Genomic DNA, 141,578 nt, shown 5'->3' with positions numbered 1-141,578 from the left:
GGTGGAATATCCTCTTGAAAAAAAGATAATGTTGCAAACTCCATCGTGGGATTGCAGACAATTCAATTGGGGCCTGCAAACCAGGCAAAAAACTGGTGCGCTAGGAAATAAGAATGTTCTTTTCTTGCATGTTACACGTAATGATGGTTGTTACTAACAAGAGCTATATGCATAGTTTTGCAGAATTTTGTGTAATTTTTTCTTTTCGTTTAAATTTACTAGTAAAACTAGAGTTCCTTTACATTGAGTCATTGTTAACTACATTGGTTAACATTACTTCGGACGGATGCGTGGCACCACCTTTTTTTGACATATCTTTATGTGTCGTACAAATGTAATAGATTTTGGAAAATCTTTGAGCTTATGACTTGATACTATGATATGCCGTTATATCAATGATTGAATAAAACCAACCATTGTAACATTTTTACCCTCAAGTATTGTAGCTATGAAGTTGTACGATAGTCAAATGTTGAGCTTACGATTTATGTAATGTTGGTAGAATTTACTTAGCCTAGGAAATAAGCTTACTCTAGCTTTTTGAGTCCTCGGACATTCCTTGGGTGCTTGAGCATTGTAAATATGAGGCTTGTATATAAGTCATTCTCAACTAATGAAAAAGGACATAATAATTGTGTCTAGCTTTGTGTTCTTATGTTGATGTGTGTTTGTATGCTCTCTCTTTAACGTATGCTTGCTCTTCTCTTCTCCCTCTCTTTCTCCATCTCCATCTCTCTCTCATTCGTGCACGCACATTAGTATTGCGGTTGAGATAGAGCTTTCTTCCTCTTTGCTCTCTATCCAAGTGCATAGCTCCTTTGTGATACCAAAGGAGGCACGATTTGAGGATCCTAGCTTCTTCACACAAGAGAGGGTTGTTCAACCAAGAACGGCAAAGGGTGCAAATTGGCTATTATCCTTGCATTTCTCATTTCTTCTCCCTTGTTTGCAAGGCACAAGAGTTTCCATTTTGGTCAACATCTCTGGTACCGGTATCAAAAAGACGTCCTAGCTTAGAACTCCCTTGTTATACTTGGCATTTGGTGGGAATGCAAATCCCTCGATTTCTTAAAAGCTAACATTGTTATTTTTGTTGTTTTTTTTTTTGTTTTCTTTGGAGCATTAGAAGTGTTGAGCACACTTGGAGCATCAAGGTTCAAGCTACAAGTAGGTAGTCAAATCTCCATTGGTGTTGATTTGTTCAATTTTGTTTTTCAAGATTTTTTACATTAAAACTTAAATAAATCATTAATATTTGTTTATTAGTAATTAACTACATAGAGTAGTCCATTATATACCATAGGGCTTGATTTGTTCAATTTTGTTTTTCAAGATGTTTTACATTAAAACTTAAATAAATCATTAATCTTTGTTTATTAGTAATTAACTACATAGAGTAGTCCATTATATACCATAGGGCTTACTCTTCAACTTTTATGTTTGCATTAAAATGTTTAAAAAATACAAAACATAAAAAAATTAAGAGATTTAGTCGATTTTTTATTTACCCATCTACCTAGAGAGAAAGCTCGCGTTGGCTCGCGTCGAATGATGCATCATTCTTGAAATCCACCTACATTATTGTCCTTATCAAACCTTGGAGGGAATATTTACCTTAAAGAGAAATTAAGGATATTAAAGAACTAACACAACACTCTCTAAATAAATGCCAAAAACAGTTGCAAAAAAATGTGTGCAAAACGGGTCTGACATTGACTTGTTAGAGTTGAATCACGTTTCATTTGTCATTATCGAAGTATGCACCATTCCTTCCCAACTGATGAATCAAGCATGATTCGTTATCGAATTACATGCCATTCCACTCACCAAACCACGTGCTATTCCTCCCCAAGAATTTGTAGCCATTTATACAGTAGTGATGTATGGACATAGGCTAATAATGGCTTAGGACACTTTTTCCTCTTTAGGAGGTTTTTTTTTCTGAGCATATGTATGCACTCTTATGATTGTGTAAGTGATCTTATTATGTCACTTCACTTATACTTCACTCATTCTCATCAATTCACTTTGAGTGTTGTGCTTCTATCTATCTCTTCTTGCTTGTTGCATCTATGTGTATGTTATTACATTGATCTTCAGTCCAACAATTGGTACCAGATAGGTTCTCTCTTGGCTCTCACCCCCTTGTCATCTTCTCCTCGAGTTGTTCTTTTGATTATCTTAGATTGAGCTATCCTCTTAGGTGGAGAAGATATACCATATAGTCCGTTATTATGTTTCGGAGCGTTTCAAGGCTCGTTCACATGTTGTAAGGTTTTTGCAGGCAACCCAAGGGAGTGTTAGTTCAAATTGTTCTTATTCAAATTTGGGTATTCTTTATAGCAGAAGCAACATTTGGTGAAGCTTGGAATGGTAGCAGGAATCTCTATGTAGCTCATTTGCATGTTTTTGGTTGTCTTACTTATGCTCTTGTGCCTGAGTAACAACGCAATAAGCTAGATCATAAGGCAGCAAAATGCATTTTTGTGGAATACAACTCAAAAAGCAAAGGATATAGACTCTACCATCCGGCCACAAAGCAGATCTTAGTGAGTAGAGATATTGTCTTCGTTAAGAACTCAGTTCATTCCATGTTTTTATGCAAAAAAAATAGCAAAGTGTATGCTCATGGGATATCTTTGATTCGCTTCTACCTTTGTACAATGCCAAGCAGCCATATGTGGAGCAAATGATTGCTCAAAAGGAGCTGCAAATCATCCGATATTGGTTGAAAATTAGCTCAAACTTCAGCCCAGCCGTACATGCATCTAAGAGTATGCCAAAATGGTTGGTGCGACATTGTAGGATAGCAAATTAGCTACTCCTTTACCTAGTAGGACATCTTTTGTGGATCATGCTCTCATTATTTTCAGTATATGCAATGAAGAGAAACTTGTTTTCTTTGAGGAAGCACATAAAAATCATCATTAGATATAGGCAATGTAGGATAAGCACGACTCCATCCTTAAAAATGACACGGTATTTATCAGATTTTTCTTAAGGTAAAAGACCGTTGGTACGAGGTGGGTTTATAAGCTTAAGCATAAAGCTAATGGTACGTTGATGATCGCTACAAGGTAAGGCTTGTTGCAAGGTTATGCTCAAGACAATGGTATAGATTATGATGAGACCTTTACACCCATATCTCGTATGACTACAATCGGGTGTATTATTGCATTGGCAGTGAATCATGGTTAGAATGTACATCAGTTAGCTATCAAGATTACGTTCTTAAATGTGACTTGCATGAGGAGGTTTATGTATCTCAGCCTCATGGTTTCATTGAGAAGCGACAAGAATCTAAAGTATGCATGTTAAGAAAAACTTTATATGGCCTTAAGTTGGCTCCTAGGGTATGGTATGAGGAGATAAATGCATACTTGGTTGTAAATGGTTTTTGCAACAATCCAATTGTGAGTACCCTCGATGAAAAGAGGAGTAAATATTACTTTTTGGTCACCGTTTTATATGTATCATGATGAACCACATTCCTCTATATCAAGGGGATACATTGATTCGTGTTTGAATCGTTTTTGAGTTCTAAGCAAATTCATTTGCGAAATTCTAAAAGTTGATGGATGACAAATCATGTGAAGACATCACTTAAAATTTATGTGCTAAACCAAGATGTTTAGGTACGTATCTTTTTTGTTTGAATGCACTTTAAATTCAAATTAGACTGAATCTTTCTTTTTTTTTTGGTGAATGCACTCTAAATTCAAATTAGACCGAATCTTCATGCTAGATAAATGACATCATGTAGTACTTCCACATGTTTCTACAAGGTTTATGGAGCCCATGGTGGGATAAGGTAGTTGTACACCATGATCATAGCATTCATGAATTGTAACAAAAACCACCACCTCTCCGAGAGCATAATTGCTTGGCACAATTCCATTGGATATATGTACAAAGAATGCTTCCAACACCCAGCTCACGGCCATTAGCACACAACCCATTGGCAAGTAATGTAACTTCCTAAAAACATCCAAATCGTACAAGTTTGGCAACATCATCAATTTCTCAATGTTTCAACTCATTAAAATCTCTCTCTCTATATATCTCTCTCATTACACAACTAATCCATCATATCATTACACAACTAATCTATCATCAAAATGAACATTTTTTAAAATCTTGAAGACAACAATATTCGATTTCTAGATACCCTAATGAAATTCCAATGCTTGCATGCTAAAATTGAACAATGTACGATGTAGGGACACCCCAATGGCATCCCACTACTCGAGAGCTCGAATCGTGAGTGAACAATGTTTGATTTGAGGACTTAAATCGAACAATGTTCAATTTTGAGGATAACCCAATGCTTCAGGGCTCAAACTAGACAATGTTTGATTTCACGACATCCAATGTTGAGGACTCAAGCTAGACAATGTTTGATTTCAAGACATCCCAATTCTTGGGGGCTAAGATCGAACAATGTTTGATTTTAAACCCCCAATGCTTGGGGGCTTTGTTTGATTTCAAGACATCCCAATGCTTGGGGGCTCAGATGGAACAATGTAAGACATCCCAAATCAAAAAATGCAATGTAAGACATCCCAAATCAAAAAATGCTTGATTTCAAGATAGTCCAATGCTTGGGGGCTCGGCCCGCTGTGAATTTTCATAGCACTTTCATCCCTTGATCCTGATGCACTTGGATCAACTCCTAGGATAGGTGGCTCTAGAGACATTCTCCTAGCCATCTGAGTCACTGGCTAAAAATGAAAGATGTTGGGTAGTAGTAGTAAGGACTGATAATTATGTAGATGAGCTCTCTTAGCCTCTCAACAATACTTCCTAGAGGGTACTCTAGATTTTACATCAATCAAGGCACTCTCCTCCTCTAGGGGATTGTATCTTACAAACCTCCTGGACGTGTGTACATGAAAAGATAGCTGGCTTCAATCCAATTGGGCTAGGTTTGAGTCTCAGAGAATTAGGTTATGTCCAATTCTAAAATTTTGTAGTTTTGAACCAGTCAGGGGAACACATGATTCGAGGAGAAATAACACATTATTTCATGAGGAATACTATGTAACTCGACACATAACTTGACTGACTGGCCAATGATATTATATTCGATGAGCAGAAATCGAGGTGGGAATGGCATACGATTTGAGAAGGAATGGTGTGCTTTTGTGGGGGAGGAAGGAACCACGTGCATTTCAACAACCCATTTTTCATGATCCTTGTGAGAAGTAGCTAACGATGATGAGAAATTCAACTATTTTTGGAGGTCTTGAATTGCACACACAATTCGATATGAGGAATCATGCATCATTGGACCTACTTTGTATTTTTTTTTTGTGATTTCTTGATTTTCTAAACTTTTTATGTGTATTTTAGGATTGAATTATGTTTCAAATGAGTCTTCGTGTGACCACATATGCCATATTGTCATGTGTAGAGATATAAGCCACGCTAATCTCTCTTGCAATGAGCCTCTTCCTGCTGACATAGTGATAATGCATCTCAATGTGCTTTGTGTGAGCATGAAATACTAAGTTTCTCACAACGGCTAATCCACTTTGAGATAGAGGTAGGAGACTATTATCCAACACCAAGATCAGTCAAAAGGCGTTTGAGCTATACACACTCCATAATCGTTTGTAAACATGCCTTGTAATGAGCTTTACAGCTCGAAGTGACCATTGTGTACTTCTTGCGGAGCCATGATATATATGAATCACCAAGGTGAAAGCAAAAGCCACTACACTTGGCACGTCATAACATCCAGCGCAACCAGGATCACTAAAAGCATGCAGTTGAACATCACCCCCCTTAGCATGGAATAAGCCAAGGGACTGAGTGCCCTATAAATATCTAAATACTCATTCGGCAGCATGCCAAATGCTTACTTTTGGGACTGTGCATAAACCTGCTCATCTGGGAGACTCCAAAATGAATTTTTAGCCTCGTATTACATAGGTAGATAAGGCACCCAATAGCCTGCTGATAAAGTGATGCATTAAATGGTTCACCTATATCTTGGAGACTAAGCCTAGCACCTATCTCTACTGGTGTAGTAACATGCTTACAATATTCAAGACCAAACCATGTAAGTAGCCTTTGTATATACTTTGATTGCAACATCACAATACCATCATCATGCTGCATAAATTGTATGTTCATATAATAATGCAATGAGCCCAAATCTATTATCTAAAATGACACATGTAATTCGGCCTTGAAGGCTTAAATATTCTCCTCATTAGGGCCTGGAAAAAGAGGATTGGATTGGAAAAAAGGTCTTTTTATGGTCATCAAACATGGAAACAAAGGCTGATGAAGGTCGAATCTTACTAATGCATTCCTTTGATACTATTGGATTTAAGGAACTAGGTGATGATCATATTAGAATATCCACAAATGGTAAAGTGGAAGAGGGATTTGGTCTACCAAGAAATAATCAATGTCATGATGAGGTTGAGGTATGCTTGACAAAGTGGTGTGTGGATCAACTTACATTTAAGGATGGAACAAAGTTAACATTACAAGAGCATATGAAAGCAAGCCACTGAAAGGAAATGATGATTACATGGATGACGTTGCTAAACTAATAGATTTTGGTGAAAGCAATCACAAGAATCATGTATTGTCTGATGTTAAACTTGAGATCCCAATCCAATACTTATAAACAAGCCAAGGTATAGTATTGGGCTCCTATTGCAAGAGGACGATGTAATGATGTAACCAAGTAAAAAGGTTGTTGGAATAAGTATTAGCGATGTAATAAAAGTGATCCATCTCGATGGGATCATTTGATGGGATCATATAGACACACTTGTAATGAGTTGGACACCTGTAAAGCCACTAACAAACAAACAAAAGGTGAAGATTCTGATGGTAACATGTGAGAAGATGTTTTTTGGGGTAAAAAGTTTTGAGATCTCTAGACTTTTTATAATCACAAGGGCACACTTCCGCCCATTGCTCATGCATGTCACCTAAATATTTCACTAAGGGCATCATATTTTTTTTCACATCTCACTTCTACAATGCCTACACCTTTCACACTACCTCAATAAACTGCCTACAACCAAGGCTACCCAAATCTTATCACTAATATGGCTTACATCCAGGCTATAGATTGGTCCCAAACTAATTAACCTCACATGCCAACTTTATTGCATTTCCTCACACATTTCCACCTCGGCACAATAGCTTCACCATCAACGACTTGGATGACTCGAGGATGTGTCCATGATTAGGAAGGGGGTAAGTTAACCACTTTATTAGTCAACATAGCTTCACTCATCTGACCTACATCAAGGTGCTTTGCCATCGTACCCACACGAATGGGCTATTATCTTTTTATAAGAAGGTGCTGGAATATATAAAGCGTCCTTACCTAAGGCTTAATGTCAAATAATAAAAGTCTAAGGACTTTGTGTACATACTTGCATAAGACATAATACTAGTTGAACCATTTTTATGTTTAGCTGACTTAGTGTGAAAACTAGCCACTTGTATATAAGTCATTTTTGCTAAGTAATACACAATCATTTCCTTATATACAAGTGACTCGTGTGAAAACTAGTCACTTGTATAAAAGTAATACACAATCATTTCCTTATATACAATTATTTGATGAGATCTAGCACCTAGCTACATTTAATGGCACCCTAATCCTATTAGAAGTGACAACTCATTGCTTCCCCCAAGGTTAATTATGAACTAAGAATATATAAATCCTAGATTAGTACCCTAGCAATGATGAGATCTAGCAACCTAGCTACACTTTGTTTACCTAATCGAACATGCTACCTTGCACAAAGAAAAGGAGAGAAGAAGAGAAAGAAGACCATGTAAGGGTCGGTTTGGGAACTAGCACTTAGCCAACCCTAATGAGAGTTAACTGCCCTATGTGAGGCCGCTAGGGACTCACTCCACCTCCACTTGTGTCACTCCATAAGCTAGGTAGTGAGAAAAGAGGAAGGGAGCTATGGAGAGTTCAATCTCTACTCTATGCCTTCATGTGTGCAAGAGAGATATGAGGGAGAAGACAAGAAGAGGGATAATAAGAAGTACGACAAGAAGCCATCACCTACATGCACACAACCAAAATCAAGTAAGCAAGCATAAACCTACACACACCCCCACCACCATAGCCACAAGAGAGTGAGAGTGAGAGAGAAGGAAAACTCAACTGTGAGAATGGGATTATCCCTTTTCATATTTCATAAGTCACTTATATACACGAGCTCTCTTTTTACAATGGCCGGCCACCCATTTCACAATTGGGGCCCAAAACTGTCAGTAAGGACTACCGAACTGTCAGTTCAGAAAAGAATAAGATAATCTTTTGTCTAACTAACACGATTTTGCATTAAATATCTCCTTAGTTTTTTTTGTTTCCCGAAGATTCCGCATCTCTCTTGACGACGTGTGCAGGCCTCTCATAAAGAATCCATCATCACTGAACTTAATGATTGTATGGATACCGCCACACTTCCACGATTCATGTTACAAAAAGACTATGAGATTGACAAGCAAACTTTGCAACCTCAGAAGCACAAAAAATGGCCGATACTAGTGAGTCACAATCTCAGAAGAAGCGATTACACCATCTTCACATCGACTTAGAAGAACAATATGCTCCAGCACAAAAAAGACGAAAGGATATGGTGCTGAATGCTCAACAACGGGAAAATATGAGAAGAGAAGGGCTCCAACATATTGACTTATGGTGTGATGGAAGCATATATCCAAAATGTCTAGTAAAAAACTCTACACCTCCATTTGTCAATCCAACCACACTACTGAGGTTTGCGGGTGATGGACAAAATGGACTTCTTGGTTATATTTCAGCACAGTCTGCATTTGCAGAAACATATAAAACAATGTACCTACAAGAAAAGGGGGCCAGGATTCAAGAGATAGCCATTCGTGCAAAATTGGAGCAGCAGTTGCAGAATGAAATTGAGGAGCATTCAAAGAGTAAAAAAGAGTTGACAAGATCAAGAAGGAAGAGAACCGTGCTTGGAGACAGACAACGAAGCAGGAAGATTAAAAACATTGCAAATTTGAAGGCTGGGACTGGTGGATGCAAGCGAAGAATTCAAGAAGCAAGGCTAGTTTGTAATTTTTCATTTTTTATACTAAAAAATGCTCTCAAATGACTATATCTATTTTGTCCATTAACGCAAAACAGGATTGAAAGTGTTGAATAATATAGGCATATTGTGTTGTTACTATAGGAAACTATTGGAGCCTGCAAAAGAAAATATGGATCCCAACCTTCTTCCATGAAAGGATTGCTTTCTTGTGGTGTAGCAAAAGGTTTGATTGAAGAAAAAAAATACAAAACAATCAAACGCAATGTTGTAGAGGACTTTATATCCAATAATCAAGTTGATGGTACTATAATCCAAGAGGCTCTTGATGTTAGTGAAGTTAGCAGGAAGGGATATAGTTCGATTTTCCATGCGATATCCTCAACTTTGAGAGATCAAAGGATTAAACGAGTTTTACTGCCAAATCCAGCAATCATGTGGAAGATAAGAGGTCATTTGAATGAAAGTATAGATGAGTTTATTGGACAATATATCCATATTGAAGAAATATTTCATGGTGGTAAAGGAACCACTGTGTATGACCCTTGGAACAATATATTTGTAGATCTACAACAACTTCAAAGAAGAATGGTCGAGTTTTATGGAATAACATTTGAAGAGTGCAAAGGCATTTGAAAATTTGTTATCAAACTGGATGAGTGTGAGGTTGTAAAGGAAAAGAAAATGGAAAGGATTACTATTACATTGATGAATGGAGCACTTGATACATCATTGAGACTGAAGCGAGTTCGAAGTATTTTAGTGTGCAGTCAGAGAAACACATATGGTGGTTAGGCTCGTTCCAGGTATGATCATTTTTTGTTTCGTACTTGATTTTAGTCAATGTTTTCAAATCTTTTATAGTAAGACTTTTGTTTTGTATAATCACAGGTGAAGACAGAAGACCATGAAACACTAGATTGGGTGTTTCACCACACGGAAATACCAAGAATAATTAAAAGACAAGTGCAAGGAGAGAATCTCCATGTTGCAGGAAAAGGTGATTTTCAAGTAGAGTGGCACATGCAGGAAAAGGTGATTTTCAAGTAGAGTGGCGAGGGATCTTAAAACACTTAAGTGCATGTATAACGTTAGTAAAGGAGGTAACTCAAAGTCTCCTTGTCTTTACTGCAAAGAATCAGCTCAAGTAATGGATTCCAAATGGTGGAAGAGAGCACCTAATAGAGATAAAGTTGACCCTGACTTCAAGGCTATTCTTGACATTCCACTTTGTAATGTTCACATATGCACATTGCATGCTCTATGTCGAATTATTGAGAAATTGGTATTTTTGTATATTGGATTTGCTTGGAAACTCCGTCCCGAAAGAAATAGAAAGGATGCTCTTCATGCATTGGAAAAAGTGTTATCCGATATAGGTCTGCATGGAGGTGATGTTCATATCACAAAGGATTTTAAAAAGTCTACCAATGGCAAGGAGGTACCAATCAAGCCCTCTATTGGTGGTGTTAAGGCAAGAAGATTCTTGTCTCGACCCAAACACAGTAGTAAGCAAGTAAGGCAAGGTAGAACAGTTTCAAGGATTAGTTATGGATTGTGGAAGCAAGTCCATAATGCCGTGAAAGATCATGAGGCAGATGGGGAAGCACGAAATGTGAAGGCAGAGGTGTGGAGGTCTCTTGATCAACTCTTCATGTTCTGTGACAATGTAACATGGACAAAGAGTGATTACGAGAACTTTGAAGAGGCAATTAAACATTTTGGGAAGTTAATGAAAGACGCGTGGACAGCCTGCAATACTACATGGTAAAGTGATGTCTTCTTCTTTTACTTAAGTGTGATCCTCTTTTCTTTTATAACTTACTATGCATTCTTATGTCTCTGTGAAAACAGCATATCATCTACAACCACCTTCCCTATTTTGTCAAAAAGTATGGATGCCCAGCAATTTGGTCTACCCAAGGCATGGAGACGTCTCACTACATGGCACGTAATGCATTTTTCAGACACACACAACACTATGGAGGGAGTCAAAAGGCAAATAGTCTGAAGGAAGTCTTCCAATGGTTTTACCGAGGCATTCTACAAATGCATGCTAAAAGAAAAGTTGCTAGTTCCAAAGTCAAGCTTGCTTTTATTCTAGCCCAAAAGTAAAGATGAAGACAAACTTTGGACAATTCAATGGTAGCAGAGAGACATAGACAATGGAGGGATTCGAAGATATTTAGAAACCATAAATGGGCAAGTAAACATGAATAGTAGTTTGTAACTTATTGGTGTTATGTCCACATGTTTTCAAACTCAATCAATAGATTTTTATTCTGTGGAACAAGTGACTCTTGGTGTTATGCCTATATGTTTTGAGACTCCATCAAAAGTATTTCTTTTGTGAAACATGTGATCTATATTGACAAGCATCAATACATCCATGAGCTACACAAAAAATTCAATCAATACTACTTGATTATGCTAGACACACTATTGATCCTTACCAATAAGGTACCGAGTGTCAAACGCTTTTAGAAGCTACTGAGTGTGGGAAGAGTACTGAAGTGTCGTATGGTGATGGGACAAATGCAAAAGGGTACTGATCGTCCGTACGGACAAGGAACTGATGAGGATCAAAGACTTTGTACAAATCAGTTCAACTTCAACATAATGTTTGTGCTATATTTGATGACTAAATCCTATTACTCCCAAGGCCTGCCAGTCGGAACTCTCTTTTTGAACTTGATTGGACTCTTTTTCTTCCTTTTGTTGGCTTGATGTCGACTGTCTGTTTATCAATGCTTGCCTCTGTTGCTTGTCTGAGAGGGGTATCCTTGTCTTCAGCTATCTCCACGTGTTCTTCTTCTTAGATTGTGTGGCCTGATGCAATCATGGGTGGCTCTCGAAACCTTATGAGCTTGTGCTTTCCATAGCCCTCCAGACATTTGGGCTCCTTAACACCACATGCTAATGCATAAGAAGTGTAAGACAAAAAGTAAGAGGCCCTAGAGGCCTGCTTATTCACATAATCCCCAAATATATCTATGGCGGACAACCTCTCTATTAAAATGATCTTTTCCTTTTGCCATGGAAGATCATGTCCACCTAAAACCCTAGACAAACATTTAAAGAAGTAAACAATGGCTTTTCCATTGTTGCTCAACTGCCTATGGTAAATCAAGATCTTAGCACTGCCTAGATCATGAATATAATGAGCTAGGCTTGACATTTTGCCAAACCCAGCCGGCCTGCTTCCACTTGTTCTCTGGAGGAATGTGTCATCCTCAATTTGTAGTTGCCACGTATCAAAAGATTGGAGTGAGACAATAATACATAACTACAAAACATTTAAACACAAGATAAAGTATTTGATTTGAAGTAATAATATCATACCTTCTCATTTTCATCAAGCAACAAGAAGTTCATCTTTCCAAAGATTTATTCCTCTCCCCTCCAGTCCAGCCTCTTCTTTAAGCTTTTCCTTATGAAGTGCTGAGAGATTCATAGCTTCCTGGGTGAGCTGCTGGAAGGCAGCTTCATCTGGCTCTTGGAAATTTTCAGCCTCTTTGAAACAAATAGTAAGGGCCTCCGCAGGATCAAAAGTTGTTTCCAAAGCTAGTAGTGAATGGTCATCCTCTATGCCAACCTCCTTGTCAAGCCTTGAAGCCTGGGCAATAAGGGAAATGGCATAGTCCTCCCTCAAATTGAACATACACTCTATATCATGGAGGAAAACATAATCTTTACCACCAATCAAGACACCTGGAAGCATGGGCACTGCATAGTTGCTGCTCTGAACATCAAAATCTTCAACTGGCTGTGCAGGCAAGAGAGCACGCAGCACAAGCTAGGAAGGGAAGCCGCTTGTGTGCAGAATATTGACGGGCGGCTCAGGCCATGGCAGGGTGCAGCAGCAGCACGACCATGTCAATTTCCAGAGAGAGAGAGAGAGAGAGGTATTAACGTCAGTAGAATGCAATGCGAGGGCATATACGACCAATGGTGGGACTTGAACTCGGGTGGATCATGAACGAGAGAGAGAGCAGCAGCAGCCGCATACCATTGCCAAAGGCCTACGGCGGCAGTAGGTAATGTAGGCCATGGTTGAGGGAGAGAGAGAGAGAGAGAGAGAGCAGCAGCAGCAGCAGCCTCATGCCATTGCTAAAGGCCTACGGCAGTAGGTAACACAGGCCATGGTTTAGAGAGAGAGACAGAGAAAGAGAGAGATGATGATGATGGGGGTTTTAACGTCATGGCACTAGATAGCGGACCATATATGATCCATGAGTCAGTCCACGGGGGGAACCTGGCATCTCTACATACAGAGCCTGATGTGCAAATCATTGCATCAGCTCTCCACATGCACGCGTGCGCGCGCGCGCGCACACAGAGTCTTTGATTATATGTGTGTTTTTCTTAGCCAGGGAGAGGCCATCATTTGATGAAAGATGGGGTATGGGTATCCAATTAAAAAGTAGGGTAGGGCCCTCATAATTGGTCATCTCCCCATGATCATATTTTGTTGAAATTGATGTGTAAGTGTTAGAAAACTAGGGCATATGTTCCCTCATAATGTGAATCCTTTCTCCAACATGGAGAGCCTGGCTGTATTAATAGGTATCAACGTGTCCTATACATATTAATGGTATGTGGGTATTACTTTACAGCATTTTCCATTATTTTTGTGCCTTTTTTGCAGGTTTGTTTATTTTCTATTGGGTTTGGGTGTTGCCATATGTTTGATAACCTTACTTGGTCATATTGCCACCGAGATATCAAATGGATGCTGCCTTTCTTCTGTATCCTAACCTAATTGACTTATGCTACATAGAAGATTTGTCTGCAATAAGAGCACACCGTGTGTGCACGTGTGTATTAGGTTTGTGTGCGACGTGCATGTGCACATGTGCATGTTATGATACATTTTTTCCACACAGCCTTCCTTAGCTATCACAGTACATATTTTTTCTCATCTTGCTTGTACTCCTGCAAGGAGCTTTTGTAGCAGATATCTTACTCAATGAGCATTGGGAGGAGGTAAGACATCCTACAGGGCATTACATGCAATCACATGCCTTGTCAGTTAAACTTGCAATTATAAAATATTTGTAGCTTGGGTTTAATACACGCAGCTGATCGCAGGATATCCCGGCTGATCCGACAGGTCTGTTTGAGTCCATCAAGGACTTTGTGGAGGAGAACATTGACGTTTTGAAATGGGTAGGATTGAGCATTGTGATTACTGAGGTAAAGCACAGTGAGCTGCTCATACACGTTTAACACACATCTCTATTCATTTTCATAACAATGATTGCGTATGAAGGTTAACTCATTAATATGTTCTTCTTGACAGGCTCTTGCTGTGTTGCTGGCAGCATGCGTGCGGGCAGTAACGCACAGTCCTGGCCGGGTATCCTATGATAGTGATGACGAGTATTTGCTTGCAAGAACACGACTTCATCAACCTCTTCTGTTTCCCAGACATGCAATGGACGGCACATTACCAACAAATACGGGCACTGTGGAGGGTTGGCCGATCAACCGATGATGTGTGCAGTACCCAGATGGGGGGGGGGAAAAAAGGTGGTTTTCTCGTGATACACGTTTCTGTAGCAAGTTGTGCACGAAGCATATGGCGAGGTGTATTCATCACATGCATGTCACACTCACCATGTGTATGTGTGTGTGTGAGTGGAAGAGTAAGTGGAACCCGTTGTGTCCAGGCTCCTCGTTTCAACCTGTTACCTTGTGAGACACACAACTTGGGGTATTTCTAGAAGGCCCTTAAAGAGTAGAACCATGTCATTTGAATTCTATGAGGTTTTGTGACGAGCATTCCAAGCTTTTTACTCAAGCATGTCACTATTTAGTTTTTTTCCCTTTTCTTTTTGGTTTTTTTGGGGGTGGAATATCCTCTTGAAAAAAAGATAATGTTGCAAACTCCATCGTGGGATTGCAGACAATTCAATTGGGGCCTGCAAACCAGGCAAAAAACTGGTGCGCTAGGAAATAAGAATGTTCTTTTCTTGCATGTTACACGTAATGATGGTTGTTACTAACAAGAGCTATATGCATAGTTTTGCAGAATTTTGTGTAATTTTTTCTTTTCGTTTAAATTTACTAGTAAAACTAGAGTTCCTTTACATTGAGTCATTGTTAACTACATTGGTTAACATTACTTCGGACGGATGCGTGGCACCACCTTTTTTTGACATATCTTTATGTGTCGTACAAATGTAATAGATTTTGGAAAATCTTTGAGCTTATGACTTGATACTATGATATGCCGTTATATCAATGATTGAATAAAACCAACCATTGTAACATTTTTACCCTCAAGTATTGTAGCTATGAAGTTGTACGATAGTCAAATGTTGAGCTTACGATTTATGTAATGTTGGTAGAATTTACTTAGCCTAGGAAATAAGCTTACTCTAGCTTTTTGAGTCCTCGGACATTCCTTGGGTGCTTGAGCATTGTAAATATGAGGCTTGTATATAAGTCATTCTCAACTAATGAAAAAGGACATAATAATTGTGTCTAGCTTTGTGTTCTTATGTTGATGTGTGTTTGTATGCTCTCTCTTTAACGTATGCTTGCTCTTCTCTTCTCCCTCTCTTTCTCCATCTCCATCTCTCTCTCATTCGTGCACGCACATTAGTATTGCGGTTGAGATAGAGCTTTCTTCCTCTTTGCTCTCTATCCAAGTGCATAGCTCCTTTGTGATACCAAAGGAGGCACGATTTGAGGATCCTAGCTTCTTCACACAAGAGAGGGTTGTTCAACCAAGAACGGCAAAGGGTGCAAATTGGCTATTATCCTTGCATTTCTCATTTCTTCTCCCTTGTTTGCAAGGCACAAGAGTTTCCATTTTGGTCAACATCTCTGGTACCGGTATCAAAAAGACGTCCTAGCGTAGAACTCCCTTGTTATACTTGGCATTTGGTGGGAATGCAAATCCGGGTTGTTGCAAGATCAGGGTGTCCAGTTTTGTCCAGTTTATGTTGGACTGGGACAATTCTTGGACAACAAATTTGGGGGGAAAAGGTACTTCAAACGAGATCAAGAAACTAATAGAAAATACACATACACTCAAATTTAACCCCAATATAACTTAAATTAGTATAAATTAGTCCAATTTATCACAAAATTAATAAAAAATATGAAAAACAAAAAAAATGATCTTTCTATACTTAGAGTGATCTAATTTTTTTTCCATAGATGCACCAATACAAGTACACTAGTCCCTATAGGTTTTAGATGATTTACATCAAAAATGTAATTTTACTAATTAGATTATTAGTATTTACAGGCCTTCTGATAGCCTGGAAGAATTTTAGAAAAGAGATCATTAAAAATCAAACCATTGGATTTGCAATTTTGACTAACCACCACATTCTACCAATGTCTCACTATCTACCACTCTTTTGATCTACAAGATTATGCATTTTTAAGTGGTAGTTATTGTGGGTGCAAAAAGTGGCATATATTATGACACTTTAAAGACCTTGAAATATTTAAAGAAAATAGACAGATAGCTTAAAAATTTCTCAAAAAATCAAGTTAAGCTCTATATTATGTGGAGATCTAAGATGCAAAGTGGAAATCTCATATGAGTTTATATGTGAAAGATATTAGCATTTTATGGAACCAACCCAAATTGGGACATGGTGTATACATTGAGCTTGTACCTAAGGAAATGAGGACTTTTAACTATCTAATGCTTAATTAGATTATGCAACTATATTCCCAACTTTGCATGTGACGTTCCAACAAAAGAACTTGAAAGGAAATTCCTTCGTTAGCTAGGAGAGATTGGCCACTAAAGGTAAATAAATGCCTGTTTTTTTACTATTTACAGGGTGCCTGAGTGGACAAAACTGGGCACCCTGATCCTGCAACCACCCATCCCTCGATTTCTTAAAAGCTAACATTGTTATTTTTGTTGTTTTTTTTTTTTGTTTTCTTTGGAGCATTAGAAGTGTTGAGCACACTTGGAGCATCAAGGTTCAAGCTACAAGTAGGTAGTCAAATCTCCATTGGTGTTGATTTGTTCAATTTTGTTTTTCAAGATTTTTTACATTAAAACTTAAATAAATCATTAATCTTTGTTTATTAGTAATTAACTACATAGAGTAGTCCATTATATACCATAGGGCTTGATTTGTTCAATTTTGTTTTTCAAGATGTTTTACATTAAAACTTAAATAAATCATTAATCTTTGTTTATTAGTAATTAACTACATAGAGTAGTCCATTATATACCATAGGGTTTACTCTTCAACTTTTATGTTTGCATTAAAATGTTTAAAAAATACAAAACATAAAAAAATTAAGAGATTTAGTCGATTTTTTATTTACCCATCTACCTAGAGAGAAAGCTCGCGTTGGCTCGCGTCGAATGATGCATCATTCTTGAAATCCACCTACATTATTGTCCTTATCAAACCTTGGAGGGAATATTTACCTTAAAGAGAAATTAAGGATATTAAAGAACTAACACAACACTCTCTAAATAAATGCCAAAAACAGTTGCAAAAAAATGTGTGCAAAACGGGTCTGACATTGACTTGTTAGAGTTGAATCACGTTTCATTTGTCATTATCGAAGTATGCACCATTCCTTCCCAACTGATGAATCAAGCATGATTCGTTATCGAATTACATGCCATTCCACTCACCAAACCACGTGCTATTCCTCCCCAAGAATTTGTAGCCATTTATACAGTAGTGATGTATGGACATAGGCTAATAATGGCTTAGGACACTTTTTCCTCTTTAGGAGGTTTTTTTTTCTGAGCATATGTATGCACTCTTATGATTGTGTAAGTGATCTTATTATGTCACTTCACTTATACTTCACTCATTCTCATCAATTCACTTTGAGTGTTGTGCTTCTATCTATCTCTTCTTGCTTGTTGCATCTATGTGTATGTTATTACATTGATCTTCAGTCCAACAATTGGTACCAGATAGGTTCTCTCTTGGCTCTCACCCCCTTGTCATCTTCTCCTCGAGTTGTTCTTTTGATTATCTTAGATTGAGCTATCCTCTTAGGTGGAGAAGATATACCATATAGTCCGTTATTATGTTTCGGAGCATTTCAAGGCTCGTTCACATGTTGTAAGGTTTTTGCAGGCAACCCAAGGGAGTGTTAGTTCAAATTGTTCTTATTCAAATTTGGGTATTCTTTATAGCAGAAGCAACATTTGGTGAAGCTTGGAATGGTAGCAGGAATCTCTATGTAGCTCATTTGCATGTTTTTGGTTGTCTTACTTATGCTCTTGTGCCTGAGTAACAACGCAATAAGCTAGATCATAAGGCAGCAAAATGCATTTTTGTGGAATACAACTCAAAAAGCAAAGGATATAGACTCTACCATCCGGCCACAAAGCAGATCTTAGTGAGTAGAGATATTGTCTTCGTTAAGAACTCAGTTCATTCCATGTTTTTATGCAAAAAAAATAGCAAAGTGTATGCTCATGGGATATCTTTGATTCGCTTCTACCTTTGTACAATGCCAAGCAGCCATATGTGGAGCAAATGATTGCTCAAAAGGAGCTGCAAATCATCCGATATTGGTTGAAAATTAGCTCAAACTTCAGCCCAGCCGTACATGCGTCTAAGAGTATGCCAAAATGGTTGGTGCGACATTGTAGGATAGCAAATTAGCTACTCCTTTACCTAGTAGGACATCTTTTGTGGATCATGCTCTCATTATTTTCAGTATATGCAATGAAGAGAAACTTGTTTTCTTTGAGGAAGCACATAAAAATCATCATTAGATATAGGCAATGTAGGATAAGCACGACTCCATCCTTAAAAATGACACGGTATTTATCAGATTTTTCTTAAGGTAAAAGACCGTTGGTACGAGGTGGGTTTATAAGCTTAAGCATAAAGCTAATGGTACGTTGATGATCGCTACAAGGTAAGGCTTGTTGCAAGGTTATGCTCAAGACAATGGTATAGATTATGATGAGACCTTTACACCCATATCTCGTATGACTACAATCGGGTGTATTATTGCATTGGCAGTGAATCATGGTTAGAATGTACATCAGTTAGCTATCAAGATTACGTTCTTAAATGTGACTTGCATGAGGAGGTTTATGTATCTCAGCCTCATGGTTTCATTGAGAAGCGACAAGAATCTAAAGTATGCATGTTAAGAAAAACTTTATATGGCCTTAAGTTGGCTCCTAGGGTATGGTATGAGGAGATAAATGCATACTTGGTTGTAAATGGTTTTTGCAACAATCCAATTGTGAGTACCCTCGATGAAAAGAGGAGTAAATATTACTTTTTGGTCACCGTTTTATATGTATCATGATGAACCACATTCCTCTATATCAAGGGGATACATTGATTCGTGTTTGAATCGTTTTTGAGTTCTAAGCAAATTCATTTGCGAAATTCTAAAAGTTGATGGATGACAAATCATGTGAAGACATCACTTAAAATTTATGTGCTAAACCAAGATGTTTAGGTACGTATCTTTTTTGTTTGAATGCACTTTAAATTCAAATTAGACTGAATCTTTCTTTTTTTTTTGGTGAATGCACTCTAAATTCAAATTAGACCGAATCTTCATGCTAGATAAATGACATCATGTAGTACTTCCACATGTTTCTACAAGGTTTATGGAGCCCATGGTGGGATAAGGTAGTTGTACACCATGATCATAGCATTCATGAATTGTAACAAAAACCACCACCTCTCCGAGAGCATAATTGCTTGGCACAATTCCATTGGATATATGTACAAAGAATGCTTCCAACACCCAGCTCACGGCCATTAGCACACAACCCATTGGCAAGTAATGTAACTTCCTAAAAACATCCAAATCGTACAAGTTTGGCAACATCATCAATTTCTCAATGTTTCAACTCATTAAAATCTCTCTCTCTATATATCTCTCTCATTACACAACTAATCCATCATATCATTACACAACTAATCTATCATCAAAATGAACATTTTTTAAAATCTTGAAGACAACAATATTCGATTTCTAGATACCCTAATGAAATTCCAATGCTTGCATGCTAAAATTGAACAATGTACGATGTAGGGACACCCCAATGGCATCCCACTACTCGAGAGCTCGAATCGTGAGTGAACAATGTTTGATTTGAGGACTTAAATCGAACAATGTTCAATTTTGAGGATAACCCAATGCTTCAGGGCTCAAACTAGACAATGTTTGATTTCACGACATCCAATGTTGAGGACTCAAGCTAGACAATGTTTGATTTCAAGACATCCCAATTCTTGGGGGCTAAGATCGAACAATGTTTGATTTTAAACCCCCAATGCTTGGGGGCTTTGTTTGATTTCAAGACATCCCAATGCTTGGGGGCTCAGATGGAACAATGTAAGACATCCCAAATCAAAAAATGCAATGTAAGACATCCCAAATCAAAAAATGCTTGATTTCAAGATAGTCCAATGCTTGGGGGCTCGGCCCGCTGTGAATTTTCATAGCACTTTCATCCCTTGATCCTGATGCACTTGGATCAACTCCTAGGATAGGTGGCTCTAGAGACATTCTCCTAGCCATCTGAGTCACTGGCTAAAAATGAAAGATGTTGGGTAGTAGTAGTAAGGACTGATAATTATGTAGATGAGCTCTCTTAGCCTCTCAACAATACTTCCTAGAGGGTACTCTAGATTTTACATCAATCAAGGCACTCTCCTCCTCTAGGGGATTGTATCTTACAAACCTCCTGGACGTGTGTACATGAAAAGATAGCTGGCTTCAATCCAATTGGGCTAGGTTTGAGTCTCAGAGAATTAGGTTATGTCCAATTCTAAAATTTTGTAGTTTTGAACCAGTCAGGGGAACACATGATTCGAGGAGAAATAACACATTATTTCATGAGGAATACTATGTAACTCGACACATAACTTGACTGACTGGCCAATGATATTATATTCGATGAGCAGAAATCGAGGTGGGAATGGCATACGATTTGAGAAGGAATGGTGTGCTTTTGTGGGGGAGGAAGGAACCACGTGCATTTCAACAACCCATTTTTCATGATCCTTGTGAGAAGTAGCTAACGATGATGAGAAATTCAACTATTTTTGGAGGTCTTGAATTGCACACACAATTCGATATGAGGAATCATGCATCATTGGACCTACTTTGTATTTTTTTTTTGTGATTTCTTGATTTTCTAAACTTTTTATGTGTATTTTAGGATTGAATTATGTTTCAAATGAGTCTTCGTGTGACCACATATGCCATATTGTCATGTGTAGAGATATAAGCCACGCTAATCTCTCTTGCAATGAGCCTCTTCCTGCTGACATAGTGATAATGCATCTCAATGTGCTTTGTGTGAGCATGAAATACTAAGTTTCTCACAACGGCTAATCCACTTTGAGATAGAGGTAGGAGACTATTATCCAACACCAAGATCAGTCAAAAGGCGTTTGAGCTATACACACTCCATAATCGTTTGTAAACATGCCTTGTAATGAGCTTTACAGCTCGAAGTGACCATTGTGTACTTCTTGCGGAGCCATGATATATATGAATCACCAAGGTGAAAGCAAAAGCCACTACACTTGGCACGTCATAACATCCAGCGCAACCAGGATCACTAAAAGCATGCAGTTGAACATCACCCCCCTTAGCATGGAATAAGCCAAGGGACTGAGTGCCCTATAAATATCTAAATACTCATTCGGCAGCATGCCAAATGCTTACTTTTGGGACTGTGCATAAACCTGCTCATCTGGGAGACTCCAAAATGAATTTTTAGCCTCGTATTACATAGGTAGATAAGGCACCCAATAGCCTGCTGATAAAGTGATGCATTAAATGGTTCACCTATATCTTGGAGACTAAGCCTAGCACCTATCTCTACTGGTGTAGTAACATGCTTACAATATTCAAGACCAAACCATGTAAGTAGCCTTTGTATATACTTTGATTGCAACATCACAATACCATCATCATGCTGCATAAATTGTATGTTCATATAATAATGCAATGAGCCCAAATCTATTATCTAAAATGACACATGTAATTCGGCCTTGAAGGCTTAAATATTCTCCTCATTAGGGCCTGGAAAAAGAGGATTGGATTGGAAAAAAGGTCTTTTTATGGTCATCAAACATGGAAACAAAGGCTGATGAAGGTCGAATCTTACTAATGCATTCCTTTGATACTATTGGATTTAAGGAACTAGGTGATGATCATATTAGAATATCCACAAATGGTAAAGTGGAAGAGGGATTTGGTCTACCAAGAAATAATCAATGTCATGATGAGGTTGAGGTATGCTTGACAAAGTGGTGTGTGGATCAACTTACATTTAAGGATGGAACAAAGTTAACATTACAAGAGCATATGAAAGCAAGCCACTGAAAGGAAATGATGATTACATGGATGACGTTGCTAAACTAATAGATTTTGGTGAAAGCAATCACAAGAATCATGTATTGTCTGATGTTAAACTTGAGATCCCAATCCAATACTTATAAACAAGCCAAGGTATAGTATTGGGCTCCTATTGCAAGAGGACGATGTAATGATGTAACCAAGTAAAAAGGTTGTTGGAATAAGTATTAGCGATGTAATAAAAGTGATCCATCTCGATGGGATCATTTGATGGGATCATATAGACACACTTGTAATGAGTTGGACACCTGTAAAGCCACTAACAAACAAACAAAAGGTGAAGATTCTGATGGTAACATGTGAGAAGATGTTTTTTGGGGTAAAAAGTTTTGAGATCTCTAGACTTTTTATAATCACAAGGGCACACTTCCGCCCATTGCTCATGCATGTCACCTAAATATTTCACTAAGGGCATCATATTTTTTTTCACATCTCACTTCTACAATGCCTACACCTTTCACACTACCTCAATAAACTGCCTACAACCAAGGCTACCCAAATCTTATCACTAATATGGCTTACATCCAGGCTATAGATTGGTCCCAAACTAATTAACCTCACATGCCAACTTTATTGCATTTCCTCACACATTTCCACCTCGGCACAATAGCTTCACCATCAACGACTTGGATGACTCGAGGATGTGTCCATGATTAGGAAGGGGGTAAGTTAACCACTTTATTAGTCAACATAGCTTCACTCATCTGACCTACATCAAGGTGCTTTGCCATCGTACCCACACGAATGGGCTATTATCTTTTTATAAGAAGGTGCTGGAATATATAAAGCGTCCTTACCTAAGGCTTAATGTCAAATAATAAAAGTCTAAGGACTTTGTGTACATACTTGCATAAGACATAATACTAGTTGAACCATTTTTATGTTTAGCTGACTTAGTGTGAAAACTAGCCACTTGTATATAAGTCATTTTTGCTAAGTAATACACAATCATTTCCTTATATACAAGTGACTCGTGTGAAAACTAGTCACTTGTATAAAAGTAATACACAATCATTTCCTTATATACAATTATTTGATGAGATCTAGCACCTAGCTACATTTAATGGCACCCTAATCCTATTAGAAGTGACAACTCATTGCTTCCCCCAAGGTTAATTATGAACTAAGAATATATAAATCCTAGATTAGTACCCTAGCAATGATGAGATCTAGCAACCTAGCTACACTTTGTTTACCTAATCGAACATGCTACCTTGCACAAAGAAAAGGAGAGAAGAAGAGAAAGAAGACCATGTAAGGGTCGGTTTGGGAACTAGCACTTAGCCAACCCTAATGAGAGTTAACTGCCCTATGTGAGGCCGCTAGGGACTCACTCCACCTCCACTTGTGTCACTCCATAAGCTAGGTAGTGAGAAAAGAGGAAGGGAGCTATGGAGAGTTCAATCTCTACTCTATGCCTTCATGTGTGCAAGAGAGATATGAGGGAGAAGACAAGAAGAGGGATAATAAGAAGTACGACAAGAAGCCATCACCTACATGCACACAACCAAAATCAAGTAAGCAAGCATAAACCTACACACACCCCCACCACCATAGCCACAAGAGAGTGAGAGTGAGAGAGAAGGAAAACTCAACTGTGAGAATGGGATTATCCCTTTTCATATTTCATAAGTCACTTATATACACGAGCTCTCTTTTTACAATGGCCGGCCACCCATTTCACAATTGGGGCCCAAAACTGTCAGTAAGGACTACCGAACTGTTAGTTCAGAAAAGAATAAGATAATCTTTTGTCTAACTAACACGATTTTGCATTAAATATCTCCTTAGTTTTTTTTGTTTCCCGAAGATTCCGCATCTCTCTTGACGACGTGTGCAGGCCTCTCATAAAGAATCCATCATCACTGAACTTAATGATTGTATGGATACCGCCACACTTCCACGATTCATGTTACAAAAAGACTATGAGATTGACAAGCAAACTTTGCAACCTCGGAAGCACAAAAAATGGCCGATACTAGTGAGTCACAATCTCAGAAGAAGCGATTACACCATCTTCACATCGACTTAGAAGAACAATATGCTCCAGCACAAAAAAGACGAAAGGATATGGTGCTGAATGCTCAACAACGGGAAAATATGAGAAGAGAAGGGCTCCAACATATTGACTTATGGTGCGATGGAAGCATATATCCAAAATGTCTAGTAAAAAACTCTACACCTCCATTTGTCAATCCAACCACACTACTGAGGTTTGCGGGTGATGGACAAAATGGACTTCTTGGTTATATTTCAGCACAGTCTGCATTTGCAGAAACATATAAAACAATGTACCTACAAGAAAAGGGGGCCAGGATTCAAGAGATAGCCATTCGTGCAAAATTGGAGCAGCAGTTGCAGAATGAAATTGAGGAGCATTCAAAGAGTAAAAAAGAGTTGACAAGATCAAGAAGGAAGAGAACCGTGCTTGGAGACAGACAACGAAGCAGGAAGATTAAAAACATTGCAAATTTGAAGGCTGGGACTGGTGGATGCAAGCGAAGAATTCAAGAAGCAAGGCTAGTTTGTAATTTTTCATTTTTTATACTAAAAAATGCTCTCAAATGACTATATCTATTTTGTCCATTAACGCAAAACAGGATTGAAAGTGTTGAATAATATAGGCATATTGTGTTGTTACTATAGGAAACTATTGGAGCCTGCAAAAGAAAATATGGATCCCAACCTTCTTCCATGAAAGGATTGCTTTCTTGTGGTGTAGCAAAAGGTTTGATTGAAGAAAAAAAATACAAAACAATCAAACGCAATGTTGTAGAGGACTTTATATCCAATAATCAAGTTGATGGTACTATAATCCAAGAGGCTCTTGATGTTAGTGAAGTTAGCAGGAAGGGATATAGTTCGATTTTCCATGCGATATCCTCAACTTTGAGAGATCAAAGGATTAAACGAGTTTTACTGCCAAATCCAGCAATCATGTGGAAGATAAGAGGTCATTTGAATGAAAGTATAGATGAGTTTATTGGACAATATATCCATATTGAAGAAATATTTCATGGTGGTAAAGGAACCACTGTGTATGACCCTTGGAACAATATATTTGTAGATCTACAACAACTTCAAAGAAGAATGGTCGAGTTTTATGGAATAACATTTGAAGAGTGCAAAGGCATTTGAAAATTTGTTATCAAACTGGATGAGTGTGAGGTTGTAAAGGAAAAGAAAATGGAAAGGATTACTATTACATTGATGAATGGAGCACTTGATACATCATTGAGACTGAAGCGAGTTCGAAGTATTTTAGTGTGCAGTCAGAGAAACACATATGGTGGTTAGGCTCGTTCCAGGTATGATCATTTTTTGTTTCGTACTTGATTTTAGTCAATGTTTTCAAATCTTTTATAGTAAGACTTTTGTTTTGTATAATCACAGGTGAAGACAGAAGACCATGAAACACTAGATTGGGTGTTTCACCACACGGAAATACCAAGAATAATTAAAAGACAAGTGCAAGGAGAGAATCTCCATGTTGCAGGAAAAGGTGATTTTCAAGTAGAGTGGCACATGCAGGAAAAGGTGATTTTCAAGTAGAGTGGCGAGGGATCTTAAAACACTTAAGTGCATGTATAACGTTAGTAAAGGAGGTAACTCAAAGTCTCCTTGTCTTTACTGCAAAGAATCAGCTCAAGTAATGGATTCCAAATGGTGGAAGAGAGCACCTAATAGAGATAAAGTTGACCCTGACTTCAAGGCTATTCTTGACATTCCACTTTGTAATGTTCACATATGCACATTGCATGCTCTATGTCGAATTATTGAGAAATTGGTATTTTTGTATATTGGATTTGCTTGGAAACTCCGTCCCGAAAGAAATAGAAAGGATGCTCTTCATGCATTGGAAAAAGTGTTATCCGATATAGGTCTGCATGGAGGTGATGTTCATATCACAAAGGATTTTAAAAAGTCTACCAATGGCAAGGAGGTACCAATCAAGCCCTCTATTGGTGGTGTTAAGGCAAGAAGATTCTTGTCTCGACCCAAACACAGTAGTAAGCAAGTAAGGCAAGGTAGAACAGTTTCAAGGATTAGTTATGGATTGTGGAAGCAAGTCCATAATGCCGTGAAAGATCATGAGGCAGATGGGGAAGCACGAAATGTGAAGGCAGAGGTGTGGAGGTCTCTTGATCAACTCTTCATGTTCTGTGACAATGTAACATGGACAAAGAGTGATTACGAGAACTTTGAAGAGGCAATTAAACATTTTGGGAAGTTAATGAAAGACGCGTGGACAGCCTGCAATACTACATGGTAAAGTGATGTCTTCTTCTTTTACTTAAGTGTGATCCTCTTTTCTTTTATAACTTACTATGCATTCTTATGTCTCTGTGAAAACAGCATATCATCTACAACCACCTTCCCTATTTTGTCAAAAAGTATGGATGCCCAGCAATTTGGTCTACCCAAGGCATGGAGACGTCTCACTACATGGCACGTAATGCATTTTTTAGACACACACAACACTATGGAGGGAGTCAAAAGGCAAATAGTCTGAAGGAAGTCTTCCAATGGTTTTACCGAGGCATTCTACAAATGCATGCTAAAAGAAAAGTTGCTAGTTCCAAAGTCAAGCTTGCTTTTATTCTAGCCCAAAAGTAAAGATGAAGACAAACTTTGGACAATTCAATGGTAGCAGAGAGACATAGACAATGGAGGGATTCGAAGATATTTAGAAACCATAAATGGGCAAGTAAACATGAATAGTAGTTTGTAACTTATTGGTGTTATGTCCACATGTTTTCAAACTCAATCAATAGATTTTTATTCTGTGGAACAAGTGACTCTTGGTGTTATGCCTATATGTTTTGAGACTCCATCAAAAGTATTTCTTTTGTGAAACATGTGATCTATATTGACAAGCATCAATACATCCATGAGCTACACAAAAAATTCAATCAATACTACTTGATTATGCTAGACACACTATTGATCCTTACCAATAAGGTACCGAGTGTCAAACGCTTTTAGAAGCTACTGAGTGTGGGAAGAGTACTGAAGTGTCGTATGGTGATGGGACAAATGCAAAAGGGTACTGATCGTCCGTACGGACAAGGAACTGATGAGGATCAAAGACTTTGTACAAATCAGTTCAACTTCAACATAATGTTTGTGCTATATTTGATGACTAAATCCTATTACTCCCAAGGCCTGCCAGTCGGAACTCTCTTTTTGAACTTGATTGGACTCTTTTTCTTCCTTTTGTTGGCTTGATGTCGACTGTCTGTTTATCAATGCTTGCCTCTGTTGCTTGTCTGAGAGGGGTATCCTTGTCTTCAGCTATCTCCACGTGTTCTTCTTCTTAGATTGTGTGGCCTGATGCAATCATGGGTGGCTCTCGAAACCTTATGAGCTTGTGCTTTCCATAGCCCTCCAGACATTTGGGCTCCTTAACACCACATGCTAATGCATAAGAAGTGTAAGACAAAAAGTAAGAGGCCCTAGAGGCCTGCTTATTCACATAATCCCCAAATATATCTATGGCGGACAACCTCTCTATTAAAATGATCTTTTCCTTTTGCCATGGAAGATCATGTCCACCTAAAACCCTAGACAAACATTTAAAGAAGTAAACAATGGCTTTTCCATTGTTGCTCAACTGCCTATGGTAAATCAAGATCTTAGCACTGCCTAGATCATGAATATAATGAGCTAGGCTTGACATTTTGCCAAACCCAGCCGGCCTGCTTCCACTTGTTCTCTGGAGGAATGTGTCATCCTCAATTTGTAGTTGCCACGTATCAAAAGATTGGAGTGAGACAATAATACATAACTACAAAACATTTAAACACAAGATAAAGTATTTGATTTGAAGTAATAATATCATACCTTCTCATTTTCATCAAGCAACAAGAAGTTCATCTTTCCAAAGATTTATTCCTCTCCCCTCCAGTCCAGCCTCTTCTTTAAGCTTTTCCTTATGAAGTGCTGAGAGATTCATAGCTTCCTGGGTGAGCTGCTGGAAGGCAGCTTCATCTGGCTCTTGGAAATTTTCAGCCTCTTTGAAACAAATAGTAAGGGCCTCCGCAGGATCAAAAGTTGTTTCCAAAGCTAGTAGTGAATGGTCATCCTCTATGCCAACCTCCTTGTCAAGCCTTGAAGCCTGGGCAATAAGGGAAATGGCATAGTCCTCCCTCAAATTGAACATACACTCTATATCATGGAGGAAAACATAATCTTTACCACCAATCAAGACACCTGGAAGCATGGGCACTGCATAGTTGCTGCTCTGAACATCAAAATCTTCAACTGGCTGTGCAGGCAAGAGAGCACGCAGCACAAGCTAGGAAGGGAAGCCGCTTGTGTGCAGAATATTGACGGGCGGCTCAGGCCATGGCAGGGTGCAGCAGCAGCACGACCATGTCAATTTCCAGAGAGAGAGAGAGAGAGAGGTATTAACGTCAGTAGAATGCAATGCGAGGGCATATACGACCAATGGTGGGACTTGAACTCGGGTGGATCATGAACGAGAGAGAGAGCAGCAGCAGCCGCATACCATTGCCAAAGGCCTACGGCGGCAGTAGGTAATGTAGGCCATGGTTGAGGGAGAGAGAGAGAGAGAGAGAGAGCAGCAGCAGCAGCAGCCTCATGCCATTGCTAAAGGCCTACGGCAGTAGGTAACACAGGCCATGGTTTAGAGAGAGAGACAGAGAAAGAGAGAGATGATGATGATGGGGGTTTTAACGTCATGGCACTAGATAGCGGACCATATATGATCCATGAGTCAGTCCACAGGGGGAACCTGGCATCTCTACATACAGAGCCTGATGTGCAAATCATTGCATCAGCTCTCCACATGCACGCGTGCGCGCGCGCGCGCACACAGAGTCTTTGATTATATGTGTGTTTTTCTTAGCCAGGGAGAGGCCATCATTTGATGAAAGATGGGGTATGGGTATCCAATTAAAAAGTAGGGTAGGGCCCTCATAATTGGTCATCTCCCCATGATCATATTTTGTTGAAATTGATGTGTAAGTGTTAGAAAACTAGGGCATATGTTCCCTCATAATGTGAATCCTTTCTCCAACATGGAGAGCCTGGCTGTATTAATAGGTATCAACGTGTCCTATACATATTAATGGTATGTGGGTATTACTTTACAGCATTTTCCATTATTTTTGTGCCTTTTTTGCAGGTTTGTTTATTTTCTATTGGGTTTGGGTGTTGCCATATGTTTGATAACCTTACTTGGTCATATTGCCACCGAGATATCAAATGGATGCTGCCTTTCTTCTGTATCCTAACCTAATTGACTTATGCTACATAGAAGATTTGTCTGCAATAAGAGCACACCGTGTGTGCACGTGTGTATTAGGTTTGTGTGCGACGTGCATGTGCACATGTGCATGTTATGATACATTTTTTCCACACAGCCTTCCTTAGCTATCACAGTACATATTTTTTCTCATCTTGCTTGTACTCCTGCAAGGAGCTTTTGTAGCAGATATCTTACTCAATGAGCATTGGGAGGAGGTAAGACATCCTACAGGGCATTACATGCAATCACATGCCTTGTCAGTTAAACTTGCAATTATAAAATATTTGTAGCTTGGGTTTAATACACGCAGCTGATCGCAGGATATCCCGGCTGATCCGACAGGTCTGTTTGAGTCCATCAAGGACTTTGTGGAGGAGAACATTGACGTTTTGAAATGGGTAGGATTGAGCATTGTGATTACTGAGGTAAAGCACAGTGAGCTGCTCATACACGTTTAACACACATCTCTATTCATTTTCATAACAATGATTGCGTATGAAGGTTAACTCATTAATATGTTCTTCTTGACAGGCTCTTGCTGTGTTGCTGGCAGCATGCGTGCGGGCAGTAACGCACAGTCCTGGCCGGGTATCCTATGATAGTGATGACGAGTATTTGCTTGCAAGAACACGACTTCATCAACCTCTTCTGTTTCCCAGACATGCAATGGACGGCACATTACCAACAAATACGGGCACTGTGGAGGGTTGGCCGATCAACCGATGATGTGTGCAGTACCCAGATGGGGGGGGGGAAAAAAGGTGGTTTTCTCGTGATACACGTTTCTGTAGCAAGTTGTGCACGAAGCATATGGCGAGGTGTATTCATCACATGCATGTCACACTCACCATGTGTATGTGTGTGTGTGAGTGGAAGAGTAAGTGGAACCCGTTGTGTCCAGGCTCCTCGTTTCAACCTGTTACCTTGTGAGACACACAACTTGGGGTATTTCTAGAAGGCCCTTAAAGAGTAGAACCATGTCATTTGAATTCTATGAGGTTTTGTGACGAGCATTCCAAGCTTTTTACTCAAGCATGTCACTATTTAGTTTTTTTCCCTTTTCTTTTTGGTTTTTTTGGGGGTGGAATATCCTCTTGAAAAAAAGATAATGTTGCAAACTCCATCGTGGGATTGCAGACAATTCAATTGGGGCCTGCAAACCAGGCAAAAAACTGGTGCGCTAGGAAATAAGAATGTTCTTTTCTTGCATGTTACACGTAATGATGGTTGTTACTAACAAGAGCTATATGCATAGTTTTGCAGAATTTTGTGTAATTTTTTCTTTTCGTTTAAATTTACTAGTAAAACTAGAGTTCCTTTACATTGAGTCATTGTTAACTACATTGGTTAACATTACTTCGGACGGATGCGTGGCACCACCTTTTTTTGACATATCTTTATGTGTCGTACAAATGTAATAGATTTTGGAAAATCTTTGAGCTTATGACTTGATACTATGATATGCCGTTATATCAATGATTGAATAAAACCAACCATTGTAACATTTTTACCCTCAAGTATTGTAGCTATGAAGTTGTACGATAGTCAAATGTTGAGCTTACGATTTATGTAATGTTGGTAGAATTTACTTAGCCTAGGAAATAAGCTTACTCTAGCTTTTTGAGTCCTCGGACATTCCTTGGGTGCTTGAGCATTGTAAATATGAGGCTTGTATATAAGTCATTCTCAACTAATGAAAAAGGACATAATAATTGTGTCTAGCTTTGTGTTCTTATGTTGATGTGTGTTTGTATGCTCTCTCTTTAACGTATGCTTGCTCTTCTCTTCTCCCTCTCTTTCTCCATCTCCATCTCTCTCTCATTCGTGCACGCACATTAGTATTGCGGTTGAGATAGAGCTTTCTTCCTCTTTGCTCTCTATCCAAGTGCATAGCTCCTTTGTGATACCAAAGGAGGCACGATTTGAGGATCCTAGCTTCTTCACACAAGAGAGGGTTGTTCAACCAAGAACGGCAAAGGGTGCAAATTGGCTATTATCCTTGCATTTCTCATTTCTTCTCCCTTGTTTGCAAGGCACAAGAGTTTCCATTTTGGTCAACATCTCTGGTACCGGTATCAAAAAGACGTCCTAGCTTAGAACTCCCTTGTTATACTTGGCATTTGGTGGGAATGCAAATCCCTCGATTTCTTAAAAGCTAACATTGTTATTTTTGTTGTTTTTTTTTTTGTTTTCTTTGGAGCATTAGAAGTGTTGAGCACACTTGGAGCATCAAGGTTCAAGCTACAAGTAGGTAGTCAAATCTCCATTGGTGTTGATTTGTTCAATTTTGTTTTTCAAGATTTTTTACATTAAAACTTAAATAAATCATTAATCTTTGTTTATTAGTAATTAACTACATAGAGTAGTCCATTATATACCATAGGGCTTGATTTGTTCAATTTTGTTTTTCAAGATGTTTTACATTAAAACTTAAATAAATCATTAATCTTTGTTTATTAGTAATTAACTACATAGAGTAGTCCATTATATACCATAGGGCTTACTCTTCAACTTTTATGTTTGCATTAAAATGTTTAAAAAATACAAAACATAAAAAAATTAAGAGATTTAGTCGATTTTTTATTTACCCATCTACCTAGAGAGAAAGCTCGCGTTGGCTCGCGTCGAATGATGCATCATTCTTGAAATCCACCTACATTATTGTCCTTATCAAACCTTGGAGGGAATATTTACCTTAAAGAGAAATTAAGGATATTAAAGAACTAACACAACACTCTCTAAATAAATGCCAAAAACAGTTGCAAAAAAATGTGTGCAAAACGGGTCTGACATTGACTTGTTAGAGTTGAATCACGTTTCATTTGTCATTATCGAAGTATGCACCATTCCTTCCCAACTGATGAATCAAGCATGATTCGTTATCGAATTACATGCCATTCCACTCACCAAACCACGTGCTATTCCTCCCCAAGAATTTGTAGCCATTTATACAGTAGTGATGTATGGACATAGGCTAATAATGGCTTAGGACACTTTTTCCTCTTTAGGAGGTTTTTTTTTCTGAGCATATGTATGCACTCTTATGATTGTGTAAGTGATCTTATTATGTCACTTCACTTATACTTCACTCATTCTCATCAATTCACTTTGAGTGTTGTGCTTCTATCTATCTCTTCTTGCTTGTTGCATCTATGTGTATGTTATTACATTGATCTTCAGTCCAACAATTGGTACCAGATAGGTTCTCTCTTGGCTCTCACCCCCTTGTCATCTTCTCCTCGAGTTGTTCTTTTGATTATCTTAGATTGAGCTATCCTCTTAGGTGGAGAAGATATACCATATAGTCCGTTATTATGTTTCGGAGCGTTTCAAGGCTCGTTCACATGTTGTAAGGTTTTTGCAGGCAACCCAAGGGAGTGTTAGTTCAAATTGTTCTTATTCAAATTTGGGTATTCTTTATAGCAGAAGCAACATTTGGTGAAGCTTGGAATGGTAGCAGGAATCTCTATGTAGCTCATTTGCATGTTTTTGGTTGTCTTACTTATGCTCTTGTGCCTGAGTAACAACGCAATAAGCTAGATCATAAGGCAGCAAAATGCATTTTTGTGGAATACAACTCAAAAAGCAAAGGATATAGACTCTACCATCTGGCCACAAAGCAGATCTTAGTGAGTAGAGATATTGTCTTCGTTAAGAACTCAGTTCATTCCATGTTTTTATGCAAAAAAAATAGCAAAGTGTATGCTCATGGGATATCTTTGATTCGCTTCTACCTTTGTACAATGCCAAGCAGCCATATGTGGAGCAAATGATTGCTCAAAAGGAGCTGCAAATCATCCGATATTGGTTGAAAATTAGCTCAAACTTCAGCCCAGCCGTACATGCGTCTAAGAGTATGCCAAAATGGTTGGTGCGACATTGTAGGATAGCAAATTAGCTACTCCTTTACCTAGTAGGACATCTTTTGTGGATCATGCTCTCATTATTTTCAGTATATGCAATGAAGAGAAACTTGTTTTCTTTGAGGAAGCACATAAAAATCATCATTAGATATAGGCAATGTAGGATAAGCACGACTCCATCCTTAAAAATGACACGGTATTTATCAGATTTTTCTTAAGGTAAAAGACCGTTGGTACGAGGTGGGTTTATAAGCTTAAGCATAAAGCTAATGGTACGTTGATGATCGCTACAAGGTAAGGCTTGTTGCAAGGTTATGCTCAAGACAATGGTATAGATTATGATGAGACCTTTACACCCATATCTCGTATGACTACAATCGGGTGTATTATTGCATTGGCAGTGAATCATGGTTAGAATGTACATCAGTTAGCTATCAAGATTACGTTCTTAAATGTGACTTGCATGAGGAGGTTTATGTATCTCAGCCTCATGGTTTCATTGAGAAGCGACAAGAATCTAAAGTATGCATGTTAAGAAAAACTTTATATGGCCTTAAGTTGGCTCCTAGGGTATGGTATGAGGAGATAAATGCATACTTGGTTGTAAATGGTTTTTGCAACAATCCAATTGTGAGTACCCTCGATGAAAAGAGGAGTAAATATTACTTTTTGGTCACCGTTTTATATGTATCATGATGAACCACATTCCTCTATATCAAGGGGATACATTGATTCGTGTTTGATCGTTTTTGAGTTCTAAGCAAATTCATTTGCGAAATTCTAAAAGTTGATGGATGACAAATCATGTGAAGACATCACTTAAAATTTATGTGCTAAACCAAGATGTTTAGGTACGTATCTTTTTTGTTTGAATGCACTTTAAATTCAAATTAGACTGAATCTTTCTTTTTTTTTTGGTGAATGCACTCTAAATTCAAATTAGACCGAATCTTCATGCTAGATAAATGACATCATGTAGTACTTCCACATGTTTCTACAAGGTTTATGGAGCCCATGGTGGGATAAGGTAGTTGTACACCATGATCATAGCATTCATGAATTGTAACAAAAACCACCACCTCTCCGAGAGCATAATTGCTTGGCACAATTCCATTGGATATATGTACAAAGAATGCTTCCAACACCCAGCTCACGGCCATTAGCACACAACCCATTGGCAAGTAATGTAACTTCCTAAAAACATCCAAATCGTACAAGTTTGGCAACATCATCAATTTCTCAATGTTTCAACTCATTAAAATCTCTCTCTCTATATATCTCTCTCATTACACAACTAATCCATCATATCATTACACAACTAATCTATCATCAAAATGAACATTTTTTAAAATCTTGAAGACAACAATATTCGATTTCTAGATACCCTAATGAAATTCCAATGCTTGCATGCTAAAATTGAACAATGTACGATGTAGGGACACCCCAATGGCATCCCACTACTCGAGAGCTCGAATCGTGAGTGAACAATGTTTGATTTGAGGACTTAAATCGAACAATGTTCAATTTTGAGGATAACCCAATGCTTCAGGGCTCAAACTAGACAATGTTTGATTTCACGACATCCAATGTTGAGGACTCAAGCTAGACAATGTTTGATTTCAAGACATCCCAATTCTTGGGGGCTAAGATCGAACAATGTTTGATTTTAAACCCCCAATGCTTGGGGGCTTTGTTTGATTTCAAGACATCCCAATGCTTGGGGGCTCAGATGGAACAATGTAAGACATCCCAAATCAAAAAATGCAATGTAAGACATCCCAAATCAAAAAATGCTTGATTTCAAGATAGTCCAATGCTTGGGGGCTCGGCCCGCTGTGAATTTTCATAGCACTTTCATCCCTTGATCCTGATGCACTTGGATCAACTCCTAGGATAGGTGGCTCTAGAGACATTCTCCTAGCCATCTGAGTCACTGGCTAAAAATGAAAGATGTTGGGTAGTAGTAGTAAGGACTGATAATTATGTAGATGAGCTCTCTTAGCCTCTCAACAATACTTCCTAGAGGGTACTCTAGATTTTACATCAATCAAGGCACTCTCCTCCTCTAGGGGATTGTATCTTACAAACCTCCTGGACGTGTGTACATGAAAAGATAGCTGGCTTCAATCCAATTGGGCTAGGTTTGAGTCTCAGAGAATTAGGTTATGTCCAATTCTAAAATTTTGTAGTTTTGAACCAGTCAGGGGAACACATGATTCGAGGAGAAATAACACATTATTTCATGAGGAATACTATGTAACTCGACACATAACTTGACTGACTGGCCAATGATATTATATTCGATGAGCAGAAATCGAGGTGGGAATGGCATACGATTTGAGAAGGAATGGTGTGCTTTTGTGGGGGAGGAAGGAACCACGTGCATTTCAACAACCCATTTTTCATGATCCTTGTGAGAAGTAGCTAACGATGATGAGAAATTCAACTATTTTTGGAGGTCTTGAATTGCACACACAATTCGATATGAGGAATCATGCATCATTGGACCTACTTTGTATTTTTTTTTTTGTGATTTCTTGATTTTCTAAACTTTTTATGTGTATTTTAGGATTGAATTATGTTTCAAATGAGTCTTCGTGTGACCACATATGCCATATTGTCATGTGTAGAGATATAAGCCACGCTAATCTCTCTTGCAATGAGCCTCTTCCTGCTGACATAGTGATAATGCATCTCAATGTGCTTTGTGTGAGCATGAAATACTAAGTTTCTCACAACGGCTAATCCACTTTGAGATAGAGGTAGGAGACTATTATCCAACACCAAGATCAGTCAAAAGGCGTTTGAGCTATACACACTCCATAATCGTTTGTAAACATGCCTTGTAATGAGCTTTACAGCTCGAAGTGACCATTGTGTACTTCTTGCGGAGCCATGATATATATGAATCACCAAGGTGAAAGCAAAAGCCACTACACTTGGCACGTCATAACATCCAGCGCAACCAGGATCACTAAAAGCATGCAGTTGAACATCACCCCCCTTAGCATGGAATAAGCCAAGGGACTGAGTGCCCTATAAATATCTAAATACTCATTCGGCAGCATGCCAAATGCTTACTTTTGGGACTGTGCATAAACCTGCTCATCTGGGAGACTCCAAAATGAATTTTTAGCCTCGTATTACATAGGTAGATAAGGCACCCAATAGCCTGCTGATAAAGTGATGCATTAAATGGTTCACCTATATCTTGGAGACTAAGCCTAGCACCTATCTCTACTGGTGTAGTAACATGCTTACAATATTCAAGACCAAACCATGTAAGTAGCCTTTGTATATACTTTGATTGCAACATCACAATACCATCATCATGCTGCATAAATTGTATGTTCATATAATAATGCAATGAGCCCAAATCTATTATCTAAAATGACACATGTAATTCGGCCTTGAAGGCTTAAATATTCTCCTCATTAGGGCCTGGAAAAAGAGGATTGGATTGGAAAAAAGGTCTTTTTATGGTCATCAAACATGGAAACAAAGGCTGATGAAGGTCGAATCTTACTAATGCATTCCTTTGATACTATTGGATTTAAGGAACTAGGTGATGATCATATTAGAATATCCACAAATGGTAAAGTGGAAGAGGGATTTGGTCTACCAAGAAATAATCAATGTCATGATGAGGTTGAGGTATGCTTGACAAAGTGGTGTGTGGATCAACTTACATTTAAGGATGGAACAAAGTTAACATTACAAGAGCATATGAAAGCAAGCCACTGAAAGGAAATGATGATTACATGGATGACGTTGCTAAACTAATAGATTTTGGTGAAAGCAATCACAAGAATCATGTATTGTCTGATGTTAAACTTGAGATCCCAATCCAATACTTATAAACAAGCCAAGGTATAGTATTGGGCTCCTATTGCAAGAGGACGATGTAATGATGTAACCAAGTAAAAAGGTTGTTGGAATAAGTATTAGCGATGTAATAAAAGTGATCCATCTCGATGGGATCATTTGATGGGATCATATAGACACACTTGTAATGAGTTGGACACCTGTAAAGCCACTAACAAACAAACAAAAGGTGAAGATTCTGATGGTAACATGTGAGAAGATGTTTTTTGGGGTAAAAAGTTTTGAGATCTCTAGACTTTTTATAATCACAAGGGCACACTTCCGCCCATTGCTCATGCATGTCACCTAAATATTTCACTAAGGGCATCATATTTTTTTTCACATCTCACTTCTACAATGCCTACACCTTTCACACTACCTCAATAAACTGCCTACAACCAAGGCTACCCAAATCTTATCACTAATATGGCTTACATCCAGGCTATAGATTGGTCCCAAACTAATTAACCTCACATGCCAACTTTATTGCATTTCCTCACACATTTCCACCTCGGCACAATAGCTTCACCATCAACGACTTGGATGACTCGAGGATGTGTCCATGATTAGGAAGGGGGTAAGTTAACCACTTTATTAGTCAACATAGCTTCACTCATCTGACCTACATCAAGGTGCTTTGCCATCGTACCCACACGAATGGGCTATTATCTTTTTATAAGAAGGTGCTGGAATATATAAAGCGTCCTTACCTAAGGCTTAATGTCAAATAATAAAAGTCTAAGGACTTTGTGTACATACTTGCATAAGACATAATACTAGTTGAACCATTTTTATGTTTAGCTGACTTAGTGTGAAAACTAGCCACTTGTATATAAGTCATTTTTGCTAAGTAATACACAATCATTTCCTTATATACAAGTGACTCGTGTGAAAACTAGTCACTTGTATAAAAGTAATACACAATCATTTCCTTATATACAATTATTTGATGAGATCTAGCACCTAGCTACATTTAATGGCACCCTAATCCTATTAGAAGTGACAACTCATTGCTTCCCCCAAGGTTAATTATGAACTAAGAATATATAAATCCTAGATTAGTACCCTAGCAATGATGAGATCTAGCAACCTAGCTACACTTTGTTTACCTAATCGAACATGCTACCTTGCACAAAGAAAAGGAGAGAAGAAGAGAAAGAAGACCATGTAAGGGTCGGTTTGGGAACTAGCACTTAGCCAACCCTAATGAGAGTTAACTGCCCTATGTGAGGCCGCTAGGGACTCACTCCACCTCCACTTGTGTCACTCCATAAGCTAGGTAGTGAGAAAAGAGGAAGGGAGCTATGGAGAGTTCAATCTCTACTCTATGCCTTCATGTGTGCAAGAGAGATATGAGGGAGAAGACAAGAAGAGGGATAATAAGAAGTACGACAAGAAGCCATCACCTACATGCACACAACCAAAATCAAGTAAGCAAGCATAAACCTACACACACCCCCACCACCATAGCCACAAGAGAGTGAGAGTGAGAGAGAAGGAAAACTCAACTGTGAGAATGGGGTTATCCCTTTTCATATTTCATAAGTCACTTATATACACGAGCTCTCTTTTTACAATGGCCGGCCACCCATTTCACAATTGGGGCCCAAAACTGTCAGTAAGGACTACCGAACTGTCAGTTCAGAAAAGAATAAGATAATCTTTTGTCTAACTAACACGATTTTGCATTAAATATCTCCTTAGTTTTTTTTGTTTCCCGAAGATTCCGCATCTCTCTTGACGACGTGTGCAGGCCTCTCATAAAGAATCCATCATCACTGAACTTAATGATTGTATGGATACCGCCACACTTCCACGATTCATGTTACAAAAAGACTATGAGATTGACAAGCAAACTTTGCAACCTCAGAAGCACAAAAAATGGCCGATACTAGTGAGTCACAATCTCAGAAGAAGCGATTACACCATCTTCACATCGACTTAGAAGAACAATATGCTCCAGCACAAAAAAGACGAAAGGATATGGTGCTGAATGCTCAACAACGGGAAAATATGAGAAGAGAAGGGCTCCAACATATTGACTTATGGTGTGATGGAAGCATATATCCAAAATGTCTAGTAAAAAACTCTACACCTCCATTTGTCAATCCAACCACACTACTGAGGTTTGCGGGTGATGGACAAAATGGACTTCTTGGTTATATTTCAGCACAGTCTGCATTTGCAGAAACATATAAAACAATGTACCTACAAGAAAAGGGGGCCAGGATTCAAGAGATAGCCATTCGTGCAAAATTGGAGCAGCAGTTGCAGAATGAAATTGAGGAGCATTCAAAGAGTAAAAAAGAGTTGACAAGATCAAGAAGGAAGAGAACCGTGCTTGGAGACAGACAACGAAGCAGGAAGATTAAAAACATTGCAAATTTGAAGGCTGGGACTGGTGGATGCAAGCGAAGAATTCAAGAAGCAAGGCTAGTTTGTAATTTTTCATTTTTTATACTAAAAAATGCTCTCAAATGACTATATCTATTTTGTCCATTAACGCAAAACAGGATTGAAAGTGTTGAATAATATAGGCATATTGTGTTGTTACTATAGGAAACTATTGGAGCCTGCAAAAGAAAATATGGATCCCAACCTTCTTCCATGAAAGGATTGCTTTCTTGTGGTGTAGCAAAAGGTTTGATTGAAGAAAAAAAATACAAAACAATCAAACGCAATGTTGTAGAGGACTTTATATCCAATAATCAAGTTGATGGTACTATAATCCAAGAGGCTCTTGATGTTAGTGAAGTTAGCAGGAAGGGATATAGTTCGATTTTCCATGCGATATCCTCAACTTTGAGAGATCAAAGGATTAAACGAGTTTTACTGCCAAATCCAGCAATCATGTGGAAGATAAGAGGTCATTTGAATGAAAGTATAGATGAGTTTATTGGACAATATATCCATATTGAAGAAATATTTCATGGTGGTAAAGGAACCACTGTGTATGACCCTTGGAACAATATATTTGTAGATCTACAACAACTTCAAAGAAGAATGGTCGAGTTTTATGGAATAACATTTGAAGAGTGCAAAGGCATTTGAAAATTTGTTATCAAACTGGATGAGTGTGAGGTTGTAAAGGAAAAGAAAATGGAAAGGATTACTATTACATTGATGAATGGAGCACTTGATACATCATTGAGACTGAAGCGAGTTCGAAGTATTTTAGTGTGCAGTCAGAGAAACACATATGGTGGTTAGGCTCGTTCCAGGTATGATCATTTTTTGTTTCGTACTTGATTTTAGTCAATGTTTTCAAATCTTTTATAGTAAGACTTTTGTTTTGTATAATCACAGGTGAAGACAGAAGACCATGAAACACTAGATTGGGTGTTTCACCACACGGAAATACCAAGAATAATTAAAAGACAAGTGCAAGGAGAGAATCTCCATGTTGCAGGAAAAGGTGATTTTCAAGTAGAGTGGCACATGCAGGAAAAGGTGATTTTCAAGTAGAGTGGCGAGGGATCTTAAAACACTTAAGTGCATGTATAACGTTAGTAAAGGAGGTAACTCAAAGTCTCCTTGTCTTTACTGCAAAGAATCAGCTCAAGTAATGGATTCCAAATGGTGGAAGAGAGCACCTAATAGAGATAAAGTTGACCCTGACTTCAAGGCTATTCTTGACATTCCACTTTGTAATGTTCACATATGCACATTGCATGCTCTATGTCGAATTATTGAGAAATTGGTATTTTTGTATATTGGATTTGCTTGGAAACTCCGTCCCGAAAGAAATAGAAAGGATGCTCTTCATGCATTGGAAAAAGTGTTATCCGATATAGGTCTGCATGGAGGTGATGTTCATATCACAAAGGATTTTAAAAAGTCTACCAATGGCAAGGAGGTACCAATCAAGCCCTCTATTGGTGGTGTTAAGGCAAGAAGATTCTTGTCTCGACCCAAACACAGTAGTAAGCAAGTAAGGCAAGGTAGAACAGTTTCAAGGATTAGTTATGGATTGTGGAAGCAAGTCCATAATGCCGTGAAAGATCATGAGGCAGATGGGGAAGCACGAAATGTGAAGGCAGAGGTGTGGAGGTCTCTTGATCAACTCTTCATGTTCTGTGACAATGTAACATGGACAAAGAGTGATTACGAGAACTTTGAAGAGGCAATTAAACATTTTGGGAAGTTAATGAAAGACGCGTGGACAGCCTGCAATACTACATGGTAAAGTGATGTCTTCTTCTTTTACTTAAGTGTGATCCTCTTTTCTTTTATAACTTACTATGCATTCTTATGTCTCTGTGAAAACAGCATATCATCTACAACCACCTTCCCTATTTTGTCAAAAAGTATGGATGCCCAGCAATTTGGTCTACCCAAGGCATGGAGACGTCTCACTACATGGCACGTAATGCATTTTTCAGACACACACAACACTATGGAGGGAGTCAAAAGGCAAATAGTCTGAAGGAAGTCTTCCAATGGTTTTACCGAGGCATTCTACAAATGCATGCTAAAAGAAAAGTTGCTAGTTCCAAAGTCAAGCTTGCTTTTATTCTAGCCCAAAAGTAAAGATGAAGACAAACTTTGGACAATTCAATGGTAGCAGAGAGACATAGACAATGGAGGGATTCGAAGATATTTAGAAACCATAAATGGGCAAGTAAACATGAATAGTAGTTTGTAACTTATTGGTGTTATGTCCACATGTTTTCAAACTCAATCAATAGATTTTTATTCTGTGGAACAAGTGACTCTTGGTGTTATGCCTATATGTTTTGAGACTCCATCAAAAGTATTTCTTTTGTGAAACATGTGATCTATATTGACAAGCATCAATACATCCATGAGCTACACAAAAAATTCAATCAATACTACTTGATTATGCTAGACACACTATTGATCCTTACCAATAAGGTACCGAGTGTCAAACGCTTTTAGAAGCTACTGAGTGTGGGAAGAGTACTGAAGTGTCGTATGGTGATGGGACAAATGCAAAAGGGTACTGATCGTCCGTACGGACAAGGAACTGATGAGGATCAAAGACTTTGTACAAATCAGTTCAACTTCAACATAATGTTTGTGCTATATTTGATGACTAAATCCTATTACTCCCAAGGCCTGCCAGTCGGAACTCTCTTTTTGAACTTGATTGGACTCTTTTTCTTCCTTTTGTTGGCTTGATGTCGACTGTCTGTTTATCAATGCTTGCCTCTGTTGCTTGTCTGAGAGGGGTATCCTTGTCTTCAGCTATCTCCACGTGTTCTTCTTCTTAGATTGTGTGGCCTGATGCAATCATGGGTGGCTCTCGAAACCTTATGAGCTTGTGCTTTCCATAGCCCTCCAGACATTTGGGCTCCTTAACACCACATGCTAATGCATAAGAAGTGTAAGACAAAAAGTAAGAGGCCCTAGAGGCCTGCTTATTCACATAATCCCCAAATATATCTATGGCGGACAACCTCTCTATTAAAATGATCTTTTCCTTTTGCCATGGAAGATCATGTCCACCTAAAACCCTAGACAAACATTTAAAGAAGTAAACAATGGCTTTTCCATTGTTGCTCAACTGCCTATGGTAAATCAAGATCTTAGCACTGCCTAGATCATGAATATAATGAGCTAGGCTTGACATTTTGCCAAACCCAGCCGGCCTGCTTCCACTTGTTCTCTGGAGGAATGTGTCATCCTCAATTTGTAGTTGCCACGTATCAAAAGATTGGAGTGAGACAATAATACATAACTACAAAACATTTAAACACAAGATAAAGTATTTGATTTGAAGTAATAATATCATACCTTCTCATTTTCATCAAGCAACAAGAAGTTCATCTTTCCAAAGATTTATTCCTCTCCCCTCCAGTCCAGCCTCTTCTTTAAGCTTTTCCTTATGAAGTGCTGAGAGATTCATAGCTTCCTGGGTGAGCTGCTGGAAGGCAGCTTCATCTGGCTCTTGGAAATTTTCAGCCTCTTTGAAACAAATAGTAAGGGCCTCCGCAGGATCAAAAGTTGTTTCCAAAGCTAGTAGTGAATGGTCATCCTCTATGCCAACCTCCTTGTCAAGCCTTGAAGCCTGGGCAATAAGGGAAATGGCATAGTCCTCCCTCAAATTGAACATACACTCTATATCATGGAGGAAAACATAATCTTTACCACCAATCAAGACACCTGGAAGCATGGGCACTGCATAGTTGCTGCTCTGAACATCAAAATCTTCAACTGGCTGTGCAGGCAAGAGAGCACGCAGCACAAGCTAGGAAGGGAAGCCGCTTGTGTGCAGAATATTGACGGGCGGCTCAGGCCATGGCAGGGTGCAGCAGCAGCACGACCATGTCAATTTCCAGAGAGAGAGAGAGAGAGAGGTATTAACGTCAGTAGAATGCAATGCGAGGGCATATACGACCAATGGTGGGACTTGAACTCGGGTGGATCATGAACGAGAGAGAGAGCAGCAGCAGCCGCATACCATTGCCAAAGGCCTACGGCGGCAGTAGGTAATGTAGGCCATGGTTGAGGGAGAGAGAGAGAGAGAGAGAGAGCAGCAGCAGCAGCAGCCTCATGCCATTGCTAAAGGCCTACGGCAGTAGGTAACACAGGCCATGGTTTAGAGAGAGAGACAGAGAAAGAGAGAGATGATGATGATGGGGGTTTTAACGTCATGGCACTAGATAGCGGACCATATATGATCCATGAGTCAGTCCACGGGGGGAACCTGGCATCTCTACATACAGAGCCTGATGTGCAAATCATTGCATCAGCTCTCCACATGCACGCGTGCGCGCGCGCGCGCACACAGAGTCTTTGATTATATGTGTGTTTTTCTTAGCCAGGGAGAGGCCATCATTTGATGAAAGATGGGGTATGGGTATCCAATTAAAAAGTAGGGTAGGGCCCTCATAATTGGTCATCTCCCCATGATCATATTTTGTTGAAATTGATGTGTAAGTGTTAGAAAACTAGGGCATATGTTCCCTCATAATGTGAATCCTTTCTCCAACATGGAGAGCCTGGCTGTATTAATAGGTATCAACGTGTCCTATACATATTAATGGTATGTGGGTATTACTTTACAGCATTTTCCATTATTTTTGTGCCTTTTTTGCAGGTTTGTTTATTTTCTATTGGGTTTGGGTGTTGCCATATGTTTGATAACCTTACTTGGTCATATTGCCACCGAGATATCAAATGGATGCTGCCTTTCTTCTGTATCCTAACCTAATTGACTTATGCTACATAGAAGATTTGTCTGCAATAAGAGCACACCGTGTGTGCACGTGTGTATTAGGTTTGTGTGCGACGTGCATGTGCACATGTGCATGTTATGATACATTTTTTCCACACAGCCTTCCTTAGCTATCACAGTACATATTTTTTCTCATCTTGCTTGTACTCCTGCAAGGAGCTTTTGTAGCAGATATCTTACTCAATGAGCATTGGGAGGAGGTAAGACATCCTACAGGGCATTACATGCAATCACATGCCTTGTCAGTTAAACTTGCAATTATAAAATATTTGTAGCTTGGGTTTAATACACGCAGCTGATCGCAGGATATCCCGGCTGATCCGACAGGTCTGTTTGAGTCCATCAAGGACTTTGTGGAGGAGAACATTGACGTTTTGAAATGGGTAGGATTGAGCATTGTGATTACTGAGGTAAAGCACAGTGAGCTGCTCATACACGTTTAACACACATCTCTATTCATTTTCATAACAATGATTGCGTATGAAGGTTAACTCATTAATATGTTCTTCTTGACAGGCTCTTGCTGTGTTGCTGGCAGCATGCGTGCGGGCAGTAACGCACAGTCCTGGCCGGGTATCCTATGATAGTGATGACGAGTATTTGCTTGCAAGAACACGACTTCATCAACCTCTTCTGTTTCCCAGACATGCAATGGACGGCACATTACCAACAAATACGGGCACTGTGGAGGGTTGGCCGATCAACCGATGATGTGTGCAGTACCCAGATGGGGGGGGGGAAAAAAGGTGGTTTTCTCGTGATACACGTTTCTGTAGCAAGTTGTGCACGAAGCATATGGCGAGGTGTATTCATCACATGCATGTCACACTCACCATGTGTATGTGTGTGTGTGAGTGGAAGAGTAAGTGGAACCCGTTGTGTCCAGGCTCCTCGTTTCAACCTGTTACCTTGTGAGACACACAACTTGGGGTATTTCTAGAAGGCCCTTAAAGAGTAGAACCATGTCATTTGAATTCTATGAGGTTTTGTGACGAGCATTCCAAGCTTTTTACTCAAGCATGTCACTATTTAGTTTTTTTCCCTTTTCTTTTTGGTTTTTTTGGGGGTGGAATATCCTCTTGAAAAAAAGATAATGTTGCAAACTCCATCGTGGGATTGCAGACAATTCAATTGGGGCCTGCAAACCAGGCAAAAAACTGGTGCGCTAGGAAATAAGAATGTTCTTTTCTTGCATGTTACACGTAATGATGGTTGTTACTAACAAGAGCTATATGCATAGTTTTGCAGAATTTTGTGTAATTTTTTCTTTTCGTTTAAATTTACTAGTAAAACTAGAGTTCCTTTACATTGAGTCATTGTTAACTACATTGGTTAACATTACTTCGGACGGATGCGTGGCACCACCTTTTTTTGACATATCTTTATGTGTCGTACAAATGTAATAGATTTTGGAAAATCTTTGAGCTTATGACTTGATACTATGATATGCCGTTATATCAATGATTGAATAAAACCAACCATTGTAACATTTTTACCCTCAAGTATTGTAGCTATGAAGTTGTACGATAGTCAAATGTTGAGCTTACGATTTATGTAATGTTGGTAGAATTTACTTAGCCTAGGAAATAAGCTTACTCTAGCTTTTTGAGTCCTCGGACATTCCTTGGGTGCTTGAGCATTGTAAATATGAGGCTTGTATATAAGTCATTCTCAACTAATGAAAAAGGACATAATAATTGTGTCTAGCTTTGTGTTCTTATGTTGATGTGTGTTTGTATGCTCTCTCTTTAACGTATGCTTGCTCTTCTCTTCTCCCTCTCTTTCTCCATCTCCATCTCTCTCTCATTCGTGCACGCACATTAGTATTGCGGTTGAGATAGAGCTTTCTTCCTCTTTGCTCTCTATCCAAGTGCATAGCTCCTTTGTGATACCAAAGGAGGCACGATTTGAGGATCCTAGCTTCTTCACACAAGAGAGGGTTGTTCAACCAAGAACGGCAAAGGGTGCAAATTGGCTATTATCCTTGCATTTCTCATTTCTTCTCCCTTGTTTGCAAGGCACAAGAGTTTCCATTTTGGTCAACATCTCTGGTACCGGTATCAAAAAGACGTCCTAGCGTAGAACTCCCTTGTTATACTTGGCATTTGGTGGGAATGCAAATCCCTCGATTTCTTAAAAGCTAACATTGTTATTTTTGTTGTTTTTTTTTTTGTTTTCTTTGGAGCATTAGAAGTGTTGAGCACACTTGGAGCATCAAGGTTCAAGCTACAAGTAGGTAGTCAAATCTCCATTGGTGTTGATTTGTTCAATTTTGTTTTTCAAGATTTTTTACATTAAAACTTAAATAAATCATTAATCTTTGTTTATTAGTAATTAACTACATAGAGTAGTCCATTATATACCATAGGGCTTGATTTGTTCAATTTTGTTTTTCAAGATGTTTTACATTAAAACTTAAATAAATCATTAATCTTTGTTTATTAGTAATTAACTACATAGAGTAGTCCATTATATACCATAGGGCTTACTCTTCAACTTTTATGTTTGCATTAAAATGTTTAAAAAATACAAAACATAAAAAAATTAAGAGATTTAGTCGATTTTTTATTTACCCATCTACCTAGAGAGAAAGCTCGCGTTGGCTCGCGTCGAATGATGCATCATTCTTGAAATCCACCTACATTATTGTCCTTATCAAACCTTGGAGGGAATATTTACCTTAAAGAGAAATTAAGGATATTAAAGAACTAACACAACACTCTCTAAATAAATGCCAAAAACAGTTGCAAAAAAATGTGTGCAAAACGGGTCTGACATTGACTTGTTAGAGTTGAATCACGTTTCATTTGTCATTATCGAAGTATGCACCATTCCTTCCCAACTGATGAATCAAGCATGATTCGTTATCGAATTACATGCCATTCCACTCACCAAACCACGTGCTATTCCTCCCCAAGAATTTGTAGCCATTTATACAGTAGTGATGTATGGACATAGGCTAATAATGGCTTAGGACACTTTTTCCTCTTTAGGAGGTTTTTTTTTCTGAGCATATGTATGCACTCTTATGATTGTGTAAGTGATCTTATTATGTCACTTCACTTATACTTCACTCATTCTCATCAATTCACTTTGAGTGTTGTGCTTCTATCTATCTCTTCTTGCTTGTTGCATCTATGTGTATGTTATTACATTGATCTTCAGTCCAACAATTGGTACCAGATAGGTTCTCTCTTGGCTCTCACCCCCTTGTCATCTTCTCCTCGAGTTGTTCTTTTGATTATCTTAGATTGAGCTATCCTCTTAGGTGGAGAAGATATACCATATAGTCCGTTATTATGTTTCGGAGCGTTTCAAGGCTCGTTCACATGTTGTAAGGTTTTTGCAGGCAACCCAAGGGAGTGTTAGTTCAAATTGTTCTTATTCAAATTTGGGTATTCTTTATAGCAGAAGCAACATTTGGTGAAGCTTGGAATGGTAGCAGGAATCTCTATGTAGCTCATTTGCATGTTTTTGGTTGTCTTACTTATGCTCTTGTGCCTGAGTAACAACGCAATAAGCTAGATCATAAGGCAGCAAAATGCATTTTTGTGGAATACAACTCAAAAAGCAAAGGATATAGACTCTACCATCTGGCCACAAAGCAGATCTTAGTGAGTAGAGATATTGTCTTCGTTAAGAACTCAGTTCATTCCATGTTTTTATGCAAAAAAAATAGCAAAGTGTATGCTCATGGGATATCTTTGATTCGCTTCTACCTTTGTACAATGCCAAGCAGCCATATGTGGAGCAAATGATTGCTCAAAAGGAGCTGCAAATCATCCGATATTGGTTGAAAATTAGCTCAAACTTCAGCCCAGCCGTACATGCGTCTAAGAGTATGCCAAAATGGTTGGTGCGACATTGTAGGATAGCAAATTAGCTACTCCTTTACCTAGTAGGACATCTTTTGTGGATCATGCTCTCATTATTTTCAGTATATGCAATGAAGAGAAACTTGTTTTCTTTGAGGAAGCACATAAAAATCATCATTAGATATAGGCAATGTAGGATAAGCACGACTCCATCCTTAAAAATGACACGGTATTTATCAGATTTTTCTTAAGGTAAAAGACCGTTGGTACGAGGTGGGTTTATAAGCTTAAGCATAAAGCTAATGGTACGTTGATGATCGCTACAAGGTAAGGCTTGTTGCAAGGTTATGCTCAAGACAATGGTATAGATTATGATGAGACCTTTACACCCATATCTCGTATGACTACAATCGGGTGTATTATTGCATTGGCAGTGAATCATGGTTAGAATGTACATCAGTTAGCTATCAAGATTACGTTCTTAAATGTGACTTGCATGAGGAGGTTTATGTATCTCAGCCTCATGGTTTCATTGAGAAGCGACAAGAATCTAAAGTATGCATGTTAAGAAAAACTTTATATGGCCTTAAGTTGGCTCCTAGGGTATGGTATGAGGAGATAAATGCATACTTGGTTGTAAATGGTTTTTGCAACAATCCAATTGTGAGTACCCTCGATGAAAAGAGGAGTAAATATTACTTTTTGGTCACCGTTTTATATGTATCATGATGAACCACATTCCTCTATATCAAGGGGATACATTGATTCGTGTTTGATCGTTTTTGAGTTCTAAGCAAATTCATTTGCGAAATTCTAAAAGTTGATGGATGACAAATCATGTGAAGACATCACTTAAAATTTATGTGCTAAACCAAGATGTTTAGGTACGTATCTTTTTTGTTTGAATGCACTTTAAATTCAAATTAGACTGAATCTTTCTTTTTTTTTTGGTGAATGCACTCTAAATTCAAATTAGACCGAATCTTCATGCTAGATAAATGACATCATGTAGTACTTCCACATGTTTCTACAAGGTTTATGGAGCCCATGGTGGGATAAGGTAGTTGTACACCATGATCATAGCATTCATGAATTGTAACAAAAACCACCACCTCTCCGAGAGCATAATTGCTTGGCACAATTCCATTGGATATATGTACAAAGAATGCTTCCAACACCCAGCTCACGGCCATTAGCACACAACCCATTGGCAAGTAATGTAACTTCCTAAAAACATCCAAATCGTACAAGTTTGGCAACATCATCAATTTCTCAATGTTTCAACTCATTAAAATCTCTCTCTCTATATATCTCTCTCATTACACAACTAATCCATCATATCATTACACAACTAATCTATCATCAAAATGAACATTTTTTAAAATCTTGAAGACAACAATATTCGATTTCTAGATACCCTAATGAAATTCCAATGCTTGCATGCTAAAATTGAACAATGTACGATGTAGGGACACCCCAATGGCATCCCACTACTCGAGAGCTCGAATCGTGAGTGAACAATGTTTGATTTGAGGACTTAAATCGAACAATGTTCAATTTTGAGGATAACCCAATGCTTCAGGGCTCAAACTAGACAATGTTTGATTTCACGACATCCAATGTTGAGGACTCAAGCTAGACAATGTTTGATTTCAAGACATCCCAATTCTTGGGGGCTAAGATCGAACAATGTTTGATTTTAAACCCCCAATGCTTGGGGGCTTTGTTTGATTTCAAGACATCCCAATGCTTGGGGGCTCAGATGGAACAATGTAAGACATCCCAAATCAAAAAATGCAATGTAAGACATCCCAAATCAAAAAATGCTTGATTTCAAGATAGTCCAATGCTTGGGGGCTCGGCCCGCTGTGAATTTTCATAGCACTTTCATCCCTTGATCCTGATGCACTTGGATCAACTCCTAGGATAGGTGGCTCTAGAGACATTCTCCTAGCCATCTGAGTCACTGGCTAAAAATGAAAGATGTTGGGTAGTAGTAGTAAGGACTGATAATTATGTAGATGAGCTCTCTTAGCCTCTCAACAATACTTCCTAGAGGGTACTCTAGATTTTACATCAATCAAGGCACTCTCCTCCTCTAGGGGATTGTATCTTACAAACCTCCTGGACGTGTGTACATGAAAAGATAGCTGGCTTCAATCCAATTGGGCTAGGTTTGAGTCTCAGAGAATTAGGTTATGTCCAATTCTAAAATTTTGTAGTTTTGAACCAGTCAGGGGAACACATGATTCGAGGAGAAATAACACATTATTTCATGAGGAATACTATGTAACTCGACACATAACTTGACTGACTGGCCAATGATATTATATTCGATGAGCAGAAATCGAGGTGGGAATGGCATACGATTTGAGAAGGAATGGTGTGCTTTTGTGGGGGAGGAAGGAACCACGTGCATTTCAACAACCCATTTTTCATGATCCTTGTGAGAAGTAGCTAACGATGATGAGAAATTCAACTATTTTTGGAGGTCTTGAATTGCACACACAATTCGATATGAGGAATCATGCATCATTGGACCTACTTTGTATTTTTTTTTTTGTGATTTCTTGATTTTCTAAACTTTTTATGTGTATTTTAGGATTGAATTATGTTTCAAATGAGTCTTCGTGTGACCACATATGCCATATTGTCATGTGTAGAGATATAAGCCACGCTAATCTCTCTTGCAATGAGCCTCTTCCTGCTGACATAGTGATAATGCATCTCAATGTGCTTTGTGTGAGCATGAAATACTAAGTTTCTCACAACGGCTAATCCACTTTGAGATAGAGGTAGGAGACTATTATCCAACACCAAGATCAGTCAAAAGGCGTTTGAGCTATACACACTCCATAATCGTTTGTAAACATGCCTTGTAATGAGCTTTACAGCTCGAAGTGACCATTGTGTACTTCTTGCGGAGCCATGATATATATGAATCACCAAGGTGAAAGCAAAAGCCACTACACTTGGCACGTCATAACATCCAGCGCAACCAGGATCACTAAAAGCATGCAGTTGAACATCACCCCCCTTAGCATGGAATAAGCCAAGGGACTGAGTGCCCTATAAATATCTAAATACTCATTCGGCAGCATGCCAAATGCTTACTTTTGGGACTGTGCATAAACCTGCTCATCTGGGAGACTCCAAAATGAATTTTTAGCCTCGTATTACATAGGTAGATAAGGCACCCAATAGCCTGCTGATAAAGTGATGCATTAAATGGTTCACCTATATCTTGGAGACTAAGCCTAGCACCTATCTCTACTGGTGTAGTAACATGCTTACAATATTCAAGACCAAACCATGTAAGTAGCCTTTGTATATACTTTGATTGCAACATCACAATACCATCATCATGCTGCATAAATTGTATGTTCATATAATAATGCAATGAGCCCAAATCTATTATCTAAAATGACACATGTAATTCGGCCTTGAAGGCTTAAATATTCTCCTCATTAGGGCCTGGAAAAAGAGGATTGGATTGGAAAAAAGGTCTTTTTATGGTCATCAAACATGGAAACAAAGGCTGATGAAGGTCGAATCTTACTAATGCATTCCTTTGATACTATTGGATTTAAGGAACTAGGTGATGATCATATTAGAATATCCACAAATGGTAAAGTGGAAGAGGGATTTGGTCTACCAAGAAATAATCAATGTCATGATGAGGTTGAGGTATGCTTGACAAAGTGGTGTGTGGATCAACTTACATTTAAGGATGGAACAAAGTTAACATTACAAGAGCATATGAAAGCAAGCCACTGAAAGGAAATGATGATTACATGGATGACGTTGCTAAACTAATAGATTTTGGTGAAAGCAATCACAAGAATCATGTATTGTCTGATGTTAAACTTGAGATCCCAATCCAATACTTATAAACAAGCCAAGGTATAGTATTGGGCTCCTATTGCAAGAGGACGATGTAATGATGTAACCAAGTAAAAAGGTTGTTGGAATAAGTATTAGCGATGTAATAAAAGTGATCCATCTCGATGGGATCATTTGATGGGATCATATAGACACACTTGTAATGAGTTGGACACCTGTAAAGCCACTAACAAACAAACAAAAGGTGAAGATTCTGATGGTAACATGTGAGAAGATGTTTTTTGGGGTAAAAAGTTTTGAGATCTCTAGACTTTTTATAATCACAAGGGCACACTTCCGCCCATTGCTCATGCATGTCACCTAAATATTTCACTAAGGGCATCATATTTTTTTTCACATCTCACTTCTACAATGCCTACACCTTTCACACTACCTCAATAAACTGCCTACAACCAAGGCTACCCAAATCTTATCACTAATATGGCTTACATCCAGGCTATAGATTGGTCCCAAACTAATTAACCTCACATGCCAACTTTATTGCATTTCCTCACACATTTCCACCTCGGCACAATAGCTTCACCATCAACGACTTGGATGACTCGAGGATGTGTCCATGATTAGGAAGGGGGTAAGTTAACCACTTTATTAGTCAACATAGCTTCACTCATCTGACCTACATCAAGGTGCTTTGCCATCGTACCCACACGAATGGGCTATTATCTTTTTATAAGAAGGTGCTGGAATATATAAAGCGTCCTTACCTAAGGCTTAATGTCAAATAATAAAAGTCTAAGGACTTTGTGTACATACTTGCATAAGACATAATACTAGTTGAACCATTTTTATGTTTAGCTGACTTAGTGTGAAAACTAGCCACTTGTATATAAGTCATTTTTGCTAAGTAATACACAATCATTTCCTTATATACAAGTGACTCGTGTGAAAACTAGTCACTTGTATAAAAGTAATACACAATCATTTCCTTATATACAATTATTTGATGAGATCTAGCACCTAGCTACATTTAATGGCACCCTAATCCTATTAGAAGTGACAACTCATTGCTTCCCCCAAGGTTAATTATGAACTAAGAATATATAAATCCTAGATTAGTACCCTAGCAATGATGAGATCTAGCAACCTAGCTACACTTTGTTTACCTAATCGAACATGCTACCTTGCACAAAGAAAAGGAGAGAAGAAGAGAAAGAAGACCATGTAAGGGTCGGTTTGGGAACTAGCACTTAGCCAACCCTAATGAGAGTTAACTGCCCTATGTGAGGCCGCTAGGGACTCACTCCACCTCCACTTGTGTCACTCCATAAGCTAGGTAGTGAGAAAAGAGGAAGGGAGCTATGGAGAGTTCAATCTCTACTCTATGCCTTCATGTGTGCAAGAGAGATATGAGGGAGAAGACAAGAAGAGGGATAATAAGAAGTACGACAAGAAGCCATCACCTACATGCACACAACCAAAATCAAGTAAGCAAGCATAAACCTACACACACCCCCACCACCATAGCCACAAGAGAGTGAGAGTGAGAGAGAAGGAAAACTCAACTGTGAGAATGGGATTATCCCTTTTCATATTTCATAAGTCACTTATATACACGAGCTCTCTTTTTACAATGGCCGGCCACCCATTTCACAATTGGGGCCCAAAACTGTCAGTAAGGACTACCGAACTGTCAGTTCAGAAAAGAATAAGATAATCTTTTGTCTAACTAACACGATTTTGCATTAAATATCTCCTTAGTTTTTTTTGTTTCCCGAAGATTCCGCATCTCTCTTGACGACGTGTGCAGGCCTCTCATAAAGAATCCATCATCACTGAACTTAATGATTGTATGGATACCGCCACACTTCCACGATTCATGTTACAAAAAGACTATGAGATTGACAAGCAAACTTTGCAACCTCAGAAGCACAAAAAATGGCCGATACTAGTGAGTCACAATCTCAGAAGAAGCGATTACACCATCTTCACATCGACTTAGAAGAACAATATGCTCCAGCACAAAAAAGACGAAAGGATATGGTGCTGAATGCTCAACAACGGGAAAATATGAGAAGAGAAGGGCTCCAACATATTGACTTATGGTGCGATGGAAGCATATATCCAAAATGTCTAGTAAAAAACTCTACACCTCCATTTGTCAATCCAACCACACTACTGAGGTTTGCGGGTGATGGACAAAATGGACTTCTTGGTTATATTTCAGCACAGTCTGCATTTGCAGAAACATATAAAACAATGTACCTACAAGAAAAGGGGGCCAGGATTCAAGAGATAGCCATTCGTGCAAAATTGGAGCAGCAGTTGCAGAATGAAATTGAGGAGCATTCAAAGAGTAAAAAAGAGTTGACAAGATCAAGAAGGAAGAGAACCGTGCTTGGAGACAGACAACGAAGCAGGAAGATTAAAAACATTGCAAATTTGAAGGCTGGGACTGGTGGATGCAAGCGAAGAATTCAAGAAGCAAGGCTAGTTTGTAATTTTTCATTTTTTATACTAAAAAATGCTCTCAAATGACTATATCTATTTTGTCCATTAACGCAAAACAGGATTGAAAGTGTTGAATAATATAGGCATATTGTGTTGTTACTATAGGAAACTATTGGAGCCTGCAAAAGAAAATATGGATCCCAACCTTCTTCCATGAAAGGATTGCTTTCTTGTGGTGTAGCAAAAGGTTTGATTGAAGAAAAAAAATACAAAACAATCAAACGCAATGTTGTAGAGGACTTTATATCCAATAATCAAGTTGATGGTACTATAATCCAAGAGGCTCTTGATGTTAGTGAAGTTAGCAGGAAGGGATATAGTTCGATTTTCCATGCGATATCCTCAACTTTGAGAGATCAAAGGATTAAACGAGTTTTACTGCCAAATCCAGCAATCATGTGGAAGATAAGAGGTCATTTGAATGAAAGTATAGATGAGTTTATTGGACAATATATCCATATTGAAGAAATATTTCATGGTGGTAAAGGAACCACTGTGTATGACCCTTGGAACAATATATTTGTAGATCTACAACAACTTCAAAGAAGAATGGTCGAGTTTTATGGAATAACATTTGAAGAGTGCAAAGGCATTTGAAAATTTGTTATCAAACTGGATGAGTGTGAGGTTGTAAAGGAAAAGAAAATGGAAAGGATTACTATTACATTGATGAATGGAGCACTTGATACATCATTGAGACTGAAGCGAGTTCGAAGTATTTTAGTGTGCAGTCAGAGAAACACATATGGTGGTTAGGCTCGTTCCAGGTATGATCATTTTTTGTTTCGTACTTGATTTTAGTCAATGTTTTCAAATCTTTTATAGTAAGACTTTTGTTTTGTATAATCACAGGTGAAGACAGAAGACCATGAAACACTAGATTGGGTGTTTCACCACACGGAAATACCAAGAATAATTAAAAGACAAGTGCAAGGAGAGAATCTCCATGTTGCAGGAAAAGGTGATTTTCAAGTAGAGTGGCACATGCAGGAAAAGGTGATTTTCAAGTAGAGTGGCGAGGGATCTTAAAACACTTAAGTGCATGTATAACGTTAGTAAAGGAGGTAACTCAAAGTCTCCTTGTCTTTACTGCAAAGAATCAGCTCAAGTAATGGATTCCAAATGGTGGAAGAGAGCACCTAATAGAGATAAAGTTGACCCTGACTTCAAGGCTATTCTTGACATTCCACTTTGTAATGTTCACATATGCACATTGCATGCTCTATGTCGAATTATTGAGAAATTGGTATTTTTGTATATTGGATTTGCTTGGAAACTCCGTCCCGAAAGAAATAGAAAGGATGCTCTTCATGCATTGGAAAAAGTGTTATCCGATATAGGTCTGCATGGAGGTGATGTTCATATCACAAAGGATTTTAAAAAGTCTACCAATGGCAAGGAGGTACCAATCAAGCCCTCTATTGGTGGTGTTAAGGCAAGAAGATTCTTGTCTCGACCCAAACACAGTAGTAAGCAAGTAAGGCAAGGTAGAACAGTTTCAAGGATTAGTTATGGATTGTGGAAGCAAGTCCATAATGCCGTGAAAGATCATGAGGCAGATGGGGAAGCACGAAATGTGAAGGCAGAGGTGTGGAGGTCTCTTGATCAACTCTTCATGTTCTGTGACAATGTAACATGGACAAAGAGTGATTACGAGAACTTTGAAGAGGCAATTAAACATTTTGGGAAGTTAATGAAAGACGCGTGGACAGCCTGCAATACTACATGGTAAAGTGATGTCTTCTTCTTTTACTTAAGTGTGATCCTCTTTTCTTTTATAACTTACTATGCATTCTTATGTCTCTGTGAAAACAGCATATCATCTACAACCACCTTCCCTATTTTGTCAAAAAGTATGGATGCCCAGCAATTTGGTCTACCCAAGGCATGGAGACGTCTCACTACATGGCACGTAATGCATTTTTTAGACACACACAACACTATGGAGGGAGTCAAAAGGCAAATAGTCTGAAGGAAGTCTTCCAATGGTTTTACCGAGGCATTCTACAAATGCATGCTAAAAGAAAAGTTGCTAGTTCCAAAGTCAAGCTTGCTTTTATTCTAGCCCAAAAGTAAAGATGAAGACAAACTTTGGACAATTCAATGGTAGCAGAGAGACATAGACAATGGAGGGATTCGAAGATATTTAGAAACCATAAATGGGCAAGTAAACATGAATAGTAGTTTGTAACTTATTGGTGTTATGTCCACATGTTTTCAAACTCAATCAATAGATTTTTATTCTGTGGAACAAGTGACTCTTGGTGTTATGCCTATATGTTTTGAGACTCCATCAAAAGTATTTCTTTTGTGAAACATGTGATCTATATTGACAAGCATCAATACATCCATGAGCTACACAAAAAATTCAATCAATACTACTTGATTATGCTAGACACACTATTGATCCTTACCAATAAGGTACCGAGTGTCAAACGCTTTTAGAAGCTACTGAGTGTGGGAAGAGTACTGAAGTGTCGTATGGTGATGGGACAAATGCAAAAGGGTACTGATCGTCCGTACGGACAAGGAACTGATGAGGATCAAAGACTTTGTACAAATCAGTTCAACTTCAACATAATGTTTGTGCTATATTTGATGACTAAATCCTATTACTCCCAAGGCCTGCCAGTCGGAACTCTCTTTTTGAACTTGATTGGACTCTTTTTCTTCCTTTTGTTGGCTTGATGTCGACTGTCTGTTTATCAATGCTTGCCTCTGTTGCTTGTCTGAGAGGGGTATCCTTGTCTTCAGCTATCTCCACGTGTTCTTCTTCTTAGATTGTGTGGCCTGATGCAATCATGGGTGGCTCTCGAAACCTTATGAGCTTGTGCTTTCCATAGCCCTCCAGACATTTGGGCTCCTTAACACCACATGCTAATGCATAAGAAGTGTAAGACAAAAAGTAAGAGGCCCTAGAGGCCTGCTTATTCACATAATCCCCAAATATATCTATGGCGGACAACCTCTCTATTAAAATGATCTTTTCCTTTTGCCATGGAAGATCATGTCCACCTAAAACCCTAGACAAACATTTAAAGAAGTAAACAATGGCTTTTCCATTGTTGCTCAACTGCCTATGGTAAATCAAGATCTTAGCACTGCCTAGATCATGAATATAATGAGCTAGGCTTGACATTTTGCCAAACCCAGCCGGCCTGCTTCCACTTGTTCTCTGGAGGAATGTGTCATCCTCAATTTGTAGTTGCCACGTATCAAAAGATTGGAGTGAGACAATAATACATAACTACAAAACATTTAAACACAAGATAAAGTATTTGATTTGAAGTAATAATATCATACCTTCTCATTTTCATCAAGCAACAAGAAGTTCATCTTTTCAAAGATTTATTCCTCTCCCCTCCAGTCCAGCCTCTTCTTTAAGCTTTTCCTTATGAAGTGCTGAGAGATTCATAGCTTCCTGGGTGAGCTGCTGGAAGGCAGCTTCATCTGGCTCTTGGAAATTTTCAGCCTCTTTGAAACAAATAGTAAGGGCCTCCGCAGGATCAAAAGTTGTTTCCAAAGCTAGTAGTGAATGGTCATCCTCTATGCCAACCTCCTTGTCAAGCCTTGAAGCCTGGGCAATAAGGGAAATGGCATAGTCCTCCCTCAAATTGAACATACACTCTATATCATGGAGGAAAACATAATCTTTACCACCAATCAAGACACCTGGAAGCATGGGCACTGCATAGTTGCTGCTCTGAACATCAAAATCTTCAACTGGCTGTGCAGGCAAGAGAGCACGCAGCACAAGCTAGGAAGGGAAGCCGCTTGTGTGCAGAATATTGACGGGCGGCTCAGGCCATGGCAGGGTGCAGCAGCAGCACGACCATGTCAATTTCCAGAGAGAGAGAGAGAGAGAGGTATTAACGTCAGTAGAATGCAATGCGAGGGCATATACGACCAATGGTGGGACTTGAACTCGGGTGGATCATGAACGAGAGAGAGAGCAGCAGCAGCCGCATACCATTGCCAAAGGCCTACGGCGGCAGTAGGTAATGTAGGCCATGGTTGAGGGAGAGAGAGAGAGAGAGAGAGAGCAGCAGCAGCAGCAGCCTCATGCCATTGCTAAAGGCCTACGGCAGTAGGTAACACAGGCCATGGTTTAGAGAGAGAGACAGAGAAAGAGAGAGATGATGATGATGGGGGTTTTAACGTCATGGCACTAGATAGCGGACCATATATGATCCATGAGTCAGTCCACGGGGGGAACCTGGCATCTCTACATACAGAGCCTGATGTGCAAATCATTGCATCAGCTCTCCACATGCACGCGTGCGCGCGCGCGCGCACACAGAGTCTTTGATTATATGTGTGTTTTTCTTAGCCAGGGAGAGGCCATCATTTGATGAAAGATGGGGTATGGGTATCCAATTAAAAAGTAGGGTAGGGCCCTCATAATTGGTCATCTCCCCATGATCATATTTTGTTGAAATTGATGTGTAAGTGTTAGAAAACTAGGGCATATGTTCCCTCATAATGTGAATCCTTTCTCCAACATGGAGAGCCTGGCTGTATTAATAGGTATCAACGTGTCCTATACATATTAATGGTATGTGGGTATTACTTTACAGCATTTTCCATTATTTTTGTGCCTTTTTTGCAGGTTTGTTTATTTTCTATTGGGTTTGGGTGTTGCCATATGTTTGATAACCTTACTTGGTCATATTGCCACCGAGATATCAAATGGATGCTGCCTTTCTTCTGTATCCTAACCTAATTGACTTATGCTACATAGAAGATTTGTCTGCAATAAGAGCACACCGTGTGTGCACGTGTGTATTAGGTTTGTGTGCGACGTGCATGTGCACATGTGCATGTTATGATACATTTTTTCCACGCAGCCTTCCTTAGCTATCACAGTACATATTTTTTCTCATCTTGCTTGTACTCCTGCAAGGAGCTTTTGTAGCAGATATCTTACTCAATGAGCATTGGGAGGAGGTAAGACATCCTACAGGGCATTACATGCAATCACATGCCTTGTCAGTTAAACTTGCAATTATAAAATATTTGTAGCTTGGGTTTAATACACGCAGCTGATCGCAGGATATCCCGGCTGATCCGACAGGTCTGTTTGAGTCCATCAAGGACTTTGTGGAGGAGAACATTGACGTTTTGAAATGGGTAGGATTGAGCATTGTGATTACTGAGGTAAAGCACAGTGAGCTGCTCATACACGTTTAACACACATCTCTATTCATTTTCATAACAATGATTGCGTATGAAGGTTAACTCATTAATATGTTCTTCTTGACAGGCTCTTGCTGTGTTGCTGGCAGCATGCGTGCGGGCAGTAACGCACAGTCCTGGCCGGGTATCCTATGATAGTGATGACGAGTATTTGCTTGCAAGAACACGACTTCATCAACCTCTTCTGTTTCCCAGACATGCAATGGACGGCACATTACCAACAAATACGGGCACTGTGGAGGGTTGGCCGATCAACCGATGATGTGTGCAGTACCCAGATGGGGGGGGGAAAAAAGGTGGTTTTCTCGTGATACACGTTTCTGTAGCAAGTTGTGCACGAAGCATATGGCGAGGTGTATTCATCACATGCATGTCACACTCACCATGTGTATGTGTGTGTGTGAGTGGAAGAGTAAGTGGAACCCGTTGTGTCCAGGCTCCTCGTTTCAACCTGTTACCTTGTGAGACACACAACTTGGGGTATTTCTAGAAGGCCCTTAAAGAGTAGAACCATGTCATTTGAATTCTATGAGGTTTTGTGACGAGCATTCCAAGCTTTTTACTCAAGCATGTCACTATTTAGTTTTTTTCCCTTTTCTTTTTGGTTTTTTTGGGGGTGGAATATCCTCTTGAAAAAAAGATAATGTTGCAAACTCCATCGTGGGATTGCAGACAATTCAATTGGGGCCTGCAAACCAGGCAAAAAACTGGTGCGCTAGGAAATAAGAATGTTCTTTTCTTGCATGTTACACGTAATGATGGTTGTTACTAACAAGAGCTATATGCATAGTTTTGCAGAATTTTGTGTAATTTTTTCTTTTCGTTTAAATTTACTAGTAAAACTAGAGTTCCTTTACATTGAGTCATTGTTAACTACATTGGTTAACATTACTTCGGACGGATGCGTGGCACCACCTTTTTTTGACATATCTTTATGTGTCGTACAAATGTAATAGATTTTGGAAAATCTTTGAGCTTATGACTTGATACTATGATATGCCGTTATATCAATGATTGAATAAAACCAACCATTGTAACATTTTTACCCTCAAGTATTGTAGCTATGAAGTTGTACGATAGTCAAATGTTGAGCTTACGATTTATGTAATGTTGGTAGAATTTACTTAGCCTAGGAAATAAGCTTACTCTAGCTTTTTGAGTCCTCGGACATTCCTTGGGTGCTTGAGCATTGTAAATATGAGGCTTGTATATAAGTCATTCTCAACTAATGAAAAAGGACATAATAATTGTGTCTAGCTTTGTGTTCTTATGTTGATGTGTGTTTGTATGCTCTCTCTTTAACGTATGCTTGCTCTTCTCTTCTCCCTCTCTTTCTCCATCTCCATCTCTCTCTCATTCGTGCACGCACATTAGTATTGCGGTTGAGATAGAGCTTTCTTCCTCTTTGCTCTCTATCCAAGTGCATAGCTCCTTTGTGATACCAAAGGAGGCACGATTTGAGGATCCTAGCTTCTTCACACAAGAGAGGGTTGTTCAACCAAGAACGGCAAAGGGTGCAAATTGGCTATTATCCTTGCATTTCTCATTTCTTCTCCCTTGTTTGCAAGGCACAAGAGTTTCCATTTTGGTCAACATCTCTGGTACCGGTATCAAAAAGACGTCCTAGCTTAGAACTCCCTTGTTATACTTGGCATTTGGTGGGAATGCAAATCCCTCGATTTCTTAAAAGCTAACATTGTTATTTTTGTTGTTTTTTTTTTTGTTTTCTTTGGAGCATTAGAAGTGTTGAGCACACTTGGAGCATCAAGGTTCAAGCTACAAGTAGGTAGTCAAATCTCCATTGGTGTTGATTTGTTCAATTTTGTTTTTCAAGATTTTTTACATTAAAACTTAAATAAATCATTAATCTTTGTTTATTAGTAATTAACTACATAGAGTAGTCCATTATATACCATAGGGCTTGATTTGTTCAATTTTGTTTTTCAAGATGTTTTACATTAAAACTTAAATAAATCATTAATCTTTGTTTATTAGTAATTAACTACATAGAGTAGTCCATTATATACCATAGGGCTTACTCTTCAACTTTTATGTTTGCATTAAAATGTTTAAAAAATACAAAACATAAAAAAATTAAGAGATTTAGTCGATTTTTTATTTACCCATCTACCTAGAGAGAAAGCTCGCGTTGGCTCGCGTCGAATGATGCATCATTCTTGAAATCCACCTACATTATTGTCCTTATCAAACCTTGGAGGGAATATTTACCTTAAAGAGAAATTAAGGATATTAAAGAACTAACACAACACTCTCTAAATAAATGCCAAAAACAGTTGCAAAAAAATGTGTGCAAAACGGGTCTGACATTGACTTGTTAGAGTTGAATCACGTTTCATTTGTCATTATCGAAGTATGCACCATTCCTTCCCAACTGATGAATCAAGCATGATTCGTTATCGAATTACATGCCATTCCACTCACCAAACCACGTGCTATTCCTCCCCAAGAATTTGTAGCCATTTATACAGTAGTGATGTATGGACATAGGCTAATAATGGCTTAGGACACTTTTTCCTCTTTAGGAGGTTTTTTTTTCTGAGCATATGTATGCACTCTTATGATTGTGTAAGTGATCTTATTATGTCACTTCACTTATACTTCACTCATTCTCATCAATTCACTTTGAGTGTTGTGCTTCTATCTATCTCTTCTTGCTTGTTGCATCTATGTGTATGTTATTACATTGATCTTCAGTCCAACAATTGGTACCAGATAGGTTCTCTCTTGGCTCTCACCCCCTTGTCATCTTCTCCTCGAGTTGTTCTTTTGATTATCTTAGATTGAGCTATCCTCTTAGGTGGAGAAGATATACCATATAGTCCGTTATTATGTTTCGGAGCGTTTCAAGGCTCGTTCACATGTTGTAAGGTTTTTGCAGGCAACCCAAGGGAGTGTTAGTTCAAATTGTTCTTATTCAAATTTGGGTATTCTTTATAGCAGAAGCAACATTTGGTGAAGCTTGGAATGGTAGCAGGAATCTCTATGTAGCTCATTTGCATGTTTTTGGTTGTCTTACTTATGCTCTTGTGCCTGAGTAACAACGCAATAAGCTAGATCATAAGGCAGCAAAATGCATTTTTGTGGAATACAACTCAAAAAGCAAAGGATATAGACTCTACCATCCGGCCACAAAGCAGATCTTAGTGAGTAGAGATATTGTCTTCGTTAAGAACTCAGTTCATTCCATGTTTTTATGCAAAAAAAATAGCAAAGTGTATGCTCATGGGATATCTTTGATTCGCTTCTACCTTTGTACAATGCCAAGCAGCCATATGTGGAGCAAATGATTGCTCAAAAGGAGCTGCAAATCATCCGATATTGGTTGAAAATTAGCTCAAACTTCAGCCCAGCCGTACATGCGTCTAAGAGTATGCCAAAATGGTTGGTGCGACATTGTAGGATAGCAAATTAGCTACTCCTTTACCTAGTAGGACATCTTTTGTGGATCATGCTCTCATTATTTTCAGTATATGCAATGAAGAGAAACTTGTTTTCTTTGAGGAAGCACATAAAAATCATCATTAGATATAGGCAATGTAGGATAAGCACGACTCCATCCTTAAAAATGACACGGTATTTATCAGATTTTTCTTAAGGTAAAAGACCGTTGGTACGAGGTGGGTTTATAAGCTTAAGCATAAAGCTAATGGTACGTTGATGATCGCTACAAGGTAAGGCTTGTTGCAAGGTTATGCTCAAGACAATGGTATAGATTATGATGAGACCTTTACACCCATATCTCGTATGACTACAATCGGGTGTATTATTGCATTGGCAGTGAATCATGGTTAGAATGTACATCAGTTAGCTATCAAGATTACGTTCTTAAATGTGACTTGCATGAGGAGGTTTATGTATCTCAGCCTCATGGTTTCATTGAGAAGCGACAAGAATCTAAAGTATGCATGTTAAGAAAAACTTTATATGGCCTTAAGTTGGCTCCTAGGGTATGGTATGAGGAGATAAATGCATACTTGGTTGTAAATGGTTTTTGCAACAATCCAATTGTGAGTACCCTCGATGAAAAGAGGAGTAAATATTACTTTTTGGTCACCGTTTTATATGTATCATGATGAACCACATTCCTCTATATCAAGGGGATACATTGATTCGTGTTTGAATCGTTTTTGAGTTCTAAGCAAATTCATTTGCGAAATTCTAAAAGTTGATGGATGACAAATCATGTGAAGACATCACTTAAAATTTATGTGCTAAACCAAGATGTTTAGGTACGTATCTTTTTTGTTTGAATGCACTTTAAATTCAAATTAGACTGAATCTTTCTTTTTTTTTTGGTGAATGCACTCTAAATTCAAATTAGACCGAATCCTCATGCTAGATAAATGACATCATGTAGTACTTCCACATGTTTCTACAAGGTTTATGGAGCCCATGGTGGGATAAGGTAGTTGTACACCATGATCATAGCATTCATGAATTGTAACAAAAACCACCACCTCTCCGAGAGCATAATTGCTTGGCACAATTCCATTGGATATATGTACAAAGAATGCTTCCAACACCCAGCTCACGGCCATTAGCACACAACCCATTGGCAAGTAATGTAACTTCCTAAAAACATCCAAATCGTACAAGTTTGGCAACATCATCAATTTCTCAATGTTTCAACTCATTAAAATCTCTCTCTCTATATATCTCTCTCATTACACAACTAATCCATCATATCATTACACAACTAATCTATCATCAAAATGAACATTTTTTAAAATCTTGAAGACAACAATATTCGATTTCTAGATACCCTAATGAAATTCCAATGCTTGCATGCTAAAATTGAACAATGTACGATGTAGGGACACCCCAATGGCATCCCACTACTCGAGAGCTCGAATCGTGAGTGAACAATGTTTGATTTGAGGACTTAAATCGAACAATGTTCAATTTTGAGGATAACCCAATGCTTCAGGGCTCAAACTAGACAATGTTTGATTTCACGACATCCAATGTTGAGGACTCAAGCTAGACAATGTTTGATTTCAAGACATCCCAATTCTTGGGGGCTAAGATCGAACAATGTTTGATTTTAAACCCCCAATGCTTGGGGGCTTTGTTTGATTTCAAGACATCCCAATGCTTGGGGGCTCAGATGGAACAATGTAAGACATCCCAAATCAAAAAATGCAATGTAAGACATCCCAAATCAAAAAATGCTTGATTTCAAGATAGTCCAATGCTTGGGGGCTCGGCCCGCTGTGAATTTTCATAGCACTTTCATCCCTTGATCCTGATGCACTTGGATCAACTCCTAGGATAGGTGGCTCTAGAGACATTCTCCTAGCCATCTGAGTCACTGGCTAAAAATGAAAGATGTTGGGTAGTAGTAGTAAGGACTGATAATTATGTAGATGAGCTCTCTTAGCCTCTCAACAATACTTCCTAGAGGGTACTCTAGATTTTACATCAATCAAGGCACTCTCCTCCTCTAGGGGATTGTATCTTACAAACCTCCTGGACGTGTGTACATGAAAAGATAGCTGGCTTCAATCCAATTGGGCTAGGTTTGAGTCTCAGAGAATTAGGTTATGTCCAATTCTAAAATTTTGTAGTTTTGAACCAGTCAGGGGAACACATGATTCGAGGAGAAATAACACATTATTTCATGAGGAATACTATGTAACTCGACACATAACTTGACTGACTGGCCAATGATATTATATTCGATGAGCAGAATTCGAGGTGGGAATGGCATACGATTTGAGAAGGAATGGTGTGCTTTTGTGGGGGAGGAAGGAACCACGTGCATTTCAACAACCCATTTTTCATGATCCTTGTGAGAAGTAGCTAACGATGATGAGAAATTCAACTATTTTTGGAGGTCTTGAATTGCACACACAATTCGATATGAGGAATCATGCATCATTGGACCTACTTTGTATTTTTTTTTTGTGATTTCTTGATTTTCTAAACTTTTTATGTGTATTTTAGGATTGAATTATGTTTCAAATGAGTCTTCGTGTGACCACATATGCCATATTGTCATGTGTAGAGATATAAGCCACGCTAATCTCTCTTGCAATGAGCCTCTTCCTGCTGACATAGTGATAATGCATCTCAATGTGCTTTGTGTGAGCATGAAATACTAAGTTTCTCACAACGGCTAATCCACTTTGAGATAGAGGTAGGAGACTATTATCCAACACCAAGATCAGTCAAAAGGCGTTTGAGCTATACACACTCCATAATCGTTTGTAAACATGCCTTGTAATGAGCTTTACAGCTCGAAGTGACCATTGTGTACTTCTTGCGGAGCCATGATATATATGAATCACCAAGGTGAAAGCAAAAGCCACTACACTTGGCACGTCATAACATCCAGCGCAACCAGGATCACTAAAAGCATGCAGTTGAACATCACCCCCCTTAGCATGGAATAAGCCAAGGGACTGAGTGCCCTATAAATATCTAAATACTCATTCGGCAGCATGCCAAATGCTTACTTTTGGGACTGTGCATAAACCTGCTCATCTGGGAGACTCCAAAATGAATTTTTAGCCTCGTATTACATAGGTAGATAAGGCACCCAATAGCCTGCTGATAAAGTGATGCATTAAATGGTTCACCTATATCTTGGAGACTAAGCCTAGCACCTATCTCTACTGGTGTAGTAACATGCTTACAATATTCAAGACCAAACCATGTAAGTAGCCTTTGTATATACTTTGATTGCAACATCACAATACCATCATCATGCTGCATAAATTGTATGTTCATATAATAATGCAATGAGCCCAAATCTATTATCTAAAATGACACATGTAATTCGGCCTTGAAGGCTTAAATATTCTCCTCATTAGGGCCTGGAAAAAGAGGATTGGATTGGAAAAAAGGTCTTTTTATGGTCATCAAACATGGAAACAAAGGCTGATGAAGGTCGAATCTTACTAATGCATTCCTTTGATACTATTGGATTTAAGGAACTAGGTGATGATCATATTAGAATATCCACAAATGGTAAAGTGGAAGAGGGATTTGGTCTACCAAGAAATAATCAATGTCATGATGAGGTTGAGGTATGCTTGACAAAGTGGTGTGTGGATCAACTTACATTTAAGGATGGAACAAAGTTAACATTACAAGAGCATATGAAAGCAAGCCACTGAAAGGAAATGATGATTACATGGATGACGTTGCTAAACTAATAGATTTTGGTGAAAGCAATCACAAGAATCATGTATTGTCTGATGTTAAACTTGAGATCCCAATCCAATACTTATAAACAAGCCAAGGTATAGTATTGGGCTCCTATTGCAAGAGGACGATGTAATGATGTAACCAAGTAAAAAGGTTGTTGGAATAAGTATTAGCGATGTAATAAAAGTGATCCATCTCGATGGGATCATTTGATGGGATCATATAGACACACTTGTAATGAGTTGGACACCTGTAAAGCCACTAACAAACAAACAAAAGGTGAAGATTCTGATGGTAACATGTGAGAAGATGTTTTTTGGGGTAAAAAGTTTTGAGATCTCTAGACTTTTTATAATCACAAGGGCACACTTCCGCCCATTGCTCATGCATGTCACCTAAATATTTCACTAAGGGCATCATATTTTTTTTCACATCTCACTTCTACAATGCCTACACCTTTCACACTACCTCAATAAACTGCCTACAACCAAGGCTACCCAAATCTTATCACTAATATGGCTTACATCCAGGCTATAGATTGGTCCCAAACTAATTAACCTCACATGCCAACTTTATTGCATTTCCTCACACATTTCCACCTCGGCACAATAGCTTCACCATCAACGACTTGGATGACTCGAGGATGTGTCCATGATTAGGAAGGGGGTAAGTTAACCACTTTATTAGTCAACATAGCTTCACTCATCTGACCTACATCAAGGTGCTTTGCCATCGTACCCACACGAATGGGCTATTATCTTTTTATAAGAAGGTGCTGGAATATATAAAGCGTCCTTACCTAAGGCTTAATGTCAAATAATAAAAGTCTAAGGACTTTGTGTACATACTTGCATAAGACATAATACTAGTTGAACCATTTTTATGTTTAGCTGACTTAGTGTGAAAACTAGCCACTTGTATATAAGTCATTTTTGCTAAGTAATACACAATCATTTCCTTATATACAAGTGACTCGTGTGAAAACTAGTCACTTGTATAAAAGTAATACACAATCATTTCCTTATATACAATTATTTGATGAGATCTAGCACCTAGCTACATTTAATGGCACCCTAATCCTATTAGAAGTGACAACTCATTGCTTCCCCCAAGGTTAATTATGAACTAAGAATATATAAATCCTAGATTAGTACCCTAGCAATGATGAGATCTAGCAACCTAGCTACACTTTGTTTACCTAATCGAACATGCTACCTTGCACAAAGAAAAGGAGAGAAGAAGAGAAAGAAGACCATGTAAGGGTCGGTTTGGGAACTAGCACTTAGCCAACCCTAATGAGAGTTAACTGCCCTATGTGAGGCCGCTAGGGACTCACTCCACCTCCACTTGTGTCACTCCATAAGCTAGGTAGTGAGAAAAGAGGAAGGGAGCTATGGAGAGTTCAATCTCTACTCTATGCCTTCATGTGTGCAAGAGAGATATGAGGGAGAAGACAAGAAGAGGGATAATAAGAAGTACGACAAGAAGCCATCACCTACATGCACACAACCAAAATCAAGTAAGCAAGCATAAACCTACACACACCCCCACCACCATAGCCACAAGAGAGTGAGAGTGAGAGAGAAGGAAAACTCAACTGTGAGAATGGGATTATCCCTTTTCATATTTCATAAGTCACTTATATACACGAGCTCTCTTTTTACAATGGCCGGCCACCCATTTCACAATTGGGGCCCAAAACTGTCAGTAAGGACTACCGAACTGTCAGTTCAGAAAAGAATAAGATAATCTTTTGTCTAACTAACACGATTTTGCATTAAATATCTCCTTAGTTTTTTTTGTTTCCCGAAGATTCCGCATCTCTCTTGACGACGTGTGCAGGCCTCTCATAAAGAATCCATCATCACTGAACTTAATGATTGTATGGATACCGCCACACTTCCACGATTCATGTTACAAAAAGACTATGAGATTGACAAGCAAACTTTGCAACCTCAGAAGCACAAAAAATGGCCGATACTAGTGAGTCACAATCTCAGAAGAAGCGATTACACCATCTTCACATCGACTTAGAAGAACAATATGCTCCAGCACAAAAAAGACGAAAGGATATGGTGCTGAATGCTCAACAACGGGAAAATATGAGAAGAGAAGGGCTCCAACATATTGACTTATGGTGCGATGGAAGCATATATCCAAAATGTCTAGTAAAAAACTCTACACCTCCATTTGTCAATCCAACCACACTACTGAGGTTTGCGGGTGATGGACAAAATGGACTTCTTGGTTATATTTCAGCACAGTCTGCATTTGCAGAAACATATAAAACAATGTACCTACAAGAAAAGGGGGCCAGGATTCAAGAGATAGCCATTCGTGCAAAATTGGAGCAGCAGTTGCAGAATGAAATTGAGGAGCATTCAAAGAGTAAAAAAGAGTTGACAAGATCAAGAAGGAAGAGAACCGTGCTTGGAGACAGACAACGAAGCAGGAAGATTAAAAACATTGCAAATTTGAAGGCTGGGACTGGTGGATGCAAGCGAAGAATTCAAGAAGCAAGGCTAGTTTGTAATTTTTCATTTTTTATACTAAAAAATGCTCTCAAATGACTATATCTATTTTGTCCATTAACGCAAAACAGGATTGAAAGTGTTGAATAATATAGGCATATTGTGTTGTTACTATAGGAAACTATTGGAGCCTGCAAAAGAAAATATGGATCCCAACCTTCTTCCATGAAAGGATTGCTTTCTTGTGGTGTAGCAAAAGGTTTGATTGAAGAAAAAAAATACAAAACAATCAAACGCAATGTTGTAGAGGACTTTATATCCAATAATCAAGTTGATGGTACTATAATCCAAGAGGCTCTTGATGTTAGTGAAGTTAGCAGGAAGGGATATAGTTCGATTTTCCATGCGATATCCTCAACTTTGAGAGATCAAAGGATTAAACGAGTTTTACTGCCAAATCCAGCAATCATGTGGAAGATAAGAGGTCATTTGAATGAAAGTATAGATGAGTTTATTGGACAATATATCCATATTGAAGAAATATTTCATGGTGGTAAAGGAACCACTGTGTATGACCCTTGGAACAATATATTTGTAGATCTACAACAACTTCAAAGAAGAATGGTCGAGTTTTATGGAATAACATTTGAAGAGTGCAAAGGCATTTGAAAATTTGTTATCAAACTGGATGAGTGTGAGGTTGTAAAGGAAAAGAAAATGGAAAGGATTACTATTACATTGATGAATGGAGCACTTGATACATCATTGAGACTGAAGCGAGTTCGAAGTATTTTAGTGTGCAGTCAGAGAAACACATATGGTGGTTAGGCTCGTTCCAGGTATGATCATTTTTTGTTTCGTACTTGATTTTAGTCAATGTTTTCAAATCTTTTATAGTAAGACTTTTGTTTTGTATAATCACAGGTGAAGACAGAAGACCATGAAACACTAGATTGGGTGTTTCACCACACGGAAATACCAAGAATAATTAAAAGACAAGTGCAAGGAGAGAATCTCCATGTTGCAGGAAAAGGTGATTTTCAAGTAGAGTGGCACATGCAGGAAAAGGTGATTTTCAAGTAGAGTGGCGAGGGATCTTAAAACACTTAAGTGCATGTATAACGTTAGTAAAGGAGGTAACTCAAAGTCTCCTTGTCTTTACTGCAAAGAATCAGCTCAAGTAATGGATTCCAAATGGTGGAAGAGAGCACCTAATAGAGATAAAGTTGACCCTGACTTCAAGGCTATTCTTGACATTCCACTTTGTAATGTTCACATATGCACATTGCATGCTCTATGTCGAATTATTGAGAAATTGGTATTTTTGTATATTGGATTTGCTTGGAAACTCCGTCCCGAAAGAAATAGAAAGGATGCTCTTCATGCATTGGAAAAAGTGTTATCCGATATAGGTCTGCATGGAGGTGATGTTCATATCACAAAGGATTTTAAAAAGTCTACCAATGGCAAGGAGGTACCAATCAAGCCCTCTATTGGTGGTGTTAAGGCAAGAAGATTCTTGTCTCGACCCAAACACAGTAGTAAGCAAGTAAGGCAAGGTAGAACAGTTTCAAGGATTAGTTATGGATTGTGGAAGCAAGTCCATAATGCCGTGAAAGATCATGAGGCAGATGGGGAAGCACGAAATGTGAAGGCAGAGGTGTGGAGGTCTCTTGATCAACTCTTCATGTTCTGTGACAATGTAACATGGACAAAGAGTGATTACGAGAACTTTGAAGAGGCAATTAAACATTTTGGGAAGTTAATGAAAGACGCGTGGACAGCCTGCAATACTACATGGTAAAGTGATGTCTTCTTCTTTTACTTAAGTGTGATCCTCTTTTCTTTTATAACTTACTATGCATTCTTATGTCTCTGTGAAAACAGCATATCATCTACAACCACCTTCCCTATTTTGTCAAAAAGTATGGATGCCCAGCAATTTGGTCTACCCAAGGCATGGAGACGTCTCACTACATGGCACGTAATGCATTTTTGAGACACACACAACACTATGGAGGGAGTCAAAAGGCAAATAGTCTGAAGGAAGTCTTCCAATGGTTTTACCGAGGCATTCTACAAATGCATGCTAAAAGAAAAGTTGCTAGTTCCAAAGTCAAGCTTGCTTTTATTCTAGCCCAAAAGTAAAGATGAAGACAAACTTTGGACAATTCAATGGTAGCAGAGAGACATAGACAATGGAGGGATTCGAAGATATTTAGAAACCATAAATGGGCAAGTAAACATGAATAGTAGTTTGTAACTTATTGGTGTTATGTCCACATGTTTTCAAACTCAATCAATAGATTTTTATTCTGTGGAACAAGTGACTCTTGGTGTTATGCCTATATGTTTTGAGACTCCATCAAAAGTATTTCTTTTGTGAAACATGTGATCTATATTGACAAGCATCAATACATCCATGAGCTACACAAAAAATTCAATCAATACTACTTGATTATGCTAGACACACTATTGATCCTTACCAATAAGGTACCGAGTGTCAAACGCTTTTAGAAGCTACTGAGTGTGGGAAGAGTACTGAAGTGTCGTATGGTGATGGGACAAATGCAAAAGGGTACTGATCGTCCGTACGGACAAGGAACTGATGAGGATCAAAGACTTTGTACAAATCAGTTCAACTTCAACATAATGTTTGTGCTATATTTGATGACTAAATCCTATTACTCCCAAGGCCTGCCAGTCGGAACTCTCTTTTTGAACTTGATTGGACTCTTTTTCTTCCTTTTGTTGGCTTGATGTCGACTGTCTGTTTATCAATGCTTGCCTCTGTTGCTTGTCTGAGAGGGGTATCCTTGTCTTCAGCTATCTCCACGTGTTCTTCTTCTTAGATTGTGTGGCCTGATGCAATCATGGGTGGCTCTCGAAACCTTATGAGCTTGTGCTTTCCATAGCCCTCCAGACATTTGGGCTCCTTAACACCACATGCTAATGCATAAGAAGTGTAAGACAAAAAGTAAGAGGCCCTAGAGGCCTGCTTATTCACATAATCCCCAAATATATCTATGGCGGACAACCTCTCTATTAAAATGATCTTTTCCTTTTGCCATGGAAGATCATGTCCACCTAAAACCCTAGACAAACATTTAAAGAAGTAAACAATGGCTTTTCCATTGTTGCTCAACTGCCTATGGTAAATCAAGATCTTAGCACTGCCTAGATCATGAATATAATGAGCTAGGCTTGACATTTTGCCAAACCCAGCCGGCCTGCTTCCACTTGTTCTCTGGAGGAATGTGTCATCCTCAATTTGTAGTTGCCACGTATCAAAAGATTGGAGTGAGACAATAATACATAACTACAAAACATTTAAACACAAGATAAAGTATTTGATTTGAAGTAATAATATCATACCTTCTCATTTTCATCAAGCAACAAGAAGTTCATCTTTCCAAAGATTTATTCCTCTCCCCTCCAGTCCAGCCTCTTCTTTAAGCTTTTCCTTATGAAGTGCTGAGAGATTCATAGCTTCCTGGGTGAGCTGCTGGAAGGCAGCTTCATCTGGCTCTTGGAAATTTTCAGCCTCTTTGAAACAAATAGTAAGGGCCTCCGCAGGATCAAAAGTTGTTTCCAAAGCTAGTAGTGAATGGTCATCCTCTATGCCAACCTCCTTGTCAAGCCTTGAAGCCTGGGCAATAAGGGAAATGGCATAGTCCTCCCTCAAATTGAACATACACTCTATATCATGGAGGAAAACATAATCTTTACCACCAATCAAGACACCTGGAAGCATGGGCACTGCATAGTTGCTGCTCTGAACATCAAAATCTTCAACTGGCTGTGCAGGCAAGAGAGCACGCAGCACAAGCTAGGAAGGGAAGCCGCTTGTGTGCAGAATATTGACGGGCGGCTCAGGCCATGGCAGGGTGCAGCAGCAGCACGACCATGTCAATTTCCAGAGAGAGAGAGAGAGAGAGGTATTAACGTCAGTAGAATGCAATGCGAGGGCATATACGACCAATGGTGGGACTTGAACTCGGGTGGATCATGAACGAGAGAGAGAGCAGCAGCAGCCGCATACCATTGCCAAAGGCCTACGGCGGCAGTAGGTAATGTAGGCCATGGTTGAGGGAGAGAGAGAGAGAGAGAGAGAGCAGCAGCAGCAGCAGCCTCATGCCATTGCTAAAGGCCTACGGCAGTAGGTAACACAGGCCATGGTTTAGAGAGAGAGACAGAGAAAGAGAGAGATGATGATGATGGGGGTTTTAACGTCATGGCACTAGATAGCGGACCATATATGATCCATGAGTCAGTCCACGGGGGGAACCTGGCATCTCTACATACAGAGCCTGATGTGCAAATCATTGCATCAGCTCTCCACATGCACGCGTGCGCGCGCGCGCGCACACAGAGTCTTTGATTATATGTGTGTTTTTCTTAGCCAGGGAGAGGCCATCATTTGATGAAAGATGGGGTATGGGTATCCAATTAAAAAGTAGGGTAGGGCCCTCATAATTGGTCATCTCCCCATGATCATATTTTGTTGAAATTGATGTGTAAGTGTTAGAAAACTAGGGCATATGTTCCCTCATAATGTGAATCCTTTCTCCAACATGGAGAGCCTGGCTGTATTAATAGGTATCAACGTGTCCTATACATATTAATGGTATGTGGGTATTACTTTACAGCATTTTCCATTATTTTTGTGCCTTTTTTGCAGGTTTGTTTATTTTCTATTGGGTTTGGGTGTTGCCATATGTTTGATAACCTTACTTGGTCATATTGCCACCGAGATATCAAATGGATGCTGCCTTTCTTCTGTATCCTAACCTAATTGACTTATGCTACATAGAAGATTTGTCTGCAATAAGAGCACACCGTGTGTGCACGTGTGTATTAGGTTTGTGTGCGACGTGCATGTGCACATGTGCATGTTATGATACATTTTTTCCACACAGCCTTCCTTAGCTATCACAGTACATATTTTTTCTCATCTTGCTTGTACTCCTGCAAGGAGCTTTTGTAGCAGATATCTTACTCAATGAGCATTGGGAGGAGGTAAGACATCCTACAGGGCATTACATGCAATCACATGCCTTGTCAGTTAAACTTGCAATTATAAAATATTTGTAGCTTGGGTTTAATACACGCAGCTGATCGCAGGATATCCCGGCTGATCCGACAGGTCTGTTTGAGTCCATCAAGGACTTTGTGGAGGAGAACATTGACGTTTTGAAATGGGTAGGATTGAGCATTGTGATTACTGAGGTAAAGCACAGTGAGCTGCTCATACACGTTTAACACACATCTCTATTCATTTTCATAACAATGATTGCGTATGAAGGTTAACTCATTAATATGTTCTTCTTGACAGGCTCTTGCTGTGTTGCTGGCAGCATGCGTGCGGGCAGTAACGCACAGTCCTGGCCGGGTATCCTATGATAGTGATGACGAGTATTTGCTTGCAAGAACACGACTTCATCAACCTCTTCTGTTTCCCAGACATGCAATGGACGGCACATTACCAACAAATACGGGCACTGTGGAGGGTTGGCCGATCAACCGATGATGTGTGCAGTACCCAGATGGGGGGGGGAAAAAAGGTGGTTTTCTCGTGATACACGTTTCTGTAGCAAGTTGTGCACGAAGCATATGGCGAGGTGTATTCATCACATGCATGTCACACTCACCATGTGTATGTGTGTGTGTGAGTGGAAGAGTAAGTGGAACCCGTTGTGTCCAGGCTCCTCGTTTCAACCTGTTACCTTGTGAGACACACAACTTGGGGTATTTCTAGAAGGCCCTTAAAGAGTAGAACCATGTCATTTGAATTCTATGAGGTTTTGTGACGAGCATTCCAAGCTTTTTACTCAAGCATGTCACTATTTAGTTTTTTTCCCTTTTCTTTTTGGTTTTTTTGGGGGTGGAATATCCTCTTGAAAAAAAGATAATGTTGCAAACTCCATCGTGGGATTGCAGACAATTCAATTGGGGCCTGCAAACCAGGCAAAAAACTGGTGCGCTAGGAAATAAGAATGTTCTTTTCTTGCATGTTACACGTAATGATGGTTGTTACTAACAAGAGCTATATGCATAGTTTTGCATAATTTTGTGTAATTTTTTCTTTTCGTTTAAATTTACTAGTAAAACTAGAGTTCCTTTACATTGAGTCATTGTTAACTACATTGGTTAACATTACTTCGGACGGATGCGTGGCACCACCTTTTTTTGACATATCTTTATGTGTCGTACAAATGTAATAGATTTTGGAAAATCTTTGAGCTTATGACTTGATACTATGATATGCCGTTATATCAATGATTGAATAAAACCAACCATTGTAACATTTTTACCCTCAAGTATTGTAGCTATGAAGTTGTACGATAGTCAAATGTTGAGCTTACGATTTATGTAATGTTGGTAGAATTTACTTAGCCTAGGAAATAAGCTTACTCTAGCTTTTTGAGTCCTCGGACATTCCTTGGGTGCTTGAGCATTGTAAATATGAGGCTTGTATATAAGTCATTCTCAACTAATGAAAAAGGACATAATAATTGTGTCTAGCTTTGTGTTCTTATGTTGATGTGTGTTTGTATGCTCTCTCTTTAACGTATGCTTGCTCTTCTCTTCTCCCTCTCTTTCTCCATCTCCATCTCTCTCTCATTCGTGCACGCACATTAGTATTGCGGTTGAGATAGAGCTTTCTTCCTCTTTGCTCTCTATCCAAGTGCATAGCTCCTTTGTGATACCAAAGGAGGCACGATTTGAGGATCCTAGCTTCTTCACACAAGAGAGGGTTGTTCAACCAAGAACGGCAAAGGGTGCAAATTGGCTATTATCCTTGCATTTCTCATTTCTTCTCCCTTGTTTGCAAGGCACAAGAGTTTCCATTTTGGTCAACATCTCTGGTACCGGTATCAAAAAGACGTCCTAGCGTAGAACTCCCTTGTTATACTTGGCATTTGGTGGGAATGCAAATCCCTCGATTTCTTAAAAGCTAACATTGTTATTTTTGTTGTTTTTTTTTTGTTTTCTTTGGAGCATTAGAAGTGTTGAGCACACTTGGAGCATCAAGGTTCAAGCTACAAGTAGGTAGTCAAATCTCCATTGGTGTTGATTTGTTCAATTTTGTTTTTCAAGATTTTTTACATTAAAACTTAAATAAATCATTAATCTTTGTTTATTAGTAATTAACTACATAGAGTAGTCCATTATATACCATAGGGCTTACTCTTCAACTTTTATGTTTGCATTAAAATGTTTAAAAAATACAAAACATAAAAAAATTAAGAGATTTAGTCGATTTTTTATTTACCCATCTACCTAGAGAGAAAGCTCGCGTTGGCTCGCGTCGAATGATGCATCATTCTTGAAATCCACCTACATTATTGTCCTTATCAAACCTTGGAGGGAATATTTACCTTAAAGAGAAATTAAGGACATTAAAGAACTAACACAACACTCTCTAAATAAATGCCAAAAACAGTTGCAAAAAAATGTGTGCAAAACGGGTCTGACATTGACTTGTTAGAGTTGAATCACGTTTCATTTGTCATTATCGAAGTATGCACCATTCCTTCCCAACTGATGAATCAAGCATGATTCGTTATCGAATTACATGCCATTCCACTCACCAAACCACGTGCTATTCCTCCCCAAGAATTTGTAGCCATTTATACAGTAGTGATGTATGGACATAGGCTAATAATGGCTTAGGACACTTTTTCCTCTTTAGGAGGTTTTTTTTTCTGAGCATATGTATGCACTCTTATGATTGTGTAAGTGATCTTATTATGTCACTTCACTTATACTTCACTCATTCTCATCAATTCACTTTGAGTGTTGTGCTTCTATCTATCTCTTCTTGCTTGTTGCATCTATGTGTATGTTATTACATTGATCTTCAGTCCAACAATTGGTACCAGATAGGTTCTCTCTTGGCTCTCACCCCCTTGTCATCTTCTCCTCGAGTTGTTCTTTTGATTATCTTAGATTGAGCTATCCTCTTAGGTGGAGAAGATATACCATATAGTCCGTTATTATGTTTCGGAGCGTTTCAAGGCTCATTCACATGTTGTAAGGTTTTTGCAGGCAACCCAAGGGAGTGTTAGTTCAAATTGTTCTTATTCAAATTTGGGTATTCTTTATAGCAGAAGCAACATTTGGTGAAGCTTGGAATGGTAGCAGGAATCTCTATGTAGCTCATTTGCATGTTTTTGGTTGTCTTACTTATGCTCTTGTGCCTGAGTAACAACGCAATAAGCTAGATCATAAGGCAGCAAAATGCATTTTTGTGGAATACAACTCAAAAAGCAAAGGATATAGACTCTACCATCCGGCCACAAAGCAGATCTTAGTGAGTAGAGATATTGTCTTCGTTAAGAACTCAGTTCATTCCATGTTTTTATGCAAAAAAAATAGCAAAGTGTATGCTCATGGGATATCTTTGATTCGCTTCTACCTTTGTACAATGCCAAGCAGCCATATGTGGAGCAAATGATTGCTCAAAAGGAGCTGCAAATCATCCGATATTGGTTGAAAATTAGCTCAAACTTCAGCCCAGCCGTACATGCGTCTAAGAGTATGCCAAAATGGTTGGTGCGACATTGTAGGATAGCAAATTAGCTACTCCTTTACCTAGTAGGACATCTTTTGTGGATCATGCTCTCATTATTTTCAGTATATGCAATGAAGAGAAACTTGTTTTCTTTGAGGAAGCACATAAAAATCATCATTAGATATAGGCAATGTAGGATAAGCACGACTCCATCCTTAAAAATGACACGGTATTTATCAGATTTTTCTTAAGGTAAAAGACCGTTGGTACGAGGTGGGTTTATAAGCTTAAGCATAAAGCTAATGGTACGTTGATGATCGCTACAAGGTAAGGCTTGTTGCAAGGTTATGCTCAAGACAATGGTATAGATTATGATGAGACCTTTACACCCATATCTCGTATGACTACAATCGGGTGTATTATTGCATTGGCAGTGAATCATGGTTAGAATGTACATCAGTTAGCTATCAAGATTACGTTCTTAAATGTGACTTGCATGAGGAGGTTTATGTATCTCAGCCTCATGGTTTCATTGAGAAGCGACAAGAATCTAAAGTATGCATGTTAAGAAAAACTTTATATGGCCTTAAGTTGGCTCCTAGGGTATGGTATGAGGAGATAAATGCATACTTGGTTGTAAATGGTTTTTGCAACAATCCAATTGTGAGTACCCTCGATGAAAAGAGGAGTAAATATTACTTTTTGGTCACCGTTTTATATGTATCATGATGAACCACATTCCTCTATATCAAGGGGATACATTGATTCGTGTTTGAATCGTTTTTGAGTTCTAAGCAAATTCATTTGCGAAATTCTAAAAGTTGATGGATGACAAATCATGTGAAGACATCACTTAAAATTTATGTGCTAAACCAAGATGTTTAGGTACGTATCTTTTTTGTTTGAATGCACTTTAAATTCAAATTAGACTGAATCTTTCTTTTTTTTTTGGTGAATGCACTCTAAATTCAAATTAGACCGAATCTTCATGCTAGATAAATGACATCATGTAGTACTTCCACATGTTTCTACAAGGTTTATGGAGCCCATGGTGGGATAAGGTAGTTGTACACCATGATCATAGCATTCATGAATTGTAACAAAAACCACCACCTCTCCGAGAGCATAATTGCTTGGCACAATTCCATTGGATATATGTACAAAGAATGCTTCCAACACCCAGCTCACGGCCATTAGCACACAACCCATTGGCAAGTAATGTAACTTCCTAAAAACATCCAAATCGTACAAGTTTGGCAACATCATCAATTTCTCAATGTTTCAACTCATTAAAATCTCTCTCTCTATATATCTCTCTCATTACACAACTAATCCATCATATCATTACACAACTAATCTATCATCAAAATGAACATTTTTTAAAATCTTGAAGACAACAATATTCGATTTCTAGATACCCTAATGAAATTCCAATGCTTGCATGCTAAAATTGAACAATGTACGATGTAGGGACACCCCAATGGCATCCCACTACTCGAGAGCTCGAATCGTGAGTGAACAATGTTTGATTTGAGGAATTAAATCGAACAATGTTCAATTTTGAGGATAACCCAATGCTTCAGGGCTCAAACTAGACAATGTTTGATTTCACGACATCCAATGTTGAGGACTCAAGCTAGACAATGTTTGATTTCAAGACATCCCAATTCTTGGGGGCTAAGATCGAACAATGTTTGATTTTAAACCCCCAATGCTTGGGGGCTTTGTTTGATTTCAAGACATCCCAATGCTTGGGGGCTCAGATGGAACAATGTAAGACATCCCAAATCAAAAAATGCAATGTAAGACATCCCAAATCAAAAAATGCTTGATTTCAAGATAGTCCAATGCTTGGGGGCTCGGCCCGCTGTGAATTTTCATAGCACTTTCATCCCTTGATCCTGATGCACTTGGATCAACTCCTAGGATAGGTGGCTCTAGAGACATTCTCCTAGCCATCTGAGTCACTGGCTAAAAATGAAAGATGTTGGGTAGTAGTAGTAAGGACTGATAATTATGTAGATGAGCTCTCTTAGCCTCTCAACAATACTTCCTAGAGGGTACTCTAGATTTTACATCAATCAAGGCACTCTCCTCCTCTAGGGGATTGTATCTTACAAACCTCCTGGACGTGTGTACATGAAAAGATAGCTGGCTTCAATCCAATTGGGCTAGGTTTGAGTCTCAGAGAATTAGGTTATGTCCAATTCTAAAATTTTGTAGTTTTGAACCAGTCAGGGGAACACATGATTCGAGGAGAAATAACACATTATTTCATGAGGAATACTATGTAACTCGACACATAACTTGACTGACTGGCCAATGATATTATATTCGATGAGCAGAATTCGAGGTGGGAATGGCATACGATTTGAGAAGGAATGGTGTGCTTTTGTGGGGGAGGAAGGAACCACGTGCATTTCAACAACCCATTTTTCATGATCCTTGTGAGAAGTAGCTAACGATGATGAGAAATTCAACTATTTTTGGAGGTCTTGAATTGCACACACAATTCGATATGAGGAATCATGCATCATTGGACCTACTTTGTATTTTTTTTTTGTGATTTCTTGATTTTCTAAACTTTTTATGTGTATTTTAGGATTGAATTATGTTTCAAATGAGTCTTCGTGTGACCACATATGCCATATTGTCATGTGTAGAGATATAAGCCACGCTAATCTCTCTTGCAATGAGCCTCTTCCTGCTGACATAGTGATAATGCATCTCAATGTGCTTTGTGTGAGCATGAAATACTAAGTTTCTCACAACGGCTAATCCACTTTGAGATAGAGGTAGGAGACTATTATCCAACACCAAGATCAGTCAAAAGGCGTTTGAGCTATACACACTCCATAATCGTTTGTAAACATGCCTTGTAATGAGCTTTACAGCTCGAAGTGACCATTGTGTACTTCTTGCGGAGCCATGATATATATGAATCACCAAGGTGAAAGCAAAAGCCACTACACTTGGCACGTCATAACATCCAGCGCAACCAGGATCACTAAAAGCATGCAGTTGAACATCACCCCCCTTAGCATGGAATAAGCCAAGGGACTGAGTGCCCTATAAATATCTAAATACTCATTCGGCAGCATGCCAAATGCTTACTTTTGGGACTGTGCATAAACCTGCTCATCTGGGAGACTCCAAAATGAATTTTTAGCCTCGTATTACATAGGTAGATAAGGCACCCAATAGCCTGCTGATAAAGTGATGCATTAAATGGTTCACCTATATCTTGGAGACTAAGCCTAGCACCTATCTCTACTGGTGTAGTAACATGCTTACAATATTCAAGACCAAACCATGTAAGTAGCCTTTGTATATACTTTGATTGCAACATCACAATACCATCATCATGCTGCATAAATTGTATGTTCATATAATAATGCAATGAGCCCAAATCTATTATCTAAAATGACACATGTAATTCGGCCTTGAAGGCTTAAATATTCTCCTCATTAGGGCCTGGAAAAAGAGGATTGGATTGGAAAAAAGGTCTTTTTATGGTCATCAAACATGGAAACAAAGGCTGATGAAGGTCGAATCTTACTAATGCATTCCTTTGATACTATTGGATTTAAGGAACTAGGTGATGATCATATTAGAATATCCACAAATGGTAAAGTGGAAGAGGGATTTGGTCTACCAAGAAATAATCAATGTCATGATGAGGTTGAGGTATGCTTGACAAAGTGGTGTGTGGATCAACTTACATTTAAGGATGGAACAAAGTTAACATTACAAGAGCATATGAAAGCAAGCCACTGAAAGGAAATGATGATTACATGGATGACGTTGCTAAACAAATAGATTTTGGTGAAAGCAATCACAAGAATCATGTATTGTCTGATGTTAAACTTGAGATCCCAATCCAATACTTATAAACAAGCCAAGGTATAGTATTGGGCTCCTATTGCAAGAGGACGATGTAATGATGTAACCAAGTAAAAAGGTTGTTGGAATAAGTATTAGCGATGTAATAAAAGTGATCCATCTCGATGGGATCATTTGATGGGATCATATAGACACACTTGTAATGAGTTGGACACCTGTAAAGCCACTAACAAACAAACAAAAGGTGAAGATTCTGATGGTAACATGTGAGAAGATGTTTTTTGGGGTAAAAAGTTTTGAGATCTCTAGACTTTTTATAATCACAAGGGCACACTTCCGCCCATTGCTCATGCATGTCACCTAAATATTTCACTAAGGGCATCATATTTTTTTTCACATCTCACTTCTACAATGCCTACACCTTTCACACTACCTCAATAAACTGCCTACAACCAAGGCTACCCAAATCTTATCACTAATATGGCTTACATCCAGGCTATAGATTGGTCCCAAACTAATTAACCTCACATGCCAACTTTATTGCATTTCCTCACACATTTCCACCTCGGCACAATAGCTTCACCATCAACGACTTGGATGACTCGAGGATGTGTCCATGATTAGGAAGGGGGTAAGTTAACCACTTTATTAGTCAACATAGCTTCACTCATCTGACCTACATCAAGGTGCTTTGCCATCGTACCCACACGAATGGGCTATTATCTTTTTATAAGAAGGTGCTGGAATATATAAAGCGTCCTTACCTAAGGCTTAATGTCAAATAATAAAAGTCTAAGGACTTTGTGTACATACTTGCATAAGACATAATACTAGTTGAACCATTTTTATGTTTAGCTGACTTAGTGTGAAAACTAGCCACTTGTATATAAGTCATTTTTGCTAAGTAATACACAATCATTTCCTTATATACAAGTGACTCGTGTGAAAACTAGTCACTTGTATAAAAGTAATACACAATCATTTCCTTATATACAATTATTTGATGAGATCTAGCACCTAGCTACATTTAATGGCACCCTAATCCTATTAGAAGTGACAACTCATTGCTTCCCCCAAGGTTAATTATGAACTAAGAATATATAAATCCTAGATTAGTACCCTAGCAATGATGAGATCTAGCAACCTAGCTACACTTTGTTTACCTAATCGAACATGCTACCTTGCACAAAGAAAAGGAGAGAAGAAGAGAAAGAAGACCATGTAAGGGTCGGTTTGGGAACTAGCACTTAGCCAACCCTAATGAGAGTTAACTGCCCTATGTGAGGCCGCTAGGGACTCACTCCACCTCCACTTGTGTCACTCCATAAGCTAGGTAGTGAGAAAAGAGGAAGGGAGCTATGGAGAGTTCAATCTCTACTCTATGCCTTCATGTGTGCAAGAGAGATATGAGGGAGAAGACAAGAAGAGGGATAATAAGAAGTACGACAAGAAGCCATCACCTACATGCACACAACCAAAATCAAGTAAGCAAGCATAAACCTACACACACCCCCACCACCATAGCCACAAGAGAGTGAGAGTGAGAGAGAAGGAAAACTCAACTGTGAGAATGGGATTATCCCTTTTCATATTTCATAAGTCACTTATATACACGAGCTCTCTTTTTACAATGGCCGGCCACCCATTTCACAATTGGGGCCCAAAACTGTCAGTAAGGACTACCGAACTGTCAGTTCAGAAAAGAATAAGATAATCTTTTGTCTAACTAACACGATTTTGCATTAAATATCTCCTTAGTTTTTTTTGTTTCCCGAAGATTCCGCATCTCTCTTGACGACGTGTGCAGGCCTCTCATAAAGAATCCATCATCACTGAACTTAATGATTGTATGGATACCGCCACACTTCCACGATTCATGTTACAAAAAGACTATGAGATTGACAAGCAAACTTTGCAACCTCAGAAGCACAAAAAATGGCCGATACTAGTGAGTCACAATCTCAGAAGAAGCGATTACACCATCTTCACATCGACTTAGAAGAACAATATGCTCCAGCACAAAAAAGACGAAAGGATATGGTGCTGAATGCTCAACAACGGGAAAATATGAGAAGAGAAGGGCTCCAACATATTGACTTATGGTGTGATGGAAGCATATATCCAAAATGTCTAGTAAAAAACTCTACACCTCCATTTGTCAATCCAACCACACTACTGAGGTTTGCGGGTGATGGACAAAATGGACTTCTTGGTTATATTTCAGCACAGTCTGCATTTGCAGAAACATATAAAACAATGTACCTACAAGAAAAGGGGGCCAGGATTCAAGAGATAGCTATTCGTGCAAAATTGGAGCAGCAGTTGCAGAATGAAATTGAGGAGCATTCAAAGAGTAAAAAAGAGTTGACAAGATCAAGAAGGAAGAGAACCGTGCTTGGAGACAGACAACGAAGCAGGAAGATTAAAAACATTGCAAATTTGAAGGCTGGGACTGGTGGATGCAAGCGAAGAATTCAAGAAGCAAGGCTAGTTTGTAATTTTTCATTTTTTATACTAAAAAATGCTCTCAAATGACTATATCTATTTTGTCCATTAACGCAAAACAGGATTGAAAGTGTTGAATAATATAGGCATATTGTGTTGTTACTATAGGAAACTATTGGAGCCTGCAAAAGAAAATATGGATCCCAACCTTCTTCCATGAAAGGATTGCTTTCTTGTGGTGTAGCAAAAGGTTTGATTGAAGAAAAAAAATACAAAACAATCAAACGCAATGTTGTAGAGGACTTTATATCCAATAATCAAGTTGATGGTACTATAATCCAAGAGGCTCTTGATGTTAGTGAAGTTAGCAGGAAGGGATATAGTTCGATTTTCCATGCGATATCCTCAACTTTGAGAGATCAAAGGATTAAACGAGTTTTACTGCCAAATCCAGCAATCATGTGGAAGATAAGAGGTCATTTGAATGAAAGTATAGATGAGTTTATTGGACAATATATCCATATTGAAGAAATATTTCATGGTGGTAAAGGAACCACTGTGTATGACCCTTGGAACAATATATTTGTAGATCTACAACAACTTCAAAGAAGAATGGTCGAGTTTTATGGAATAACATTTGAAGAGTGCAAAGGCATTTGAAAATTTGTTATCAAACTGGATGAGTGTGAGGTTGTAAAGGAAAAGAAAATGGAAAGGATTACTATTACATTGATGAATGGAGCACTTGATACATCATTGAGACTGAAGCGAGTTCGAAGTATTTTAGTGTGCAGTCAGAGAAACACATATGGTGGTTAGGCTCGTTCCAGGTATGATCATTTTTTGTTTCGTACTTGATTTTAGTCAATGTTTTCAAATCTTTTATAGTAAGACTTTTGTTTTGTATAATCACATGTGAAGACAGAAGACCATGAAACACTAGATTGGGTGTTTCACCACACGAAAATACCAAGAATAATTAAAAGACAAGTGCAAGGAGAGAATCTCCATGTTGCAGGAAAAGGTGATTTTCAAGTAGAGTGGCACATGCAGGAAAAGGTGATTTTCAAGTAGAGTGGCGAGGGATCTTAAAACACTTAAGTGCATGTATAACGTTAGTAAAGGAGGTAACTCAAAGTCTCCTTGTCTTTACTGCAAAGAATCAGCTCAAGTAATGGATTCCAAATGGTGGAAGAGAGCACCTAATAGAGATAAAGTTGACCCTGACTTCAAGGCTATTCTTGACATTCCACTTTGTAATGTTCACATATGCACATTGCATGCTCTATGTCGAATTATTGAGAAATTGGTATTTTTGTATATTGGATTTGCTTGGAAACTCCGTCCCGAAAGAAATAGAAAGGATGCTCTTCATGCATTGGAAAAAGTGTTATCCGATATAGGTCTGCATGGAGGTGATGTTCATATCACAAAGGATTTTAAAAAGTCTACCAATGGCAAGGAGGTACCAATCAAGCCCTCTATTGGTGGTGTTAAGGCAAGAAGATTCTTGTCTCGACCCAAACACAGTAGTAAGCAAGTAAGGAAAGGTAGAACAGTTTCAAGGATTAGTTATGGATTGTGGAAGCAAGTCCATAATGCCGTGAAAGATCATGAGGCAGATGGGGAAGCACGAAATGTGAAGGCAGAGGTGTGGAGGTCTCTTGATCAACTCTTCATGTTTTGTGACAATGTAACATGGACAAAGAGTGATTACAAGAACTTTGAAGAGGCAATTAAACATTTTGGGAAGTCAATGAAAGACGCGTGGACAGCCTGCAATACTACATGGTAAAGTGATGTCTTCTTCTTTTACTTAAGTGTGATCCTCTTTTCTTTTATAACTTACTATGCATTCTTATGTCTCTGTGAAAACAGCATATCATCTACAACCACCTTCCCTATTTTGTCAAAAAGTATGGATGCCCAGCAATTTGGTCTACCCAAGGCATGGAGACGTCTCACTACATGGCACGTAATGCATTTTTCAGACACACACAACACTATGGAGGGAGTCAAAAGGCAAATAGTCTGAAGGAAGTCTTCCAATGGTTTTACCGAGGCATTCTACAAATGCATGCTAAAAGAAAAGTTGCTAGTTCCAAAGTCAAGCTTGCTTTTATTCTAGCCCAAAAGCAAAGATGAAGACAAACTTTGGACAATTCAATGGTAGCAGAGAGACATAGACAATGGAGGGATTCGAAGATATTTAGAAACCATAAATGGGCAAGTAAACATGAATAGTAGTTTGTAACTTATTGGTGTTATGTCCACATGTTTTCAAACTCAATCAATAGATTTTTATTCTGTGGAACAAGTGACTCTTGGTGTTATGCCTATATGTTTTGAGACTCCATCAAAAGTATTTCTTTTGTGAAACATGTGATCTATATTGACAAGCATCAATACATCCATGAGCTACACAAAAAATTCAATCAATACTACTTAATTATGCTAGACACACTATTGATCCTTACCAATAAGGTACCGAGTGTCAAACGCTTTTAGAAGCTACTGAGTGTGGGAAGAGTACTGAAGTGTCGTATGGTGATGGGACAAATGCAAAAGGGTACTGATCGTCCGTACGGACAAGGAACTGATGAGGATCAAAGACTTTGTACAAATCAGTTCAACTTCAACATAATGTTTGTGCTATATTTGATGACTAAATCCTATTACTCCCAAGGCCTGCCAGTCGGAACTCTCTTTTTGAACTTGATTGGACTCTTTTTCTTCCTTTTGTTGGCTTGATGTCGACTGTCTGTTTATCAATGCTTGCCTCTGTTGCTTGTCTGAGAGGGGTATCCTTGTCTTCAGCTATCTCCACGTGTTCTTCTTCTTAGATTGTGTGGCCTGATGCAATCATGGGTGGCTCTCGAAACCTTATGAGCTTGTGCTTTCCATAGCCCTCCAGACATTTGGGCTCCTTAACACCACATGCTAATGCATAAGAAGTGTAAGACAAAAAGTAAGAGGCCCTAGAGGCCTGCTTATTCACATAATCCCCAAATATATCTATGGCGGACAACCTCTCTATTAAAATGATCTTTTCCTTTTGCCATGGAAGATCATGTCCACCTAAAACCCTAGACAATTATTTAAAGAAGTAAACAATGGCTTTTCCATTGTTGCTCAACTGCCTATGGTAAATCAAGATCTTAGCACTGCCTAGATCATGAATATAATGAGCTAGGCTTGACATTTTGCCAAACCCAGCCGGCCTGCTTCCACTTGTTCTCTGGAGGAATGTGTCATCCTCAATTTGTAGTTGCCACGTATCAAAAGATTGGAGTGAGACAATAATACATAACTACAAAACATTTAAACACAAGATAAAGTATTTGATTTGAAGTAATAATATCATACCTTCTCATTTTCATCAAGCAACAAGAAGTTCATCTTTCCAAAGATTTATTCCTCTCCCCTCCAGTCCAGCCTCTTCTTTAAGCTTTTCCTTATGAAGTGCTGAGAGATTCATAGCTTCCTGGGTGAGCTGCTGGAAGGCAGCTTCATCTGGCTCTTGGAAATTTTCAGCCTCTTTGAAACAAATAGTAAGGGCCTCCGCAGGATCAAAAGTTGTTTCCAAAGCTAGTAGTGAATGGTCATCCTCTATGCCAACCTCCTTGTCAAGCCTTGAAGCCTGGGCAATAAGGGAAATGGCATAGTCCTCCCTCAAATTGAACATACACTCTATATCATGGAGGAAAACATAATCTTTACCACCAATCAAGACACCTGGAAGCATGGGCACTGCATAGTTGCTGCTCTGAACATCAAAATCTTCAACTGGCTGTGCTGCCCTAAGAGTTTCAGTCCTCAGTTGAATAAGGTCAAGAGCAGCCACTTGCAGCCCCTCATCCTCGAGGTTGATATCTTCTTCCTGCTCTGCCATATCTGTTGCCACAGGAATATCCTCTTTTACCTCTGCTACAGATATATCTTCTTCTTCAGCCTCCTGCCCTTGCTCTTCTAGAGATTGCTGATGGAAGACAATGTACATAAGGAATGCCATGGTTTCCTCAAGCACTCTACACTTTCTGGTGTGCAAGTTATAGCTGAATTTATATTCCTCAGGCAGGCTGTCAAATCTTCTATTCACATGGTACCTCAGCCTGTCAATGGAGACAATATGATTTATATGCACAAAAACCTTTTCACCTTCTAAAATTCTTCTTGCCTCTGTCAGTTGTTTGAAGGTATCCCAATGGTCTGAAAGAAAATCTCTGTGATGCTCCAAAACAGAGCTCATAGTGAACTCCCTGTTGAAAATACTGTGGTATATGTGGAAGTTCCTCTGAGCCTTGCACTTGTGAAGAAAGTCAAATAGGAGCAAATCTGGAAAAGGGTCCCAAGAAGGGAAGGATGACACGTTTGGGAGTCAAGGGAAAATACAAAGGGATGATGACAGTCATCCAAGAAGAGAAATGAAATCAAAGTTGGGAGAGCACAGAAGGGGGCAAATCAATAATTTGGGGGAAAAATGGTGTGGTGCAAGCGGCAATGGCAGAGTGGGTCGTGGGTGCCGCAGCAGGTAACATGCGAACTGCAGGCAAGAAGGCGCGCATCGCAAGCAAGTGACATGAACTGCAGGCAAGAGAGCACGCAGCACAAGCTAGGAAGGGAAGCCGCTTGTGTGCAGAATATTGACGGGCGGCTCAGGCCATGGCAGGGTGCAGCAGCAGCACGACCATGTCAATTTCCAGAGAGAGAGAGAGAGAGAGGTATTAACGTCAGTAGAATGCAATGCGAGGGCATATACGACCAATGGTGGGACTTGAACTCGGGTGGATCATGAACGAGAGAGAGAGCAGCAGCAGCCGCATACCATTGCCAAAGGCCTACGGCGGCAGTAGGTAATGTAGGCCATGGTTGAGGGAGAGAGAGAGAGAGAGAGAGAGCAGCAGCAGCAGCAGCCTCATGCCATTGCTAAAGGCCTACGGCAGTAGGTAACACAGGCCATGGTTTAGAGAGAGAGACAGAGAAAGAGAGAGATGATGATGATGGGGGTTTTAACGTCATGGCACTAGATAGCGGACCATATATGATCCATGAGTCAGTCCACGGGGGGAACCTGGCATCTCTACATACAGAGCCTGATGTGCAAATCATTGCATCAGCTCTCCACATGCACGCGTGCGCGCGCGCGCGCACACAGAGTCTTTGATTATATGTGTGTTTTTCTTAGCCAGGGAGAGGCCATCATTTGATGAAAGATGGGGTATGGGTATCCAATTAAAAAGTAGGGTAGGGCCCTCATAATTGGTCATCTCCCCATGATCATATTTTGTTGAAATTGATGTGTAAGTGTTAGAAAACTAGGGCATATGTTCCCTCATAATGTGAATCCTTTCTCCAACATGGAGAGCCTGGCTGTATTAATAGGTATCAACGTGTCCTATACATATTAATGGTATGTGGGTATTACTTTACAGCATTTTCCATTATTTTTGTGCCTTTTTTGCAGGTTTGTTTATTTTCTATTGGGTTTGGGTGTTGCCATATGTTTGATAACCTTACTTGGTCATATTGCCACCGAGATATCAAATGGATGCTGCCTTTCTTCTGTATCCTAACCTAATTGACTTATGCTACATAGAAGATTTGTCTGCAATAAGAGCACACCGTGTGTGCACGTGTGTATTAGGTTTGTGTGCGACGTGCATGTGCACATGTGCATGTTATGATACATTTTTTCCACACAGCCTTCCTTAGCTATCACAGTACATATTTTTTCTCATCTTGCTTGTACTCCTGCAAGGAGCTTTTGTAGCAGATATCTTACTCAATGAGCATTGGGAGGAGGTAAGACATCCTACAGGGCATTACATGCAATCACATGCCTTGTCAGTTAAACTTGCAATTATAAAATATTTGTAGCTTGGGTTTAATACACGCAGCTGATCGCAGGATATCCCGGCTGATCCGACAGGTCTGTTTGAGTCCATCAAGGACTTTGTGGAGGAGAACATTGACGTTTTGAAATGGGTAGGATTGAGCATTGTGATTACTGAGGTAAAGCACAGTGAGCTGCTCATACACGTTTAACACACATCTCTATTCATTTTCATAACAATGATTGCGTATGAAGGTTAACTCATTAATATGTTCTTCTTGACAGGCTCTTGCTGTGTTGCTGGCAGCATGCGTGCGGGCAGTAACGCACAGTCCTGGCCGGGTATCCTATGATAGTGATGACGAGTATTTGCTTGCAAGAACACGACTTCATCAACCTCTTCTGTTTCCCAGACATGCAATGGACGGCACATTACCAACAAATACGGGCACTGTGGAGGGTTGGCCGATCAACCGATGATGTGTGCAGTACCCAGATGGGGGGGGGGGAAAAAGGTGGTTTTCTCGTGATACACGTTTCTGTAGCAAGTTGTGCACGAAGCATATGGCGAGGTGTATTCATCACATGCATGTCACACTCACCATGTGTATGTGTGTGTGTGAGTGGAAGAGTAAGTGGAACCCGTTGTGTCCAGGCTCCTCGTTTCAACCTGTTACCTTGTGAGACACACAACTTGGGGTATTTCTAGAAGGCCCTTAAAGAGTAGAACCATGTCATTTGAATTCTATGAGGTTTTGTGACGAGCATTCCAAGCTTTTTACTCAAGCATGTCACTATTTAGTTTTTTTCCCTTTTCTTTTTGGTTTTTTTGGGGGTGGAATATCCTCTTGAAAAAAAGATAATGTTGCAAACTCCATCGTGGGATTGCAGACAATTCAATTGGGGCCTGCAAACCAGGCAAAAAACTGGTGCGCTAGGAAATAAGAATGTTCTTTTCTTGCATGTTACACGTAATGATGGTTGTTACTAACAAGAGCTATATGCATAGTTTTGCAGAATTTTGTGTAATTTTTTCTTTTCGTTTAAATTTACTAGTAAAACTAGAGTTCCTTTACATTGAGTCATTGTTAACTACATTGGTTAACATTACTTCGGACGGATGCGTGGCACCACCTTTTTTTGACATATCTTTATGTGTCGTACAAATGTAATAGATTTTGGAAAATCTTTGAGCTTATGACTTGATACTATGATATGCCGTTATATCAATGATTGAATAAAACCAACCATTGTAACATTTTTACCCTCAAGTATTGTAGCTATGAAGTTGTACGATAGTCAAATGTTGAGCTTACGATTTATGTAATGTTGGTAGAATTTACTTAGCCTAGGAAATAAGCTTACTCTAGCTTTTTGAGTCCTCGGACATTCCTTGGGTGCTTGAGCATTGTAAATATGAGGCTTGTATATAAGTCATTCTCAACTAATGAAAAAGGACATAATAATTGTGTCTAGCTTTGTGTTCTTATGTTGATGTGTGTTTGTATGCTCTCTCTTTAACGTATGCTTGCTCTTCTCTTCTCCCTCTCTTTCTCCATCTCCATCTCTCTCTCATTCGTGCACGCACATTAGTATTGCGGTTGAGATAGAGCTTTCTTCCTCTTTGCTCTCTATCCAAGTGCATAGCTCCTTTGTGATACCAAAGGAGGCACGATTTGAGGATCCTAGCTTCTTCACACAAGAGAGGGTTGTTCAACCAAGAACGGCAAAGGGTGCAAATTGGCTATTATCCTTGCATTTCTCATTTCTTCTCCCTTGTTTGCAAGGCACAAGAGTTTCCATTTTGGTCAACATCTCTGGTACCGGTATCAAAAAGACGTCCTAGCTTAGAACTCCCTTGTTATACTTGGCATTTGGTGGGAATGCAAATCCCTCGATTTCTTAAAAGCTAACATTGTTATTTTTGTTGTTTTTTTTTTTGTTTTCTTTGGAGCATTAGAAGTGTTGAGCACACTTGGAGCATCAAGGTTCAAGCTACAAGTAGGTAGTCAAATCTCCATTGGTGTTGATTTGTTCAATTTTGTTTTTCAAGATTTTTTACATTAAAACTTAAATAAATCATTAATCTTTGTTTATTAGTAATTAACTACATAGAGTAGTCCATTATATACCATAGGGCTTGATTTGTTCAATTTTGTTTTTCAAGATGTTTTACATTAAAACTTAAATAAATCATTAATCTTTGTTTATTAGTAATTAACTACATAGAGTAGTCCATTATATACCATAGGGCTTACTCTTCAACTTTTATGTTTGCATTAAAATGTTTAAAAAATACAAAACATAAAAAAATTAAGAGATTTAGTCGATTTTTTATTTACCCATCTACCTAGAGAGAAAGCTCGCGTTGGCTCGCGTCGAATGATGCATCATTCTTGAAATCCACCTACATTATTGTCCTTATCAAACCTTGGAGGGAATATTTACCTTAAAGAGAAATTAAGGATATTAAAGAACTAACACAACACTCTCTAAATAAATGCCAAAAACAGTTGCAAAAAAATGTGTGCAAAACGGGTCTGACATTGACTTGTTAGAGTTGAATCACGTTTCATTTGTCATTATCGAAGTATGCACCATTCCTTCCCAACTGATGAATCAAGCATGATTCGTTATCGAATTACATGCCATTCCACTCACCAAACCACGTGCTATTCCTCCCCAAGAATTTGTAGCCATTTATACAGTAGTGATGTATGGACATAGGCTAATAATGGCTTAGGACACTTTTTCCTCTTTAGGAGGTTTTTTTTTCTGAGCATATGTATGCACTCTTATGATTGTGTAAGTGATCTTATTATGTCACTTCACTTATACTTCACTCATTCTCATCAATTCACTTTGAGTGTTGTGCTTCTATCTATCTCTTCTTGCTTGTTGCATCTATGTGTATGTTATTACATTGATCTTCAGTCCAACAATTGGTACCAGATAGGTTCTCTCTTGGCTCTCACCCCCTTGTCATCTTCTCCTCGAGTTGTTCTTTTGATTATCTTAGATTGAGCTATCCTCTTAGGTGGAGAAGATATACCATATAGTCCGTTATTATGTTTCGGAGCGTTTCAAGGCTCGTTCACATGTTGTAAGGTTTTTGCAGGCAACCCAAGGGAGTGTTAGTTCAAATTGTTCTTATTCAAATTTGGGTATTCTTTATAGCAGAAGCAACATTTGGTGAAGCTTGGAATGGTAGCAGGAATCTCTATGTAGCTCATTTGCATGTTTTTGGTTGTCTTACTTATGCTCTTGTGCCTGAGTAACAACGCAATAAGCTAGATCATAAGGCAGCAAAATGCATTTTTGTGGAATACAACTCAAAAAGCAAAGGATATAGACTCTACCATCCGGCCACAAAGCAGATCTTAGTGAGTAGAGATATTGTCTTCGTTAAGAACTCAGTTCATTCCATGTTTTTATGCAAAAAAAATAGCAAAGTGTATGCTCATGGGATATCTTTGATTCGCTTCTACCTTTGTACAATGCCAAGCAGCCATATGTGGAGCAAATGATTGCTCAAAAGGAGCTGCAAATCATCCGATATTGGTTGAAAATTAGCTCAAACTTCAGCCCAGCCGTACATGCGTCTAAGAGTATGCCAAAATGGTTGGTGCGACATTGTAGGATAGCAAATTAGCTACTCCTTTACCTAGTAGGACATCTTTTGTGGATCATGCTCTCATTATTTTCAGTATATGCAATGAAGAGAAACTTGTTTTCTTTGAGGAAGCACATAAAAATCATCATTAGATATAGGCAATGTAGGATAAGCACGACTCCATCCTTAAAAATGACACGGTATTTATCAGATTTTTCTTAAGGTAAAAGACCGTTGGTACGAGGTGGGTTTATAAGCTTAAGCATAAAGCTAATGGTACGTTGATGATCGCTACAAGGTAAGGCTTGTTGCAAGGTTATGCTCAAGACAATGGTATAGATTATGATGAGACCTTTACACCCATATCTCGTATGACTACAATCGGGTGTATTATTGCATTGGCAGTGAATCATGGTTAGAATGTACATCAGTTAGCTATCAAGATTACGTTCTTAAATGTGACTTGCATGAGGAGGTTTATGTATCTCAGCCTCATGGTTTCATTGAGAAGCGACAAGAATCTAAAGTATGCATGTTAAGAAAAACTTTATATGGCCTTAAGTTGGCTCCTAGGGTATGGTATGAGGAGATAAATGCATACTTGGTTGTAAATGGTTTTTGCAACAATCCAATTGTGAGTACCCTCGATGAAAAGAGGAGTAAATATTACTTTTTGGTCACCGTTTTATATGTATCATGATGAACCACATTCCTCTATATCAAGGGGATACATTGATTCGTGTTTGAATCGTTTTTGAGTTCTAAGCAAATTCATTTGCGAAATTCTAAAAGTTGATGGATGACAAATCATGTGAAGACATCACTTAAAATTTATGTGCTAAACCAAGATGTTTAGGTACGTATCTTTTTTGTTTGAATGCACTTTAAATTCAAATTAGACTGAATCTTTCTTTTTTTTTTGGTGAATGCACTCTAAATTCAAATTAGACCGAATCTTCATGCTAGATAAATGACATCATGTAGTACTTCCACATGTTTCTACAAGGTTTATGGAGCCCATGGTGGGATAAGGTAGTTGTACACCATGATCATAGCATTCATGAATTGTAACAAAAACCACCACCTCTCCGAGAGCATAATTGCTTGGCACAATTCCATTGGATATATGTACAAAGAATGCTTCCAACACCCAGCTCACGGCCATTAGCACACAACCCATTGGCAAGTAATGTAACTTCCTAAAAACATCCAAATCGTACAAGTTTGGCAACATCATCAATTTCTCAATGTTTCAACTCATTAAAATCTCTCTCTCTATATATCTCTCTCATTACACAACTAATCCATCATATCATTACACAACTAATCTATCATCAAAATGAACATTTTTTAAAATCTTGAAGACAACAATATTCGATTTCTAGATACCCTAATGAAATTCCAATGCTTGCATGCTAAAATTGAACAATGTACGATGTAGGGACACCCCAATGGCATCCCACTACTCGAGAGCTCGAATCGTGAGTGAACAATGTTTGATTTGAGGACTTAAATCGAACAATGTTCAATTTTGAGGATAACCCAATGCTTCAGGGCTCAAACTAGACAATGTTTGATTTCACGACATCCAATGTTGAGGACTCAAGCTAGACAATGTTTGATTTCAAGACATCCCAATTCTTGGGGTCTAAGATCGAACAATGTTTGATTTTAAACCCCCAATGCTTGGGGGCTTTGTTTGATTTCAAGACATCCCAATGCTTGGGGGCTCAGATGGAACAATGTAAGACATCCCAAATCAAAAAATGCAATGTAAGACATCCCAAATCAAAAAATGCTTGATTTCAAGATAGTCCAATGCTTGGGGGCTCGGCCCGCTGTGAATTTTCATAGCACTTTCATCCCTTGATCCTGATGCACTTGGATCAACTCCTAGGATAGGTGGCTCTAGAGACATTCTCCTAGCCATCTGAGTCACTGGCTAAAAATGAAAGATGTTGGGTAGTAGTAGTAAGGACTGATAATTATGTAGATGAGCTCTCTTAGCCTCTCAACAATACTTCCTAGAGGGTACTCTAGATTTTACATCAATCAAGGCACTCTCCTCCTCTAGGGGATTGTATCTTACAAACCTCCTGGACGTGTGTACATGAAAAGATAGCTGGCTTCAATCCAATTGGGCTAGGTTTGAGTCTCAGAGAATTAGGTTATGTCCAATTCTAAAATTTTGTAGTTTTGAACCAGTCAGGGGAACACATGATTCGAGGAGAAATAACACATTATTTCATGAGGAATACTATGTAACTCGACACATAACTTGACTGACTGGCCAATGATATTATATTCGATGAGCAGAATTCGAGGTGGGAATGGCATACGATTTGAGAAGGAATGGTGTGCTTTTGTGGGGGAGGAAGGAACCACGTGCATTTCAACAACCCATTTTTCATGATCCTTGTGAGAAGTAGCTAACGATGATGAGAAATTCAACTATTTTTGGAGGTCTTGAATTGCACACACAATTCGATATGAGGAATCATGCATCATTGGACCTACTTTGTATTTTTTTTTTGTGATTTCTTGATTTTCTAAACTTTTTATGTGTATTTTAGGATTGAATTATGTTTCAAATGAGTCTTCGTGTGACCACATATGCCATATTGTCATGTGTAGAGATATAAGCCACGCTAATCTCTCTTGCAATGAGCCTCTTCCTGCTGACATAGTGATAATGCATCTCAATGTGCTTTGTGTGAGCATGAAATACTAAGTTTCTCACAACGGCTAATCCACTTTGAGATAGAGGTAGGAGACTATTATCCAACACCAAGATCAGTCAAAAGGCGTTTGAGCTATACACACTCCATAATCGTTTGTAAACATGCCTTGTAATGAGCTTTACAGCTCGAAGTGACCATTGTGTACTTCTTGCGGAGCCATGATATATATGAATCACCAAGGTGAAAGCAAAAGCCACTACACTTGGCACGTCATAACATCCAGCGCAACCAGGATCACTAAAAGCATGCAGTTGAACATCACCCCCCTTAGCATGGAATAAGCCAAGGGACTGAGTGCCCTATAAATATCTAAATACTCATTCGGCAGCATGCCAAATGCTTACTTTTGGGACTGTGCATAAACCTGCTCATCTGGGAGACTCCAAAATGAATTTTTAGCCTCGTATTACATAGGTAGATAAGGCACCCAATAGCCTGCTGATAAAGTGATGCATTAAATGGTTCACCTATATCTTGGAGACTAAGCCTAGCACCTATCTCTACTGGTGTAGTAACATGCTTACAATATTCAAGACCAAACCATGTAAGTAGCCTTTGTATATACTTTGATTGCAACATCACAATACCATCATCATGCTGCATAAATTGTATGTTCATATAATAATGCAATGAGCCCAAATCTATTATCTAAAATGACACATGTAATTCGGCCTTGAAGGCTTAAATATTCTCCTCATTAGGGCCTGGAAAAAGAGGATTGGATTGGAAAAAAGGTCTTTTTATGGTCATCAAACATGGAAACAAAGGCTGATGAAGGTCGAATCTTACTAATGCATTCCTTTGATACTATTGGATTTAAGGAACTAGGTGATGATCATATTAGAATATCCACAAATGGTAAAGTGGAAGAGGGATTTGGTCTACCAAGAAATAATCAATGTCATGATGAGGTTGAGGTATGCTTGACAAAGTGGTGTGTGGATCAACTTACATTTAAGGATGGAACAAAGTTAACATTACAAGAGCATATGAAAGCAAGCCACTGAAAGGAAATGATGATTACATGGATGACGTTGCTAAACAAATAGATTTTGGTGAAAGCAATCACAAGAATCATGTATTGTCTGATGTTAAACTTGAGATCCCAATCCAATACTTATAAACAAGCCAAGGTATAGTATTGGGCTCCTATTGCAAGAGGACGATGTAATGATGTAACCAAGTAAAAAGGTTGTTGGAATAAGTATTAGCGATGTAATAAAAGTGATCCATCTCGATGGGATCATTTGATGGGATCATATAGACACACTTGTAATGAGTTGGACACCTGTAAAGCCACTAACAAACAAACAAAAGGTGAAGATTCTGATGGTAACATGTGAGAAGATGTTTTTTGGGGTAAAAAGTTTTGAGATCTCTAGACTTTTTATAATCACAAGGGCACACTTCCGCCCATTGCTCATGCATGTCACCTAAATATTTCACTAAGGGCATCATATTTTTTTTCACATCTCACTTCTACAATGCCTACACCTTTCACACTACCTCAATAAACTGCCTACAACCAAGGCTACCCAAATCTTATCACTAATATGGCTTACATCCAGGCTATAGATTGGTCCCAAACTAATTAACCTCACATGCCAACTTTATTGCATTTCCTCACACATTTCCACCTCGGCACAATAGCTTCACCATCAACGACTTGGATGACTCGAGGATGTGTCCATGATTAGGAAGGGGGTAAGTTAACCACTTTATTAGTCAACATAGCTTCACTCATCTGACCTACATCAAGGTGCTTTGCCATCGTACCCACACGAATGGGCTATTATCTTTTTATAAGAAGGTGCTGGAATATATAAAGCGTCCTTACCTAAGGCTTAATGTCAAATAATAAAAGTCTAAGGACTTTGTGTACATACTTGCATAAGACATAATACTAGTTGAACCATTTTTATGTTTAGCTGACTTAGTGTGAAAACTAGCCACTTGTATATAAGTCATTTTTGCTAAGTAATACACAATCATTTCCTTATATACAAGTGACTCGTGTGAAAACTAGTCACTTGTATAAAAGTAATACACAATCATTTCCTTATATACAATTATTTGATGAGATCTAGCACCTAGCTACATTTAATGGCACCCTAATCCTATTAGAAGTGACAACTCATTGCTTCCCCCAAGGTTAATTATGAACTAAGAATATATAAATCCTAGATTAGTACCCTAGCAATGATGAGATCTAGCAACCTAGCTACACTTTGTTTACCTAATCGAACATGCTACCTTGCACAAAGAAAAGGAGAGAAGAAGAGAAAGAAGACCATGTAAGGGTCGGTTTGGGAACTAGCACTTAGCCAACCCTAATGAGAGTTAACTGCCCTATGTGAGGCCGCTAGGGACTCACTCCACCTCCACTTGTGTCACTCCATAAGCTAGGTAGTGAGAAAAGAGGAAGGGAGCTATGGAGAGTTCAATCTCTACTCTATGCCTTCATGTGTGCAAGAGAGATATGAGGGAGAAGACAAGAAGAGGGATAATAAGAAGTACGACAAGAAGCCATCACCTACATGCACACAACCAAAATCAAGTAAGCAAGCATAAACCTACACACACCCCCACCACCATAGCCACAAGAGAGTGAGAGTGAGAGAGAAGGAAAACTCAACTGTGAGAATGGGATTATCCCTTTTCATATTTCATAAGTCACTTATATACACGAGCTCTCTTTTTACAATGGCCGGCCACCCATTTCACAATTGGGGCCCAAAACTGTCAGTAAGGACTACCGAACTGTCAGTTCAGAAAAGAATAAGATAATCTTTTGTCTAACTAACACGATTTTGCATTAAATATCTCCTTAGTTTTTTTTGTTTCCCGAAGATTCCGCATCTCTCTTGACGACGTGTGCAGGCCTCTCATAAAGAATCCATCATCACTGAACTTAATGATTGTATGGATACCGCCACACTTCCACGATTCATGTTACAAAAAGACTATGAGATTGACAAGCAAACTTTGCAACCTCAGAAGCACAAAAAATGGCCGATACTAGTGAGTCACAATCTCAGAAGAAGCGATTACACCATCTTCACATCGACTTAGAAGAACAATATGCTCCAGCACAAAAAAGACGAAAGGATATGGTGCTGAATGCTCAACAACGGGAAAATATGAGAAGAGAAGGGCTCCAACATATTGACTTATGGTGTGATGGAAGCATATATCCAAAATGTCTAGTAAAAAACTCTACACCTCCATTTGTCAATCCAACCACACTACTGAGGTTTGCGGGTGATGGACAAAATGGACTTCTTGGTTATATTTCAGCACAGTCTGCATTTGCAGAAACATATAAAACAATGTACCTACAAGAAAAGGGGGCCAGGATTCAAGAGATAGCCATTCGTGCAAAATTGGAGCAGCAGTTGCAGAATGAAATTGAGGAGCATTCAAAGAGTAAAAAAGAGTTGACAAGATCAAGAAGGAAGAGAACCGTGCTTGGAGACAGACAACGAAGCAGGAAGATTAAAAACATTGCAAATTTGAAGGCTGGGACTGGTGGATGCAAGCGAAGAATTCAAGAAGCAAGGCTAGTTTGTAATTTTTCATTTTTTATACTAAAAAATGCTCTCAAATGACTATATCTATTTTGTCCATTAACGCAAAACAGGATTGAAAGTGTTGAATAATATAGGCATATTGTGTTGTTACTATAGGAAACTATTGGAGCCTGCAAAAGAAAATATGGATCCCAACCTTCTTCCATGAAAGGATTGCTTTCTTGTGGTGTAGCAAAAGGTTTGATTGAAGAAAAAAGATACAAAACAATCAAACGCAATGTTGTAGAGGACTTTATATCCAATAATCAAGTTGATGGTACTATAATCCAAGAGGCTCTTGATGTTAGTGAAGTTAGCAGGAAGGGATATAGTTCGATTTTCCATGCGATATCCTCAACTTTGAGAGATCAAAGGATTAAACGAGTTTTACTGCCAAATCCAGCAATCATGTGGAAGATAAGAGGTCATTTGAATGAAAGTATAGATGAGTTTATTGGACAATATATCCATATTGAAGAAATATTTCATGGTGGTAAAGGAACCACTGTGTATGACCCTTGGAACAATATATTTGTAGATCTACAACAACTTCAAAGAAGAATGGTCGAGTTTTATGGAATAACATTTGAAGAGTGCAAAGGCATTTGAAAATTTGTTATCAAACTGGATGAGTGTGAGGTTGTAAAGGAAAAGAAAATGGAAAGGATTACTATTACATTGATGAATGGAGCACTTGATACATCATTGAGACTGAAGCGAGTTCGAAGTATTTTAGTGTGCAGTCGGAGAAACACATATGGTGGTTAGGCTCGTTCCAGGTATGATCATTTTTTGTTTCGTACTTGATTTTAGTCAATGTTTTCAAATCTTTTATAGTAAGACTTTTGTTTTGTATAATCACAGGTGAAGACAGAAGACCATGAAACACTAGATTGGGTGTTTCACCACACGGAAATACCAAGAATAATTAAAAGACAAGTGCAAGGAGAGAATCTCCATGTTGCAGGAAAAGGTGATTTTCAAGTAGAGTGGCACATGCAGGAAAAGGTGATTTTCAAGTAGAGTGGCGAGGGATCTTAAAACACTTAAGTGCATGTATAACGTTAGTAAAGGAGGTAACTCAAAGTCTCCTTGTCTTTACTGCAAAGAATCAGCTCAAGTAATGGATTCCAAATGGTGGAAGAGAGCACCTAATAGAGATAAAGTTGACCCTGACTTCAAGGCTATTCTTGACATTCCACTTTGTAATGTTCACATATGCACATTGCATGCTCTATGTCGAATTATTGAGAAATTGGTATTTTTGTATATTGGATTTGCTTGGAAACTCCGTCCCGAAAGAAATAGAAAGGATGCTCTTCATGCATTGGAAAAAGTGTTATCCGATATAAGTCTGCATGGAGGTGATGTTCATATCACAAAGGATTTTAAAAAGTCTACCAATGGCAAGGAGGTACCAATCAAGCCCTCTATTGGTGGTGTTAAGGCAAGAAGATTCTTGTCTCGACCCAAACACAGTAGTAAGCAAGTAAGGCAAGGTAGAACAGTTTCAAGGATTAGTTATGGATTGTGGAAGCAAGTCCATAATGCCGTGAAAGATCATGAGGCAGATGGGGAAGCACGAAATGTGAAGGCAGAGGTGTGGAGGTCTCTTGATCAACTCTTCATGTTCTGTGACAATGTAACATGGACAAAGAGTGATTACGAGAACTTTGAAGAGGCAATTAAACATTTTGGGAAGTCAATGAAAGACGCGTGGACAGCCTGCAATACTACATGGTAAAGTGATGTCTTCTTCTTTTACTTAAGTGTGATCCTCTTTTCTTTTATAACTTACTATGCATTCTTATGTCTCTGTGAAAACAGCATATCATCTACAACCACCTTCCCTATTTTGTCAAAAAGTATGGATGCCCAGCAATTTGGTCTACCCAAGGCATGGAGACGTCTCACTACATGGCACGTAATGCATTTTTCAGACACACACAACACTATGGAGGGAGTCAAAAGGCAAATAGTCTGAAGGAAGTCTTCCAATGGTTTTACCGAGGCATTCTACAAATGCATGCTAAAAGAAAAGTTGCTAGTTCCAAAGTCAAGCTTGCTTTTATTCTAGCCCAAAAGTAAAGATGAAGACAAACTTTGGACAATTCAATGGTAGCAGAGAGACATAGACAATGGAGGGATTCGAAGATATTTAGAAACCATAAATGGGCAAGTAAACATGAATAGTAGTTTGTAACTTATTGGTGTTATGTCCACATGTTTTCAAACTCAATCAATAGATTTTTATTCTGTGGAACAAGTGACTCTTGGTGTTATGCCTATATGTTTTGAGACTCCATCAAAAGTATTTCTTTTGTGAAACATGTGATCTATATTGACAAGCATCAATACATCCATGAGCTACACAAAAAATTCAATCAATACTACTTGATTATGCTAGACACACTATTGATCCTTACCAATAAGGTACCGAGTGTCAAACGCTTTTAGAAGCTACTGAGTGTGGGAAGAGTACTGAAGTGTCGTATGGTGATGGGACAAATGCAAAAGGGTACTGATCGTCCGTACGGACAAGGAACTGATGAGGATCAAAGACTTTGTACAAATCAGTTCAACTTCAACATAATGTTTGTGCTATATTTGATGACTAAATCCTATTACTCCCAAGGCCTGCCAGTCGGAACTCTCTTTTTGAACTTGATTGGACTCTTTTTCTTCCTTTTGTTGGCTTGATGTCGACTGTCTGTTTATCAATGCTTGCCTCTGTTGCTTGTCTGAGAGGGGTATCCTTGTCTTCAGCTATCTCCACGTGTTCTTCTTCTTAGATTGTGTGGCTTGATGCAATCATGGGTGGCTCTCGAAACCTTATGAGCTTTTGCTTTCCATAGCCCTCCAGACATTTGGGCTCCTTAACACCACATGCTAATGCATAAGAAGTGTAAGACAAAAAGTAAGAGGCCCTAGAGGCCTGCTTATTCACATAATCCCCAAATATATCTATGGCGGACAACCTCTCTATTAAAATGATCTTTTCCTTTTGCCATGGAAGATCATGTCCACCTAAAACCCTAGACAAACATTTAAAGAAGTAAACAATGGCTTTTCCATTGTTGCTCAACTGCCTATGGTAAATCAAGATCTTAGCACTGCCTAGATCATGAATATAATGAGCTAGGCTTGACATTTTGCCAAACCCAGCCGGCCTGCTTCCACTTGTTCTCTGGAGGAATGTGTCATCCTCAATTTGTAGTTGCCACGTATCAAAAGATTGGAGTGAGACAATAATACATAACTACAAAACATTTAAACACAAGATAAAGTATTTGATTTGAAGTAATAATATCATACCTTCTCATTTTCATCAAGCAACAAGAAGTTCATCTTTCCAAAGATTTATTCCTCTCCCCTCCAGTCCAGCCTCTTCTTTAAGCTTTTCCTTATGAAGTGCTGAGAGATTCATAGCTTCCTGGGTGAGCTGCTGGAAGGCAGCTTCATCTGGCTCTTGGAAATTTTCAGCCTCTTTGAAACAAATAGTAAGGGCCTCCGCAGGATCAAAAGTTGTTTCCAAAGCTAGTAGTGAATGGTCATCCTCTATGCCAACCTCCTTGTCAAGCCTTGAAGCCTGGGCAATAAGGGAAATGGCATAGTCCTCCCTCAAATTGAACATACACTCTATATCATGGAGGAAAACATAATCTTTACCACCAATCAAGACACCTGGAAGCATGGGCACTGCATAGTTGCTGCTCTGAACATCAAAATCTTCAACTGGCTGTGCAGGCAAGAGAGCACGCAGCACAAGCTAGGAAGGGAAGCCGCTTGTGTGCAGAATATTGACGGGCGGCTCAGGCCATGGCAGGGTGCAGCAGCAGCACGACCATGTCAATTTCCAGAGAGAGAGAGAGAGAGAGGTATTAACGTCAGTAGAATGCAATGCGAGGGCATATACGACCAATGGTGGGACTTGAACTCGGGTGGATCATGAACGAGAGAGAGAGCAGCAGCAGCCGCATACCATTGCCAAAGGCCTACGGCGGCAGTAGGTAATGTAGGCCATGGTTGAGGGAGAGAGAGAGAGAGAGAGAGAGCAGCAGCAGCAGCAGCCTCATGCCATTGCTAAAGGCCTACGGCAGTAGGTAACACAGGCCATGGTTTAGAGAGAGAGACAGAGAAAGAGAGAGATGATGATGATGGGGGTTTTAACGTCATGGCACTAGATAGCGGACCATATATGATCCATGAGTCAGTCCACGGGGGGAACCTGGCATCTCTACATACAGAGCCTGATGTGCAAATCATTGCATCAGCTCTCCACATGCACGCGTGCGCGCGCGCGCGCACACAGAGTCTTTGATTATATGTGTGTTTTTCTTAGCCAGGGAGAGGCCATCATTTGATGAAAGATGGGGTATGGGTATCCAATTAAAAAGTAGGGTAGGGCCCTCATAATTGGTCATCTCCCCATGATCATATTTTGTTGAAATTGATGTGTAAGTGTTAGAAAACTAGGGCATATGTTCCCTCATAATGTGAATCCTTTCTCCAACATGGAGAGCCTGGCTGTATTAATAGGTATCAACGTGTCCTATACATATTAATGGTATGTGGGTATTACTTTACAGCATTTTCCATTATTTTTGTGCCTTTTTTGCAGGTTTGTTTATTTTCTATTGGGTTTGGGTGTTGCCATATGTTTGATAACCTTACTTGGTCATATTGCCACCGAGATATCAAATGGATGCTGCCTTTCTTCTGTATCCTAACCTAATTGACTTATGCTACATAGAAGATTTGTCTGCAATAAGAGCACACCGTGTGTGCACGTGTGTATTAGGTTTGTGTGCGACGTGCATGTGCACATGTGCATGTTATGATACATTTTTTCCACACAGCCTTCCTTAGCTATCACAGTACATATTTTTTCTCATCTTGCTTGTACTCCTGCAAGGAGCTTTTGTAGCAGATATCTTACTCAATGAGCATTGGGAGGAGGTAAGACATCCTACAGGGCATTACATGCAATCACATGCCTTGTCAGTTAAACTTGCAATTATAAAATATTTGTAGCTTGGGTTTAATACACGCAGCTGATCGCAGGATATCCCGGCTGATCCGACAGGTCTGTTTGAGTCCATCAAGGACTTTGTGGAGGAGAACATTGACGTTTTGAAATGGGTAGGATTGAGCATTGTGATTACTGAGGTAAAGCACAGTGAGCTGCTCATACACGTTTAACACACATCTCTATTCATTTTCATAACAATGATTGCGTATGAAGGTTAACTCATTAATATGTTCTTCTTGACAGGCTCTTGCTGTGTTGCTGGCAGCATGCGTGCGGGCAGTAACGCACAGTCCTGGCCGGGTATCCTATGATAGTGATGACGAGTATTTGCTTGCAAGAACACGACTTCATCAACCTCTTCTGTTTCCCAGACATGCAATGGACGGCACATTACCAACAAATACGGGCACTGTGGAGGGTTGGCCGATCAACCGATGATGTGTGCAGTACCCAGATGGGGGGGGGGAAAAAAGGTGGTTTTCTCGTGATACACGTTTCTGTAGCAAGTTGTGCACGAAGCATATGGCGAGGTGTATTCATCACATGCATGTCACACTCACCATGTGTATGTGTGTGTGTGAGTGGAAGAGTAAGTGGAACCCGTTGTGTCCAGGCTCCTCGTTTCAACCTGTTACCTTGTGAGACACACAACTTGGGGTATTTCTAGAAGGCCCTTAAAGAGTAGAACCATGTCATTTGAATTCTATGAGGTTTTGTGACGAGCATTCCAAGCTTTTTACTCAAGCATGTCACTATTTAGTTTTTTTCCCTTTTCTTTTTGGTTTTTTTGGGGGTGGAATATCCTCTTGAAAAAAAGATAATGTTGCAAACTCCATCGTGGGATTGCAGACAATTCAATTGGGGCCTGCAAACCAGGCAAAAAACTGGTGCGCTAGGAAATAAGAATGTTCTTTTCTTGCATGTTACACGTAATGATGGTTGTTACTAACAAGAGCTATATGCATAGTTTTGCATAATTTTGTGTAATTTTTTCTTTTCGTTTAAATTTACTAGTAAAACTAGAGTTCCTTTACATTGAGTCATTGTTAACTACATTGGTTAACATTACTTCGGACGGATGCGTGGCACCACCTTTTTTTGACATATCTTTATGTGTCGTACAAATGTAATAGATTTTGGAAAATCTTTGAGCTTATGACTTGATACTATGATATGCCGTTATATCAATGATTGAATAAAACCAACCATTGTAACATTTTTACCCTCAAGTATTGTAGCTATGAAGTTGTACGATAGTCAAATGTTGAGCTTACGATTTATGTAATGTTGGTAGAATTTACTTAGCCTAGGAAATAAGCTTACTCTAGCTTTTTGAGTCCTCGGACATTCCTTGGGTGCTTGAGCATTGTAAATATGAGGCTTGTATATAAGTCATTCTCAACTAATGAAAAAGGACATAATAATTGTGTCTAGCTTTGTGTTCTTATGTTGATGTGTGTTTGTATGCTCTCTCTTTAACGTATGCTTGCTCTTCTCTTCTCCCTCTCTTTCTCCATCTCCATCTCTCTCTCATTCGTGCACGCACATTAGTATTGCGGTTGAGATAGAGCTTTCTTCCTCTTTGCTCTCTATCCAAGTGCATAGCTCCTTTGTGATACCAAAGGAGGCACGATTTGAGGATCCTAGCTTCTTCACACAAGAGAGGGTTGTTCAACCAAGAACGGCAAAGGGTGCAAATTGGCTATTATCCTTGCATTTCTCATTTCTTCTCCCTTGTTTGCAAGGCACAAGAGTTTCCATTTTGGTCAACATCTCTGGTACCGGTATCAAAAAGACGTCCTAGCTTAGAACTCCCTTGTTATACTTGGCATTTGGTGGGAATGCAAATCCCTCGATTTCTTAAAAGCTAACATTGTTATTTTTGTTGTTTTTTTTTTTGTTTTTTTTGGAGCATTAGAAGTGTTGAGCACACTTGGAGCATCAAGGTTCAAGCTACAAGTAGGTAGTCAAATCTCCATTGGTGTTGATTTGTTCAATTTTGTTTTTCAAGATTTTTTACATTAAAACTTAAATAAATCATTAATCTTTGTTTATTAGTAATTAACTACATAGAGTAGTCCATTATATACCATAGGGCTTACTCTTCAACTTTTATGTTTGCATTAAAATGTTTAAAAAATACAAAACATAAAAAAATTAAGAGATTTAGTCGATTTTTTATTTACCCATCTACCTAGAGAGAAAGCTCGCGTTGGCTCGCGTCGAATGATGCATCGTTCTTGAAATCCACCTACATTATTGTCCTTATCAAACCTTGGAGGGAATATTTACCTTAAAGAGAAATTAAGGATATTAAAGAACTAACACAACACTCTCTAAATAAATGCCAAAAACAGTTGCAAAAAAATGTGTGCAAAACGGGTCTGACATTGACTTGTTAGAGTTGAATCACGTTTCATTTGTCATTATCGAAGTATGCACCATTCCTTCCCAACTGATGAATCAAGCATGATTCGTTATCGAATTACATGCCATTCCACTCACCAAACCACGTGCTATTCCTCCCCAAGAATTTGTAGCCATTTATACAGTAGTGATGTATGGACATAGGCTAATAATGGCTTAGGACACTTTTTCCTCTTTAGGAGGTTTTTTTTTCTGAGCATATGTATGCACTCTTATGATTGTGTAAGTGATCTTATTATGTCACTTCACTTATACTTCACTCATTCTCATCAATTCACTTTGAGTGTTGTGCTTCTATCTATCTCTTCTTGCTTGTTGCATCTATGTGTATGTTATTACATTGATCTTCAGTCCAACAATTGGTACCAGATAGGTTCTCTCTTGGCTCTCACCCCCTTGTCATCTTCTCCTCGAGTTGTTCTTTTGATTATCTTAGATTGAGCTATCCTCTTAGGTGGAGAAGATATACCATATAGTCCGTTATTATGTTTCGGAGCGTTTCAAGGCTCATTCACATGTTGTAAGGTTTTTGCAGGCAACCCAAGGGAGTGTTAGTTCAAATTGTTCTTATTCAAATTTGGGTATTCTTTATAGCAGAAGCAACATTTGGTGAAGCTTGGAATGGTAGCAGGAATCTCTATGTAGCTCATTTGCATGTTTTTGGTTGTCTTACTTATGCTCTTGTGCCTGAGTAACAACGCAATAAGCTAGATCATAAGGCAGCAAAATGCATTTTTGTGGAATACAACTCAAAAAGCAAAGGATATAGACTCTACCATCCGGCCACAAAGCAGATCTTAGTGAGTAGAGATATTGTCTTCGTTAAGAACTCAGTTCATTCCATGTTTTTATGCAAAAAAAATAGCAAAGTGTATGCTCATGGGATATCTTTGATTCGCTTCTACCTTTGTACAATGCCAAGCAGCCATATGTGGAGCAAATGATTGCTCAAAAGGAGCTGCAAATCATCCGATATTGGTTGAAAATTAGCTCAAACTTCAGCCCAGCCGTACATGCGTCTAAGAGTATGCCAAAATGGTTGGTGCGACATTGTAGGATAGCAAATTAGCTACTCCTTTACCTAGTAGGACATCTTTTGTGGATCATGCTCTCATTATTTTCAGTATATGCAATGAAGAGAAACTTGTTTTCTTTGAGGAAGCACATAAAAATCATCATTAGATATAGGCAATGTAGGATAAGCACGACTCCATCCTTAAAAATGACACGGTATTTATCAGATTTTTCTTAAGGTAAAAGACCGTTGGTACGAGGTGGGTTTATAAGCTTAAGCATAAAGCTAATGGTACGTTGATGATCGCTACAAGGTAAGGCTTGTTGCAAGGTTATGCTCAAGACAATGGTATAGATTATGATGAGACCTTTACACCCATATCTCGTATGACTACAATCGGGTGTATTATTGCATTGGCAGTGAATCATGGTTAGAATATACATCAGTTAGCTATCAAGATTACGTTCTTAAATGTGACTTGCATGAGGAGGTTTATGTATCTCAGCCTCATGGTTTCATTGAGAAGCGACAAGAATCTAAAGTATGCATGTTAAGAAAAACTTTATATGGCCTTAAGTTGGCTCCTAGGGTATGGTATGAGGAGATAAATGCATACTTGGTTGTAAATGGTTTTTGCAACAATCCAATTGTGAGTACCCTCGATGAAAAGAGGAGTAAATATTACTTTTTGGTCACCGTTTTATATGTATCATGATGAACCACATTCCTCTATATCAAGGGGATACATTGATTCGTGTTTGAATCGTTTTTGAGTTCTAAGCAAATTCATTTGCGAAATTCTAAAAGTTGATGGATGACAAATCATGTGAAGACATCACTTAAAATTTATGTGCTAAACCAAGATGTTTAGGTACGTATCTTTTTTGTTTGAATGCACTTTAAATTCAAATTAGACTGAATCTTTCTTTTTTTTTTGGTGAATGCACTCTAAATTCAAATTAGACCGAATCTTCATGCTAGATAAATGACATCATGTAGTACTTCCACATGTTTCTACAAGGTTTATGGAGCCCATGGTGGGATAAGGTAGTTGTACACCATGATCATAGCATTCATGAATTGTAACAAAAACCACCACCTCTCCGAGAGCATAATTGCTTGGCACAATTCCATTGGATATATGTACAAAGAATGCTTCCAACACCCAGCTCACGGCCATTAGCACACAACCCATTGGCAAGTAATGTAACTTCCTAAAAACATCCAAATCGTACAAGTTTGGCAACATCATCAATTTCTCAATGTTTCAACTCATTAAAATCTCTCTCTCTATATATCTCTCTCATTACACAACTAATCCATCATATCATTACACAACTAATCTATCATCAAAATGAACATTTTTTAAAATCTTGAAGACAACAATATTCGATTTCTAGATACCCTAATGAAATTCCAATGCTTGCATGCTAAAATTGAACAATGTACGATGTAGGGACACCCCAATGGCATCCCACTACTCGAGAGCTCGAATCGTGAGTGAACAATGTTTGATTTGAGGACTTAAATCGAACAATGTTCAATTTTGAGGATAACCCAATGCTTCAGGGCTCAAACTAGACAATGTTTGATTTCACGACATCCAATGTTGAGGACTCAAGCTAGACAATGTTTGATTTCAAGACATCCCAATTCTTGGGGGCTAAGATCGAACAATGTTTGATTTTAAACCCCCAATGCTTGGGGGCTTTGTTTGATTTCAAGACATCCCAATGCTTGGGGGCTCAGATGGAACAATGTAAGACATCCCAAATCAAAAAATGCAATGTAAGACATCCCAAATCAAAAAATGCTTGATTTCAAGATAGTCCAATGCTTGGGGGCTCGGCCCGCTGTGAATTTTCATAGCACTTTCATCCTTTGATCCTGATGCACTTGGATCAACTCCTAGGATAGGTGGCTCTAGAGACATTCTCCTAGCCATCTGAGTCACTGGCTAAAAATGAAAGATGTTGGGTAGTAGTAGTAAGGACTGATAATTATGTAGATGAGCTCTCTTAGCCTCTCAACAATACTTCCTAGAGGGTACTCTAGATTTTACATCAATCAAGGCACTCTCCTCCTCTAGGGGATTGTATCTTACAAACCTCCTGGACGTGTGTACATGAAAAGATAGTTGGCTTCAATCCAATTGGGCTAGGTTTGAGTCTCACAGAATTAGGTTATGTCCAATTCTAAAATTTTGTAGTTTTGAACCAGTCAGGGGAACACATGATTCGAGGAGAAATAACACATTATTTCATGAGGAATACTATGTAACTCGACACATAACTTGACTGATTGGCCAATGATATTATATTCGATGAGCAGAATTCGAGGTGGGAATGGCATACGATTTGAGAAGGAATGGTGTGCTTTTGTGGGGGAGGAAGGAACCACGTGCATTGCAACAACCCATTTTTCATGATCCTTGTGAGAAGTAGCTAACGATGATGAGAAATTCAACTATTTTTGGAGGTCTTGAATTGCACACACAATTCGATATGAGGAATCATGCATCATTGGACCTACTTTGTATTTTTTTTTTGTGATTTCTTGATTTTCTAAACTTTTTATGTGTATTTTAGGATTGAATTATGTTTCAAATGAGTCTTCGTGTGACCACATATGCCATATTGTCATGTGTAGAGATATAAGCCACGCTAATCTCTCTTGCAATGAGCCTCTTCCTGCTGACATAGTGATAATGCATCTCAATGTGCTTTGTGTGAGCATGAAATACTAAGTTTCTCACAACGGCTAATCCACTTTGAGATAGAGGTAGGAGACTATTATCCAACACCAAGATCAGTCAAAAGGCGTTTGAGCTATACACACTCCATAATCGTTTGTAAACATGCCTTGTAATGAGCTTTACAGCTCGAAGTGACCATTGTGTACTTCTTGCGGAGCCATGATATATATGAATCACCAAGGTGAAAGCAAAATCCACTACACTTGGCACGTCATAACATCCAGCGCAACCAGGATCACTAAAAGCATGCAGTTGAACATCACCCCCCTTAGCATGGAATAAGCCAAGGGACTGAGTGCCCTATAAATATCTAAATACTCATTCGGCAGCATGCCAAATGCTTACTTTTGGGACTGTGCATAAACCTGCTCATCTGGGAGACTCCAAAATGAATTTTTAGCCTCGTATTACATAGGTAGATAAGGCACCCAATAGCCTGCTGATAAAGTGATGCATTAAATGGTTCACCTATATCTTGGAGACTAAGCCTAGCACCTATCTCTACTGGTGTAGTAACATGCTTACAATATTCAAGACCAAACCATGTAAGTAGCCTTTGTATATACTTTGATTGCAACATCACAATACCATCATCATGCTGCATAAATTGTATGTTCATATAATAATGCAATGAGCCCAAATCTATTATCTAAAATGACACATGTAATTCGGCCTTGAAGGCTTAAATATTCTCCTCATTAGGGCCTGGAAAAAGAGGATTGGATTGGAAAAAAGGTCTTTTTATGGTCATCAAACATGGAAACAAAGGCTGATGAAGGTCGAATCTTACTAATGCATTCCTTTGATACTATTGGATTTAAGGAACTAGGTGATGATCATATTAGAATATCCACAAATGGTAAAGTGGAAGAGGGATTTGGTCTACCAAGAAATAATCAATGTCATGATGAGGTTGAGGTATGCTTGACAAAGTGGTGTGTGGATCAACTTACATTTAAGGATGGAACAAAGTTAACATTACAAGAGCATATGAAAGCAAGCCACTGAAAGGAAATGATGATTACATGGATGACGTTGCTAAACTAATAGATTTTGGTGAAAGCAATCACAAGAATCATGTATTGTCTGATGTTAAACTTGAGATCCCAATCCAATACTTATAAACAAGCCAAGGTATAGTATTGGGCTCCTATTGCAAGAGGACGATGTAATGATGTAACCAAGTAAAAAGGTTGTTGGAATAAGTATTAGCGATGTAATAAAAGTGATCCATCTCGATGGGATCATTTGATGGGATCATATAGATACACTTGTAATGAGTTGGACACCTGTAAAGCCACTAACAAACAAACAAAAGGTGAAGATTCTGATGGTAACATGTGAGAAGATGTTTTTTGGGGTAAAAAGTTTTGAGATCTCTAGACTTTTTATAATCACAAGGGCACACTTCCGCCCATTGCTCATGCATGTCACCTAAATATTTCACTAAGGGCATCATATTTTTTTTCACATCTCACTTCTACAATGCCTACACCTTTCACACTACCTCAATAAACTGCCTACAACCAAGGCTACCCAAATCTTATCACTAATATGGCTTACATCCAGGCTATAGATTGGTCCCAAACTAATTAACCTCACATGCCAACTTTATTGCATTTCCTCACACATTTCCACCTCGGCACAATAGCTTCACCATCAACGACTTGGATGACTCGAGGATGTGTCCATGATTAGGAAGGGGGTAAGTTAACCACTTTATTAGTCAACATAGCTTCACTCATCTGACCTACATCAAGGTGCTTTGCCATCGTACCCACACGAATGGGCTATTATCTTTTTATAAGAAGGTGCTGGAATATATAAAGCGTCCTTACCTAAGACTTAATGTCAAATAATAAAAGTCTAAGGACTTTGTGTACATACTTGCATAAGACATAATACTAGTTGAACCATTTTTATGTTTAGCTGACTTAGTGTGAAAACTAGCCACTTGTATATAAGTCATTTTTGCTAAGTAATACACAATCATTTCCTTATATACAAGTGACTCGTGTGAAAACTAGTCACTTGTATAAAAGTAATACACAATCATTTCCTTATATACAATTATTTGATGAGATCTAGCACCTAGCTACATTTAATGGCACCCTAATCCTATTAGAAGTGACAACTCATTGCTTCCCCCAAGGTTAATTATGAACTAAGAATATATAAATCCTAGATTAGTACCCTAGCAATGATGAGATCTAGCAACCTAGCTACACTTTGTTTACCTAATCGAACATGCTACCTTGCACAAAGAAAAGGAGAGAAGAAGAGAAAGAAGACCATGTAAGGGTCGGTTTGGGAACTAGCACTTAGCCAACCCTAATGAGAGTTAACTGCCCTATGTGAGGCCGCTAGGGACTCACTCCACCTCCACTTGTGTCACTCCATAAGCTAGGTAGTGAGAAAAGAGGAAGGGAGCTATGGAGAGTTCAATCTCTACTCTATGCCTTCATGTGTGCAAGAGAGATATGAGGGAGAAGACAAGAAGAGGGATAATAAGAAGAGAGATATGAGGGAGAAGACAAGAAGAGGGATAATAAGAAGTACGACAAGAAGCCATCACCTACATGCACACAACCAAAATCAAGTAAGCAAGCATAAACCTACACACACCCCCACCACCATAGCCACAAGAGAGTGAGAGTGAAAGAGAAGGAAAACTCAACTGTGAGAATGGGATTATCCCTTTTCATATTTCATAAGTCACTTATATACACGAGCTCTCTTTTTACAATGGCCGGCCACCCATTTCACAATTGGGGCCCAAAACTGTCAGTAAGGACTACCGAACTGTCAGTTCAGAAAAGAATAAGATAATCTTTTGTCTAACTAACACGATTTTGCATTAAATATCTCCTTAGTTTTTTTTGTTTCCCGAAGATTTCGCATCTCTCTTGACGACGTGTGCAGGCCTCTCATAAAGAATCCATCATCACTGAACTTAATGATTGTATGGATACCGCCACACTTCCACTATTCATGTTTTAAAAAGACTATGAGATTGACAAGCAAACTTTGCAACCTCAGAAGCACAAAAAATGGCCGATACTAGTGAGTCACAATCTCAGAAGAAGCGATTACACCATCTTCACATCGACTTAGAAGAACAATATGCTCCAGCACAAAAAAGACGAAAGGATATGGTGCTGAATGCTCAACAACGGGAAAATATGAGAAGAGAAGGGCTCCAACATATTGACTTATGGTGTGATGGAAGCATATATCCAAAATGTCTAGTAAAAAACTCTACACCTCCATTTGTCAATCCAACCACACTACTGAGGTTTGCGGGTGATGGACAAAATGGACTTCTTGGTTATATTTCAGCACAGTCTGCATTTGCAGAAACATATAAAACAATGTACCTACAAGAAAAGGGGGCCAGGATTCAAGAGATAGCTATTCGTGCAAAATTGGAGCAGCAGTTGCAGAATGAAATTGAGGAGCATTCAAAGAGTAAAAAAGAGTTGACAAGATCAAGAAGGAAGAGAACCGTGCTTGGAGACAGACAACGAAGCAGGAAGATTAAAAACATTGCAAATTTGAAGGCTGGGACTGGTGGATGCAAGCGAAGAATTCAAGAAGCAAGGCTAGTTTGTAATTTTTCATTTTTTATACTAAAAAATGCTCTCAAATGACTATATCTATTTTGTCCATTAACGCAAAACAGGATTGAAAGTGTTGAATAATATAGGCATATTGTGTTGTTACTATAGGAAACTATTGGAGCCTGCAAAAGAAAATATGGATCCCAACCTTCTTCCATGAAAGGATTGCTTTCTTGTGGTGTAGCAAAAGGTTTGATTGAAGAAAAAAAATACAAAACAATCAAACGCAATGTTGTAGAGGACTTTATATCCAATAATCAAGTTGATGGTACTATAATCCAAGAGGCTCTTGATGTTAGTGAAGTTAGCAGGAAGGGATATAGTTCGATTTTCCATGCGATATCCTCAACTTTGAGAGATCAAAGGATTAAACGAGTTTTACTGCCAAATCCAGCAATCATGTGGAAGATAAGAGGTCATTTGAATGAAAGTATAGATGAGTTTATTGGACAATATATCCATATTGAAGAAATATTTCATGGTGGTAAAGGAACCACTGCGTATGACCCTTGGAACAATATATTTGTAGATCTACAACAACTTCAAAGAAGAATGGTCGAGTTTTATGGAATAACATTTGAAGAGTGCAAAGGCATTTTAAAATTTATTATCAAACTGGATGAGTGTGAGGTTGTAAAGGAAAAGAAAATGGAAAGGATTACTATTACATTGATGAATGGAGCACTTGATACATCATTGAGACTGAAGCGAGTTCGAAGTATTTTAGTGTGCAGTCGGAGAAACACATATGGTGGTTAGGCTCGTTCCAGGTATGATCATTTTTTGTTTCGTACTTGATTTTAGTCAATGTTTTCAAATCTTTTATAGTAAGACTTTTGTTTTGTATAATCACAGGTGAAGACAGAAGACCATGAAACACTAGATTGGGTGTTTCACCACACGGAAATACCAAGAATAATTAAAAGACAAGTGCAAGGAGAGAATCTCCATGTTGCAGGAAAAGGTGATTTTCAAGTAGAGTGGCGAGGGATCTTAAAACACTTAAGTGCATGTATAACGTTAGTAAAGGAGGTAACTCAAAGTCTCCTTGTCTTTACTGCAAAGAATCAGCTCAAGTAATGGATTCCAAATGGTGGAAGAGAGCACCTAATAGAGATAAAGTTGACCCTGACTTCAAGGCTATTCTTGACATTCCACTTTGTAATGTTCACATATGCACATTGCATGCTCTATGTCGAATTATTGAGAAATTGATATTTTTGTATATTGGATTTGCTTGGAAACTCCGTCCCGAAAGAAATAGAAAGGATGCTCTTCATGCATTGGAAAAAGTGTTATCCGATATAGGTCTGCATGGAGGTGATGTTCATATCACAAAGGATTTTAAAAAGTCTACCAATGGCAAGGAGGTACCAATCAAGCCCTCTATTGGTGGTGTTAAGGCAAGAAGATTCTTGTCTCGACCCAAACACAGTAGTAAGCAAGTAAGGCAAGGTAGAACAGTTTCAAGGATTAGTTATGGATTGTGGAAGCAAGTCCATAATGCCGTGAAAGATCATGAGGCAGATGGGGAAGCACGAAATGTGAAGGCAGAGGTGTGGAGGTCTCTTGATCAACTCTTCATGTTCTGTGACAATGTAACATGGACAAAGAGTGATTACAAGAACTTTGAAGAGGCAATTAAACATTTTGGGAAGTCAATGAAAGACGCGTGGACAGCCTGCAATACTACATGGTAAAGTGATGTCTTCTTCTTTTACTTAAGTGTGATCCTCTTTTCTTTTATAACTTACTATGCATTCTTATGTCTCTGTGAAAACAGCATATCATCTACAACCACCTTCCCTATTTTGTCAAAAAGTATGGATGCCCAGCAATTTGGTCTACCCAAGGCATGGAGACGTCTCACTACATGGCACGTAATGCATTTTTCAGACACACACAACACTATGGAGGGAGTCAAAAGGCAAATAGTCTGAAGGAAGTCTTCCAATGGTTTTACCGAGGCATTCTACAAAGGCTACATGCTAAAAGAAAAGTTGCTAGTTCCAAAGTCAAGCTTGCTTTTATTCTAGCCCAAAAGCAAAGATGAAGACAAACTTTGGACAATTCAATGGTAGCAGAGAGACATAGACAATGGAGGGATTCGAAGATATTTAGAAACCATAAATGGGCAAGTAAACATGAATAGTAGTTTGTAACTTATTGGTGTTATGTCCACATGTTTTCAAACTCAATCAATAGATTTTTATTCTGTGGAACAAGTGACTCTTGGTGTTATGCCTATATGTTTTGAGACTCCATCAAAAGTATTTCTTTTGTGAAACATGTGATCTATATTGACAAGCATCAATACATCCATGAGCTACACAAAAAATTCAATCAATACTACTTAATTATGCTAGACACACTATTGATCCTTACCAATAAGGTACCGAGTGTCAAACGCTTTTAGAAGCTACTGAGTGTGGGAAGAGTACTGAAGTGTCGTATGGTGATGGGACAAATGCAAAAGGGTACTGATCGTCCGTACGGACAAGGAACTGATGAGGATCAAAGACTTTGTACAAATCAGTTCAACTTCAACATAATGTTTGTGCTATATTTGATGACTAAATCCTATTACTCCCAAGGCCTGCCAGTCGGAACTCTCTTTTTGAACTTGATTGGACTCTTTTTCTTCCTTTTGTTGGCTTGATGTCGACTGTCTGTTTATCAATGCTTGCCTCTGTTGCTTGTCTGAGAGGGGTATCCTTGTCTTCAGCTATCTCCACGTGTTCTTCTTCTTAGATTGTGTGGCCTGATGCAATCATGGGTGGCTCTCGAAACCTTATGAGCTTTTGCTTTCCATAGCCCTCCAGACATTTGGGCTCCTTAACACCACATGCTAATGCATAAGAAGTGTAAGACAAAAAGTAAGAGGCCCTAGAGGCCTGCTTATTCACATAATCCCCAAATATATCTATGGCGGACAACCTCTCTATTAAAATGATCTTTTCCTTTTGCCATGGAAGATCATGTCCACCTAAAACCCTAGACAAACATTTAAAGAAGTAAACAATGGCTTTTCCATTGTTGCTCAACTGCCTATGGTAAATCAAGATCTTAGCACTGCCTAGATCATGAATATAATGAGCTAGGCTTGACATTTTGCCAAACCCAGCCGGCCTGCTTCCACTTGTTCTCTGGAGGAATGTGTCATCCTCAATTTGTAGTTGCCACGTATCAAAAGATTGGAGTGAGACAATAATACATAACTACAAAACATTTAAACACAAGATAAAGTATTTGATTTGAAGTAATAATATCATACCTTCTCATTTTCATCAAGCAACAAGAAGTTCATCTTTCCAAAGATTTATTCCTCTCCCCTCCAGTCCAGCCTCTTCTTTAAGCTTTTCCTTATGAAGTGCTGAGAGATTCATAGCTTCCTGGGTGAGCTGCTGGAAGGCAGCTTCATCTGGCTCTTGGAAATTTTCAGCCTCTTTGAAACAAATAGTAAGGGCCTCCGCAGGATCAAAAGTTGTTTCCAAAGCTAGTAGTGAATGGTCATCCTCTATGCCAACCTCCTTGTCAAGCCTTGAAGCCTGGGCAATAAGGGAAATGGCATAGTCCTCCCTCAAATTGAACATACACTCTATATCATGGAGGAAAACATAATCTTTACCACCAATCAAGACACCTGGAAGCATGGGCACTGCATAGTTGCTGCTCTGAACATCAAAATCTTCAACTGGCTGTGCTGCCCTAAGAGTTTCAGTCCTCAGTTGAATAAGGTCAAGAGCAGCCACTTGCAGCCCCTCATCCTCGAGGTTGATATCTTCTTCCTGCTCTGCCATATCTGTTGCCACAGGAATATCCTCTTTTACCTCTGCTACAGATATATCTTCTTCTTCAGCCTCCTGCCCTTGCTCTTCTAGAGATTGCTGATGGAAGACAATGTACATAAGGAATGCCATGGTTTCCTCAAGCACTCTACACTTTCTGGTGTGCAAGTTATAGCTGAATTTATATTCCTCAGGCAGGCTGTCAAATCTTCTATTCACATGGTACCTTAGCCTGTCAATGGAGACAATATGATTTATATGCACAAAAACCTTTTCACCTTCTAAAATTCTTCTTGCCTCTGTCAGTTGTTTGAAGGTATCCCAATGGTTTGAAAGAAAATCTCTGTGATGCTCCAAAACAGAGCTCATAGTGAACTCCCTGTTGAAAATACTGTGGTATATGTGGAAGTTCCTTTGAGCCTTGCACTTGTGAAGAAAGTCAAATAGGAGCAAATCTGGAGATTTGTCCTCTTCTGGTTCCCTTTGTTTTGAAAGGGAAGACTCACCTTTCTGCTCCAGTCTCTTGCTTTTGCCTGAACAAAAATTTATATATCATGAATTCTGTATGCTGACATATGCAATCAGGGAATGTATAGGATATCACCAAACAACTCTCTTCATGAGCACATATAAATCACCTGGTGATTGCTGTGGTCTGAGTATAGCAGCAAAAAAGTCCAGCTTCCTCTTGAAAGGAGGGGCCTGAGAATCAACTGTTCCAAAGCAAAAACATTTCTCATCATCAAGAAAGAAATCCCCAGAGACATAGAAAGCAAAACAATGAGGAAGAAGTGAAAACCAGAATGGACACAAGAATTTGCAAAGAAAACGCGATGCAGGGCCATTTGGAAAATGTCAAGTACTCTCCTTGCATTTTGTTGCAAATTCTCCATTTCTATTGACATCCATCTCCAATCAAATGCTAGGAACACCTTACAATGTTCTGGACAGTAAATGATACTTGGAGGAATTCCCAAGGGCAAAAGAGAGCAAAACAAAGAGGAAGAAATAAAAACTAAATCTAATATAAATATTTGTAGGAAAACACGATTTGGACCATTTGGAGAATGTAAAGCACTCTCCTCGCATTTTATTGTAAAATTCTAGGTCCTATTCATATTCATCTCTAATCAAATCCTAGGGTGATGTACCAGACTCCAAGGCACTAAGATTCAAGAATTCTATAGATGGAAGAAATATATATCAGAAACATTGAAAAGAATATAGATCTCTGACCTTTCTTTTCCTCTTCCATACTGTTGGAGTTGCCCTGGTGATTCTCTTGCTCTCTTCCAAACTTGAGCTGCAGCCTAGGTAACCTGGAGATCTGGCAGTGGTAGTAGTCTTCAGACAGGTTGCAGAGTGGATGGAGTGTGTTGGGTAGGAAGTGATCAGAGGGGGAAGGAAAAGGATGATGGGAGAGTGCTGGCAGGGATGGAAGACGGGGAGGGAAGAGTGTTAATGGATCTGATTATGAAATCATGATTGGCACAATTTCCAAGGCAAAAAGTGACTTTCACACGTGTCAAATTTCAAATTCCAAAAGATCTAGGTGGGACCCACATGTGTGAAAAAACGACTACATTTCACACGTGTGGTATTTAATAGCTACTTTATTTGTATTTTGCAATAATCTACTCCTGTTTAATCTCTCCTAACTCTGCTCTCTTGCCTCTCTACCTCCCTACTCTACACCATCAGCATCCTGACCAGCAGCACAGGTTCATCCCCAGCACATGATACTCATCACCAGCAGAGCACACCTACAGATAGCTTCCAGGTCAGTAAGACACTCTATTTCCTTCTCTTCTTGTTTAATAGTTTATTAGGGTAAGGTACTGATTGATGTGATGTAGCTTAGATATTATGATAAATATTATATGCATTCCTTAGCTTTTTCCACTCTGCAAGGAGAAGCAGGAAGACTTTTTAATTGGGCTTGTTGAGTGAGAGCTTGATCACTTCTTGCCTTCTATAGACTCAATCCATCTTGATCACTTCTTGCCTTCTATAGACTCAATCCATCTTGCACCAAGTTCTAAACAGACTGAAATGACTGAAGGCATGCTCCAGCATGCTGCCTCAAGAATTTGCAGTAAAACGCGAGGAGGGGGCTTTAGGAATCTCAAACAGCCCAAATCGCATTTTGTTGCAAATTCGAAACTGCTGCTTCATCCACCCCTATCATTGTGATTCTGTGTCTTTCTAGGCTATTCAAGGCTATATACTCCTTGCATAAACTCAATCCATATTGTTTGTAGTTGTAAAGACAGAGAATTCACTGTAGGAATGCAATAGCATGTTGTTTCAAGTATTTGCAGAAAAACGCGATGATGAGCTGTTAGAAATTTCAAATTATCATAATCACATTTTGTTACAAATTATTAAATTTTGCTTTATCCAATTTGTCATTGCCTTCTTTTATCATTCCATGTTCTAAATGGTTGTAATCTTTTGCCATTGCTTTGTATGCAGCTTTTCAGAGTGATGGCAAGAACCAAGGCAACTGCAAGGAGGGCTGGCAAGGGGCCAGGGCTTGCAGCAGCACAGCAGGAAGAGTTGCACATGGCAGGAAGGGAAAGCCAATGAGCATGCTCCAGCAAAAGTCCAAGAGATTAAAACATTCTGCAGGTGTGCTAAAGGAGATCAGAAAGCAACAAAAAGCTATAGGCTTTGCAATCCCTAAGGCACCTTTTCAGAGACTAGTGAGAGAAATATGTGTTAGTTGGCACCTTGGTTTCAGGTGGAACAGGACTGCCATTCTTTCCTTACAGGAAATGGCAGAGGATTACTTGGAGAAATACTTTGAAGATGCAATGCTTGTAGCAGCCCATGCTCACAGGGTAACTCTGATGGCCAAGGACTTCAACACTTTGTCCAAAGTGAGATGGAGGTATGACAAGCTGGTCCATCCTGTGGACTGGCAGGACATAAAAATGAGAGACATATTATTAATTCCACCTACAAGGAAATTGAAGGTAGATAAGGTGAAGGTTGTTGAAGTAACCCACTCAAAGAGCACCAGAGGGAAAGCTGCTTATGAGGAGTCACTGAAGCAGCAAATAGAAGAATCCAAATCTGCTATAGATGTGGAGACTGTACAGATGGAGCTGCAGATACAGAGAAGGTTGCAGGAGCTGGGCCCTAACATAGTTGTCCATATTGAAGATGAAATTTCAGAGAATAATTTTGACTTGACAAAACCATGCTTGGCAGCATTGGCTCATAAGAATGAGTATTGCTCAGATACTATCATTCTTGCAATGCTCTAGTAAGTGTCTTTTATTTTACATTTGTTTGCAAAACAATCCTTATTGTACCTCCTCCTTTACACCTTACCCTAATTATTGTTTTGTCCAATGTAGCATGATGAGAAGCTGGCTGAACCATGCTGTACAGCATACAGTTCATATTATTGATCCTGCAATTTCCTTCAAGTTAAGAGATCCAAAGGAAACTCCCATGGATATTTCCAATCGGTTCAGACACTGTGATTTTGATCATGTTGATATTTTGCTACTTCCATACCATAACAAGTATGTGGGTGACTGCTTCTTTTGGGATTTTTCTTCAAGATTGAGAACTCTTGTAGCCTTTGATTTCTTAATGCTTTTTTCCTTTTGCAGTGACCACTGGAGCTTTGCTTCTATTGACATCCAACAGAAGCAATGCTTTTTATTTAACTCTCTTAGAAACACACACAGAGAGGTCAAATTGTAAGTGGTTTGTGTGCTATTTTTAACTTTAAACTTCATTATTTGGATTTAATGCACACTAACCGAATTATATGTATTTCAATTGTATTAGAAGTCTTCTAGATGCATTGGATCACTGTCCTCCTAATGTCAATCTTTTGGATTCAATAGAGCCAATAGATTTAGAGGTAGAAAGTTGTTCCCTCTACTGATGTCTATTTCATGCTATGCCTTTGAACTTATTGAATAATTTTATTTTGTTCAGATATTAACAGTTTCTAACATATCTTTCCAACTATCCAGACACCACAACAAGATGATTCAAGTAGCTGCGGGCTGGAGAGTGCTGATTAGTGCCAAATATATACTTTCAAGCTATTTTGAGATAGGACAGCGAGAGCTTGTAAGAAAAAATAATTTTCATTTAGCTTCAAAAAATTTGATATTGGTACAAAGTGTTCTAAATCATCATATCTCATTGCAGATGAGAGAAGATAGCTTCAGCTCGAACTATGTATATAGTTTCAGAGCTGATATAATTTGGAAGTTTTTGAAGTATGCCTCCCCCAAACCTATTATACCAGCTACTGTCGAGTTGGGTGAGAGCTCTAAAGTCCGAGAAGGTGTCATACACCTTGATGACACAGATGATGCAGATGTGGTGCCACAGGAACAAGGACCTAGTGCTGATGAGGAGAAGCCACAAGAACAAGGACCTGCTGTTGATGCCTGCTGATGTTATTGAGGAGATGATGGAGCAGCAGCAAACAGATGCTCCAAGGGCAGTAGAGGAGACAATGGAGCAGCACCAAGAGACTATACACGACAGGAGAAAATAGATTCTCCAAATAAAGATGATACGGTGAGCTTGGACCATGTAGAACAGTCTCTAGGATGGAGCAGCAGAAAATAGATTCTCCAAATAAAGATGATACGATGAGCTTGGACCATGTAGAGAAGCCTCTAGATCAGCCTGTAGATAAATAGAAAATTGTTGTCAAGAATATGTTCTACATATATAATTAAACACTTATGTACAGAATTTTACTTTATTGAATATAATACCTTTGTTTATGGAGTCTGTGTTATCTCAATTTTTAAAATTTCAATGTCTTTGCATTTTATTGAACTCTCTCTTCTTTTGAGCACCTGCAGAAAAGCAATATGAAACAATAGGGTAAAGTAAACTAATAGCAGTGCTTAATGAGACTAGGATAAGTCACATGGTATACCTTCTTATTGTTGTAGATAAATAAAAAGTCCTTTGAAATAGAACCTTCTGTCTCAAATAGAATGTCATTGCGCAATTGAGCTAGGGAGCAACATTGTCTTAATGAGATATTGACTAGCACATCACCATTCTCAACAACATCAATATCAAGAAGTTTATTTTCTACACCAAAAGAATCTTCATCTTGATCCATTGGGACTAGTTTTGTACCTAGCATTCGACTGCGCTTATAATAAAAAGAAAAAATGAAATTTTGTGATGCAACCATGCACTTCAGTTGCATAGAAGGTTGGACAACCTCACAAAACACTGAACTACATGTCTTCTTATCCCAACCTTTATCCAAAAATTGTGGCATGCATGCCAGACTTGTTGCTTTAACTGTGAACATTGTTTTTGAAACCTTCATTGGAAAGGTATTAAACAAGTCTACAAAAACTGTGAGAGGCATGCATAAAGAAATTTTTATTATCCTTGTGGCAATATTGGGCCTCAGAGCTTTCTGTACTTCTTTGAAAAGCTTGGCCCTATATGCCTCTGTAACACTAAAATGTGGGAGAGGCCAATCCACTGAATTCCATGCCGGAAGATCTTGTTTTCTTAACACACCATGTGTGTTTGCATTGTCTAGCAATAACTGATAAAAATGATCAGTAAAAAATATATCGGATTGAGCTAGCTCTGTTGCACATCGACCTTGGTATTGTTGTTCTCCTATCGATTCATGCAAAACATCTATAAATCCCAGAATACAATTGATGTTTTGCCATGTCTCATACGATGAAGGGTATAAATCTGAAATAAAATAACACAAGAATGTCAATAAGCAAAGAAAGAAAGCTTTATCTTAAAAATCCATACACCTCATAAAGAACAAAACCACAATAGAAAAATATACAATTAGGCCTATGTTGCGGAAGATCATTTGGATAGTCTCGCAAGACAAGTTCTTTATGCATGTACACATGCTGAATCAAAACTTCTTTCACCGATATCTTCCCTCTGGTGATTTTAAAATCTCGTACTCTTTCCTTCCATGATGCCAAGAAAATTGTTTTTGTGTGGGGTCTCTTTCTTTTGCTAGGTTGCATGAGCACCCATGCTCCTTTCGAAACACTAAACCTTTCCCAAGTTCCTTCCGTTTTGGCTGTACTTGAATTCTCTACCGAAAGAAGCAAGTCGATGGGCACAACCAGTAACCTCAATGTGCATACATACACCCAATGGCAACTGTTGACCTCCTTGCAGCACACACAGTGTCTGCACAGCCAATCTGTCTTCCTGCAGTTCTTAAAAAAAGAGTTTTGCAGGGAATCGATGACTTACCCGCAGTGCTCAAAATCACTTGCTTTCTGAAAAATGGAGATCCTGACGCGCCCGAAACACTCTCTACCTCACACTCAATAATCACTCTCTACCTCTCCCTACCTCACTTTACCCCTCCGTCTCTCGCTACCTGTCCCTACCTCACTTTACCCCTCCGTCTCTCGCTACCTGTCCCTACCTCACTTTACTCCTCCGTCTCTCGCTACCTCTCCCTACCTCACTTTACCCCTCCGCCTCACACTCTCAATAATCACTCTCTACCTCTCCCTACCTCACTTTACCCCTCCGTCTCTCGCTACCTGTCCCTACCTCACTTTACCCCTCCGTCTCTCGCTACCTCTCCCTACCTCACTTTACCCCTCTGCCTCTCGCTACCTCCCTCTCTATCGACCTTACTCTATCCCTCCCTCCTCTCTCCACCTTTCTCTACCTCAAACTTCCCATCCCAGACAACTAGGCTCTTTTTTTCAAGGTAGGATCATTTTGGGGAGTCCCTGAGCTTGCCAATCAAAGTCTTTGCACCACCAACCCATGTTCCGCCTTTGCATCACTTGGATCATAAGTAATCGATAGCTCGCCAGGCATATTTTCTTACATAATGGACTCGCCCATGGAAGCCACATATTGAACATGTTTAAGCTCCTCGTGGTGGTTATGGGTGGTCCTTATATAGCTAGGGTTACTTACAACCTATTCAGCGGCACCTTTGGGAGGCTTTCCTCTGTGTCTACAAGTTTCTCGATAACCAATCCTACAACATTGTGTCAGAAATCTCTTTTCCAAAGTCATCAAGAATTGATGGCCTTGTTTCCTCATTAACATTGATTACAACTTTTACTTTCCTTTTGGAGAACTTTGGGGAGTAAAATTGCCTAGATTACTAACCTCTGAAGCCTTGATCTGATTGATTGACACATCCAATCTTTAGTTATTGCAATTGTGCTACTTAAATCCGAATGCAGCTTGTGAAACACTTATTGTCTCTTGTGTCCGAGTTCCTAGACCGAATGTTTGGTGGCATCCTAGATAAAAAGTGTGAAGTATTCCATATTTTACTTACGTAGTTCTCTCTCTCCCCATCCCTCTCTCTCTCTCTCTCTCTCTCTCTCTCACACACACACACACACACACACACACCCACCACTCTCTCTCTCTCTCTCTCTCTCTCTCTCTCACACACACACACACACACACACACACTCTCTCTCTCTCTCTCTCTCTCTCTCTCTCCACACATACACCCACTCACCGTCTCTCTCTCTCTCTCTCTCTCTCACACACACACACACACACACACACACACACACACACCTCTCTCTCTTGTACACACACACCCATGTACCCACCCTACATCCCTCTCTCTCTCTTGCACACACACACACACACCCATGCACCCACCCTATATCTCTCTCTCTCACACACACATGCCACTCTCTCTCTCTCTCTCTCTCTCTCTCACACACACACACACACCCATGTATCCACCCTACATCTCTCTTTCTCTCTCTCTCTCTCTCTCTCTCTCTCACACACACACACACACACACACACACACCTACCCATGTCCATACATCTCTCTCTCTCTCTCTCTCTCTCACACACACACACACACACACACACACACACATACCCTATAACAAGTAGTGCCATGCTTGACAACTGTATTATGGTCAAAGTGAAACAAGTGGACTATGCTAAACAACTGCACATGGTAAAAGTGTAACAAGTGGTTTATGCAATTGATGTGCCATGCTGATTGAAAGTGTAACAAGTGGCAATACACGCCATGCTAGATGGTTTATGCAATTGATTTTCCATGCTAATTGAAAGTGTAACAAGTGGCAATACACGCCATACTAGATGATGTGTATAATGAGACTCTCATCATAGTGAAACAAGTGGTAAGTGTATGTTGTGTTTGTGCCTATCAATGTTTCATATTGGGATTAATTGAAGAGAAAGGTAATTAATTGAAACAACTAATGTGTTTATGTTTGCGAGATAGGTGATGATTGAGCAGTGCACGTGTCACATATGGAGGATCTTATCTATATCATCTCGGAACATTATTATTTCGTATTATTTTGTTAGCCACGTGCCAAATATTTGTACATATTATTTATGCACACTTGTGCATGGTGTTGCTATATTCCTAGTATATATGTTAGAAGAGTTTTGATTATTTACACTTAGTGTGTGAACAAGCTCTAGTGTTTGAGCTATTTTTTATAAAAGTGGAAAAGCAAGCCCAATTTTGTAGGCACAACTATTAATAGCTCCTTGGACTATTTATTGAATAAAAATTCTCAAAATACTCATGTCGTGGAAGTGGAGCTACACACATGAGAGGGGAGATTGCACCCAATAGTGCCTTGATGGTGATGTTGATCTATTTCTCTTGTTTTATGCTATGCTATGCTTTATTATATCCATTTGATTCAAGTTTATGCTTTAATCTTTGATGTATTTGTGAGTTTTTAATTATTTATTCAAGTACATAAGGTCCTGTGACAAAATCTATCTCTGTCTCTCTCACACTTTAGCCTTCAGCCACTTTAAAAAATGTAATAGAGAAAGCCTTCAACAACTTTTTTTAAAAAAGGGCATGTAGAATGGCCGATGAAAGGCCATCCTACCTGGCTTTTGTTTTTTTTTAAAAATTTCTCTCTCATACGCACACCTAGATTTTTTTCTTTAATAGCTCTCTCTCTTACACGCACACACCACACTCTCTTCTTTAAAGTTATTGGAACTTTCTTAATATGCACTCTCTCTCTCTCTCTCTCTCTCTCTCTCTCACACACACACACACACACACACACACACCCACAAATATCTCACTCACTTTCTCTCTCTCTCTCTCTCTCTCTCTCTCTCTCTCTCTCTCTCCTCCCCATACACACCCACACACACACCACTCTCTCTCTCTCTCTCTCTCTCTCTCTCTCTCACACACACACACACACACACAAACCCACAAATCTCTTTCTCTCTATTTCTCTCTCTCTCTCTCTCTCTCTCTCTCTCATACACACACCACTCTCTCTCACACACTTACTCTTATCTTTCTCATTATACACACATACCTGTGTGTGTGTGTGTGTGTGTGTGTGTGTGTGTGTGTGTCTTTGTCTCTCTTACACACACACACACACACACACACACACACACACACACAGTTATGGGAATAAATTTTAAGCTCTCTTAAAAATATTATTCTACCCTGTTTGATAATTTGGGGATGCTTGAATCATCTTTATGTCAAGCCAAATCATGTTAATATCATGGGTGATGCCATTATAAATATTAATACATTTGGTATACATTGACATATGGTTGGGGCCTCCAATGTTTGTTATAGTTTGGTTTGTATGGAAGGGTGATGTCTGGCTACTTATGCCTAGAAAACATGTGTGTGGTTATGGTTTGTATACTTATGAAATATTTGTTACCAATTTATTGTTGGTTATTTTATAGGTGAAGAGGATTTAGACAATTCGCACATTATTATTTGTTGGCATACATTTTTGTAAACAAGCTTTGTGTATACATGTGCTATCTTGTGCACATTTTGATTAATTTTGGAAAGCCTTGGTTTATCAAGCTTAAACTTGAACTTTAATATTTTTGTAAAGTGTGATATGCTTTAACCCCAACCTCAATTTATGGACACTTTATTTTGAGCATAAGAGAGTGTTGTGCAAATAAAAGCAACTTTATTTTTATTTTTGTAGGCTATGGCCTCTTTTGGAATATAGATTTACATAAATACTCATATGTGGGGAGAGGCCACACACATGAGGGGAGGATGATTGCACCCAATGTTTGAGTTGTTATCTTGAGAAAAGTATTTTTATTTGTTATTCACTCAATCTGAATATGTTGAATTTGTGGTCTTTTGATGAGTTATTTGGTTTGAATAATCTATTTTCTTAGAAGTTCCTATCTTCTTTATTTTTCTAGAATTGGTATGAGAGCTAAACGAGTCTATGAAGATGGAGGCAAGATTTAAAAGCTTGAAGGCTTAATTTAAAGGTTTTAAGATTTGCAGTCTTTTAATCAAAGGGTAAAGACCAAGCGATAAAGGGGGTGGCAAACCACTATGTAGAAACCACCAAACCACTGTTTTTCTTGAAAAATGGTTTTTCCAAATTCATAGCTCTCTTTTCTGTAACTGTATAGATGAAATCAGCTTCTGAAGGAGATTTAGCCCCAATCATCAAATTGCTAAACCACTGTAACAGGAGGAAATCCATAATGGAGGGAGGAAAAAATTCTATAAATAATTTTTTAAAAAAGCAGTTTTGTAGGGTGAATAATATTATCCTTGGGTTTTAAAAGAAAAAGAAGATCTTAATTTATTGGCCAAAGCTCAATTTGGAAAGTGAAAATTTGATTATTCTGTTCTCTTCCAATCGGCGATGGCGGTAGCAGCGAAATCTAGTGTACAGGCTTTTTTTTTCTCTACTGTTGTGCTGTGTGGGATTCACTGTGAGGAGACACCATTTCTTTTCAAAGTTGTAAGCTTTACAAAAATCTTAATACTATAAGCTTTACAAAAAAAGAGAGAGATTAAAAGCTTAATAGCATAAGCTTAAACAAAAGCTTATAAAAAAAAGACTATCCAAGCTTCTCATAAAGGCTTTAAAAAAAAAAGAAAAGAGAAGAAAGTTAGCTCAACCATTGGGAAAATTTCAAATTTCCAAGATTTGTAGAAAATTGCAAAAAAAAGCATACATCTCTTTTTCAAAACATTGGAAGCCTCTTGTAACTAAAATTTTGGGCATCAAAGGCGATCAAAAATAAAAAATTCTTGGAGGTGTTCTCTTTGGCTCCAGTTTCTTCATCACATCAAGCTTCATAAGATTTTGAAGTGGCTTTAAAAATCTTGCCAAAGTTAACCAAAACTCAAGCTTCTTGACCACACATGGATTTCATTTGGAATTGGAGTAAAAGGACGGTATCAAGATCAACCATTTGATGACTTTAAACCCAAACTCAACACGGTTCAAGAGCTAAGTTTCTTGTCTTTATTTATTTATCTGCATTATTAAATTACACTTTCTTTCTTTATTTATTTGCAATGGCCAATCTACCTACACAACCCACTATGCAAGAGATTTTTTTTGCACTTCAAGAGCAAATTACAAGTGAGCGTGACTCCGACGCAAGCTAAAGTGCATAGTGAAGCATTCTAAGCACAAGCGTGACTCTTATAACTTTGACGGGGAGGAAAGTGATCATGTTAGGCGCACTATTAAAGCAACTTTGCATGCTCAGAGTTCTCATAAAATGAATTAGCCGAAAAGCGTTAGCTTTCTCGAACTATGATGGTGGCAAGAAACATGCACGAGTACTTATTGCATGGCTTAGCCAATTGGATGATTATTTTTCAAGAAAAAAATTCTTGGAAAAGGATAAGATTAAGTGTGCTTGTAATCACTTGATTGAAAGTGCTACTTTATGGTGGAATTTGTTCAAGCAGGGTAAACATCGACTACGACATGGAACGAAAGCTAGAAACCCTTAAAGAAGCACTTTCTATGTTCTCAATACAAGGTTAAAGCACGTCAATGATGGGACACTTTACGCCAAGTCGAGAAAGAGAATGTCCAAGCCTATAGGTGATAAATTCTAGGACATTCTATTATAGGTTCAAGTGATTGAAAAAGTCAAAGAAAAAGAGCAATGAAGGAAATTCATTGCTGGACTTAAGTCTACTATTAGGGGTGACGTCAACATGTTTCATCCTCATGGTCTTAGTTCCGCTATGGATCTCGCTTTAAATTCTGAATGTAAAACATCTATTTCTACAGATTCCAGGATGCAGGAAAAGTCTTTTACAAAGTCTTCTAAACCATGTTTTCCTTCAAGTACTTTTGATAAATCCAAGATGCACAAGGGTAAAGATGTGGTCAAAGGAGATGCTAAAAAAAACACCAACAACAAACCCTCTAATGGTCAGTAGAAGAATCGAATTGTTAAGTGGTTCAGATGCCACAAGGAAGGACATCTCGTGCCAGACTGCCCTGTGAAGAAGAAGAACTCCACATTTGTGGCTCGTCTCTCAACATTATCGAAGAAGATCACAATGATTCTTTTAAGCAAGAGGGTAATTCTGATCCTGATTATTCGGATAAAGGTAAACTTTCAATTCATGCTTTATTGAGAATTCAAGGGAAAATAAAAGAAAAATCAATTTCTATATTGCATGATGTGGTAGCTTGCATAACTTCATTTCTTAAAAAGCATTGAAAGCACTTAACCTAGATGCATTGTACTCTAGTTACAAAATAAAAGCTACATTTCAAGGTACTAAGTGTAACTACACTAAAGATGTTAAGGATTTAGAATTAGAAATGGATTCAATTAAAGAAAAGAGAACATTCCTAGTGGCTCTGTTGTTGCAAGGTGTTGATGTTAATGGAGACATGAGCATAATCCCTAGATTAACTATAAAACTCATACCATATAGTTAATGGAAGGTGAGAATGGAATTTGTCTCCAATGTTAGACCAAGGGTGACTTAGGTCCACTTTTGACTCATACCCAAGCAAAAAGAGCTGTATGGAAAAAGGAGAAGACATTTTTTATTCTTGTTAACCAGCTTAGTGCTCAGGATAACTCGGAATCAAGTGTGTCTCATGACCCTTTCATCTCTAAGTTCTCTAACTGCTTTATGGATGACTTACCTCTTGGCTTACCTAAATCTTATCCAAAAGACCATAGAATTGAAAAAATTCTTGGTAGCTCACCACCATGTAAAGCTCCTTATATCGATTCAATATGCTTGAGCAAAAAGAGATCTAGAGGCAAGTTGAAGAACTACTAGAGAAAGAATTGATTAGACATAGCAGTTCTCCATTTGGTGCTCCAGCTCTTGTCGTTAAAAAGAATAATGGAACATATCGACGAATGTGTATCGATTATCGTGCACTAAACAATAATACTATTAAGAACTGATACCTCGAGTGGATGACTTGGTAGATAAGCTCAAGGGAGCTCAAGTCTTTAGCAAGATTGACCTACACTACTACACGATGCTTATGTTCCGATGATGTTTTTCGATGCCTGTCATGGTGTTGGAATAAATGTCTATATAGGTGTCTATATAAACGTCGAAAAAAGCGTTGAAAAAAGCGTCATAATATATGTTGAAAAATTGTCACTAACACGTTGCAATAAAAGTCAAAAATTTTATTTTTTTGCTTTTTTCCTTGTCTGTATCATTACCAATATATATGTTTCTTTTTCATTTTTAGTATATTAAAATACTTGTAAAATTAAATGAAACTAATAAATACATTACCATCAAATCATAACATGTGAGATTATTTGCATGTTTACAAAATCAAAGTTGATCATTATCAACCCTCTCATCCTCAAAAAGATCATTAGCTCCAAAAATATATATTTCAAGGAAAATCCCTCCATCTTCAAATCGTGTGGGAGTAGACGATGCATCTGTGTTGGCCTCTAAATCTTCTAGATTTGGCTGTGATTCCTCATTTGTTTTGTTGGCTCTTCGTTAAGATCATCATCTACTGTGTCCTGAAACATCTCGTGTGTCTGATTGTTCGATCTCTATACCTTCGTCTAGCCCTTGCTCTTGCTGTACTTCGACATGTAGTGGAACTTGATCTTGCTGGCCCACACTAATCTCTACTTCATCTCTGTCTATTTCCATGTTTTCATATATTTGTTTATTACGTGGTGCCACTTGGATTACAAACCACTATCTTAGATCTCTTGGGTCCTTAAAGATTTTTTGCTCACAATGCTCTAGTAGTACAAATGTGTCTTTTTGGTCTATCCATATCTTTGTGGAGTCCACTTGAACTAATCCGGATTTGTCTCTTCGTACGATCGCATGTGCTCCTATTGTTATGACTACCTTGAACCACTTAACATCAAAGATAAACATATGAAACTTTCTAAAGCCAACCTTGATATCTTGGATGGTTCCAAAGTAATCGAGCATGTTCACATCCGTATTTGAATCACTTGCACTAGTCCTGCTTTCCTGCATGAAATTTGCTTTAACACCACAATCGAATGTTGTTCTCTTCTTATCGATCCGCTCCACTCGAAAATGGCATCCATGTGACCACAGTGCTGTAAATTTTTGATACAACTAAAAGAAAATAACATATCGTTAGATTATGGAGAAGCTATAAATAATTTTTACATACGTAGGAAAAAGTGTCGGTAATATTCTAGACATATATTTGGACACATATATTGACGAGATCTTCGACACTTAAAAATAATAGAGCCGAAATGCAGACTCTATTTTGCTCATTTTTTGCTTCCCCTCTTCCTTGATTAGTAAATAAATCTTGCTTCTTCCTAATTTGCATGTCCTCTCTCTCTCTCTCTCTCTCTCCTACATCCCTACACTCTCCTACTCTAACATCTTGCTTCCTTCTCCTAATTTAAATGTTCTAATCTCTTTTTTTTTGGGGTTGGTAGGTTTTTTCAACCCCCTATCTTGCTTCCTTCCTAATTTGCATGTCCTCTCTCTCTCTCTCTCTCTTCTACATCCCTACACTCTCCTACAGGTTAGCATCTTGCTTCCTTCCTAATCTTTGCCAAATTAAATGTTTTAATCTCTTTTTTTTTTGGGGGTTTTTTTCTTTGCAGGTTTGTTCAACCCCCTTCCCCTCGGTGATCTTTTGGTTTTCCTCTCTCTCTCTCTCTCTCTCTCTCTCTCTCTCTCTCTCTCTCTCTCTCTCTCTCTCTCTCTCTCTCTCTTTGCTGCATCTTTACACTCTCCTATGTTTCCATCTTTCTTGCTTTTAGGATTTCTTATTTTTGTAAGTTTTTATTGTGTTCTAATTTTAATTTTTTGGTTTTTTTGGCAGGTTGCATATCACTACTATCTATCCCTAATCTCTCAGAGGTAAGCCCTTTTTTCTCTCCTTAATCTCTTCATATTATTTTGATTTTGTGCTTTTAAAATGAAGTTGATTAGTGTGTTGATTAGTGTGTTGATTAGTCCTAATTGTAACTTGCATATCCACCATATCCATACACATATGCAAATGGAGGACCATACATATAGCCCAGAAATCACCCCCGACATTACCCCCCAACCAAATGTCCCACCTACTCCACGCATCATGAGCCCTGACCAATTTTGGGCTTTCATTGCACAAGCCACCCCCGAGCAAGTAGCCATGGCTAAAGCCTATTTCAGCCATGGTGAGTTGGGTGCATGCCCATCGTCAACCACCACCATCGTCACACCTACACCCATACCATTCCCTACTCAAACCCCCCACCCTCGGGCTGTTCCTCCAACTGCACCCACGGTACGCGTCATAGGGGTAGTTGTGGTTGTTGTGGCGGTGGTAGTGTCACAGATGCATTTACCCCTCCACCACGAGAGCACCCACCTATACAGAGTGTGGCACCGACACCCCCATCTCCTCACATGATCTAGTCGATGTTTTGGTAGTAGCCCTCTCCCTAATGCAGATCAGCATCGTTACATGGTGCGGGAAGGGAAGGTGGTACTTGATGATGTTGGCAAGAGATGCGTAGACGTGTTGTGAGGAAACTATGCAAAATAGTATTTGCCCACAACACTTTAACCAAATTCCTCCACCTTCCATCTGAGAAGAAAACAAGGATTTGCAGTCAACTCAAGAGTGCCCCAGGTAGCGACGAGGAAGTACCCAACAAGTGGATCTATGATCTCATGAGAGATTGTATGAAACACAGGAGGTCGGATGTCACCCAAGTAGTGAAAATAGGGGGAGAAAAGCATTGGTTCATTGACCAAGAACCATGGGATGAGGAGGTGAGGAAGCACGTTGAAAATCCTCAATGATACTTGTAGCAGCACGAGGGAGCAACAGCAAAGTGTCTAGAGAGCGTGGGGAGCTCGCACCTCGGAAGCGGCGGTGGATGGGACTCATTTATGAGTACTTTGTAAGTATCCATGCTTTTTGTAGCCTCTCGTTTGTATGCCAACTAGTGTATAGTAGATTGTTTCTATTCATGTTTTGTTTTCATTTATGTAGGAAAGGGTGGTTGGATGCCAGGCTACTGAGCTGGAGGAGCGCTATGCATTCAAGCATGGCACTTATGCCTTGCTTGAGCGCATTGAGGATGCCTTGCTTTAGTATTATATAGATCTTTTTAGTTTTGGAATTATACAAATCTTTCTTGCACCCCTTGTGGGCATATATAGGTCGCTCGTATATGCAGAAATTTTTTTGTATATCTAGACACGTATAAGTATATATATCATACAGTTGGTATCAATGTCTCATTGTCATTTGACACCAAGTAATGCATTTAGATGCTCAACTTGATTTTGTACATCTTTGTATGTGGTGATAACTTAAGTGTGTTAAATTTCAGTTGAATCCAGCTTTTTTGTCCAAATATTTAGCAAATGGTGTATGCACGTGTATCCAGGTATACAATTATACCTGTATGATCCATTATTAAAAAAAAAACTACGTCCATCGATAAAAGCGTCGGTATTCACGTCGGTAATTCTCTGCGTCCGTTTGTAAAAGCGTCAGTAATTCCTTATGTCCGTCTCACTCACAGTAAATGCGTCGATAAAAAACGTTGAAATAAGGGTGGAAATAGACTATTTTCGGGATAGTAGCAGGTACACTGATTTTGACAAAGATACCGGCATTGATATCGATGTGCGTTTTGACATATGTATCGACTTTGATAGAGACGCGTGTTTTGACGTTTTTATCGATGCTTTCTTTGTGACATGAGCATAGACAGTCGTGGGTTTTAAAGTATAATTGTTTTACGTTGGTAAAAGCATCGGTAATATATTGTCCTCCCTATAGTAGTGCCAATGTCTAGTGATCATCAGATTCGAATGGATGAAAGGGATATCTTCAAGACTGCCTTTAGAACCCAAACCGCTCATTATGAATTTTTAGTTATGCCATTCGGTTTGACTAATGCTTCGGCTACTTTCAACAAAATGATGAATATAATATTCTTTAAATATCAAAATTATGTTGTAGTGTTTTTTGATGATATCTTAGTTTTCAATCTTAGTTTTCAATAAGAATCATTAAGCGCATGAACAACATTTAGAAAAAGTGTTCTAACTTCTCCAAGAGAATCAACTCTATGTCAATTCTGAAAAGAAAAAAATCTTTCAAGAGGAAATTGAATACTTAGGGCACATTATTTCTATTGATGGTATCCCATTAGACCCCAAAAAGATCAAAAGCATTTCTAATTGGCCTAGATGATGTGATATTCAGACGAACGCCAATCTTTTCTTGGATTATGTAGCTACTATAGGAAGATCATTAGAAATTTTACATATATTGTATATCTTTTTGAGAAAGCCAGACATTTTGATTAGATTAGTAGATATGACCATTTCGATCCTTCTCCAAGCTTAAGAAAGCATTGAATCATGAACCAGACATTTTGATTAGATTAGTAGATATGACCATTTCGATCCTTCTCCAAGCTTAAGAAAGCATTGAATCATGAACCAGTTCTTACACTACTAGATTTTCAACGACCATTCTTTGTTGTAGTTACTGATGCAAGTGGACATGGCTTTGGTGCTGTTCTTATGCAAGATGGACATCCCATTGCTTATGAAAGTCGTAAGCTTAAACCAGTAGAAAGAAATTATAGTACATATGACAAGAAATTAGCTACTGCTATTGGTCATGCTCTAAGACTTTGGAAACATTATTTAATGGGATCCGAATTCTTAATCAAGAGATAGACCAACAAAGCATTCGTCATTTGTTGACCTAACCATTGATCTCTAATCGTGACATGTCAAATGGGCTTCATTTATCTAGAGTTTTCAACCCATGATTCAATATCAAATAGGTAGAGAAAATGTTGTGGTAGATGATTTAAGTAGATTTCCTAGTGTTCATAACATTTTTGTCATTCAAAGTGAACCATTGAGTCCTATGAGAAAATCCTATGATATGGACCCAAATTTTGCTGAGGTTTGGACTAAACTTAGAGATAATAATTAGAACCCTATTCGTGATTATTTATGCCATGATGGCTATCTTTTCTTCCAAAAGGGATCGTGTATTACACAACCTTTCAGATAATTTGTCACATAGGCTGGAATGCCTGTGAGACCGACGGCAGACCGGATGGCCATGTCCGGGGTTCAGTGGGAGAGGACACCCATGCGGAGTCATGGGCAGCCAGGCTAGTGTGGACTGCAGGCCACACACTATATAGCCTAGGGAGTGAGGGGCAATCCTCATTCTTCCTCTATGGCTGGCTGGTGAGCCAGAGGCCGTCCCCTCCCATGGTAACGCCCGTAGTGGCGTTACAGGAATCTAACACTGGTATTAGAGCGTGGTTCGATGGGGTTGTCAGGGTCCGCGCGTGACCAAGGGACCGGAGCCCACTCAATGGTTTTCAACCATTCATCTCCTCATCCTTGTCCCCACAATGGAGTGTGTGGAGGGAGGCGACCAAGATATTTTTGAAGGGAAGAACTCTCTCTCTCTCTCTCTCTCTCTCCCCCTGTCACACACAACAAGCAAAACGTAGGTAAGCAATTTTTGTTTTTTTTTCTTTTTTGCGTTGAAGCGGTCTGCGTGAAACTGCTGTGAATGGCCGAAGAGTCTCCGTTAAGCGGTTTGCATGAAACTGCTGTGAATGGCCGAAGAGTCTACGTTAAACGGTCTGCGTGAAACTGCTATGAATGGCTGTATACGGCTTGAATGAGAGGTGGCATAGCCACCCAGGTGTAATGACGAGACATTCAGCGCCCAGCGCAGCCAGCGCTGAAGCGACCAGGCCATACCCGGCTAGCCAGGCCAGCCCGGCCAGCCAGGCGGTGACCTGCGCGACCAGCCAAGCCAGGCGGCGAACGGCGGGCATGTGGAGGTGGGCGGCACGTACTGCTTCTGCTGCTGTGGTTGGGGGGTGAACTACTGCTGCATTGGGGCCCACTCCTGCTGGCTGCTCAATCGCCTGAGCCATGGGCCAGCCAGGTGGCAGCCAAGCGGAGGCCAACCGGGCGGCAGCCAGCCAGTGGTGGCGGCCACCAGCCACACAGGCAGCCAACCAGCGCAGAGCAGGCGGCCACCAGAGGAGAAGAAGAAGAAGAAGAAGAAAAAAAATCATTTATTTTTTTATACATTTTAATTATTCATTTTAATAAAATAAAAAATGAAACTAAATTCAATGGATCCTCTCTCTCCGCTGGGGAGGAGGGATCTCGGCAAGGCACAGCCTCTCGATCATTTTTATTTTTGTTATGAGTTGCAGGCATTTTTTTTCTCTTGGATCGGAGCATCCCAGAGAAGCGGCGCTGTCTGGAGACTCGCAGCGCAACACAAATCGACAGGCGACCGTAAAGGGGGTTGACTATTCTCTCTCCACCACTGCTCATTTTATTAGCGTTCTTTTTTGTAATTTTCGAGTTCTCGCATTGTTTTTTGCAAGAATTAAAGATGTCTGCTAGGCGTAGTGTGTCCCCAATCGCCTTCTACTTCTCTAGGTTTTTCAGGTCTCTTGTCCTCGGTCGCGGGTTTGACCCCGATCGAATTGTCAGGCCGTACACGCCTGACCATTGTCTGGTCCGGAGTGCGCTCGTCGATCACGCGTGATCCGCCAGCGCCCTCCTCGTCTATTGACCCCGCCTTAGGACCCAACGAGCCCGCAACGACCGTATTAGCAGATGACCTCTTTTTGGCTGATGAGCCAGAGGACATGAACACCGACGTCGCCGAGGGGACCGAGGAGGACCTCTTGGATTATGACGACGACGATTATGACCTATTGGACCCTGCTGACGTCCTGACAGAGACGGAGCTCTCTAGTGGACTGTTTAAATATCTTAACGCCAAACTGAACAATATGGATAAAGTCCAGGCTGATTTAGTCATCATGATGCTACAGAGCATCTCCACACGGTTAGATGCACTGACAGCCGCCTCGGTTAGTACTCCGACTCCTCCTGGTAGCCGAGCTCCTGCGGCACGGGTGAGCATAGCCTCGCCAGTGGTTGCAGGAGTACAGGCCGATGCGCCGTCCGTAGCGACAGTTTCATCGTTATTAAAAGGCTTAAAGCTGCCTAGTTTTGGTGGCGAGGAGAAGGAGAGAAACAAGGACTCGGTCAATATGTTTCTAGCGAAGTGGTCAGATTTGCATGCGCTGCCCCACAGCAGCCTAGCCGTATACAGCCCGTAGAGGCTAGCCTCTTTTTAAGCGGCAAAGCGTACAAGTGGTGGATGAGTTTGACAACTCGTCCTGCCACTTGGACAGAGTTTGAAACGATGTTTCGAAAAGAATTTTTGCCTGTTAATGAAGTAGAGAGAAGTTGGGAGTTATGGGACAAGTGCTCGATGGAGAACAAATCCCTAACTCAGTACATCTCAGACTATAGGGAGATAGTACTCAAGCTAAAGGGAATCGATGCATTCCAGACATTACGAGGCTTTAAGAGAGGCCTCAAAGATGATTACCTTGAGTACGTAGAGCCCTTACAGCCTAAAGACCTGCAGAGGCAATTAAGTATGCACAAATATTTGATGACATCAAGCGCCGTAGTGCGCGTGGTAGTTCGAGCAGGGTCGAGGGTAGTGAAAAGAGGAGGTTAGGCCTCAAAAGAAAAGGGTTCTGCAATGATAAACAAGGGGATAGGATGGACCAGGAAGGACAGGGTGGTCATTGGTCTAAAAAATCACGACCATCCAAGAAGAAAAGAGACAGCGAAATCCAAAAGAAAGAGCAGTATATTAAAGCGCGAAAGGAAAATCGCTGCTTTAATTGCAATGAGGTAGGGCACACGAAGGCTGTGTCCAAAGCCTAAAGCCCGCACGAGTGGCAACGACAAAAAAGATGGTAAATCTTCTAGGCAGTTGCATACAGTGCAGAGACTCCCTCTCAGTTTCGCAGAGTTCAGAGAGGTGACAGTGTGTCATTGTGATGAGCATCACGCTTGTTCAGTGACACCAGTGATGTGGCAGCCTACTGTAGGTCCGCATGACATGGTGCGCATGTATGGCACCATAGGTGGCCGTAGAGTCACAGTTTTTATTGATGATGGAGCTAGCCACAACTTCTTGAACTACTCGTTAGTTAAGAAGTTGGGGTTGATTGAGACCCAGAGTGATCATGAATATACTGTTGGCCTAGCCAACGGATATGACAAAACGGTATGGTATACCGTAGTATTGGGGGTCCCATTATCTATGCAGGACTATGAGGCTCCGCTTGACTTTCAGGTCATACACTTAGCCAGAGCAGATGTATATCTAGGCAGGGAGTGGCTGTATGGCTTGGGCCCTAGTCTAGCTCAGAATTGCTTACATAATACGCTATGTTTTGAGCACGGAGGTAGAGTCATTACCCTGTAGGGCGACCGTACTGTCCCTGCCACACCACTTATTTCCTCCATGGAGCTGTGTACAGTGGTCCGCAGAGACCAGATAGCAGAGGTATATGCTTGTTACCCTCTTTTGAATTCTGTTTTCGTAGATGAAATGATAAATGATGTTTGCGTAGACAAACAAGGAAAACAAAATAACCTTGGACGAGACCCACTGTTTGAAAACCCTGTTTGGCATGCATGTGATTCAAACAAGAAAAAATCCAAGGTGAATGAGACATTAAAGAAAAAGTACGTAGATACTTTAATGAATTTATTAGAGAAATTTTAGGATGTTTTTTCTGATGATTTACCAGATGGTTTACCACCATCTAGAGAAGTAGACCATGGCATCGAAGTTATGCCAGGATCAAAACCTATAAGCAAACCTGCTTATAGATTAAGCCACTCCGAGGCACAGAAAGTGGAAAAATAATTGACGGAATATTTGAACAAAGGCTTTATTCGGCCTAGTTCAAGTTCGTGGGCATCGCCTATTCTTCTGGTAAAGAAGAAAGACGGATCTATGCGGATGTGCATAGACTATAGGGCTCTTAATCAGATAACGATTAAGAACAAGTATCCAATGCCACGCATGGATGAGTTGTTTGATCAACTCTATGGATCGAGATACTTTACAAAAATAGACCTGAGATTTGGGTATCATCAGGTTAGCATAAAAGTAGAAGATGTTGCGAAGACAGCATTTAGGACCCGTTTCGGGCATTTTGAGTTTTTGGTTATGCCATTTGGGCTAACCAATGCTCCAGCAACGTTTATGACGCTGATGGACAGTATTTTACGTCCATATCTGGGAAAATTCGTAGTAGTTTTCCTAGATGATATTCTTGTGTAAAGTAAGACACAAAAAGAACACATAGAGCATTTGCGTCTCGTGTTCGAGTTGTTGCGAGAGCACAAACTATTTGCAAAGAAGAGCAAATGTGAATTTTTTGAAACAAAAATTCACTACCTTGGCCATATTATATTCGTCGATGGTACGCGAATGGAGCCGGAAAAAGTAGAGGCTATTCTTAAATGGCCAGCGCCAAAGAATCTCGAGGAGCTGCAGATTTTTCTTGGCATGTCGAGGTTCTACCGACAATATGTGAAGGACTACGCGAAGATCGCA

The 141,578-nt window shown here is 39.0% G+C and overlaps 7 protein-coding genes across 7 annotated transcripts; all 7 read left to right on the top strand.

Moving 5' to 3' along the window:
• Nucleotides 1-13,654: 13,654 nt before the first annotated feature.
• On the top strand, nt 13,655-14,582 carry LOC147634513 (tetraspanin-19-like; the record flags this gene model as incomplete). Its single annotated transcript, XM_086804465.1, has 4 exons — nt 13,655-13,810; nt 13,968-14,048; nt 14,154-14,258; nt 14,365-14,582. Coding segments are annotated over 4 exons (537 nt in total), but the record flags the coding sequence as incomplete, so codon positions are not given.
• A 14,936-nt stretch (nt 14,583-29,518) lies between these two features.
• LOC147634512 (tetraspanin-19-like) lies at nt 29,519-30,446 on the top strand (the record flags this gene model as incomplete). The annotated part of the gene is made up of 4 exons (XM_086804464.1): nt 29,519-29,674; nt 29,832-29,912; nt 30,018-30,122; nt 30,229-30,446. Coding segments are annotated over 4 exons (537 nt in total), but the record flags the coding sequence as incomplete, so codon positions are not given.
• Nucleotides 30,447-44,431: 13,985 nt separating this feature from the next.
• LOC147634511 (tetraspanin-19-like) lies at nt 44,432-45,359 on the top strand (the record flags this gene model as incomplete). The annotated part of the gene is made up of 4 exons (XM_086804463.1): nt 44,432-44,587; nt 44,745-44,825; nt 44,931-45,035; nt 45,142-45,359. Coding segments are annotated over 4 exons (537 nt in total), but the record flags the coding sequence as incomplete, so codon positions are not given.
• Nucleotides 45,360-59,149: 13,790 nt separating this feature from the next.
• LOC147634510 (tetraspanin-19-like) lies at nt 59,150-60,272 on the top strand. The gene is made up of 5 exons (XM_086804462.1): nt 59,150-59,154; nt 59,401-59,500; nt 59,658-59,738; nt 59,844-59,948; nt 60,055-60,272. Exons 1-5 carry the CDS (start codon nt 59,150-59,152, stop codon nt 60,247-60,249), a joined length of 486 nt encoding a protein of 161 aa, XP_086660588.1. The 3' UTR covers nt 60,250-60,272.
• Nucleotides 60,273-74,061: 13,789 nt separating this feature from the next.
• LOC147634509 (tetraspanin-19-like) lies at nt 74,062-75,184 on the top strand. The gene is made up of 5 exons (XM_086804461.1): nt 74,062-74,066; nt 74,313-74,412; nt 74,570-74,650; nt 74,756-74,860; nt 74,967-75,184. Exons 1-5 carry the CDS (start codon nt 74,062-74,064, stop codon nt 75,159-75,161), a joined length of 486 nt encoding a protein of 161 aa, XP_086660587.1. The 3' UTR covers nt 75,162-75,184.
• Nucleotides 75,185-88,937: 13,753 nt separating this feature from the next.
• Nucleotides 88,938-90,773, top strand: LOC147634508 (tetraspanin-19-like). The gene is made up of 5 exons (XM_086804460.1): nt 88,938-89,011; nt 89,848-90,001; nt 90,159-90,239; nt 90,345-90,449; nt 90,556-90,773. Exons 1-5 carry the CDS (start codon nt 88,938-88,940, stop codon nt 90,748-90,750), a joined length of 609 nt encoding a protein of 202 aa, XP_086660586.1. The 3' UTR covers nt 90,751-90,773.
• Nucleotides 90,774-104,563: 13,790 nt separating this feature from the next.
• Nucleotides 104,564-105,686, top strand: LOC147634507 (tetraspanin-19-like). Its single transcript, XM_086804459.1, has 5 exons — nt 104,564-104,568; nt 104,815-104,914; nt 105,072-105,152; nt 105,258-105,362; nt 105,469-105,686. The coding sequence occupies exons 1-5, from the start codon at nt 104,564-104,566 to the stop codon at nt 105,661-105,663; spliced, it is 486 nt and encodes a 161-aa protein (XP_086660585.1). The 3' UTR covers nt 105,664-105,686.
• Nucleotides 105,687-141,578: the final 35,892 nt, after the last annotated feature.

This window comes from Cibotium barometz, chromosome 10 (assembly GCF_041138505.1).
Source record: "Cibotium barometz isolate CiBa-2024 chromosome 10, ASM4113850v1, whole genome shotgun sequence".
NCBI lineage: Eukaryota > Viridiplantae > Streptophyta > Polypodiopsida > Cyatheales > Cibotiaceae > Cibotium > Cibotium barometz.
The sequence above is the reverse complement of the archived record's forward strand: the minus strand, read 5'-3'. Positions and strand labels throughout refer to the sequence as shown.

What these genes read in the sequence shown, in the direction of transcription:
- LOC147634510 (XM_086804462.1), top strand. An exon ending in ATGGATGCTGCCTTTCTTCT is followed by an intron (nt 59,501 to 59,657) that starts GTATCCTAACCT and finishes TAGCTATCACAG; the next exon opens with TACATATTTTTTCTCATCTT. An exon ending in TCAATGAGCATTGGGAGGAG is followed by an intron (nt 59,739 to 59,843) that starts GTAAGACATCCT and finishes AGCTGATCGCAG; the next exon opens with GATATCCCGGCTGATCCGAC.
- LOC147634509 (XM_086804461.1), top strand. An exon ending in ATGGATGCTGCCTTTCTTCT is followed by an intron (nt 74,413 to 74,569) that starts GTATCCTAACCT and finishes TAGCTATCACAG; the next exon opens with TACATATTTTTTCTCATCTT. An exon ending in TGAGCATTGTGATTACTGAG is followed by an intron (nt 74,861 to 74,966) that starts GTAAAGCACAGT and finishes TCTTCTTGACAG; the next exon opens with GCTCTTGCTGTGTTGCTGGC.
- LOC147634508 (XM_086804460.1), top strand. Translation starts at nt 88,938, where the DNA reads ATGGCAGAGTGGGTCGTGGGTGCCGCAGCAGGTAACATGCGAACTGCA. An exon ending in ATGGATGCTGCCTTTCTTCT is followed by an intron (nt 90,002 to 90,158) that starts GTATCCTAACCT and finishes TAGCTATCACAG; the next exon opens with TACATATTTTTTCTCATCTT. An exon ending in TGAGCATTGTGATTACTGAG is followed by an intron (nt 90,450 to 90,555) that starts GTAAAGCACAGT and finishes TCTTCTTGACAG; the next exon opens with GCTCTTGCTGTGTTGCTGGC.
- LOC147634507 (XM_086804459.1), top strand. An exon ending in ATGGATGCTGCCTTTCTTCT is followed by an intron (nt 104,915 to 105,071) that starts GTATCCTAACCT and finishes TAGCTATCACAG; the next exon opens with TACATATTTTTTCTCATCTT. An exon ending in TCAATGAGCATTGGGAGGAG is followed by an intron (nt 105,153 to 105,257) that starts GTAAGACATCCT and finishes AGCTGATCGCAG; the next exon opens with GATATCCCGGCTGATCCGAC.